The sequence below is a fragment of the Bos mutus genome, chromosome 22 (genome assembly GCF_027580195.1).
Source record: "Bos mutus isolate GX-2022 chromosome 22, NWIPB_WYAK_1.1, whole genome shotgun sequence".
Taxonomy (NCBI): Eukaryota; Metazoa; Chordata; class Mammalia; order Artiodactyla; family Bovidae; genus Bos; species Bos mutus.
This window is the reverse complement of record NC_091638.1, coordinates 54283495-54424749: the sequence shown is the minus strand read 5'-3', so window position 1 is coordinate 54424749 and position 141255 is coordinate 54283495. Positions and strand designations below refer to the sequence as shown.

At 49.8% G+C, this 141255-nt stretch overlaps 4 protein-coding genes and 1 long non-coding RNA gene across 10 annotated transcripts; 3 read left to right on the top strand and 2 right to left on the bottom strand.

Annotated features, from left to right (window-relative positions):
* The first annotated feature begins 12432 nt into the window (after window positions 1-12432).
* On the top strand, window positions 12433-15931 carry TMEM42 (transmembrane protein 42). Its single transcript, XM_070359472.1, has 3 exons — window positions 12433-12678; window positions 14532-14678; window positions 15274-15931. The coding sequence occupies exons 1-3, from the start codon at window positions 12487-12489 to the stop codon at window positions 15412-15414; spliced, it is 480 nt and encodes a 159-aa protein (XP_070215573.1). The 5' UTR covers window positions 12433-12486; the 3' UTR covers window positions 15415-15931.
* Window positions 15932-22844: 6913 nt separating this feature from the next.
* On the bottom strand, window positions 22845-83612 carry ZDHHC3 (zinc finger DHHC-type palmitoyltransferase 3). Of its 5 annotated transcripts, none has more exons than XM_070360225.1 (8): window positions 83381-83612; window positions 61914-62243; window positions 50499-50623; window positions 44462-44558; window positions 43808-43889; window positions 43602-43697; window positions 40474-40604; window positions 22845-25322 (listed from the first exon to the last, which is right to left on the bottom strand). In XM_070360225.1, exons 2-8 carry the CDS (start codon window positions 62214-62216, stop codon window positions 25053-25055), a joined length of 1104 nt encoding a protein of 367 aa, XP_070216326.1. In that variant the 5' UTR covers window positions 62217-62243; window positions 83381-83612; the 3' UTR covers window positions 22845-25052. The 5 variants fall into 5 exon arrangements, with proteins under 5 accessions (XP_070216326.1, XP_070216327.1, XP_070216328.1 ...); XM_070360226.1 differs by having other exon boundaries at window positions 83390-83611; XM_070360228.1 differs by lacking the exon at window positions 22845-25322 and adding an exon at window positions 36532-38215 and having other exon boundaries at window positions 83381-83606.
* A 45-nt stretch (window positions 83613-83657) lies between these two features.
* EXOSC7 (exosome component 7) lies at window positions 83658-110964 on the top strand. Of its 2 annotated transcripts, none has more exons than XM_005896106.3 (8): window positions 83658-83790; window positions 92771-92872; window positions 93169-93263; window positions 99646-99811; window positions 102854-102924; window positions 107435-107558; window positions 108586-108741; window positions 110722-110964. In XM_005896106.3, exons 1-8 carry the CDS (start codon window positions 83734-83736, stop codon window positions 110824-110826), a joined length of 876 nt encoding a protein of 291 aa, XP_005896168.1. In that variant the 5' UTR covers window positions 83658-83733; the 3' UTR covers window positions 110827-110964. The 2 variants fall into 2 exon arrangements, with proteins under 2 accessions (XP_005896168.1, XP_070216331.1); XM_070360230.1 differs by lacking the exon at window positions 83658-83790 and adding an exon at window positions 84186-87991.
* Window positions 100314-123410, bottom strand: LOC138984738 (uncharacterized). The gene is made up of 3 exons (XR_011462022.1): window positions 123133-123410; window positions 115667-115747; window positions 100314-101449 (listed from the first exon to the last, which is right to left on the bottom strand). It is a non-coding gene; the product is annotated as an uncharacterized lncRNA (long non-coding RNA).
* Window positions 122572-128671, top strand: CLEC3B (C-type lectin domain family 3 member B). The gene is made up of 3 exons (XM_005896105.3): window positions 122572-122844; window positions 124947-125045; window positions 128148-128671. The coding sequence occupies exons 1-3, from the start codon at window positions 122736-122738 to the stop codon at window positions 128546-128548; spliced, it is 609 nt and encodes a 202-aa protein (XP_005896167.1). The 5' UTR covers window positions 122572-122735; the 3' UTR covers window positions 128549-128671.
* The last annotated feature ends 12584 nt before the right edge of the window (window positions 128672-141255 follow it).

Genomic DNA, 141255 nt, shown 5'->3' with positions numbered 1-141255 from the left:
ATTTTATTCCCTAATATTATCTTGTAGTTATTACTCTCCTGTTGGCTTGTCCCATTTCTTTGTACCCTCCCATCTCAGTACAATGATTTAACAAATAATTAGATAAATAATCTTTTGATTAACATACTATTTAGTCATAATAGATCTCACAGAAAATGCCAGTCTTTAGGTGCAGTTGATCAATGTTTTATCTATGTTCTTTCAAGAGGTAAACATCATAGTTTCTTAAAATGCATATGAAAAACAGAACATTCACTTTCTTGATCGCTTCACCAAAGTTTAGAATTTTTTGCTAAAATTTTTTGCTAAAACTACAAGGCCAGGAAGTGGAATGACAAAGAAATATACAATGTCACAGTCATGTTTTCATCTCTTCTGGATGACAATAAATCACAGTTTGGTATTATTAATGTATATTGAATTTTATGCAGCTTACTTTACAGGCAAAAACTGTGAACATAACTCCTTTTCAATAGACACAAAATCTAACAGTAAACTACCCAAAGGGGTGGAAAATTTATATTGCTTCTTTTAACAGATGTAGTAATAAAACTATGACTTATGAGAACAAGAGTACAGGGAGAAATTAAAAGACATAAAACACTGGGAACCAATGAAAACAACACTAAATATAGTCAAAAAAATAGAAAACATATCAACTTTATACCTCTGCAATTAAATAAATATTTATATATGTAGGGAATAAATACTTCAGCAGAAAACTGTTAATTAAAAAGAATAATGTTTCATAGAACAAATACACAGCAACAGTGCATCTAAGATACACAGATAAGCATTTTAAATCAGGCTAAGAGGTCTTGTCCAAACACACAGAAATAATTTTGCCATCTAAAAGCATGAGGGTGGTTGACTAAGATTTGACTCAGGTAGGATCTACAGGAAACTTTCTCCTGATGTCTACTTTATCAAATTCAAGTCATTAAGGTATTTATTTCAGAAGTAGATCTCATTCCATAAAGAATTATTTAGAGAATTTCATTGTTTCTGCCTTTCATTAAGTCTGCTGCTGCTGCTGTTAAGTCGCTTCAGTCGTGTCCGACTCTGTGCGACCCCATAGATGGGAGCCCACCAGGCTCCCCTGTCTCTGGGATTCTCCAGGCAAGAACACTGGAGTGGGGTTCCATTTCCTTATTAAGTTTAGGTATCAGTATATCTGCAGTCCTAGGGATAGAAACATAAAACATGTTGATATCCTATGGTTTGGGGCAGCTATTAATGTTTTTCTGTTTGTTTAAGAAGAACCGATTTATTTTCAAACTAATATGAAATCAAATAACTTTGTCTTGTTTCTATGTCTTTTATAAAGTTGATTAAGGACAATGGAATGCACAGTTACATTGCAAGACTAGATATGACCATTAAGAATGACAAAATCATTAGTGTAAGATTGATTCTTTTTAAAAATTTTGTAGTAATAAAAAGAGACAGTGGTGGACAGGGGAGCCCGGCGTGCTGTAGTCCACAGGGTTACAAAGAGCTAGACAGTCCACAGGGTTACAAAGAGCTGGACAGTCCACAGGGTTACAAAGAGCTGGACATGACTTAGCGACTGAACAAGAAGAAGAAATACATTGTAGGGCATGTATTACCATCCTTGTAAAAGCTGTGAGAAACTATGAATGAGTAAATCTACATTTGTTAGCTAATGGTATGATACAACCACACACTTATCAAAATAAAAATGAAGTCCATATACATACAAAATCTAGTCTTTATCATTAGCATCAAGAGAAACTATAGACCCCAAACGAAGTCCTGATGGTAACACTCTTAAAACAATAACATTTTAAGTGCTATTACAAACCCATTTGATATTCACTTTAATTGCCACAATGCTGATAAATATACTTTGTATTGAAACACATGTCACAAGTACTACCATAGCAGTTTCAAGAACAAGTAAATGGATGTTTAAAATTGCATGTTACCAGGAAAGAGGGGGAGAAAAGCAATCACAGCAAACATTAGCTCCTTAAAACAGCAAATTAAAGATTTATATTAAATCATGTTCCGTCCCACTTAGATACAGGGATCAAACCCAGGTCTCCTGCATTGCTGGCAGATTCTTTACCATCTAAGCCACCAGGAAAGCCCCATGACACATACAGAATACAATAATACAGGAAAACTTGATGTATCAACCACGCCTTGTGGTCTAAGCTGGTTTCTACTGATTAATTAGCCTGGAAAGAAGAATTGGGATGTGAAAAATGACTCAGAAGGGGAGGCTGAAATTCACTGCACAATAGTTAGTTTCTGAAAAGGATTTTAAAAATACCGCTACGCCACTATATTTTAGCTGAAGGGACAGGTAGTTACATATGCCATTTTATTTCAATTGGTCAGACAAGTTCTACTGTTCCCTTTAACCTTGTCCTACATGCAAGACTGCCACCTTAAAATCCAACATGAGAGACCTCACGCCGTGAACCCAAGATGGCATTTTTCAGTGTATGGGTCACAGAATGATCCCTGGATATTTGTTAAAAGCAAACATTCCTGTGCCTCAACCAGGTTCTACCAAGTCAGAATCACAGCAATGAGCATTGTGACAAGCAACATGCAAATTCTGACATTCACACTTGCTTAAAATCAACTGCCCGGGGAATTCTCTGCTTATCCAGTGGTTAAGAATCCTCCTTTCAATGCAGGGGACTTGAGTTCGACCCCTGGTCAGGAACTCAGATCTCACACGCCACAGAGCAGCTAAGCCCGAGAGCCTCAACTGCGGAGCCCAAAGATCCCACATGACACAAGGGAGATGGCACAGGCTCGATGCAGACAAATAAACACTTAAACAAACAAACAAAGAGCTCTAAACTCTCTATTCTGTGTGCTATTTGTTTACCTGCAGACAGCTCTGGAATTCTTTCATCTGCCAAAGACATGAATTAGAAATGAATAACTCAAAGGGAATTACTTGAAGGTTCACAAGGAACTCTGATAAATTTTTGCCCAAAACAACTACCAGAAGCATAGACACACACACACACACACACTCACACACACACTCATACACACACACTCACACACACACTCACACACACACACAAGCATAGAAAATTGAAAACAAATCTATAGAAACAGTGGAATTTTTTACAATCATGCATTCTTAGCTTCCTTTCCCAGAAAACCAAGTGGTTGCATTTTACTTTCAGAGCTGCCTGCACTTTGCAGACTGGACTATTAGGGTAATTAACCACACCACTGGACTTTTTTTTTTTTTTTCCTGTATTCTTGCTACCTTTTCTTAATATCTTCTGCTTCTGTTAGGTCCATTCCATTGCTGTCCTTTATCGAGCCCATCTTTGCATGAAATGTTCCCTTGGTATCTCTCATTTTCTTGAAGACATCTCTAGTCTTTCCCGTTCTATTGTTTTCCTCTATTTCTTTGCATTGATCACGGAGGAAGGCTTTCTTATCTCTTCTTGCTATTCTTTGGAACTCTGCATTCAGATGGGTGTATCTTTCCTTTTCTCCTTTGCCTCTGGCTTCTCTTCTTTTCTAAGCTATTTGTAAGACCTCCTCAGACAACCATTTTGCCTTTTCGCATTTCTTTTCTTGGGGATGTCTTGATCACTGCCTCCTGTACAATGTCATGAACCTCCGCTCATAGTTCTTCAGGCACTTCTATCAGGTCTAATGCCTTGAATCTATTTGTCACTTCCACTGTATAATCATAAGGGATTTGATTTAGGTCATACCTGGTCTAGTGGTTTTCCCTATTTTCTTCAATTTAAGTCTGAATTTTGCAATAAGGAGTTCATGATCTGAGTCAGCTTCCAGTCTCATTTTTGCTGACTATAGACAGCTTCTCCATCTTTGGCTGCAAAGAATATAATCAATCTCATTTTGGTATTGACCATCTGGTGATGTCCATGTGTAGAGTCTTCTCTTGTGTTGCTGGAAGAGGGTGTTTGCTATGACCAGTGTGTTCTCTTTGTAAAACTCTGTTAGCCTTTGCCCTGCTTCATTTTGTACTCCAAGGCCAAATTTTCCTGTTACTGCAGGTATCTTGACTTCCTATTTTTGCATTCCAGTCCCCTATGATGAAAAGGACATCACTATGAACAAAGCTGGTGGAGGTGACAGAATTCCAGTTGAGCTATTTCAAATCCTAAAAGATGATGCTATTAAAGTGCTGCACTCAATATGCCAGCACATTTGGAAAACTCAGCAGTGGCCACAGAACCGAAAAGGTCAGTTTTCATTTCAATTCCAAAGAAAGGCAAAGCCGAAGAATGTTCAAACTACCACACAATTGCACTCAACTCAAACGCTAGCAAAGTAATGCTCAAAATTCTCCAAGCCAGACTTCAACAGTACATGAACCATGAACTTCCAGATGTTCAAGTTGGATTTAGAAAAGGCAGAGGAACCAGAGATCAAATTGCCAACATCTGCTGGATCATTGAAAAAGCAAGAGAGTTTCAGAAAAACATCTACTTCTGCTTTATTGACTATGCCAAAGCCTTTGACTGTGTGGATCACAACAAACTGTGGAAAATTCTTCAAGAGATGGGAATATCAGACCACCTTACCTGCCTCCTGAGAAATCTGAATGCAGGTCAAGAAGCAACAGTTAAAACTGGACATGGAACAACAGGCCGGTTCCAAATCGGGAAAGGAGTACATCAAGGCTGTATATTGTCACCCTGCTTATTTAACTTCTATGCAGAGTACATCATGCAACACGCCAGGCTGGATGAAGCACAAGCTGGAATCAAGATTGCCAGGAGAAATGTCAATAACTTCAGATATGCAGATAACACCACCCTTATGGCAGAAAGAGAAGAACTGAAGAGCCTCTTGGTGAAAGCGAAAGAGGAGAGTGGAGAAGTTGGCTTAAATCTCAACATTCAGAAAACTAAGATCATGGCATTCGGTCCCATCATTTCATGGCAAATAGATGGGGAAACAATGAAAACACTGAGAGACTTTATTTTTTGGGACTCCAAAATCACTGCAGATGGTGACAGCAGCCATGAAATTAAAAGACTCTTGCTCCTTGGAAGAAAAGCTATGACCAACCTAGAGAGCATACTAAGAAGCAGAGACATTACTTTACAGACAAACATCCATCTAGTCAAAGCTATGGTTTTTCCAGTAGTCATATATGGATGTGAGAGCTGGATTATAAAGAAAGCTGAGCACTGAAGAATTGATGCTTTTGAACTGTGGTGTTGGAGAAGACTCTTGAGAGTCCCTTGGACTGCAAGGAGATCCAACCAGTCCATCCTGAAGGAGATCAGCCCTGGGATTTCTTTGGAGGGAATGATGCTAAAGCTGAAACTCCAGTACTTTGGCCACCTCATGCAAAGAGTTGACTCACTGGAAAAGACTCTGATGCTGGGAGGGATTGGGGGCAGGAGGAGAAGGGGACGACAGAGAATGAGATGGCTGGATGGCATCACTCACTCGATGGACGTGAGTCTGAGTGAACTCTGGGAATTGGTGATGGACAGGGAGGCCTGGCGTGCTGCGATTCATGGGGTCGCAAAGAGTTGGACATGATTGAGCAACTGAACTGAACTGAAGGAGGATTATCCTGGAGAAGGAAATGGCAACTCACTCCAGTATCCTTGCCTGGAGAATGCCACAGACAGAGGGCTACAGTCCACAGGGTTGTGAAGAGTCGGACACAACTGAGTGACTGAACACAGCAGGGAGGACATCCATGGCTGCTAACACAGCCACACGTGAACTGAGAAGCCTGAGAGCGGAGGGCCACACACAGCACTACGGTGAAACGGACACAAACCAGACATGAACTTCATCAAGCGTCCCCACCTGGCAACTTCTAGAAAACAGAGGAAAGGGGAACATGTTAAATGGCACCACAGGGAAATAATCAGCAAAATCCACATTGTGGAAAACCATATACATCATACAATCTAGTTTTTCAACAGGTAAGCAATAAATTACAAAGGGAAGACACACACACACGGAACTCTATATTAAAAGAGATGACTTGAACTTGCCTTTCATGCGGTCTTCCTATTTCAGGAAGGCTTCCCAGGTGGCATAGCGATAAAGAACCTGCCTGCCAATGGAGGAGACGCAGGGTCGACCCCTGGGTCGGGAAGATCCCCTGGAAGGAGATGGCAACCCACTCCAGTACTCTTGCCTGGAAAATCCCATGGACAGAGAAGCTCCGAGGGCTACAGGCCAAGGGGTCGGAAAGAGTCAGCCGTGACTGAGCACAACACACATTTCAGGAAAACACCAGCTTCATTCCTCTAGTTCTCAAGACAAAAGCTATGGAAACGCCTTTAACTCTTTCCTTTCCTCCAACTCAGCAAGCATCCAGTCAGTAACTCTGAGTACCCCTCACGCGACCCTTCACCGATGCTCTGGTCAAATCCCCCAGCCTCCCTTGCCTGCTTCCCACAGGAACCTCAAACAAGCCCCTTCTTTCCACCCTCATACCCTGATGCCTACCATGAACACAGGAGCCGGGCTGGGCCTTCTCAGATACACCATTCAAGGTCTTCACGTGGCATCAGGCCTTGTCCACAATTCAAGCAGCCGAAGGCCCTCTAAGTCTGGGCTCCTCCTCGCCGCCCTGCTAATCTCCCCGTTGCTTCTTGGACTCTGACCACACTGACCTCCCAGCGTTCCTCAAGCAGATCAGGTGGCCCCTCCTTGGAGACTCACACTCGCTCGCTCTTGAGTCTAGAGTCTTCTTTCCTCTGGTCTCCTCACCCCTCCTTCCCCTGCAGATTTGAGTTCCGGAGCCAACCCTTTGCCGAGTCCCACCTACACCACAGCTGCTCTCAATCTATCGGCCCAGCTCTGCACGTGTAAATTATTTCTTAATATCAGTCTCCCCTCCTTAGAAGGGAAGAAAGCAGGGATTGTTTTTAATGCGATATATGCACAGTGCTTAGAACGGTAACTGGCTCATAGTAGGGCTTCAAAAACAGTAGCTGAATAGAAGCATGAAGTAATAAAAATAAATAGCATACAAACACCGGATCTAGGACCCTCTTATAATCACTTTGGTTCAAGCTCTGCTGAGTCTATCCTGACAGACTCTGGACAGGGCCCTTCCTTCCTCAGAGCCAGAATTTCCCTTCATCTCTTACAACATGCCTCTCTATCAGAATATCCTGCAGCTCGCTGTTCTTAAATCCATGAAACCAAGTTCAGTTATGGTGCCCCCGTATTTTCCATATGATAGTGAGTTTCCCAGTTTTATCTTTGGCCTGATCAGAACTGCCTTTCGTTAGCTCCTCTGATACAGCAAGAAAAGCCTCAATATATTGTGGTAATTCAGACATGATTCTGAAGACAAACTGATGGTTATTTACATCCAGGCCAGCAGAATAACCTTTACCTAAGGAAAAGTTCATGAAATGAATTAGGCTGGATTAGGTAATCCATAAATCTGCCTCTGTAATAGGTCTGTTTCTTTTACTTTCGCCTTTGTTCTCTATTGCTTTTGCGACAAGTTAATCATTAAAGAGATGTTGCCTATAGCTTAAAATATATGCAGCGGCTCCTCTCTGGGAACCCTTCCCCCGATGTGCCTGAAGATTAAACTACAATACCTTTATTCAGTTCACCTGGGAATGGCTGACAGCAAGAAGAATTTAACACACTCCCTCCCGGTGTCAGGCCTAAACCAGGGCATCTTTGCAACCACTTTCACTGGTCTTCTTACTTCGGCTCCTCAGCCCGCTTTTTCTTTGTTCTATAATAAATAAAAAAAATAAACAAATGCAGACCCCAGTAAGATGCTTCTCTACAACCCTTGTCTGCCATCTGCTCGGACTCCTGGCTTTCTGTTTGTTTGTTTTTTAAATACTGTTATTTAGTTATTTTTGGCTGTGCTGGGTCTCCGTTGCTGCTCGGCCTCTTCCCTAACTGCGGCAGGCAGGGGCTACTCTCTAGGCGGTGCTCGGGCTTCTCGTCGCAGTGGTCTCTCTTGTGGAGCACGGGCTCTGGGGCGTGGGCTTCAGTTGCGGCTCCCAGGCTCTAGGGCACAGGCTCAATAACTATGTCACACAGGCTTAGCTGCTGCGTGGCATGTGGGATCTTCCCGGACCAGGAATCAAATCCATGTCTACAAGAGGCAAAGCGATAGATAAGAAGTGATTTACTACAATAGGATGCTTGTGAGGCTTACAGACAGGCGGGTGAGAGGAGGAGTTTCCTTGTCCCTACATGTCAAGCCAGGACTGTCATTGCGCAATGGAAATGAGTGAAAAGGCAGCGGCACATGACCGAAACGGTGAATCGTCTCACGTTTTAGTATATCACCTTTCCCTTATATGTTTGTTTTTAGTGTGCGCAGAGGAATCATTAATTTACTGAGCTCACGGGGCCGGATGTGGGTCTCATGCCACAATTGTCTGATTGTTTTCGGGCATGTCTCATGCTGATGGTGCACAGTTTTGTTGCTGAACAAGCCTGCTTTCTTTAGTGATCAGTAACTTACAGGGGTCTCCCGTACTTTTTTCTTTACTAGAATCCCCTAGTGGAATCAACTATTTATTAATAATTACCTGGACTTCCCAAGTGGCGCTAGTGGTAAAGAACTCGCCTGCCAATGCAGGAGATGTAAGATACATGTGTTCAATCCTGGGTTGGGAACATCTCCTGGAGAAGGAAAAGGCAACCCACTCTGGTATTCTTGCCTGGGAAACTCCACAGACAGAGAAGCCTGGCGGGTTACAGTCCATGGGGTCGCAAGGTGTCGGACGCGACTGAGTACGCGCACGAACGATGACAAAACAATGACCTCATCCCTTACTCTGTCCCTATCACTTCCTGCCTGCCTGCCTTCCTCCCTTCCTTTCTCTCTCTTTCTAAAAACAAATACTTCAGTCTTGTCCTATAGCAGTGTTCCAGACCTTTCTTTCTTGAACTCATGATGGAAGTGCATTCTATCCTGACCCTCCTTTAAAGTATCATAACCCCCTTTTTAATACACACAACATAATGTTAAGAAAGGCAAACATTAAGCAAGGGGAAAAAATGGTTACTATTATGGTCTCTGTCAATAACTTTAAAAACACTAACCAATTTTTTACTATTGATGAATATTTAGGTCCCGGTTTCTTCTTGGCCCTAAACTCTAGTTCCAACAATCTCACCACACACAGTACAGCATCAAAACCCTGTGCATTGTCTCTTTGTATCTGTTTTATAGCTGTTCATTCATTCATTCAACAAATATTACTGTGTACCTACTATATGACTGATACAGATCTAGGCTCCAGGGAAACCACAGCAAAAAAAAAAAAAATCATAAATTTTTGCAACGTATATCCTTACATTCTAGTGCGGAAAATTAAACAAGAGAACGGATAACAAGCAAAATTAAAATAAAATGTGTATTTAGAAAGTGATAATGGTGAGAAGAAAAACTAAATGAGGGAAAGTGAAAGTGAAGTCACTCAGTCATGTCTGACTCTTTGCGACCCCATGGACTGTAGCCCATCAGGCTCCTCTGTCCATGGGATTCTCCAGGCAAGAATACTGGAGTGGGTTGCCATTTCCTTCGGGAAGACCTAATTCCCTGACCAGGGATCAAGGCTGGGTCCCAAAAGTGAAAGCACCAAGTCCTAACCACTGGACCACTAGGGAATTCCCTGTATTTTCAAACATAGAGGAAACCATAAAGGCCCTGAGCAAGTGACATTTGAATAAATAAGATGGTTATCCAGCAAGCCATGTGGATGTCGGGGGAAAGTAACCCAGAGAGAAGAAATGCAAATATTCTAAATCTGGAATACTCCAGTTATCACTTGGGTACATAAGGAGGCCAGTGAGTGAGGAAGGAGAGAGGAGCAGAAGCTGAAGGCAGAGATATGATGGAGATTAATGGGACATGACCTCACAGTGAGCTGGAAATCCACTGGCATCAGAAGGTTTGGAGCAAGTTCGTTTGCTTTTACTGATTCTTTGACATACGATTTTTTGCTTCAGTCAAATTATACTTCAGATGGGTTTGAAAACTAACGTGTGTGTGCATATATATACACACATACATATTTTATATGTATCTTCATAGAGATCTAAAACTTTTTAAAGTGTCATGGCATTCTAAAAGGTAATATATAAGCTCTATGTCAATAACATAAAACAATTACTATTGATGCATCTTGAAAATGATTGTGTGTGTGTGTTTCTGTTTCCCAAGAAAGAAAGAAGAAAGTAAAGTCACTCAGTCATGTCTGACTCTTTGCAACCCCATGGACTATAGCCTACCAGGCTCCTCCATCCATGGGATTTTCCAGGCAAGAATACTGGAGTGGGTTGCCATTTAGGGATCAAACCCATGGCCCCTGCATTGGTGCATTCAAAGTGTGGAGTCTTAACCACTGGACCACCGAGGAAGCCCCAAGACACCAAAAATTAATATCCCCCTTTAAAACAAGACTGTTACCATGTAGGTACATCTTCAATAAATTTGTAATCTATTAAAATGCCATTCTATAGGAATACTAAAAAGGAAGCCTTGATGATGCACTGACTACTTTTGGACACTTTTTTCTTTCCTTTATTATGCTTCCATGAAGGGGAGAGTGATGGATTTAGGGGGCTGGTTTAATATCAGTATATGGGAGTCAAGTGATATAAGGGTGCTGACTGAATCAATGGGGTCCCTGATTTGTGGTGACTGACTTAACAATAGGAGTTATGTGACCCACAGGGCCAGCTGGATCAGCGGGAGGGCCCCCCATCTTACAGGGGACAGCAGCCTTGCAGGTGGGAGAAGGTGGTGGACTAGGGAAGCTGGTAATACACAGGCTTGGGTTCTCTCAGCTATTTGAGCTCCCTAGGTCTGCCACAACGAACTGGCACAAACCAGGTGGCTTAACACAACCAAACCATATTCTCTCACAGTTCTGGAGACTGCTGCTGCTGCTAAGTCGCTTCAGTCGTGTCCGACTCTGTGCGGCCCCATAGATGGCAGCCCACTAGGCTCCTCTGTCCCTGGGATTCTCCAGGCAAGAATACTGGAGTGGGTTGCCATTTCCTTCTCCAATGCATGAAAGTGAAAAGTGAAAGTGAAGTCGCTTAGTCATGCCTGACTTTAAGCGACCCCATGGACTGCAGCCTACCAGGCTCCTCTGTCCATGGGATTTTCCAGGCAAGAGTACTGGAGTGGGGTGCCATTGCCTTCTCCGGTTCTGGAGACTAGAAGTCTAAAATCCAGGTGCTAGCAAGGCTCACGCCTCAAGAGTACAAGCTGTTCCATGCCTTTCTTACCTTGTGGTGTTGCTGGCAACCCTGTGTTTCTCGGCTTGTAGATACAGCGTTCCAATCTCCGCCTCTGTGGTCACAGGGCATTCTTCCCTGTGTCTTCCTCTCTTCTAAAGACAGTAGTCAGATTAGAGCCCACCCTAATGACCTCATCTTAATTTGATTACAGTTGACCCATTTCCAAATATATTCACATTCACAGGTGCTGGGGATTAGGCATGAGACTCAAGAGATGTGGGTTGGATCCCTGGGTGGGGAAGATTCTCCTGGAGTAGGGAATGGCAACCCACTCCAGAATTCTTGCCCGGAGAATCCTATGGACAGAGGAGCCTGGCTGGAACAGCCTATGGGACCTCGAAGTGTTGGACACAATTGAGCAACTAAGCACATATATCTTTTGAAAATTAAATTATTTTTGTCCCTGTCACATGGCATGCCAGTCTTAAGTTTCCCAGCCAAGAATCAAGCCTGTGCCCCCCATGCTGTGGAAGCAGAGTCTTAACCACTAGACCACCAGGAAATTCCCAACGACAGTTTGTTTTCAGAGAAATGTACTACTTCTTAAGTGAAAACATTTTAGCAGTATTTAAGTGTATGGAAAAGTGGAAGTAATGTCAATCCTGAGTATCTCAGTGGGGTGATGATGGATGACATTTTCTTCTAATTATACTTTCTAAATTTCCTACAATGTGCATGTAACCATCTGGGCCATCTGAGCTGCCAGAAGCCCTAACCTCCCTCCCCAGCCCTCAACTCCAACTCCGCTTTCTTACTGAGCCTGCAGATCTCTAGCGCCCTCTCCCATCTGCATCTCTCCATTTTGTGCTTCTAGGAGGTGCAGGTCAGTCTCCTGGGGGTTTTGTTAAAAATGTAGATTCTGATTCAATGGGTGTGGGGCAGAGAACCTGGGATTAGGCATTTTAAACAATTCTTAAGGGAAACTGATGCTGGACCCCACCAAGTAACAGGGGTTGAAACTGCTGAGTCACGAGGAGTTGTTCTACAACAGTGATCACAGTCAGCCTTGGATATATCGGTGCAGGAGTGCTCCTGCGAAAGCCTAAACCTAACGCGGAAAATCGACCACCGCCAGGAAGACTGCGGCGGCCCCGCTCTTCGAGGCCATCCCGGAGCCGCAATTGGCCATCCCACTCACGTGGTGCGGCGCTCACGTGAGGCCGCCGTCCAATCGTCGCGCGCCTCCGGCCCAGCCGCTGGCTGGCACCCCGAGAGGTGGCTGCGAGCGCCATGGCCGGAAGACCGCTGCCCGGAGGCGGAGGGGTGTGCGCCGCCGCCTACCCTAACACTTCTGCCGGATTCCCCCCGCACCTCCAGGCCGGCGCGATGCGGCGCCGCTTTTGGGGCGTGTTCAACTGCCTGTGCGCCGGCGCGTTCGGGGCCTTGGCCGCCGCCTCCGCCAAGCTGGCCTTCGGCAGAGAGGTCGAGCTGGGGGCGCTGCTGCGGTGGGCCGGCGGGAGGGGCCAGGCGGAGGAGGGGCGCTGCGGGGCTCCGGGGCGGGGCGGGGCTGGCGGCGCTGGGGCCGTCCGACCCCCGCGGGTCTGTTTTGAGGGGTGGGTTGGGGGGCCCATCCGTAACCGGGCGCTGCAGAACAGCGGGGGCAGAAGAGCATACCTCGACTCGGAATCACGCCCAGCCCTCGTCTAATGTAGGTGGTAAGAGACGTTGGGGACTGAGGCCTGTTACCTTACCAGGGACCCCAAAAATCTGCCCTCCGACTGGGCTAGTTCACTCTCGGGGAAGACGCACACCTCCTACATCCACTGTCTACCTTTCATTTTAAGCCCTTTGTGCCTGAGCATTTCTCTCCACGTGACTCTTAAGGTGAGAAGCCTGTTGCCCAACTCCGTCTTTAACGGGTGTTTTGACTGGTCAACCCACCTGCCAGGAAACTTGGGAATTTGGGATGTCCTATAAAAGGAAGATTGAGACAACCGTTTTGGATATTTCCCCAATGCTGAGAACTCTTGAACTGCCTCCCCACGTCTGCTAAGGTCCTATCTCCAGTCAAATAGGCCAGGTTCTACTTGGTCGAGTTTTCATTGCAGCTGCTGCAACTCAGGGTTAGTCCTCAACTGAGACAGTAGACAGTCTGGTTCTTTAGGTTTAAGCCTGTTAAGGGCTAATCCAGTGGGCACTGCCATGCTTGAGGTTGGTATCCTGACGTGTATAATTCTCATTGGAGTAAGTGGTCCAAAGTAAGATGAGTAACCATGAGCCATGAGGTTTTCTTGTTTTCTCAGTTGTGCAGCAGACCTTCATAAGCCTTTACATAAGTAGGCTGCCGCTGGCACATAATGGGGCTTCTGTGTAAATTATACAGAGACACTCCTTCCTCAAGACACCATATATTCAGCTGCTGGAAAACTGTCAGGAGAAAGAAGAGGAGGTGTAGATGTGTGCCATCCCCAGGGGAAGCGGCTCTCTGCACGCAGGTTAATAACTCAAAACCAAGTAAGGGGTCCGCATGTCCTTTGTGTAGGAGGCTTCTAAAGATCCTCTGTTCTCTCAGTACTCTCCTGAAACAAACGAATGAATGAAATCTGCATGTTCTCCAAGAGACACCTGGAATCACTAGTCAGACACTCCCAGGTGTGGTTTCCCATGCTGTGTCCTAGTTCAGAGCATGGAGTCCCACTGCCTGGGCCTGAATCCTGGTAGCTCCCCCAAGCTGTGGCACTTCAGGCAAGCTCCTTAATGCGTCAGGTTCCTTATCTGTAAAATGAAGTTAAGGAATAAATAAAAATGTACTTGTAACACTTAGCTCAGGGCCTGCTACCAAGTAGAAGCTCAAGAATGCCTGGTGGGACCTGGCTGAGTGGCTTATAGGCTGCATAGGACAGCAGGGAGACCACCAATTCCTGTGTTACCTGATTCTGGCATGTGAGGACCCTGCCCCTCATTTACTCAGACTGGGGTAACTACTTGGCCCACTGGGACTGAACTTCCCCCTCCTTGCTGGTCACTGTGGGGCCGTAACAGACTGGTGTTCAATAGGAGATAACTGGATATGAATTAGCACTTTACTTCCGCCCAAGGTCACATGGTTAGTACAATGGCCAAATAAATGTCTTCTCTGAGTTTGTTTCAGCTGTTAAATGAGTGTGCCACTGGCTGAGGGTTAAGTGAAGTCCTATGCAAGAAAGCTCTGAGGACCCCCAGGCTGTGGTGGCCTGGCTGCCAGCAGTGACTGTGACCCTGGGTGGCTGTAAGGGTGGCTGCTGGTCAAGCTTGTCCAGGGCTGACCGTGGCTGCAGTGATCCTTTCTCCTGCAGGTGAACGTGGGCTTCTGCGTCTTAGGCATTATTATGATGGCTACCACCAATTCTCTGATGTGGACGTTCTTTAGCCGGGGCCTCAGTTTGTCTATGTCTTCAGCCATTGCATCTGTCACAGTGACTTTTTCAAACATCCTCAACTCGGTGAGTAGCCTGAGTGTATGGTTCCTCTGTCCCAAACCTGGGTTCTGGGTGGGTTGTCCTTGGGCAACACCTGCTTTCCCACCTAGGAGAAGGGACAGGAACCGAAGCAGAGGTTGGGCGGTATCTTGACTCCCTGTGGCTTCTCCTCCAACCTCTCAAACTTGGTGACCTTCTCAAGTTAGATGGCAAGGAAGTCCAGCTGTCGAAAGCCTATTTGTTTGCTGCTCCACAAGGATATGTGAACTCAGGCAGGAGACATGGAGGGTGGAGGTTCTTCCCTCCCAGTGGGGCTGAGCCAGTCAGCGTGCAGTCCAAGCAGGGCGGGCGTGCTGGGCCGGCTGTGTGCAGGGCCTGGCTGCTGGCCGCTGCTGGCCTCTCTTGTCCCCTCTGCTGGTCCACTGCCATGAGGAGGTACCTGCCCCACTTCTACAGGTGAGACTTGTTGAAGATCACAGCTGGGTTTCAGGCCCAAGACTTCCAGCTCCAGACCTTTCTTCCTGCCCTGGGAGGCACTTGGCCACAGGGGAGTCAGGTGGTGCCCACCCACCCTGCAGGCACGTGTCCACCCAGCCTCACAGCTGTTTCTGTCCCACAGGCCTTCCTGGGTTTTGTGTTGTACGGAGAGTGCCAGGAGGTCTTGTGGTGGGGTGGAGTGTTCCTCATCCTCTGTGGACTCACCCTGATCCACAGGGAGCTCCCACCGCCCAGGAAGCCCCTTCCGCACAAGCAGCGGTAGCACCAGCCGGCTGGGCAGACCCACTGGAAAGACAGTCATGGCGGCTCAGGCTCGGGCTGGCGTGTGGGGACCGCAGCTCAGGGCGATCTGGGTGCTCAGCCTTCCGACCCTGGGCCAGAGGAGGATGCTGCCCAGGGAAGTGGGCCCATGACCAAGAAGCCTTGTGGGTGGACAGCTCCAGCTTCTGTCAGGGGAAGTACAGCTCGGCAGTGTTCTGCCCGAAGCCGCCGCCTCCATCCGTCTGCACTGTGCTGTTGATTCTCATGTTTCCCGGCCCACCCAGCAGGCCCCGGCAGGTGCAGGAGACCCTGGGGTTGGTCAGCTTCCTGTATGGACTTGAGACCACACTGTAACTGCAATCCTGTTGCCTAACGAAGGCCAGTCACGGGATTTTGGAATCAGGACTGGTTGGGCTTTTGGCTTCACATCGATGTTACCAGACCATCAGCCTCATGCTTCTGTATTAAAGCAAGAGAAGAAAAACTGGATTAATAAATGCTTTGTTTTGTAAGTTTAAGCTGCCAGGTGTGTGATCTCAATTCTGTCCTGATTTTTTTCCTTTCCTCATTTTTTTGGAGTAAGAGCAACTGGGGTGAGCTGTAGTTCTCGGAGGGAAGTTGAAATCCCATCCCCACTTCCAGGCCTGGGACTTGGCTACACTCTGCCTGCCAGTTCCTTCCTGACTCTACCCAGGCAAGTGTTCTTCAAATTCAGGAGCATATCTGTCCATATCTCTTACAATATTTTATGTTATGTTATGGCTGTGCCACTTGGCCTCTGGGATTTTAGTTCCCTGAGCAGGGATTGAACCCTGGTCCTTGGCAGTGAGAGCACAGAGTCCTAACCACTGGACCACCCCCTGCCCCAGGGAAGTTGCCGTCTTGTCATTTTTGAGTCCTGATTGGACAGTCGCCCCCGCCCCCCCCCCCACCGCCAGAAATCCACACACAAGCTGAAAAGTCATAGGCTGATGGTCTCACAAGAGAGCCTTAGCAACTATCGCTAACTTTGGTATGAGAACAACTTTGCCTTTTAAAACCCTACCAGTGTGTCTCCATCTGTCATCTCTCTCCTGAGACTCCAAGAGGCAGAAGTTACAGCAAACATCATCCATTATGCAGACTGGTTTTGTTTTTTAATACTGAGAGGATTTAAATTCCAACTCGCCTACTGGTGGCAAAAAACAAGGAAGTCGTATCCTGCCAACACTTCCCTCACAGCTTACCCTGATCGGGATGGTTCCCCAGCATTTATGATATGACATTACGGGCAGTTGACATTTCAGTCTTTTCCACCCACCCAGGTGCAATAACTACAGAAAACAAAAGCATTAAAAAAAATAAAAATTATGGCTGAGGTATGGCTTCCTGCAGTCCCAGCACTGCTCTGACCTCGTGAGCCCACCTGCATGAGGGTGCTGAGTCACACTGCAGGGCCTCAAGGAGGCGGCGGGCGAGGACGCTCCAGTACTACACATGGACTCTGTGCCCTGAATTCCTTTCCTAGGGCAGAAACAAATGGCCACAAAATTGGTGGCTAACCCAATAGAAACGTATTCTTTCACAGTTCTGGAGGCTGGAAGTCTAAAACCAAGGCATGATCACGGCCAGGTCCTCTTGGGAGGCTCCTTGGAGCATCCTTTTGTGGCTCTTCTGGTTTTTAAGGCTCTTAAGTGTGCCCTGGCTATGTCTGCATTACTTCAGTCTCTGCTGTGTCACCCAGCATCTCAGCTTTTGCTGCTTCACACTCCCTGAGGCATCTCAACTCCTTCCCATTTCATTTCAGAAAGGACAAAGTTCGTTGGAGTAAACAAGTAAATGAGGTCATGCAAATATGCTGGTCCTCATGAAAATCATTCCCGTCATTCCCCGCCACGCCCCCGCCCCCCCCCAACAATTTAGTCTCCACTGACAGCTCATGCTGGGGCTTCCCAGGTGGCTCAGTGGTAAAGAACCCACCTGCTAATGCACAAAATGTGGGTTCAGTCCCTGGGTCAGGAAGATCCCCTGGAGAAGGGCATGGCAACTCACTCAGGTATCCTTGCCTGGAGGATCCCATGGACAGAGAAGCCTGGCAAGCTACAGTGCATAGGGTCACAAAGAGTTGGACACGACTGAGTGTGCATGCATGACTCGTCTGAACCAACCTTCTCTGATGGTTTAAGAGTCATTTCCCAACTTCAGCTCTCCTCCACGCTTACCTACTGGGCCCTGGTATTCTGTAACCAAAACCCTTCCTTCACCCCAGTCTATCATCTGTCTGTCTGATCTATCAACCATCTATCCATCTATGAAACAATCTCTCTGTGTGGGCTCAAGGATCTCATTTGTCCCCAGTGGTTTACGATTGTTCCTGTTCTTAACTGTTTGTGCTAGGACTGTCCCACATTTGCCCCGTGGAAGTCCTGCACAGCTGGCTCAGGAAGTGAACATCTCTTTGATTCCTGTCTTAACTCATGCCCCCCATGTCTGACCTCCCAACCCTTACTGTTCCAAACCTCTCGTGGAGACCTTGCAGGACCCCACCCCCTACCACTAGGCCATGTAGCTTCCTCCTGAGACTGGTCTGCCTGTGTCCAAGGGTGGATGATAACCCCCATGTGCACGTGTGTCCCTGCTTCAGAGGACTTGGTTTTCACGGTTTGTGAGTTAACACAAATGAACATTTCCTAAGTAGCTACCACTTGATAGTTACAAGGAATCTATGCACAGAGAAAATGGGGGCCAAAGAGACTACTAGTCCAGAAGCGTGGGGTCCATCACAGTCATGAATCAGGGGTGCTAGAAGTAGCACTGGAAGTCTTTTATGATGGCAAAGATTTTGTCTCAAATGCCTACTCTAACCAGGTTTGTGGGTAGCCAGGGCAGTTGAGAATGGGCAGAAAGTCCTAAAGCTGGTGATGTCTCCATGGACTCAGGATGGGAGCCTGGATAATGCAATTGTTATTTCATCTTGAGCTCAGCTGCTTGTTTTCCAGAAAGAGGAAGAGACTTACCCAAAGTAACCCAGTTCTGTCCATCCAGATTTCATCTAATTCTGTGCTTGATGGTAACTTGTTTTGGGGGACTGTAGTAAATTACCACATCCCTTCTCTCTAGCTCTTCGGCAGCATCTGAAGAAACTGTGTCCTTGGATTCCAATACCTACTTGGACTCCCTATGTTTGATGATGACCCAATCATCAAAGGTTTCATCATTGCAGAAATTCTAGAGTCTGAAGAAATGACCACCTCTCAGGAATTTGTATCTTTCCAGTATGCTAAGCTCCCAGTAGAGGTGAGCCACTAGAGGCAGACAGGGCTCCTGCCTGGAGCTCAGTCTTGGCTTGGGGTGGGTCCCTAAGACCCCTGGGGGGTGCCCTGGTTGGCTTAGTCTTCAGGCCAGGTGTATTCCTAAGACAAATAACACTTTGCTTTTCCAAATTAGATTTTCTGAAGAAGTGATGCATCAGTAGGCAATTTTTTTTTAAGTTTTCGCTCAACTGAATCTTTAACATTTTAATTTTTGGAATAAGTAATTATTTGCACGTAGTACAAAATTCTAAAGATGCGAAAGTTACAGTGAAAAGCTTCTTAGCAACTCTTTCCTGCAGGTGCGCACCTCCTGCCCTCCCCGCACCCCCCACCCCACCCCACCCCCAAAGGTAGTGAGGGGTCTTTCACAACTTAAGCGTCAAGAGTTTCTCTTGGGGAATTTCACTCCCCACCCTCACCTAAGTGGCTTAGCAGAAAATTTCTCCCACCTCCTGAGAGGAGTTGGGGAAAACACACGTGTCTCCAGGCAGTCATGTCTCTAGGGATGTTTGAGGTACCTTGTAAACAGTAGGTGCTGCTGCTCATTTTGGCTAACTGAGACTGTGTAGGAACTTGAGCGCTGTACTTCTGGATCTTCTGATCTTTCAGAATAAGCTAGAGGAGCATGTCTGTTCTTCTACAGTGTGAAGGTCTTCTATAATAATTCAAGTTGTAAAAATCGGTGTGTGGATCAGACTCAGCAAGTTGGAGGCTGCAATTGTTTTCAGCTCATCGGTTTATACGCAGTGCTCCCAATGGCAGAAATACTACTGACATCCCCGCCCAGCCCTGGCAGCATGTTCCAGCCCTAACGGCTGCAACTGACTCTCCAGCCTGGGTCTCATCCTTAGTAATCATCTACAGCTCCTAGGTACTTCTCACAGCACGCAGTGTGGACGCCCATGTGCCCTGCCCAGGACCAGCCAGGACCCTTCAAAGAGGTTGAGCTGAGGCTGGGACTCCCGGCTTCTCACACAGCGCCCCTCCCCTCTCCCGCAGCACTCCCCGCCAACTGAATGGTTGTGTGTCTTTGAATTTTCCAGGACAGTGAAGCCAGGGGAAACCCATCAGATTCCACATACAAGGCATCCTAACAAAACCTGGACTCAAGAAATTTCTCATCAAGTTCCTGCTGAGAAGAAATTTCTCATCAGGTTCCTGCTGAGAAGACTGTTCTCATCACCAACTAGACTTTGCCTGATGCCCCGGAAGGAGGTGGCAGCTCTGACCGGTTCTGAGCCTTGGTTGAACATTTAAGCATTTCTTGCCTAGGGATTTTTGTTTGCGACCCCATGAACTCTAGCACCCCAGTCTTCCCTGTCCTTCATCATCTCCTGGAGTTTGCACAAACTCATGTCCATTTAATTGGTGATGCCATCCAACCATCTCATCCTCTGTCATACCCTTCTCCTCCTGCCTTCAATCTTTCCCAGCATCAGTCTTTTCCTATGAGTTGGCTCTTTGCATCAGGTAGCCAAAGTATTGGAGCTTCAGCATCAGTCCTTCCAATGAATATTCAGGGTTGATTTCCTTTAGGATGGACTGGTTAGATCTCCTTGTTGTCCAAGGGAATCTCAAGAGTCTTCTCCAGCACCATAGTTTGAAAGCATCAATTCTTTGGTGCCCTTCTTTATGTCCAACTCTCACATCTATACATGACTACTGGAAAAACCGTAGCTTTGACTAGACGGACCTTTGTCAGCAAAGTGATGTCTCTGCTTTTTAATATGCTGTCTACGTTTGTCATAGCTTTTCTGCCAAGGAAACCTTAGATATTAGCTTTCAGATAATTAGATTTTATTACTCATTAGATTTCAGATGATCATGCTTGATTACTCATATGAGGGCAGATTCAAGAGCTAGCTGGGTGAAAGATAGCATTCAAAGGCCAACCAACCACAGCATCACAACCACTGGGCCAGGTCACGTGGAATCACAGTGTCACCTTATTGACAGTAGAAATGCCCAGCCTGGGTCCCAGAGTCCTGCCCTGCCACCTTGAGTTTTGGACCACGGCTGTCTGTGATCAGAACCAAAGGCGTCCACAGCCCCAGAGGCCCTCCCTGGACCCTAGGCTATCAGAAGCCCAAAGCTGCTGCCCACTCGCCCCGTGAGAAGGGACCACCTCTTCAGTCCCAGTGCACATCAGCCCTGGAAGCAGCAGCTGACTGGAGCCTTCTGCCCACCCTGGCTGGGCCTGCTGAAGGTGTCTTCTCTCTCCACTGTGTTTGCCTGAAGTCTGAGGACTTCTGCCCCTCACTCCCACCTCTCCTTCCTCCCAGAGGGGGCCTTTCCTACAGACCTCAGCACATACCAAGCCCAGGCCCAAACCAGACGCAGGACTGAGGACCACGTGCTGTCTGCTTGCCTTTGACTTTTGACAATTTCAGGCAACTTGAAACTGTGATACCTGAAACCAAAATTCATGACCCCTGCCTGCGCTTCCTCACAGCTGGTGGGCCTTCAAGGCACCTGCAGTGCAGGGGCCATTTCCAGTTTTCCACGTGGAAGAAGCCCCAGCCCCCTGGTGATGGTGGTGGGTGAGCCAGTGGTCCCACCTACTTGATCATGGTAAGTTAAGATCAGGAAACTTCAAGGGGGCTGACACGGGGCAGGGGGAGGGACGGGGGAAGATGGTGAATGGCTCTACCCATCCTGGTGCAGGACCCTGCCTACCTGTTCCCGCCAAACAGCCTCTGGACTTTCTCCAAGGAAGCCACAGGCTCCTCACCTTGTTCTCATCCAGACATTTCACTCCCACTCTTAACACCCAAAACATCCCCCTCTACACCCCTGCTCCTCACGCCAGCCGGCCCATCACAGGCCCCTGCCCAGCTGAGCAGGGTCAGCTCTGCGTCCCCTGATGCCCCCAGACCCGAGCTTCCCTTTTCAAGAAGGCCTGCCCTTATGAACCACCTTGGACGTGGCCCTAGAGTGGCCAGTGAATTTGCTGATCCTGTTGCTTCAGTTTCTCCCTCTCACGGTCAAGGAGGTTAAAATCTATCACCCTGTACCTCCCATTCACTCCTTGACCCCCAGGGATAAAGCCGCCTCAGTGACCCCGTGGGCCTCCACCTCAGGGTGTGAAAGCAGGCAGGCCAGCCAGAAGGGCCCTGACTTGAACCAGCTCCAGGAAAAGAAGGGGGTTAAAGAAGGGTGACCCATCCTGACCTTTGGGGTAAAGAAGAATCCCAAGGAGTGCCTCCATGAAGGCTCCCGCCTAGCCCCCCACCTCATCTGACTGATGCTAGTGGCCCCATATGGCGGGCCTAGAAGCAGAGCTGTGGGCAGGAGTACAGGGACCCGGAGAGATGGCCTCGGCCTGCCAACAGGCTCTTGGCCACAGGGAGGTGGCCCAGCCCGGGAGGGAGAACCACCTTCCCTCGGGCAGAGATCTGTCCCTTCCTGGGGGGATGGTGGTCATCCCAGAAGGAGGCACCTCCTTGTGCCAACACAAAGCCCTTGTGTTACCTGCAGTTCTTCTCTGGGTGCTGCCCTCCAGAGACTTGCTCAGATGATCAGTACACATTTAACTAAACTCCGATGCCTTTGAGATGACCATGTGGTCCTCTGGGTCACTTTTCTCTTTCTGTGAACAAGCTTCTTAGTGTCTTATGCTGGGACCATGTGGGAACTTGGAGAGCCATCTGATCCTCCGAACTTCCCAGGTCAAGGGACTGTCTCTTTCTGGGGTCAGGCTTCTTTGTTCTGGACCCCGTTGGGGATGCCTGCTCCTCCCTCTAAGGCCATAACTCCCCCCAACTGGACACACACTGGCAGAGGCACCATGTAGCACCGTGTGGGCTGAATGAGAGATATTTTATGTGAAATTTGCAGGAAATTCAGAGGTGGAGGCCTGGGCTCTAGAGTCAAGGACCTTCAGTTCTGGGCACTCTTGGCCCAAATGTCCACAGTAGATGCTCCATCAATGTTTGGTGCATAAAAGGTGAGTTTTCTTCCTGCTGGAAATACCACGGGAAGAAAATCCCAAGACAAGGGTGTAGCTATGTGACACTTGTCTCCTGGGCCACAAATGGGAGAGAAGAGGCTTAGAGATGTCCTCAAGGTGACCTGAGAGGCAGGATGCAGCCCAGGGGTCTAGACTGGGAGCTCCATGAAGACACGAGACTCTGGCAGCTGAGGTGGACCAGAGAGCTTTTTATTCAAACAAAGAGGTGGAGGCTTGTGCCTGGCCTCCCTCCCTGCAGCCCTCAGCTTGTTCTGACATCAGTTGCCCAGTGGTAAGTTTGGGGTTAAGCAGAATATCACACTGGCGACAGCCACTATGGAGAGAAGGCCACTGTGGTTGCTGGTGCGAGGCCACGAGGCTTAGGGTTGGGCAGGTGATTCCCACACGGCCCAGGTGCCTCTCCTGGGACATGGTCTCATGTGTCTAGTGTGGAGGAAGATGGGCTCAGCGAGGAGAGGGGTCGGGGCTGGGTCCCACTCTGTGCAGGTGAAAGGCCTCTGCACCCACCAATCTGAAAGCAGAAGCGGCTTTGGGCCTGGTGGGTATTTCTGCTTTCAGGCCATGATGACCAGAGGAAGACCAGTTTCAAACCTGTCATGCAGGGACATTTCTCAGGGGCCCTGTGGTTCAGCACCTGCCTTTGACCTCAGGCTTGGACTCAGCAGAGACCCCTGAAGCTGTCTGCAAACAGTGACCAGTGACCCCTCTCCCCTTCTTCTAACCACGGCCTCCTGGGGACTCCAGGGGTTGGGATGGCTTTCCTTCCCCAGCATGGAGTCTCTTGGGTGTACGGTCCATCAAGCCTGTGCCTTGGATGCTTTTTTGGGTAAGGATAAAAACTAGCAGGCCTCCGTAGCCACATCCTGCCTAGATGGTGAGTTAACAGGCTTAAGAGCCCCCAGGGTCCCTTATGTGGCCGTTAATAAATATTAAAGCTGATACAGACCCAGAAAAGAGGCCTATGGCCTGGGTGTGGAAGGCCCCATGCCCTGCCAACTACTCTATCAATGCCAGAGTCCTGTTGTCGCCCTCTTGTGAGACATCATTAGAGCTGGGATGAGGAAAGAAGCAGACCCTCCACAAGAAAACCCAGAGCCTGGCAGGTCACTGGGGATGGACGGCAGTGTCTCTCTGACAATCGCCACCTTTATGGAATGCCCAAGGGTGTCCTCCCAGAACTAGGCCACTGCCTGGCCCTCCTTTCTTACCCACAGTCACCACGGGGCGCCAACCCTCTGCTGGACTCTGTGAAAGATGCTGCTTCAGCTGCTATGAGAACGGGGATTGTGAACCCATGACGCTCTGCTCAGGCCTTCAGGAATGATCACGGACACTTCAGGCTTCACAAGGGATGAGCAGGGTCCCGGCTCAGCCTGGTAGTGTGGGAGGTCTGTGTGTGTGACAGGGGGCCTTCCTGCTTCTCAATCGGCAGGCCCTGGCCCCCATTCATGGTTTGAGAGAGACGCCCCAAGAAAGGACACTGTCTTGGGAGAACAGGCCTAAGACTCTTAGGCCAGATTTTCTGGTCAGTTCTGCCCATGTGGGTGGTTAGACTTTTTTCAGGAGGGACAGTTAAATGCAGTTCTCACAGGGGAGGTTGGAGTTCCAGGAGCTCTACATAGGTTGTCCTTCTGCCCCTCCACCGGGAGTGGACAGAGTCTTAGCCCCGGGACAGGATGCCTCGGAGTGGACTGAGGCTTCTGGTGTCTGTGGAATGCGAGCTGTTTGGGTGCTGCTGTCACAACTTAGGCTCATGCCTACCGTGCATGTCCCACATGTGTGGGGCCCTCTCTCAAACCAAACTGGAGCCCTGGAGGCAGCCAAGGCCACCATGGCTGTCTCCTAGTAAGGCAGGCAAGGGGGTTGGTGGTGGGTAGCCCTTTCTGGGGAGCAGCCAGGATCCTTGCCGCCTGCCCAGGCCCATCTCTGCTAATGCTGGTGTCCCCCCCAGGTTCCCAAGGCCAGCCCTGCTCTGTCCTTCCGTCACCGCCTCACAGCCTTAGTTCCCCAAAGCCAGGAGCCTGGGCCCCAACCTTCTCAAGAGAAGACAGACACCCCAAGGAAGGACAGAGAGGCAAGTTCTTTTCTGCCCCTGGGCTGCCCTGCTCGGAGCTTCCTTTGCTGGGTGAGGCTGTGCAGGCTGAGAAGCTTGCCCAGCCTCGGAGGATGGTTCCTGACAATCCCTCACAGGGCGGGGAGCTCACAGCAGGGCTCTCGTCTGCCTCCATCAAGCTGCGTCCACCCCCGCCGCCTGACCTGGCCCGGCGTGGGGAGGGGGTCGGGGGTTGGAGGTCAGGGGAGTGAGGGGAGCGCGTGGGGTGCCCAGGTGCCCCGGGCTGCAGCCAGCGAGGCCCGGTGCCGGCCTCGCCCGCAGCGTCACTCATCGACCACCTCCACGAAGGCCTCGTTCTTCGGCTCCTCCGACGGCTCCTCTGTCGTCGTTGTCGTCGTCTCCGTGTTCTCCGTGTCCGACACCGAGGACACCTGTCGCACCCAGTCTCTGTCGCTGAGCGGCTTTGGGTGACGCGGTCCGGAGAAGGGGTTGAACCAGTTCAGGGAAAAGTCCCCGCCGAAGGTCTCTTTGACCGACTTCCAGCTGCCCCTGCGTTCCCTGCGCTGCTTCTTTCGTTGGAGGCGCTCGATGCCCTGCGGGGAGAATGGGATACAGAGGGTCAGCGTGCTGGGGCCCCCGCACAGCAGAGCGCCGAGGCCCAGGGCTGGCCCAGGGCAGGGGGGGCGCCGCTCCTCAGAGGGCAGGGGAGGGCAGGGAGGGGTGGGGGCTCCTCAGAGGGCGCGGGAGGGGCGCCGGGGCTCCTCAGAGGGCAGGGAGGGGCGCCGGGGGGCTCCTCAGAGGGCGAGGAGGGGCGCCGGGGGGCTCCTCAGAGGGCAGGGAGGGGTGTCGGGGGCGCTCCTCAGAGGGCGAGGAGGGGCGCCGGGGGGCTCCTCAGAGGGCAGGGAGGGGCGTCGGGGGTCTCCTCAGAGGGCGCAGAAAGGCACCGGGCTGGGGTTCCTCAGAAGGTGGGGAGGGGCGTCGGGGGTGGGTTCTCCTCAGAGGGCGCGGAGGGGCGCCGGGGGGAGGGGCTCCTCAGAGGGTGGGGAGGGGCGCCAGGGGTGGGTTCTCCTCAGGTGGGGAGGGGCGTCGGGGGCGCTCCTCAGAGGGTGGGTGGGGGGGCTCCTCAGAGGGCGGGGAGGGGCGCCGGGGGAGGCGGGTGGTCTTCTCAGAGGGCGGGGAGGGGTGCGGAGCAGCACAGCAAGCAGGGCCTGCCTTTCCTACCCCTGCCCGCCCTTTTCTTCCACAGGACCAAGGGTGCCCAAGATGGCTGCTGCACAGCGACCAGGCTTCCCTGTGGCAAACAACCAAGGGGTAACCCCTCAGGCCTCTGTAGGCGTGAGCTCGCCCCCCCCCCCCCGCCCCCATCCTGAGACCACCTGGAAAGATGACCCTTCCCCGAGAATCCTGGGCCACTCCCCCCTCCGACAGCAGGCGCAGGGAAACCGGCCTGAAGCGGGATGCTGGGGTTAAGGGGGAGCACAGGGGACACGGGACAGGTGAGGGGAGGAGGCAGCCGCGTGCACAGCGAGCACTGCATGCAACAGGCAGCCGGAGGGCACGCGGGGCCGCTCTGCGGGGGGGCGAGGGCAGGCCTCGGGCCTGCACATGCGGTGGACACGCCCTGAGGCCTCTCCCGAGCTGCCCACTCACCTGCCTCTGGGTGTCCGTGCGCCAGGCCGCGGAGAGGGTGTTGGGGAGGGGGGAGAAGCCACAGGAGTTAAAGGCGCAGCCAGGCCAGACCCACAACACCCTCTACCCCCAACAGGGCGCTGCCCGCTCCATCTCTTCTGGAGCCCAGGGATTCTGCCAGGAGCAAAGGTCAGGCACCCGTCCTGCCCACGGACAGTGCTTTCCACCGCGGAAGGACCTCTGATTACCCAGTTCTAGATTTTCTGTTCCAGGTAAGATCCTTACCGAACCGGCCCAGTCCTCTGTTGTGCAGGAGACTGACACACAGTACTGAGATCGGGCTATGCCTGAGTCACTTCCTCTCCAGCACTCTTAGTTAATGGTATCCCATCAGTTACTGGTCTTATATCAATAAAGTTCCAAGTTTCTATATCTGTATTATGGTTTTATAAAATGTTTACATCTGGAAAGACTGACTGAAAGGCATATGGGAGCTCTTTGTACTATTTTTACCATTTTCTTGATTAAATCTGAAATGATATCTCAGTAGAAAGGTAAAAAAAATATGAGACACCATAATTTAGGCAATATAGTCTTGAATGCAGAATTACAATAATGAGAACTCAGAAACAATCAAAATGTCCAATAATGATGGCTAAGTAAATTTTCTATGTTTTTCTATAAGCAGAACACTAATGCAGTTAATAAAAGTGGTATCAATAAGGGCTTAATTTCCAAAATATGCAAACAGCTCACTCATACAACTCAACGACAAAAAAAAACAAACAATGCAATTGAGAAATGGACAGAAGGCCTAAACAGACATTTCTCCAAAGAAGATATACAGATAGCCAATAGGCACATGAGAAGATGCTCATTATTGCCAATTATTGGAGAAATGCAACTCAAAACTAGAATGAGGTGCCACCTCACATGGGCCAGAATGACCATCATCAAAAAGCCTACAAATAATAAATGTTGTAGAGAGCATGGAGAAAAGGGAACCCTCCTACACTGTTGGTGGGAATGTAAACTGGTGCAGCCGCTATGGAAAACAGTATGGAGGTTCCTCAAAAGACCAAAAAGAGAGTTGCCATATGACCCAGCAATCCCACTCCTGGTCATATACCCAGACAAAACTATAATTTGAAAACATACATGCACCCCTATGTTTAGAGAAGCACTATTTACAATAGCCAAGACATGGAAACAGCCTGAAGGTCCATCAACAGATGAATGGATAAAGAAGATGTGGTATATACACACACAATGGACTATTACTCAGCCATAACAAAGAATGAAATAATGCTATTTGCAACCACATGCATGGACCTAGAGATTATCATACTAAAGACAAGTAAGTCATAGAATGGCAAATACTATATGGTATCACTTACATATGGAATCTACAATACAAATGAATGTATCTACAGAACAGAAACAGACTCACAGATACAGAGGAGACTTGGGGTTGCCAAGGGAAAGGAAAGGTGAGTGAAGGAAGAACTGGAACTCTGGGATTAGTAGATACAAACTCTTATGTATGGAATAGATAAACAAGGTCCCACTGTACAGCAGAGGGAACTATACTCAATTTCCTATGATAAACCATAATGGAGAAGAATGTGAAAAAGAATATACATATGTACTGACATAACTGAATCACCCTGCTTTACAGGGAAATTAATGCAACACTGTAAATCAACTATACTTCAATAAAAATTCTAAACAAGTGGCATCGATACAGGTTTACACACACTGGAAATTCTTGTCCATGTGGTGACAAGGAAAGAAAGCAGCATTGCATGTGACATTATCATGGGATCTGGGGTTTGGGAATGAGATTTTAGATTTATTTCTGTTTCACGTTTTCACCAATGAACAGGTGTGACTTTTATAATGAGAACGAGAAAGCTGTGTCAGGAAATGGACCATGTAGACACAACTCTTGAGGGAGGCTCATGTGGGTCTGGGGCACAGGAAGCCATGATATTCACAATCTGGTCCCTTTCCAGGCCTCCCCCTTTAGCAGGATCAGTGATGGCCAGCTGAGGGACTTGCTCTGGGGATCCTGCATTCCTTCCTGAGTGATCAGTTGCAGCCTGTTGAGAGAAGAGGGGTTGAAGTGTGGCTATGTGGCTGGCCAGGCTACAGAGGGAACATCCAGAAATGCCAGAATGGGGGGGTCTGCACTGACTGGGCTCACTCAAAGCTATCACAGTGGATCCTCACAACCCCCTGAGAGGAGGTGGGTGTTAGTATTGACAGTTGGCAGAGAAGACACGGGTGCCAGGAGGCTGTGACAGCGGCCGAAGCGAGTCCTGCTGGTTGTGCTTCAGAACCAGGATGGGAACTGGTGTGCCCTCTGCATTTTCAATCCTACCGCAAATCTTCACTCAAAGGCAGGGAAAAGCTGGAGAGGAAAATGAAGCAAAAGAGCCCACAGAACAACACAAACAGATGGAAAGAAATACCATGTTCTTATATTAGAAGAATTAATATTGTTAAAATGACCATACTGTGCAAGGCAATCTGTGGATTCAATGAAATCCCTATCAAAATACCGATGGCATTTTTCACAGAACTAGAACAAAAAAATTTTAAATTTATATGGAAACACAAAAGACCCTGAATAGCCAAAGCAATCTTGAGAACAAGAGCTGGATGAATCAGGCCCCCTGACTTCAGACTATACTACAAAGCTATAGGAATCAAAACAGTATGGAACTAGCATAAAAACAAACAAATCAACAGAAGAGAATAGAGAGGCCAGGAATAAAACCCACACATTTTTGGTAAATTAATCTAACACAAAGGAGGCAAGAATATACAGTGGAGAAAAGACAGTCTCTTCAATAAGTGGTGCTGGAAAAACTGGACAGCCACCTGTAAAATAATGAAATTAGAACATTCTCTAACACCATATACAAAAACAAACTCAAAGAGCTAAATGTAAGACCAGAAATCATAAAACTCCTAGAGAAAAACATAGAATACTCTTTGATACACACTGTAGCAATATTTTTCTGGATCTGTCTCCTAGAACAAAGGCAATAAAAGCAAAAATAAACAAGTAGGATCTAATTAAACTTAAAAGCTTTTGCACACCAAAGAAAACCACTGACAAAATGAAGACAGCCTACAGAATGGGAGAAAGTATTTGCAAATGATATGACCAAAACAAGGTCAATATTAAAAATATATAAACAGCTCTTACAACTCAACATCAAAAACAAACAACCTGCTTAAAAAATTGGCAGAAGACTTGAATAGTTCCCCAAAGAGAACATGCAGATGGCCAATAGGCATGTGAAAAGATTCTGAACATCATTAGTCATCAGGGAAATGCAAGTCAAAACCACAGTGAGCAACTTCCCTGGTGGTCCAGTGGTTAAGAATCTGCCTTCCAATGCAAGGGATGCAGGTTCAATCCCTGGTCAGGGAACTAAGATCCCACATGCCTCAGAGCAATCAAGTGCTGCAACTCCTGAGGCTGCATGCTCTGGAGCCTGCATGCCACCACTAGAGAGAAGCCTTCATGCCACAGCAAAGACCCCACGTGCCCCAACTAAGACCAGACACAGCCCCAAAAAATCCCCAATAAGGAGATGTCACCTCTCACCTGTAAGAGTGGCTATTGTCAAAAACAATGCAAATAAGTGTTAGCAAGGACGTGGAGAGACAGGAACACTTGTGCACTGTTGGTGGGAATGTAAATTAGTGCAATCACTGTGGAAAACAGTATGGAGTTTTCTTTAAAAACCTAAAAATAGAACTACCATATGACCCAGCAGTTCCACTCCTGGGGATATATCTGAAAGAAACAAAAAACCTGATTTCAAAAGATACTGCAATATTCACAGTAGCACTATTTATGATAGCCAAGACATGGAAGCAACCTAAGTATCTACAACTGACGAATGGATAAAGAAATAGTGGTTTGTGTATATATATACACAATGGAATATTACTCAGCCATAAAAGAATTTTTTCCTTTTGCAACAACATGGATGGACTCTAAGTTGAAGTAACTGAATTCACTAAGTCAAATAAGTCAGAGAAAGAAAAATAATGTATGATATCACCTCTATGTGGAATCTTAAAAAAAACAAACAAAAAAACCCAAGCTAGTGAATGTAACAAACAAAAAAAGAAACAGACTCATAGATACAGAGGACAAATTAGTGGTTATCCATGGGGAGAGGGGAAGGGAGAGGAGCAATATAGGGGTAAGTTATTAAGAGGTACAAAATACTGTATATAAAATAAGCTACAAGGATATATTATATAACACAGTGAATATAGCCAGTATTTTGTAATAACTATAAATGGAGTATAACCTTTAAAATTTTCGAATCACTATATTTTAACATATAATACCACACATCAATTATTCTTCAATTAAATTTTTTAAATTAAAAATAAAAAGAAGGGGACTTCCCTGGTGGCCCAGTGGTTAAGGATCTGCCTGCCAACAAAGGGGACACAGTTTTGATCCCTGGTCCGGGAAGATCCCACATGTCATGGGCCATGCGCCACAACTACTGAGCCCACGTGTCTAGAGCCCACAACGAAGAGTAGCCCCAACTCTCCATAACTAGAGACAGCCTACGCACAGCAATGAAGACCCAGTGTGGCCAAAGAGTAAATAAACAAGTTTAAAAATAAAAAGAGAGCCCACAGAACAATACTCAACCTCCTCAGCAGGCTTGTAAAAATGTTCCAGACAGAGCCTGGCCTGCCCACCAGAAGGACTTCCTCAGAAGTGAAGTGGACAAACATCCAGGAGTGTCTGTCTGAAGAAGAGAAAATACTCCAAATGAATCTGATGCAAAAGAAAGGCAGAGGGGGGCTTCCCAGGCGGTCCAGTAGTTAAGACTGTGCTTCACTGCAGGAGGCATGGGTTTGATCCCTGGTGGGGAACTAAGATCCCACATGCCACATGATGGCCAAATAAGTAAACAAACAAACAAACAAAAAGATTAAAAAAAAGAGAAAGGTTGAAGATCTGGACCATCAGGTTCATAAGGAGCCAGTGGGGTTTCTTTTCCCTGGTAGGACTCACTTTTGAGTTCTGTGTGGATTTCAAGGTGTCCTGGAGGCAGAGTTCTTAAGTTAGAGGGTTATGGAGGCAGCAGTGATATCCACTTCCTGCTCAAGCAAACAGGAATGGTTGGCTGATTCCTGGTAAGGGGGCAACTGCCTAAACCAGCGTTTCTAGCGGGCAGTGTGTGACTTCGGCCTTTTGGGCCTGATCAGCCTGGGTGCCACGTGAGCAGTGATCTATAAACCAACTGACCAATGCCCCAGAATGAATGAACCAGGACTATGGCTCCCCAGGAGACGGAGACCAGGCGCACACTCTGTAAGGACCTGGCTGAAGCCCACAGAGGAACAGCAGGAAGTCCCTGCATCTCAGAAAGTTGGAGTTGCTGCAGCCCATGCAAATGTGCCCTCCTTGGAGACAGCTGAACAACTCTCTCCTCATCAGCGGTTTCACATGTTTTTAGTGCAACCCACAATAGGAAATGGGCTTCCTTGGTGGCTCAGTGGTAAAGAATCTGCCTGCCAATGCAGGGAGATGTAAGCTCGATCCCTGGGTTGGGAAGATTCTCTGGAGTAGGAAATGGCAGCCCACTCCAGTATTCTCGCCTGGGAAATCCCACAGAGCCTGGCGGGCTATAGTCCATGGGGTCACAAGGAGTTGTGATGACTGAGCAACTGAACAACGAAACAACAATAGGGAATACTATTCTGTTGCAGCCTACTATACACACCCACACCCACACACACACCCACACACACACATACACCAAAGTTTCATGAAAATACGTCTTTTACAAGGTGTAAGGCATTATTTTTTTATCTCTGTTTAAAAAATGCTGTTGCAAACCAATAAACTGATCTCGCACATGAACATTTGTGCACATGATCTGAAAAGCACAGCTTCACCAGAGCTAGCGTTCTCTAGATCCATACAACATGCCAGACACCATCCTAACATCCACATCCATTCCTCTCTCTGAATCCTCCGAGCAACTTTGTGAGTTAGATTATCTCCAGGATTTTACAGATGAGCAGAGGCTTAAGCAAACTACTGCTTAAGGTCACAGGAAGGAAGGAGTTGAGCCAGACCGGAACCAAAGACAGAGGGCTCAAGGACCCATCACCACACGACCTCAGCTGCAGAAATTCAGAGCATCTTTTACATCCATGTCAGAGGGTGTGTCTTCATCCTAAAGGTTTTTGCAAACACTATCCTGGCGACATTGTTCATAATTCCATGGATCAGCTATGCTGCAACATTGTTCATAATTCCTTGGATCAGCTATGCTGCAACATTGTTCATAATTCCTTGGATCAGCTATGCTGCAACATTGTTCATAATTCCTTGGATCAGCATCCTCAGCTCCCACCCGCACAGATGAGGGATCCCTGGGGCTCACTCTGCTTTGCTAGTATAATCACAAGGCTCAAGTCATCAATGATTTTTTTTTTTTTTAATTGAGTGAGAGGATGGGAGAAATGGAAGTCTTCAGTTTGGGAAAGTAGACTTGTTTAGTCGCTCAATTGTGTCCCACTCTTGGGTAACCCATGAGCTGTAGTCCGCCAGGCTCCTCTGTCCATGGGATTTTTCTGGCAAGAATACTGAAGTGGGTTGCCATTTCCTTCTCCAGGGGATCTTCCCAGAGATCAAATTTGTATCTCTTGCGTCTCCTGCATTGGCAGGCAAATCCTTTACTACTGAGCCACCAGGGAAGCCTGTAGACTTGTTAATAGCTTATTTTCATTTCACTGTGAATCCATCATCCTCTGTTAGGTGATTCTCAGGCAGATATGTATTTAAAAGATACAAGAAAAGGCCACATGGGTGTTGAGGTCCACAGACAGAAATCAAAGTCCAGGACATTCTTGTGTCTGCCCCAAGCCTCACTCACTCACTGGCCACTGCTCCTGCTAGGAGGACCCTGGCTCCACTCTTTTCCATCTTCTTCTGGGATGGTTCTTCACCCAAATGGCCTTTTGGTGCAGAAACAAGTGGGTCAGATGAGATATGCAGGAAGATCACCGGACAGGTGAATAGTCTGGCTCCCCCTCAAACACTTTACTTGTTTTCTCAGCACTCACTGGCTAGGGAGGCTGCCGGTTATGAGGGACTAGGGGCTCACAGTGAGCAAAACCCCAGCTAGCACCATGCTGAGCCTGGCAGCACCCAGGACCACATCATCGGCAGGCCTGTGGGTGACCCCTGTAGCCCCCAAGTGGATCCTCAGACTTGAACACGGGTCAGCATCACCTGGAGGACTATGAGCATCCAGATCACTGCTCCCCAGTTTCTGATTCAGCAGGTCTGGGGTGGCACCTGGGAATCTGCATCTCTGTTAAGTCCCTAAGGAGATGTGGCTGCTGCTGGTCTATGGACCACACTTGAAGATGCACTGCCTCAGTATATCCCTTAGCAGGAAGATTCTCAAGAGGGATTCTAGCAAAATCTCCCTCTCTTCAAATATCTTTGTTAACTAAGGGCCCCTTCTAGGTTGGAACCCCTCACTTCTGTGGGCTAGGTCACTATGTAGGCTTATGTACTACTTTGAAGTGAGAAAAACATAAAACCCATCAGCCTGGCTGAAAGAACCCAGCCCAGCCTTCCAAGGTCTGGAGTTTCTGTGTGATACCGACCTCACATACGTGTTCAATAAACACTGTCTAATTTACCTCATGAGGAAAGTGGGTTTTAAAGACGCTTACTCCTTGGAAGGAAAGTTATGACCAACCTAGATAGCATATTCAAAAGCAGAGACATTACTTTGCCAACAAGGTTCGTCTAGTCAAGGCTATGGTTTTTCCTGTGGTCATGTATGGATGTGAGAGTTGGACTGTGAAGAAGGCTGAGCACCCGAATTGATGCTTTTGAACTGTGGTGTTGGAGAAGACTCTTGAGAGTCCCTTGGACTGCAAGGAGATCCAACCAATCCATTCTGAAGGAGATCAGCCCTGGGATTTCTTTGGAAGGAATGATGCTAAAGCTGAAACTCCAGTACTTTGGCCACCTCATGCGAAGAGTTGACTCATTGGAAAAGACTCTGATGCTGGGAGGGATTGGGGGCAGGAGGAGAAGGGAACAACAGAGGATGAGATGGCTGGATGGCATCACTGACTCGATGGACGTGAGTATGAGTGAACTCCGGGAGTTGGTGATGGACAGGGAGGCCTGGCGTGCTGGGATTCATGGGGTTGCAGAGTCGGACATGACTGAGCAACTGATCTGATCTGATCTGAAGTCAAGATGTCTCGCTCTGTGTTCTTCCATGAAAAAGTATTACAAAGATGAAATAGTAAATGACTAGAAGGAGACGAAGCACATGCATTTCTACCCGTGTCTACTTTGTGCATGATGTCACCAAGCCCATGTAAATATGCAGAGATTTGTTTGCTCCTAAGCTTTTTGCATGTTCAGTCTGGTTGCTATGAGAACAAACCAGAAGTTGACAGGTGGGAAGGAGTCACCAATCCAACTGATCAAGTCACTTTCCTCTTTATTTTTCCTTTCCACTCCTCAGAGCCCACATTCTGGAGGACCGTGGCTACTACTGGCTCATTTTTCCACACATGCACCATTCAGTGCTGTCGGGGCTCCTGTGCCGAAGCAAAAGGCTGGGTTGCCTTTGTGTAGAGATGTCCTTCTTCATCTGACATCCTGGGAGACTGAAGAGGGCTTGGGGGTGCCTGTTTCTTCCTGGGTGGATGCCAGGCAGAAGCTCAACCACTGCTGCAGAGAACAGCCACATTCCTCATTGCTGGCTGCTGCTGCTTGGTCACTAAGTCGTATCCGACCCCAAGGACTGTAGCCCGCCAGGCTCCTCTGTCCATGGGATTTCCCAGGCAAGAATACTGGAATGGGTTGCTATGCCCTTCTCCAGGGGGTCTTCCTGACCCAGGGATTAAACCTGTGTCTCTTGAGTCTTCTGCACTGGCAGGTGGATTCTGTACCGCTGAGCCACCTGGGAAGCCTCCACTCCCTGGGTTCCTGGCAAAACATTCTCCATCTCAACAAGATAAAATAGGAAGAACACAGGGAGTTTGGGGATATTTCCTATGTCCTGAGTGCAGCTGTTCAATCTGGCTTGAGAACTAGGGGAACATTCATTCTTTCAGCCAAAGGGCTTGTAAAAACCCAGAGACAGAACCACACTGGATGTCAGAAGGAGACTCTCTGGGAAAGATATAGGTGGTACGCTCAGGTGTAAATCATGAGTTTCTATTTTGAGGACTTGAAAACAAAATTCAATATATCTTTAGCATGATCTACTGTATTCCTTAGAAATTCCATGGGGAGAAGAACCAATGTGATTCATTAAAAAAAAAATGCCCTTGAAGATGGGGTATTTTGAGGCCTTCAAATACTTGACAATATTCCCTGAGTCCTACTCTCTCTTCCCTGGCAAAAGGAAACATAGCAAAAGCACCCTCTCCCCCCCAGGGATAGATCCTTGAGGGAACACAGCAGAGTGAGGGCTTTCTAAAATGCTCTGGGGTCATTCAACAACCACATTTCTTTTATCAGCGTAAGGGGTGGGGTTGGTGTGGTGGGGGAACCACGCAGGGAACAAATGCTAGGGACTAGATTTAAAAACAGCACTGAGAGGAAAAAGCCCAAACACAGGCTTGAATACAGCATAAGCAGCACAGCAGAGGCAGGTCAAGTCTAACTGCCTCAGAAGAGATTGCCAAGAAAATGGTTCTTCGCTTAAACATCTGAGGGGTGGTGGAAAGCACCTCAAAGCCACACCCCACGGTGTGTGTGAAGTTTCCAGTCATTTCCTCTGGCTTCACTTTGCTTTTTGCTGGGTGGGCAGAGGGAAAAAAGGTCTCTCTCCCAGGCCCAACTGGAGAAGCAAATTTTGCAGACCTGCTGAGTTTTTTTTTCTGTTCCAACTGGGAATCCACAAGCACCAGGGAAGGGACTCAGGCTGCAGAAAGAGCCAGAGGAGAGAGGCCCGGTGGGGCCAGCTCGTCCGGAAGAGGGCTGTAAACATCCTTTAGAGTCGATGACGCAAAAGGGAGCATGCACAAATGCCCTTTAAAAGCGATGAATGAAACGCCCAAACAGCACATTCATGTTGACTGGACCATCAGCTCTACCCAAGGGGTGACTCCGTGAGAGACAGGGGGCTCAGCCAGAACAGGTTTTGGAAAAATTTTATTGCGTTTGGTTTCCATGTGGAAGCACTGACAGAATTGAAAAGAGGCAGCATGTTCCACTTACTTTTCTGAAAGATCACACAGCTAGACGAAATCTCTCCCCACCCCGGGCTGATTTCGTGAACCTCACCCCAAAACCCACCCCAAGCAGATTAAAAAAAAAAACAAAGAAAGGTTTGTGGTGATTATTTAAAAACAATTCCCCGTGTGAGACGGTCGGCAATCAAATTTCTGTGACTTCCACGTTTGATGCGCGTTTCCCGTCCCCTCACCTCCCCTCACGGTCTTCAGGCCTTCCCTCCTTCAAATTAGACTCAACGCACAAGTGTGCAAATGGAAACACTAGTCAGTCTCGGTGCCACAGGCTTAGGAATCTGTCGGTTCCACTGGACGGGTGGGCATCTCTCAACTTGGCGATGGTGCCTTCGCATCACGGGCAGCCCATGCAGATCCACGGCCTCCCAGGTTAAAATATAGACAAGACATGGAGACGTGCACATTTATGGGTCTAAAACATCCGAAAGTAAACCCACTGCGGAGATCTACAAAAATGAGGAAGGAGCGGGTTGACTGTGGGGCTGCGGCTGGTTCGCTTGGCAGTAACACTGCTGAACGGACATGGCGCTAGGAGAGGGAGGGAGGTGGGACGCTCAGATGGGAAGCAGAGGGAATCAAGGAAACGTAGCTCGCCTGAAGCTGCGTCATTTTCTTCTTCTCGTGATTGTGTAAGGCATTTTGAACTGGAAAAACTTCTTTCCTTCACATTCTTCCAAATGATCAGTTGGAATATAACCAGTGATTCAGAATACAAATAAGACCCCTTTCATCTCAACCCTCCCACCCCCAAAATCATTCTACGCACCCAGAGCCCAAAAAGTACAAGGCAGGCAATTGATTTTGTGAATTCAGAGGCAAATCGTGTTCACACAGGGCACGAGGCTGCTGTGGTCAAGGACCCTTCTTAGGGCTCCAGCCCTGATCTCCCAGGCCACAAGGGGTGAGCATCCAACTTCAGCGAGGTTTTAAGTCCCATCCAGGCACCTGCCACTGCCTCCTGGGCAGTGGGAGGTCACGGGCCCTCTTCACTCTCTCCTATGGGTCCCCCACCAGGTGTCCGGGCCAGTCCGTCCACGCACAAGCGTCATGACTCAATTAGTACAAGGGGGCGTGGCCTGGAGACAGTGGCCTCCACGTTAGTCATGCCAGACAGACAGCAGAGAGGAAACCAGAGGCCAGAGAAGTGATTTTAAATAGGAAAAAAAGGAAAGCAGCTTCGGTCACCGAAAAATAGAAAGGATGATCTTTTCAAAAATAAAAACCATGGGGACTTTTTTTTTTTTCTCTGCAATGTTCAGCCATTTAACTTGAGGCATTAAAAAAAAAAAGTTTCAGAGTAGTTGTGTTGCTTTTTTCAGTTTAGACATTCATGAGAACGGATCGGACGGTAGTGCTGGGATGTGGTTTGTGTCTGAGTGGCAATGCTGCTCAGGGTCCTTCAGACCACATACTGGTACGGGTCTGCCTTCCCTTGGTCTGGCGTGGCAAAGGGGCTGGCCCAGCCTAGAGAGAAGGGGTGGCCAAAAACGGCTTTCATGTTCATCCATTTTGTTTTTTTAGCCCATCTTCTCTCTTCCTTTTTCAATTGTTCTATTCCCTGAAAACAAGAACAATCATACTTTCAGTCAAGCACTTTACTGCTCTGGTTTTTGGGGGAGAAAAATCCATTAGCTTGAGGTGAATGGAGTAAATGCTTCCTTTTTAAAGCCATGAAGCTTATCTACATAGTACATTTTTTTTTCTTCTCTTTCTCTCATAAAAAGTGCTAAAGACAAAAAGGAATCATCATTTTTCTTTTGGGTGGGCACACAGGCACGTCTGTGTAAGTCCCTCCAGGCAGGAAGGGACACATAAGAAAGTCAGCAGGCCCTGAAGCCGCTGCTCCTAGTCACGCAATCCGGTGTTGTATTAAATGAATCCTGGCCGGGGAGTTTGGGCCCAGGGCCGAGCGGTGTGTGGGAGCACTCTGAAGGCTGGGGTGCAGGGAGCCTCAGCTTGTGGGGAACTTGAGCTCGTGAGAGCCAAGGATCGGTTCGTGGGAACTCTGAAGCTGCTATGACCACTTTGCAGACAAAAAAAAGGACCAAGTGAAACGACTGCTCTGGCGCGGTCTGTCCCGAAGGCCGGGGAGGCCAAGGAGCACCCGGTGTAGGGGGGCTGGCCAGGTGCAGCGGAGGAGGTGAACAGGAGGAAGAGGTCAGCACAGAGGAGGAAGGAGAGGGATTAGTACAGGTTAGAGGGGCCGCACTGGCAGACCGCTCAGCCTCGGCCGCGGCCGTGGCCAAGGCCTTCCTGGGCTCCTCTGGGGACAAGTGTGGCCTGAGGCAGGCTCAGCAGTTGTCATGGAGCCCACACCACCCCCAGCCAAGTCTCGCAGGAAAAACGAGCTGGGGGAGCAGGTCAGTCCCTTCCTGTCTCCTTCTCCGAAAGGAACTGGTGAGCAGCTGGAGGACAAGGCGGAAGCAGCTTGGCGGGAGCCCCACCGGGGGTCTATCTGGTGGCCTCTGTGCAGTGGAGAACGGGGCGGGCCCGAGGGGACAGCCCAGTCCAACTCTGTTCACAGCCTAGGGCCCTGGGACCACACCATACTGGTCAAGGGCGGGATGCCCTTGCCCACGCGCGGCAGGCCCTCGACTCCTCTCTCCCTTCCTTTCAGCACGGCTCCCTTTAGGAACGGCCTTGAGGAGTAAGAACGACTAGGACCAGGGCCATGATTTGCCTTCTGACCCCCTAGGCCACAGCCTGTGTGGCCCAGTGGCGTCCTGACAGCCAGATGGTCACCTCTGGGTTCCCTGCAGGTCTCACACACAGAAGCTGGTCTGTGCGGTGCACAGACACACGGCTGGATGAACCTCATCGGCTACTATTTTTATAGACACTCTTTTATAATGGTACTAATAGTTATAAAAGAAAAAAAGGTGCTGAGAGGCACGCAACCTTCTAAGCCACCGGGAACTGCCCCAGATCCCAATGATGGTGCCTTGGCAGCCGGCACACCGTCCTCCTCTGCATGCTGAGTCTCCACACCCTCAGGGGTGGGTCCGCAGCAGCAGTAAAGGCTGAGTCTTCCTATGAGCCTCCAGCTAAGGCTGACTACCCAACCGGCCAACGTCCCCCCGAAGACCCCGAGGTGACTGTTGAGGATGGACTCACGACGTCCCCATAGAGCGCAGGGCTGCCCCTTCCACCTGGGGCCCCTCTCCGAGACCCCAATGCCAAAGAGGGAAGAAATGCCCACATCACAGCCATGGACTGGTCACCAGGTGGCTTCTGGACACCTTAGGAGGGTTTAGAGGTGGCAGCAGTGGTGCCAGGGGTGTGGGCTCCAGCAGTTTCCAAACTCCCAGAGAAGGAGTTGTGAACAGGGAGGAAGGTGGGGCAGGTGGGAGGCCGCAGACGGGGACCAGAACCGGCCTTGCGCCCACTGCTCTGAGGGCCCCCACTGGGCTGTCTCCTGACCCCACTCTCAGGATCGGATCATAAAGATGCTTTCACTGGGAAGCTGACCCTGCCTGTGCCATGCAGGTCAGGGCACCCTTTGTCCATCACCCATCTCCAGGCCCATGGCCGCTAGACAGGAAGGGCACCCCAGTGCCTCGTAGAGTGACACAGAGCCGTGGACAAGACTGAACCATCACGGGAGGCTGGGGGGGCTTGTAACAGAGAGGCTGTTGGGCCCCATACCTGTGTGACCTGAGTGCCAGAGGAAGAAGACTACAGGCCACTGCAAAGGGAGGAATGGGCCCTGCACACCCGCGGCCTGGCCACTGGGCTCCCAGGTCTGACCTGCAGGCAGCCCCCCGCCCCCAAGCCCCAGCCGTGGAGGGAGTGGTGGCAGGCTGCCCCCGTGCTCACCGTCTCATCCGTGCAGATGGAGTGCACCTGGGTCCCGAACATGACAGACGTGAAAATGAGGAAGAGCAGCCCCTCGAAGCAGAGCAAGATGAGGAGGATCACCGTGGTGGGCGGCGAGAAGGAGCTGCACTCTGAAAGAGAATGGACACGTGGGGCTCGGGGCTCCCTCTGCCTCTGGCCCCACAGGACCGGGTTCCTCGCTGGCCTCCAGGCCCCGCACCAGCCTCCAACACCATGAGCTCGCACTAACACCCCATCGCAGCCCACGTGTTGGGAGTCGCCTGCTTCTGTCTGCCCTTGTCTGATGTCTGCCCTGCCTACTCAACCCCCAGGCTCCAGGAGGACAGGGACTTTCTGTTCGGCTTGGTGTTGGCCATCAGCCTTGGAGCAATGCCTGACGACAAAAGAATCTGGGCGAGAGGTTGGGGCATTCTGAGCTTTAGTTTTCTTTCTGTACTGTGGAACAGTCGAGGGTTCGCGAGGGGAATTCTGCCCCACTCCACCTTGGCCCAGCATGAGCAAGTTGATGCTGCTCCCAGACAGGGGTGCCGTGCTTCCTGATCCCCTATAGCTGCCCTAGAGTGGTGGCCTGGCCACCATCCTGCCACAGCTGCAAGCACCCTTCTCATGGGCTGGCCATGGAACTGCAAGTAGAGTCTGGGGAGGTGGGAAGCAGATCGAGGGAAGGTGGAACTGCCTCCTTACCCTTCTCTGAACATCAGTTCAAGATGCCCTCATCCTGGGGGATTCCTCTTACACGAGCTGGATGCCCCATTGATCCAGGGCTGAGCAGAGATGGTATTAACTGAGCAGAGATGGTATTAACTGTACTCTGGGGACTGTCCGGCACCTCCTCTGCTCTGAGACCAGAGGAACTGGGGGCCTCAAGCCACCTCCATCAGGAAATCCCCTGCTGGAGGAAATCCACTCCATCTGGATTGACCACAGACAATCCAGAGCATGCAGGTAAGACCCTGGGTGGTGGAGTCTTCCAGACAGGGTAGGAAAAGCCCGCTCAGGACTAAGGCCTGAATCACAGGCCCTCTTCTTAGCCATGTGACAGGGTAACTTGCTCAACCTCTGCAAACACCGACTTTTGTCATCTGCAAAGGGGGGAGTATCTCTCCTACCCTGCAGGCTTGTTACAAGGTTGAGATAAGGCCTCGCTGACAGTCTCCTGTGCACTAAGTGGGAACACGGAAGCAATGGTCCCAGCCAACTCCATTGCCCCAACAGTGGCCCTCAGTGCTCTCAGCACTGCGCACGTCTCTTCTTAAGGGCACGAATTCTACTGCGAGGGCCCCACCCTCATGACCTGTTATGAAGAAATACCAGAGAGCTTGCTTTTCTCTCTCTCTGCTGGGTGAGGACACATGAGGATAGGGCCATTTGAAGCTGGGAAAAGGGTCCTCGTAAGGGATGGAATTGACTGGTACCTTGATCTTGGACTTTCCAGACTCTTGAACTGTGAGAAATAAATACTTAAGCCTCCCAGTCTATGGCATCTTGTTGCAGCAGCCTGAGGTGACCAGTACCCATGGGATTTTTCTTCCCCTAGATGAGGTCAAGCCAGGTGGACCAGAGAGACAGAAGGGGGCAGATGCAAGCTAGGAACAGAGGCTAGAAAAATCTCTTAATATCTGGTCAGGAGCTAAAGATACCTAAGAAGTCAGTACATGCAGGAAGAGCAAAACTCATAAAAAATGATGACATGAATAAGGGGACCAATCAATGGTAAAAGGGTGGAAATACCATGTTTCTGCTCGAGGTGTTTGTCTCACAGACTGCGTGTGAAAGGAGGAGCCCAGCAGGCAGCCTCCTCATTCCTCCAGCAACTACAGCAGTCTCTCCCTTATCCTTGGTTTTGTTTTCTGCAGTTTCGGTTACCTGCAGTCAGCCTTGGTGCAAAAATATTAACTGGAAAATTCCAGAAATAATAAGTTTTAAAGCGCAAACTCCCCTGAGAAGCATGATGAAATCTCATACCTGGCTCTGTCCACATGAGATGTGAACCATCACTTTGTCCAGCATGTACATGCTACATATGCTACCAATCATTTCGGTGACCAAGTTGACTGCCACGGTATCAGAGTGCCTATGTTCAAGTAACTCTTATGCTACTTAACAACAGCTCCAAAGTGCAAGAGTAGTGATGCTGGCCGTTCAGATACTCTCTTACTGTGCCTGATTCATAAATTAAACTTTACCATAGGTATGCTGTGCTGTGCTTAGTCGCTCAATCATGTCCGACTCTTTGTGACCCCATGGACCATAGACCGCCGGACTTCTCTGTCCATGGGGATTCTCTAGGCAAGAATACTGGAGTTGGTTGCCATGCCCCACCCCCCCCGCTCCAGGGGATCCTCCCAACCCAGGGATCAAATCCAGGTCTCTGCATTACAGGCAGATTCTTTACCATCTGAGCCACCAGAGAAACCCAAGAACACTAGAGTGGGTAGTCTATCCCTTCTCCAAGGGAACTTCCTGACCCAGGAATCGAATTCGGCTCTCTTGCATTGCAGGCAGATTCTTTACCAGCTGAGCTACCCAGGAAGCCCCTATCATAGGTACATCTGTATTTAAAAAAAAAAACACCAAACGCTGTATATGTAGGGTTCTGTACTATTTGAGGTGTCAGGCATCCACGGAGCGTCCTGGAACATGCCTCCTGCAGATAAGCGGGGACTACTATATTAAAAATTCTTTTCTTATATCTCATTTTTATTCTTCTTAAAAAATTTCAAATTTTAATTATACGTTCAGCATCTATATTTTTCCCCTCAGAATTTATGCAGTCTTGTGATTGGAGTTCCCTCCTCAGCATTTGCATCTTTAAACGAGATACTTCAAAAGCAGGAAGAATTTGTCTACCATCTTAACATACATTGGTGATTAAGCAGCTAAAAAAATTATCGCACACAAAAACACCCAAATGAACAAAAACCCCACCCATGTCCTAGCCAGAAAGTTAAAAATGGATTTCTGCAAGGTTGGGATGCAATGACCTTCAATTAAAGCTCCTCACTTAAAGGCACGGCTCTGCTCCTGGGATGCGCTTCCCCGCTGGGGCCTACATTTTTCCTGGGCCCGCTCAGACCCAGGAGGGTCTGTCCAACTCACGACTTTACCTGTGGAACTGACTTTAAGGGGCTGCTTTATTTCATGAAGAGATATTCGGGCCTCTGCTGTTTCTTCCCTGGTCAGTCCATAGGCTTGCAGGAGATCTAATAAAATGAGGTCAGCCCCTGGCACCAGGACAGAGACAGACAGCCCGCCCCCACTCCGGTCACGCGCCCCTCCTGGAGCAGGGAGGGAAGCCCTGGCATATACTCACTTGTCCAGTCTTCTTCAAAGCAGTGCAGGAAGTGGAATCCCACCATGATGAGGGCGTGCAAGGAAATGAGAGCTATGTACATCTGCAACAGGAAAGCAGGGCAGACGCCATTGCTGTGAGAACCGCCTGGCCGTGCGGGCGCCCGGGACGGGGTGCTTGCAACCTCCCACTCAGGAACGCTCAGGCTGAGAGCTGGGCAGGGAGGGGCCGGAGAGCCACCTGGTGATTCCCCCCAGCCAGCCCCCGCCCCTAGGTCTGAGGTGTGCGGCCATTCCCTGGGGGCAGTGGGGCTCGGGCTGTCCTGGGGGCTCCGGGCCCGCTGCCTCTTCTCGCTTGAAGGGTCAGGGCACTGACTGCCTGTGGTCCCTCCAGCCCTCGACCTACCTGCAGCTGAGGGAGGATGGCCGCCTTCTTGGCTACTGAGCTCGACACCAGGCCTGGGAGCCCAGAACACGGCCCTTTGCTTAGAGCTAATCAGCTGGAAGCAGTTTTCTAGACGCTCGAGGGAAGGGCATGGGAGTGGGCCCGTGTGGAACCAAGGAGAGCTCTGGCAGAAAGGCAGAGGTCTGCATGGCCAGGCACCGTCCTGCCAGCAGCAAGGCAAACGGCGAGTGCTCCCCGCAGGGTGGGGACGGCATTCGGAAGCTGACTTACTGTAAACAGGACGAAGTACTTCTGGTTGTTCTCGCCGACACAGTTATTGACCCAGGGACAGTGGTGGTCCATTTTCCGAATGCACCGCTTGCAGACGCTGAAAGAGCCGCAAGGCAGACCTTGAGGGGCGCCCCACGGAGGCGGGAGGGCCAGGAGGACTCAGAACCCACACTCCAGCACCACTCCTCCTCAGCGGCCCAGTGTTTCGCTGCGTGTGTGCTGGAAGGGCCTGGAAGGGACAGGACCCCCAAGGTCACAGTCATTCCAGACAGGGGGACAGGTGGTGACCACCGAGGCCTCTTATCTTGTTTCACAGAGAAAAAGGCTGGAACTGACTCAACTGAGAAGGACACGGCTCTCCTGAGGGAAGAGTGGGCTGAGATTCTGGTTTACTGAGGGGACAGAAAAAAGAGGCAGTTTCGAAAACTTGACAGGATGAGATGGGATAGAGCTACTCCTCACTTCCCCCAAAGGCCAAAAACCCTAAAGGCGGGCCTGATGGGACTTGCCAGAGTGGCTGACGAAATAGAGAGAGACAAAGAGACAGAAAGTGAGCACTTGAAGAGTTCAGAGTGGGGTCAAGAACTGCGTGTCACGGGGCTGCAGGAAGTCCCCCTCTAAGGACCTTTCAGCTCTAAGATAATATCCACTTAGCCCAAAATAGCAATAGAGTCATCTGAGCTTAAGTGTTGACCAGAAGTCCCACTAATTTGCAAACAGTTATTAACTTGTTGCTGGGATAGTTTTTGGCTTGGGACTATTTGAAGCTACGATATTTGATTAAAAAAAAAAAATGCCCTCCCCATTCCCTTCTGGACGACACAAGTAACAATCTGAAACAAGAGCACAAAGCTTAAATAGGGGCTCGAAAGCAGCTATTCCCAAAGCTCAAGTTCAGGAAGAGCCATCTGCCAACAAGATGGACTCATTGAGAACAGTTTCTTTTTCAATTCATTAAAATAGGCTCCATAACAATTTATCTTGGGGGCATTACATGTTCAAAACAGTTTAAAATACTGTAAATACAAGCTTGTTGTATATATTTATGAAAGGCCCTGAGTTCACACCAGCGTTTATTTCCACTAGTTTCCATAACCAACTTTATCTTAGGTTCTTACTGAAGTGGGCGGGGGGCTGCAGGAGAGCTGTTCCCAGACTATAGGTCAGGAAGCCCAGACCACTCCGAAGGGGGAGGCGTGGCCTTTCCTAAGCCCGGCATGAGCTCTGCTGGCAAGGCAGACCTCCCCCTGCCGGCCCCCCGCCCCAGAGGACACGTATAAGGGAAAGTGAGGAGAGATACTGGCTCAGACCAGCGCGGGCGTCATGGTCTCCACCCTCGTTCTTTCCACAGCTTCAGAGGCTGGTGATAACACAGGCCTATGGGAAATGAGCACATTTCAGAGATGCTAGCCCAGCGCCAGAGTCTTCCTTGGGAGCCAGAAAGGCAGGGTAAGAAAAGGATGCATGAAAGGGACAGGGAGGGCAATAAACCGAAGGCCAGGTGCCAGCAGCACCATCTGGTCAACCTCTCTCTGTGTCACCAATTTGGATGAATGAATGAATGAGTAGGCTTTCCTTGTTCCCAGTGTACAATTTTGCAAATCCCGACGAGCAGGCAGCAAAGCTCCCTGCATCCTGGGCCTCATCCAACACATTCCACCGTGGAACCAGCCCTGTAGACCATCTCTTCCACGTCCTTCCTCAGCTCTGGGGTTTCTTAACCCCCTCCCCATCAAGGGAACCCCTGAGGGTGACCACCTCCCTGCTCTAGGCTCTTGAGCAGCTTCTCTTCCACTTACACTATTTTGTAAAAGGGATTTAAGGTGGGTGCTCCAAGACAGTGTGTGCTCAGCAGCAGAGAAGTGCCAAAGCACCTGGCATCCTCTGAGAGCTGTCAGAGGCTAAGCGAATCTGTTCTTTGCTCTCCCCTCCCAGCCTCCGTGAAGAGGCCAAGTGTGAATCTGGGAAGATGGGTTTCACAATGGGTGAGTCTCTCTGGGCAATCAAATCAGAACACAGCTCGTCCTTCGGGGAGCAGGCAGGAGTATAGCCAACCGAGAGCTGCAAACTTTGTCCAGAGTGTCGGTCTGAGTCTCTTTCCTATTTGCAGAGACAGGACAGGCCAAGACACTGCCTCCCCCTCCGGCTTACAGACTTGTTCAGAAGTGGGGCTCCCGGGTCGAGTGGTGGCGCACGTGGGTAGGGAGGTCCATCCACGCGGAGGCTTGGAGGCTCTCTTCAGAGGCCGACAGACGCAGCTCAAGAATGCCCGGCCTGAGCGGCTCTGGGACTGGGGCTGGGAGAGCACCAGGGGCAAGGCCTGGGGTAGGTCTGCAGGGTGCCAGGTGAAGGATGCTCCAGGCCCCGGGGGAGACCGCCCTTACCTGCCTGGCTACTTCATCTCTGGCACCAGCCATCAGGGAGAGGAGGAAAAACTGTGGGCCTTCCACAGCCCCTGACATCCCACTGACTGGGAACTTATAGCCCAGAGCCAGCATTCTGCCCAGTCCCCAGCGGGCAGGAGGCTCACTGTGTCCCTCCCCCCCGACACAGTGGCCACACGGGCTCCCAGAGGGTCCTCTCTCCACGCTCACCTCCTGGTGAAACACACCTCCCCTGGCTCCTCTCCTGCGCCAGCTTTAGTGGCTCTCGTGCGAAATGCTGCGGGCACAGACACGTCCTAAGCCCGCTATGGCAGTCACTGAAAGGACCAAGGGTCCTCCCTGGAGGTTATTTTGGGTGCTCCTGAATTCAGGGTCCCCCCAGGTCCCTCCTGGTATCAGATGAGGGAGGGGGCTTCTCCCCTCTTCCTCCAGGTTCCCTACCAGTATCCATCCCCAAAGCACTTTCCTGGAAAGCCTTGAAGAGCCCGACAAGCTCACCGGATCCCATGAATTCAGGTTTCCTGGGGCTCGTGCCTCCTTCTCCAGGGAGACACAAGGGTCCTTCCTTGGCTCTCAGGCTCCAAGAAGAGGCTGAGGGCTTCTGCCCGCCCTCCCTACAGCGGCACCCATCAAGCTGTATCTGTCCTGCCTGGGCGGTAAGCTCCTGGGTCAGGGCCGTCTCCCCTCTACCACTATAGCCCAGAGCCAAGCCTGGGGTTAGCTTACCAAGGGTCAGCAGAGTGAAGGCTCTGACACTACAGATAAGGAGACAGGTTCCACCGCCTCAGGCGGGGACATCACAGCACAGAAAGAGAAAGGAACACAGCTAGTAGGTCCCAAGGGGACCATGCTCTGCATATAGGCTTTCATCTCACACCTCATTCACTGTAATTAAAATTATAAGCAAAAAAGACATCTCCAGCATTCTGGTCCCAGCGGAGAAACAATTTGGGGTAAGGCTGTGCCCAGATGGGCTTCCCTGGTGGCTCAGATGTAAACAATCTGCCTGCCGAGCAGGAGACCAGGATTCGACCCCTGGGTTGGGAAGATCCCCTGGAGAAGGGCATGGCTACCCACTCCCGTATTCTTGCATAGAGAATTCCCTGGACAGAGGAGCCTGGTGGGCTAAAATCCACGGGGTAGAAAAAAGTCAGACACGACTAAGTGACTAAACAACAATAACAACAAGTGTTCAAACAGGGCACGAGAAAGACAAACAAGCTGGCAGGGACCTAAGCAGCCCGCAGCGGTCCCAGCCTGTGTGTGTGTCCGTGTGCATGTGCGTGTTGGGAGGTGGGGAGGAATATGAGGTTTCGCTGAGGTCAGACATCTCCACCTCCTTGTGCAAAAAGAACCTAACACATTACCTAATGCCCTGACCATCCATGTCAGCATGAGCTGCCCACCCCGAGGACTTCCACATGCTTCTGTGGTCCTTGATGTCAAGAAGAAAGCAGCCTGGCTGGAAGGAAGACCCACTCACAGACCACCAGGCTGGAAGGAACACCTAACAAGTCAATGTCAGGGAATATGCATGGTACCCATCAGAGCTGAGGGCAAAGAGATGGTTTTAAATTCCACACACTCTTCTGGGAGGAGAGGAAGCAGAGAGCTGGGCACAAACAGTGGCCCCTTCACCTGAGCAGGAGGACTGATGCCCACTCTCTCCAGCAGGGCAACAGGGCCCTCGGCTCCACCAGCCACAAACCCAGCTCTGTCTGGTGTGCTGGGGACTCTGCTCACCCGAAACCACGGGTGCCTAGATGGCCCAGGCCACCGCGAGCCATCACCAAGGACTGACTGGCAGCACACGTTTCCCGAGACAGAAGCAGGCCACGCACAGGCATCATCACTCAAGTTCCTCTGCGTTTGAGTTTATCTGAGTCCGTGGCTTTTGTTTGGCCCAGGCCGATTTGTTTTCTAGCACTCAAGAATACCTCCCTCGGATCATCCTGCGAAGGGAGGAAGTGAGGAGGAGGCGGTGAGGAAATGCCTGGCGGTGGGGAGGAAAGAGAAGAGGACCACTGTGGTCGCCCCAGTGCTTTCTACAAAGCTCACCCTTCCCTGTGTCTGGCCCAGCCTGTGTAAACCCAGCACCTCCCCAGCGCTCACACATTCCTCCACTAACAGACATACATACTGAATCCTCACGAGCTAGGAGGAACAACCCTTTCTATAAAGGAGAGAGCTGAGGCTCTGAGAGATGGTCCCCGGTATGACCGGGACAGCACTGCCATTCCAGTGCTGACCAGAGCATCGCTCCACCACACCGGGATGCCCTGAGCAATCACGGCACCCGGGAGGTGGAGGCAGCTGGCTTCCCAAGCCTCGGGGGGAAGGCTAGCTGGGTGCCTCCCTCTTTGAATTAGTTTCTAATACAGATCTCAGAAACAAGCTGACCCAGGGACAGAAGACCCCACGGAAGACGGCAATCCCCGTGGCCTCTGCCCACGCTCCTTGGCCCTTACCCTTGAGAAGCAGCAAGTAGCTGGGGAGGGCTTCAGCTCGCTCTCTCAGACAGACGGAAAGACAGACAGCCTTAATTCCTCATCCAGGGAGAGTCGGTGCTATGGCGAAGCCATCTCTGGGGCTGACCATGGGAACGACGATGATGAAATGGGGTGGGCTGAGGTGCCCAGGACACAGCAGCTGTCGGGAGCCAACCCCGGCATCCGGATGTGGAGACTGACCGCCTTCCTCCGAGAGGTGGGCAGCACAGCCCACACAGAAAAGACACCTTTCAGCCACTCGGACCTCTCACAAAGCCCAGACGCTTCCACAGCGTCAGGCTGACGATACCTCCTGACGCTGGGAGGCGGTTCATTCCTCTGCAGCCCCTCTCCAGCCCCCCCCTCACACTCATGTGAGAAAGGGAGCAAGTGACAGGCTTGTATTTCTGTAATTTAGCATTAAAGTCCTCTTGTCATGATGAAGCACAGTATTTACCTACAAGTTTTGTTTTTTTTTTTAGCATAGAAGACTCAAAAGAACAAAGAAATCTGAAAATCAAAAAGGAAAAATCACTGCACATAAAATGGGGAAATGGCTTTTTTGGCTGAATTCTACAATGGTCAGACCTCTAGACGTTTTGTTTTTAAGAAAAGTTGTTCTTTTCCTTCAAGGATAACGCCTTCATTTCCCTGTGGCCATCCACGTTAGTATGACCCGCCCACCCTGAGGACTCCCACGAGCTTCCATGGTCCTCAATGCCAGGAAGAAAGCAGGTGAAATCTCCAATTTCTGTGAAACTGGACCTGCCCCCCAAAGATGTCAGGCACTAGACATGCCCAGAATGACTTTCTAAAGCTTTACCTTGAGCACCCTTCATACAGTAATAAAGCCATGAGGTAGGAAGGGCAGAAATCAGCTCAGTTTCAGACATGGACACGGAGCGGAGATGGGCGAGGGCCTGGGTGGGGCCCTCCAGCCAGCATGGCAAAGCTGACTCGTGCGATAGGTGTCCTGGGCCCAAACCCAACACCCTTTCCCATCCCTGCCCTCCTGTGGAGGCGGGAGGGAGAGTTGCAGCAGTCACTCCGTGCCCAGAGCAGGGCATGTTCAGAAGTCCTGTGGGTGATGGCACCCGTGGGGGGAGTATGGAGGGCTATGGTGGGGGGCAGGGATGAGGAGGGGGTCCGGGCGGCACGGCGTACCTGCAGTGGTGGGCTCGGTCAGGCTTGATGCTGCAGCACTTGGGACATTTGTACACCACCTGCCCAGGCTTCAGCTGTAAACTCTCGATGAATTCTTTAGTGGCATTTCCTTTGGGGACTGCCCCCTGTAAGGAAGAGAGACGTTGGGGTCAGGCTAGGGGTGCCCTCGGTTGTGACATACCACGGAGGCGGCCGTCATTCGAAAGTAGCAGCTCCACGCAAGGGGACAGGACATCTTCATGCCAACAACATGTGGATTCTGTTCAGAGTTATGCCAACACCGATGATAAGAATTTACCCTGGGAAAATTACCCTAGGAAAAGTGAATAATTGTCCACACTGGACAGTTACATCATTTCTGATGACCTTCTATTTCCATTCTACTAAAACTGTTTTCACTGAATGCATCCTCTCCTATGTATCAGTAAATATTTCACTGAGGATCTGACTCATCAACTACTATTTTGGCCTACATTAGATTTCCCAGGGACTGCTTCAGTTCTTGCAAATGTTCACTGGGGATTATCACATCAAACAGTCCAGTTCACCCAGGTCAAAATTCACATCTCTGAATGTTACTGAATCAAGTGTTATCTTCTTTTTCACCAGGACTATTGTCATGGATTGGTAATCTGTGTTTAGTTCTTAGGAATCCACAAATATTCAAATATTCAACGTGCTCTCCACACCAAGATGCTGAAAACCAGACGTGACCCAGGAAAATGATCAGCTCTGTGGTGGTGGGGAGGCTAGGGGTGGAATGAAGTGGGGTGAGGGTGGGGCATATAGAGAGGCTAACCTTTGTAATTTTTTTTTTTTTAATTTACAAAGCTGGGAGATAAACACATGAATGGTCATCATATTATCCTTGATACCCTTTTGACTGTCTCAAGTAGTTCATTATAATTTTTTCTAAAAGTTCAAAAGAGAAGTAAAAAAAATCTGGTCTGTAAAATACAGATACCAGATACCAGAAGAACCGATATCAGAAGAACCCATCACAGAAATTTTAAAAGCAAACAAACTTTGGTAGGCAAGGACTACCTGGTACATACAAGGTCATATAGGACAGAGTTGCGCGAACTTCCCTGACAGTAAAAGAATCCACCTGCAATCCAGGAGACCCAGGTTCGATCCCTGGGTCGGGAATAGCCCCTGGAGAAAGCAATGGCAACCCACTCCAGTATTCTTGCCTGGAGAATTCCATGGACAGAGGAGCCTGGTGGGCTACAGTCCATGGGGTCACAAAGAGTTGGACATGAATGAGCGACCAACAATTGACATCAAATATGCCATAAAAGTACACAGTTATTGACACAGGAAACATCTATGATACACTGTTAAAGGGAAAAGGAGATTCTCAAACAGCAAGTAGACTACAAGCCCATTTTGGTAAAAATCACACTTACACAAATACAGACACACACGTGCGTGTCAAGTACTAACGGTTATCTCATGTAGTAAAAATCACAGTAATTTTTAATTAACTTAAAACTATATTTCTTAAATATTCCAGTATGAACATGTGGCTTCTACAATAAGGAAAAAAACTCATTTGAAAAACCAGGAAAAATAGATACTCAGGAAGGAGCTATCCAAAGCAGGAGTATGAGCAACTCTGCTGAATTCTGTAACCGAGGTGCTGCGACGTGTCTCATCCTGAGACAGCTGAGGATCCCCCTTAAGGCACCGGTGGAGCATCAGGGTCTGGAAGTCTTCAGAGGCAAACCAGGGCCCAGACCACCCTGATGGACTTTGAAAGGGGCCTGGGAAGGGCGCTGACCCAGGAAGAAGGGTTGCAGGAAAGTCCAGAGGACTGTATTTTAAATTCTCTTTAATGTAAAAAAGCAACCGAGTTTGGGCAACCACATGACCTTTCATGGATCCTGAAGCCAAAAACCGCATCTGGCAGTCACTGTTGTCATGTGTACGAGAGAAAAGCACTAAGAACATCGTCTCCCCAAGGAGATGAGGCAATGGGGCGGTTTTCCTAAATGGAAGTTGCTTTTGGTTTTTCCTCTAGGTCCCGTGTTTAAGGTCCCTGCCACCAGAATCTGCTGTAAACCTCAGGAGACCCCTCTCCCCCCATAAAGGCTACAAGAGCTTTACATCACCAAGGGCAACTGGAGCTCTCTTTTGGTCTCATTACCGCCTGCTATTCCAGATCCCAGCCAGAGAAACATCGATTCAAGAGCACAGCCTTTTTTCCAAAAGTTTCCCTTCCGTGGAACTCCCTCTTGCACACATCTCCTTGGAGGCACACTCCCATCCAGGCTAGACCCCACCCACCCAGGAAGCCCCCCTCGCAGAGCTAGAGACAGCCCGACCAGTCCCTGAGCTGAGGGTTCCGTCCTTCCTCCCTCTCTCTGTCCTTCTTTAAAAACAAACAAACAAACAGGCTCTTCTGGGCTCATCTCCGCAGATTCCAGAAGGTACTGGTTCATGGTAAGGAAGTTTGTTCCATTTGATTCTTGGTAAGACAACACTGAGTTGGAAGGCCCGCCGAGACACTTCTGCCGGTTGTCGCACGGTTGTCGCACTTGCACTAAGAGAAACACCCTCCACATCCACCCGCCACTTATATCTCACAGGGATGGCTCCAGGCTCCACGTCACCACACCCCGGCAGAGCAAAACTTACTCATCTTTTCCTCATTTCCAAAGTAATACTTGTTCACGACTTTTAAAATGCAGAGAGAAGAGAAAATTAAAATGGGGAAAGCCATTTTATTTTCTGATTCTATCATCCAAAGATTAGTACTACTAACATTTTCGAGTACAGGCTTCCAGTCTTTTCTCCTTGTACACAGTAAGCTGTGTGTGCTAAGTCGCTTCGGTCGTGTCTGACTCTTTGCCACCCTGTGGACGACAGCCCACCAGGCTCCTCTGTTTCATGGGATGTCATAGGCAAGAATACTGGAGTGGGTTGCTCTGGCCTCCTCCAGGGGATCTCCCCAACCCAGGGATCGAACCCACGTCTCTTACACCTCCTGCATTGGCAGGTGGGTTCTTTACTACTCATGCCACCTGGGAAGCCCACATGGTAAGCTAAAACACTTTCTAAAAAATCGATACACCCATAAAAAATGCTCATACACTTCTAAAACCCATTTCATCCTGCAGTGGAATCCATTTGAATCTGGGGGCAGGAGGCATGATATGCCTCCACAATCCATTCCCTTCAGTGGCTAGCCCAAACTTCCAGTACCTTCCTCGACCCCTACTCACTTCCCTGTCCACGTCAGAGGACACTGAGGCTGCTGAAGTAACCCCCTCCAGACTCCTCCTCTCCCTACCCCCATCCCTGGACACCCAGGGGCTCATCCGTCTACCTCGGGGCTTTCCCTTCTTTGAGCTCTTAGAGGAGCCTCCAGGCTCTCCCCATCACAGCTAAGCTTCTCCGGGGTTGCGTGTGCTCTGCTCACCCCTGACTCCGTTTCATGCTCTCTGGCCCCTATTGCCTCAGTAACAGGGAACCACTCTCACCAGGTCAATGAGCAACTCCCTGTGGCCAAGTCCCAAGGTCGGTCCTCCGCCCTCTCTTACTGATCCCTCGCCTGTCACTCTCCTGCGGCTGCTCCACGCCCTCAGGGTCTCCGCCCATCCTGGACCTGGGTGTTCCTCGGGGCTCCACCAGCTGCCCTCAACCCCGTTCACCCTGCACTCCCCAGACAACCTTCCCCCGCCACCAGCTCCAACTCGGACTTCTTTTGCAGCTGAACATCTTTTACCTGGTTGTTCAAAAGCATTCAGACAAAATAATCCAACCCCTTCCCCTCCTCCCAATTCAACCTGCTAGAACTGACCCCACCCCTTGCTCCCCAAACTCTCCTTCCTATTCTCCCCTCAGCCCCCCACCCCGGCCCACGGGACACCCATCTGCCTGGTCACTGGGGGCAGAAGCCCACTTGTCATCCTCAATTCTTCTAACCCTCCGCCCCACACTCCCACCTACTCCACTGAGTCACCGTGATCCCGTATTATGCCCCGCCTCCAATATCCCCCCCTCCACGCCATGCTCATGGCCTTAGCTGAGCCCCATCACCGTGCATCCCAGATACTAGAGTCCCCAGGTCTGCCTGCCTTCAGGCTCTCCCTCGCATCTGGCAGCCTCACCTCTATGCCTCCCCCTGTTTTCCAGAGTCAACTTTCTAAAATGTGAATCTGATCATGTTATTCCCTTTGCCTAAATAAAGCCTTCCCTGGATCCCCAGAGCCCTCACGTGGTACAGAGTCCAGGCTCCTAGGCAGCGCCCAGGTAAGGTCACTGAGACCCAGCCCTGAACCACCCCTTCAGTGTCATCTCCCTCCTGAGAGCCCCACCCCCTGGACAAGCCCAGGGCTCTGTGCTCTGCAAGTCTCCCTCTTGCGCCCTCTGGGACCCACACCAGCACCTCCCTCCGGTCTCTCAGGCTCGTCCCTGCCTCCTGCTCGTGTGTCAGATGCTCAGTCGTGTCCGACTCTTCGCGACCCATGGACTCCAGCCCACTAGGCTGCTCTGTCCATGGAATCCTCCAAGCAAGAACACGAGTGGGTTGCCATTTCCTTCTCCAGGGGATCTTCCGGATTCAGGGATCGAACCTGCGTCTCCTGATCTGGCAGACAGATTCTTTACCACCTGAGCCACAAGGGAGGCCCTGCGCGTGCGCCAAACCTGGACCACACCCTCTGCCTTCTAACGGCCCCAGGCCACGCCCGAGCAGGGCCACCACCTGGGCTTCATGCTACCACAGTTTCTACTGTCTCGTAACACCTATCATTTAACTATGCACTGATCTCTTCTACATGACTGTAAATTCCTGGAGGACAGGGACAATGTCTTTAATCTGCAGCCCAGTGAATTGCCCAGGGCCTAGCAGGCAGCAAGTCTTCAATAAATCCAAGCCGAGTTAATAGCGATGATGTAACAGACATTTATTGATTGCTTCTATGCCAGGTACACTTCCAAGGGCTTCGCTGTACACTGTCAATTAATTCTGACAATAAACCTATGAGGGAGAGACTACGATATTCCTCATATTATAGATGAGGTAACTAAGGCAGAAAAGTTAAGCAAGTTTCTGAGATCGCGTGGCTAATAAGTAGCAGAAGCAGGATTCACACCCATGTCCAGAATCTAATGGAAATCAGCCCTGAACATTCATTGGAAGGACTGATGCTGAAGCTGAAGCTCCAATACTTTGGGCACCTGATGTGAAGAACTGACTCATTGGAAAAGACCCTGATGCTGGGAAAGACTGAGGGTGGGAAGAGAAGGGGGTGACAGAGGATGAGATGGCTGGATGGTATCATACTCAATGGATATGAGTTTGAGCAAACTCTGGGAGATGGTGAAGGATAGGGATGCCTGGCATGCTGCAGTCCATGGAGTTGCAGAGAGTCAGACGTGACTGAGCAACTGAACAACAACAATCAAAAAACAACTTATGTATTTATTAGATATTTCTATTAACTGATTGAAGAGACCTTTGAATTGCCTTGATGCCATAACACCATTCCCCTGCTAAGAACTGTCTCACTACACGAACATTAAGACTGAAACAGACCCCAGATGATAAGGCCTCCTTTAATTAGTATCCAGGATAATACGATGATATAAAAAGGACACACTTGGAAAGCAGAGGAGACAGGTTACCAAGAGGCATCACCCATTCCATTTCAGGCAACAAGTACGAAGACTTGGTACACTGTCTCAGGGGCCACGGGATCACAGCCCCTGCACACTGGCTGGTCTGGGCAGGAGCTCTGCCCCTACCAGAACAGGTGACCAGCCTGGCCTGAGCTGCAAGGCCACCTGTCTCCTCCACAGAAAGGCAGGGGCTGGGCAACCCCTAAGTTCGTCACCCTCTTCTCTCTGGAGCTAGACACATATTCTGGCTGGGGTTGATGGATTACTCAGTGGCAGGTATGAGAAGCTGCCAGGCACAAGGGAGAACGTAGTACCCTCCTCAAGCGAACCCTGAGCAAGTCCCTGACCCACCCAGGGAAAGTGCCAGGGCCTGGGGGCCAAGTGCACGAGGCCCTTCTCTATCTGCGTCCAGCACTCAGCGCCCACACACACCTCACGGCACTCGGGGCGGCCCTGCGCTGCTCGCCCTGTGTTTCCATGGGCCTGACATCATTCTGCCGAGGGACGAGCCTGAGCAGACACTCACTAAGCTCACTGAGAGAGACTCCAGAAGGGACGAGCAACTGCACGCTGCAGTGAGGCCCGTTATTCCAGTTTCCGCGGCTGAAACTCCAGTTGCAGGCCTGCGGTGGTCTCAGATAGTCACGTGAGGCCTGTTTATAACCAGGTGTTCACAGGGCGGGGTCCAAAGGCAGGGAGGGGCACCGGCAGCAGACAGACAACTTTTCTTTCCCTTCACGATGTGGTTAAACCGAACAGATTTCTAGTCCTCTTGTTCTCTAATCTCAGATTTGAGGTAATAAACAATTAGGTCCAAAGAGTGGAGGGGGAAAAAAAAGGCAACTGATCCTAAGGTTGCCACAGCTGTGATCGTGCAGTATACCTGGCTTTGGGCTTCCAGAAGACAGGACGGAAAGAAACCAGCTCTCAGCTTTAAGCATCTGCGGGACACAGACACTGTCCCAGGCCTGAAGCTGTTGTTATTTTTGGGCTGCCCCGGGTCTTTGCGCATGGGCTTTCTCTAACTGTGGCGAGGAGGCGCTCCTCTTTGCTGTAGTGTGGGGCTTCTCACTGCAGTGTGTGCGTGCGTCTGTGCTAAGTCACTTCAGTTGTGTCTGACTCTGTGCGACCCCATGGACTGTGGCCCGCCAGGCTCCTCTGTCCAGGGGATTCTCCAGGCAACAAAACTGGAGAGGGTTGGCATGCGCTTCTCTTGGGAACCTTCCTGACCCAAGGATCAAACCCGCATCTCTTGCATCTCCTGCATTGGCAGGCGGGTTCTTTACCACTAGGATCACCCTGGAAGCCCTCTCCTTGCAGTGGCTTCTCTTACTGCAGCGCACAGGCTCTATGGCGTGCAGCCTCAGCAGCTGTGGTGCACGGGCTTAGCTGCCTCGAGGCATGTGGGGGTCTTCTCCAAGCAGGGATCGAACCCATGTCCCCGGCATTGGCAGGCAGATTCTTAACCACTGGACCCTCAGGGAAGCCACCGAGAACTACATTTTAAACGGAATCCTTCAGGATTCCTGAGGATTCCAGCATTCCCAGGATGAGTACTTATAACAGGAAAAGGACATGTGGTGAAATCAGGATGGGGCGGGGAGAGAGAAGGAGCCAAGGTAAGAGCTGGAGTCCCGGCTGTCTTCAAGGGGCGGCCTCCTCCGGGCCAGTGGTGCCACTCCGGACCTCTCTACGTCTGAAGTGTTTTAGGAACACAGAGAGCTCCTCTGAGGACATCGCTCAAACACCAGTCTGCCCTGTGTGCCCACACCCCGCCCCCTCCAGGCAGGACCCTCTCACCCCTGCTCAAAGGGGAGCTCCGCCTCCATGCCCGCTCTGCCTCCACACAGGCCCAGCCCTCTTACCCCGCTGCTCAAAGAGGAGCTCCGCATCCAGGTCCGTCCTTTCTTCCCTTTTCTGTTCAAGCTCTCCGTGGAGCCGTTTACAACTACATTGGAGTAAGTGACTGCCTACATGGTCCAGAAAGCTGTAGTGGTTGTGACTTGTTCTGATGCTACATTTGGAATAAGAATATCAGAGCTCAAAGTGGTACCAGTAACTGTGGGAGACTATAGGAGGGGTTTTTTTTTTGGCACTCGCCGGGGTGGGGGGTCGGGGGGGAAGGGGTGTTCTTTTACTAGTAATACTAACAAACCAAAATGATACACAGTGCATACTGTTATACACTGTTTGTGCCTTAGGACACAAGTTTTTCTGACCAATATACAATGTATACGTTATGATACATTGTTTATAACCTCTGGGCATAAACTTTTCTGAAAAATTATACACAGCATGAATTGACCTACAAAACATTACAGCCCTACAGGAAACTCCTTAGAATCCTGAAGTGATGTCTTTCTAAAACCAGACCCTGCCTGCAGTGTTAATAAGGCACCCCTAGTGTCTGCTTTCAGGGTGAGATCTGGGCTTCCAGCTCCGCCCCTTGGAACCTGGCGCGGGGGGTGTCCTGGGGCTCTGCAGCCCACCTGTCTCTGTTTTGCATGAGATGTCACCTGCTGGGACGGGGACAGGCAGGAGGCCGCATGAGGAGCCTGAGACAGGGCAGGTCGGCAGGACGTGCTCTGAGCGGCTCCCCTACTGCTGTGGGCATTTATTTGACAGAGGCTTTACTGCTTGTTTGCCCAGTTTTCTTTGGAGCCAATGGCAAGACACACCTCTGAGAAGCTGGGTGGCGTCTGGGATATGACAACTCCAGCTCTCACGAGTTTGGGGTTGGAAGCCGAGCAACAGGCCAGTGAGGCTCATTCTCTCCTGCATCTGACTGCCAGGGGCCAGGCTGAGGAAGATCTGGCGGGGGCACCATGGAGGGGTTAAAGAACATACACACGTGAGGGCAGCAGGAGTGCCAGGGCGGAAGCCTCCTCTCCCTCCAGCCTGACATCCAACACCTTCTATTCATAAAAACCAGTAACCTCCCTCCACACTCTAGGCTCTGACCCCCAATCCCCACCAGCCCCAGACCTGGCTACCTACTGCCCATCTGGCGCCCCTGCTTCCACATAAAAGACCTGCAGTTTGGCCGGAACAGAAACCTTGATTTCTCCTCCAAAATCTGATCTCCCCAGGCTCTCCCATCCAACAAGCGGCACCAGCAGATCTCCCAGCTGCTCCAGCCAAGACTCTGGAAGGCACCCTCCCTGATCCCTCACGCCTCCTGCCACTCTGGTGGTTCTCAGATCTGGCTGAATAGGAGGGACACCTGGGAGCTCTAAAGCACCAACCCCAGGGCCCCACCCCAGACTAATCAGAGTAGAATCTCTGGGGGCGGGCCCACGGCACCAGTACTTTTCAGAAGCTGCCCAAGGGGATTCTAATGTGCGGGCAAACCTGAGCACTGACGGCTTCAAACATATTCGGAGCCCAGCAGCTTCTCCTCCCCCCACCTCACCGCTTCCACCTTGGTCTGAGCCACCACCACGTCCAGCCTGGCCCACTGCACAGCTCTCACCTTCCTGCTTCTCCCGGCTGCACCTCAGTCCCCCCATTGCAGGCCAGGCGGTACCCTTTTCAAAACCAGGTCACATCACGCCTCTTGGATGGCTTCTCACCAAGGTTCTCACGAGGCCCCAGGCCCTACCCGGCCTGGCTTCCGCAGCCCTCCCTGCCTCTTCCAGCCCCTCTCACCCCCACCCACCACGCTCTGGTCAGCCTGGTGTGAGTCCTGTTTCTCAAACATGCCAACCACGCTCCTGTCTCTGGGCCTCTGTACCTGTCCTCTGTCTGCAGGGTGCTGCCCGAGCACTGCTTCATGTCACTTAGGACTCAGGGGTCCTTCTCAGATCACCTTCCTGCAAACGGTCTGGTTCACTCCAGAAAAGTCCCCACCAGAGCCCCTGGATCTTTAAAAGCGCTTTTTGCTCCCTGGAATTGCCTTGTTCTTTCACTTGTTCTTCACTGCCCGACACCCTAGGCTGGGAGGTGGGCAGGAGGGCAGGGATCGCGGTCTGCCTCGCTCACAGCTGAACTGACTGCTCAGGACCCTGAATATGGTAGGCACCCAACACGGACTGGCATTCATTTGACCCCAGCCCGCAGTGCCCGCTCACCGCTGCCGAGGATCCTTGTACAGTGGCAACCTGATCTCATCACTCCTGTGTTAAAAATCCTCAGTGCCTCTTGATGGCCCCCATTATCCCACTCCTACCCCACTTCTTTGGCACTCTGGCCACGTGACCAACCCAAATCCATCCTCCTGGGTTCTCTTCACTCCAGACCACCACACCCCAACACTCGTGTGTCTCTGTGCACGCTGCTCCCTGAGCCTGGAACGCTCACAGTGTCTTCCCAGCCCCCTCACCTCACCTTCCCTGCCCCTGTCCACTGTTCTGATCAGAGCTGGCCTGGGCGCCACCTCCTCCAGGCAGCCCCCCTTCCTAAGCTGGTGATTTCTTTCACATCTACTCATGCTTCCTTCTGCCGCAGCCTTCATCACACAGGGTGGACCTCACCTGTCAGGGCACCGTGAGGGAAGAAAGCATGCCCGGGGCCCAGCAGACAGCAGGATTATAAGCCGAGACAAATAACGTCTTTTAGTCTTGTGCCCTTTAGCAAGGGCACTGGGAAAACCAGTGAATGAGCCCGTAAGTTGCTTCCAGTACGGTCAAGTTGATGCTGCTGGGAAAACCGTTCGTATCCTTGTGTTTGGGGGCACTTATAACCTTATACTTCGTTTCCTTCAGGTGACAAGTGTTCCAACAATCCCACAAGCAGTGCTAACACTCGGTCAACAGGCCCCTGCCTGCCAGTGTGTGCCATCTCCACAGGCGCATGTGCGAGCAGACTTGTGACCGAGCTGGGCACTGACTTGTGACCGAGCCGGGCAAACAGCTTTCCCTAGGGACGGATTAATGATCCACCCCCGAAACCCCACCCCCCACCCCCCACCCCGAGCCAGCAGGAAGTGGAGCTCCTCGAGAAGTGAGCCAGTTCAGGACTCAGCATTTCGGCCGTGCCTTCCCTGGGACTCAGAGGAACGAGATCTGCGTGGCCGGGGCCACTGCCATTCAGAGTGCTTTCCCTTTCCTAATTTAAACACACTCGTCCCACGTACTGAGACAATTAAGCCACAGGAGGTCTTTATCAAATAATGCACTCTCTTGCTTTTCCCATACACAGTAATGAGCGGGAACGGAGGATTTAATACCAGGGTAGGCGACACTCAACAGTCACTTGCACAGCTTGGTATATTTAGCTAGGTCCTTGGGCAGAAAACCGTGGCTTTGCCCACGATATGCACTGAAAGATGCCTGTCATGGCCTGAAACAGGCCTGTCCAGCTTTTCAGGAAAAGATAAGCCTCGTCCAAGCAAGGTAAAGGCCACTGCCATGCAGGTTTCTGGGCCTGGGTAGGGCTTTAATTTTTAATTTCATCTCCACCTAGCGCCAGTCCTGTCTTCACTAGGAGGCCCCAACCCCACCCAAGTGGCAGCGTGCTTTCTGCTTGGATCATCCGGCCCCAGCCTCCTGGGGCCCTCACCGTGCCTTTCTAACCAGAGGCTGGGCTTGCCCTGGCCAGGCCCCTCCCACGGCAGGCTCCATTCATGCAGACACCCACGTATATAAAGTATCGTTCAACCAACCCAGACAGGCCGCGGCACAGACGGGGTCCCCTTGGAGGGGCCCGAGTTTCCCACCCCTGTGGGAAAGAGAACAGGCCCTCCTATTCTCTGCGTTCCCAAGGTCAGGGGGCACATGCAGGCTGCGGCCATGCCCGGGCCAGAGGAGGAGAGTGCGGGCTGGTGAAAACGAGCCCAGACATACTCACGGGGTCCGTCAGCATGGCCCGGCAGTGGGAAGCCAGGGCCAGGAAGGCCAGCAGGTTGAACACAAGCCCGTTGATGACGCTGTACACGTAGTCCCGGGACGGAATCAGCATGACGAAGAGGACCACGAACTCCGCGTAGAGGACCAGGAACCAGGTGACGATGGCACAGGCGATGCCACAGCCGTCGCGGATGAACCACATGGTTCCCGCGGGACGGGGGTGGGGAGGCGGGATGCACTTCTCCGGCTGGAGGTACTCCGGCTTCCGCTCAATGTCTCGGAAGTGGTGGGCGGGGATAAGCATTATAAACTATTCTGTCCATACTGGCATCTGGAAGAGAGAGGGAAGGATCCAGAAATGGCGGCGTGGTCTAGTCGTCTGGGAGACTTGATGAAGCTACCTTTCCCAAGGGAGCCGTGAGGATCTGGGTGTGAACTTCTAATTGAAAGCTGCCTACACCTGTTCACTTCCAACGCTGAGTTCTTGTCCCTACTCCTGAGAGCTAAGTTAACCTCTGTGAGACAGGGCCGCCTTGCCCAAAGCCGTCACGTGACAGATAAAGAAGGACGGGGAGCTTGAAACGGGCAAATGCCGAGCTTCCCTGGTGGTCCAGTGGTAAAGAATCCACCTGCCGGTGCAGCAGACATGGCTTTGATCCCTCCTCTGGGAAGACCCCACATGCTGCGGAGCAACTAAGCCCGTGGACCGCAGCTGCTGAGCCTACACTCCAGAGCCCAGGAGCCGCAACTAGGGAAACCCGTGTACCTTAGAGCCTGTGCTCTGTAACAAGAGAAGCCACTGCGTGAGACGCCTGGGCACCGCAGCTAGAGAGTAGCCCCAGCGCGCCACAACCAGAGCCAGCCCTCGCAGCAACAGAGAACCAGCAGGGCCAAAAATAAATTAAAAAAAAAAAAGGCAAACACTTCACCCAAGGTCAGCCAGGGCAGCAGGCGCGCACACACTACACCAGATGGGAGGCAGGACTAATAGACATATTCACATTTTGACCTACAAGACAAGGGGTGGGGTCGGTGGTGGAGTTCCACGCCCTCTGGAAAAACTCTCTTCATCAGCTACACTGCTGCCTCTACACTGCGGACCGACCCAAGACGCATGCTGAGGCTCTTTGGGTTTGAGTAGGAGGACAGAAGGCCTGGGGTTAAGCTGCTCTAACTTACTGCAGTGCATTAGCCAATAGTAAAGGCATGACACTCAGCAGCATGGGGAATGTTCTAGAAACAAGCCAAGCTTGTTTTAGCCCTCTGGCCAAAATGGTTAATTTTCCAGGGAGAAGAGACTCTGAGTTAGGCTCTACCTGTGGTGACGAAGCAAAGTGTAGGAATGTTGGCCAGCAAGCCCAGAGGTGTGTCCCCACCACCTGGCTGTGGGGCTAGGTAAGTTCTGGTCTCCGGACCTAGGACAAGACCCACACCCCAGCCCCAGGCCCCTCCTCAGGACAGGGTAGGTATGAAGGTCGAGGGAGCTGGAGGTGCCTGTTACACACGCTACGGACCGTAAGACCCTGCACACATCACAGACGGTGTACACGTCCTCTCTCTAGGAAAGACGTCCATTCCTCCAGAAGCACGTGCTGAGCAAGGTGCCCACTCTCTCAAGGCTCCAGCCGAGTCTCTGGAGACAGCCGTGAAATCGCTAAGACTCGATAACGGAAGTCTATCTGTCCACGGCATGTGCTGCAAGACAGCAAGTCCAGACTCCCCTCCTCCGGCTCTTTATCTTACACTCTGTGGCCTGTCGCTTCACCCACCAGGTTTCTCAGAAACCATGGTGGCCTCCAGTTCTCTGCCAGACGTAGAAGCCGAGGGAAAACCACCCCAGAACACAGTCTCTGAGGCAGGCAGGCGACACCTCAGTCTGTAGAGAACTTGAGTCCCCTCACCGCAGAGGAAATCCCTCAACAGCGGCAATCCCTTAACAGACAATCCCTCTGTCTGCTTTCCTGAAGGACAAGAGTGAGCTCGCAAAGGCTTCTCCTCGCCCTTTGCCCAATTTTCCTCCTTCCTCGACTGCCCTCACCCCCAGCGAAGAAAGAGGACCTGAACTGAATACAGTACAGTCATGAAAAGTAAGGACGTGTCCAGAAAGCTGAGAGGGGAGAACAGTAACTATGACTCAAGGGACAGACATCCCAGAGTCAAAAGTTGTACAAACTAACAGCAAAGAATAAGGCCAGGGCCTCCCCTCCCAGGCTGGCAGAGAATCAATGGCTGAAAGGCAGGTAATGTGGATTGCGTGCATTTCCAAAGGAACACTGAAAAAAAAAATTTAAAAAAGGAACACCGACTCAACAAATATTCAGAGTGACTATCATATTCAACCAGTTTTCCAATAACACAGCCTTGTGCTCTTCACAAGATAGTGGCGATCGGTGTTGCCAGGGACGACTTCGCAGCATTAGAAGATGCAGGGGTACCGTCTGCAGCACCGAAGAGAAGGGCTGCTGGAGATTGAGAACCGGGGCCATCAGAGGGAGCTGACCCACGGCAGGGAGATTCTAAACTTCCAGATTCTGCACAACCCAAACCCAACAAATGAAAAGCTGAAATTTCATTATGATTCAAGAGCTGATCAAGGCTCACCATTTTGACAATGTCCAAATGCAAGGGTTCTCCCGGTTTTTCCTGTTGCCATACTGATTTGTATGCATATCACCCAGGCCCCCACGATTGCTGTCTAAGCTCTAAACCAGTAGGATTTTATTGGACCACCGCCACACTTTGATTACACGTATTATAGGGTCTATGTCTGTTCTGCATTATAATAGCAAGGCTGAGCAGCTGTGATGGAAAGACTCATTAGCTTCAAGTATTTAGTCTGGCTCTTTACAGAAGTTTGCTGGTTCTGGGATAGTTGTTACTCACCGAAAAAAATACAGATATGCCTTGTTTTATTTCACTTCACTTTATTACGCTACAAGAAACACAAATCCTGCATCTCTTTACAAATCGAGTGTCTGTGGTAACCCTGCGTTGAGCAAGTCTCCTGGTGTCATTTTTCCAACAGCATCCGCTCACTTTGTCTCTGCACTTTCGTAATCCCCGTGACATTTCAAGCCTTTTCATTATTTTATTGTTACGGTGACCTGAAATCAGCAATCTTTGATATGACTATTTTGTTGTTTCAGGGCAGCGTGAACAACCCCCCATATAAGACGGCAAACTTAAATGGTGAACGTTCTGGTGTTCTGACTGCTCCATGACGCTGCTGTTTGCCCCTCTCTCTAACTCCCCCTGTGCCTCTGTATTCCCTGAGATACAATAATACTGAAATTAGGCCAATCAATCAGCCTCCAATGGCCTCTAAGTGTTCAAATGAAAGGAAGAGTAGCATGTCCTCTCACTTTAAATCAAAAGCTAGAAATGATTAAGCCTAGTAAGGAAGACATTTCAAAAGCTGAGACAGACCGGAAAGCTAGGCTTCTTGCATGCAACAGTCAAGTTGTGAATGCAAAGGAAAAGTGCTTGAAGAAAATGAAAAGCGCTGCTCAGTGAGCACACAAAGATAAACAGGTGAGACTGCCTTACTGCCAAGATGGAGAGGGTTTTAGTGCTCTGGACAGAAGACCAAACCAGCCACAACATTCCTGCAAGCAAAAGCCGAATTCAGAGCAAGGCCTTATCTCTCTCCATTTCTGTGAAGGCTTCGAGAGGCGAGGCCGCTGCACAAAAGTCTGAGCTTGGCAGGGTTTGATTCATGGCGTGTAAGTTAACAAGCCATCTCCATAACATAAAAGTGCAAGGTGAAGCAGCAGGTGCTGACGGAAGCTACGTCAGCACGTCATCCAGAAGGTTCAGCTGAGGTAACTCATGAAGGTGGCTACACTAAAGAACAGATTTCCAGTGTAGACGAAACAGCCTTCTATCGGGAGAAGATGCCATCTAGGACTTCCCATAGCTCGAGAGAAGTCAATACCTCACTTCAAAGCTTCCAGGGATAGGTTGACTCTCTTGTCAGAGGCTAAGTAAGCTGGTGACTTGAAGCTGAAGCCAATGCTCATTCGCCATTCTGAAAATCCCAAGGTCCTTAAGACTCATGCTGGATCTACTCTGCCTGTGCTCTATACATGGAAACAAAGCTGGACCGACAGCACGTATGTTTGCAACATAATTTACTGACTGTTTTAAGCCCTCTGTTGGGACCTACTGCTCAGAAAAAAAGATTCCTTTCAAAACAGTATTTCTCACTGACACGTGTAGTCACCCAAGAGCTCTGATGGAAACAGACAAATTTAGAGCAACGCTTCTACAACTTATATACTTCCAGTGAGTATATTTTCAGAGTCGTTGACTGTATTCTATCTGTCCTCTGACAACTGCTCATTCTTATTGTGAAAAGTGCAAGTGTTAGCCACTCAGTCATGTCCGCCTCTTTGCAACTCCATGGACTGTAGACTGCCAGTCTCCTCTGCCCATGGGATTCTCCAGGCAAGAATACTGGAGCGGGTAGCCATTCCTTTCTCCAGGAGATCTTCCCAACCCTGGGACTGAACCTGGGTCTCCTGCATTATAGGCAGATTCTTTACCACCTGAGCCACCACCAGTCATACAGCGACGACATGATTAAACCTGAGTTGTGTTCCATATGTGTGATTTTCCTGAGGAACAGGTCCTTCCACATAAGTAAATGTCCCAGGCAACTGTGGTTTGTTCCTAAGCAGAAACACATTTTAACCATTTGGGTGGTTAAGTTGGAAATCTTAAAAATACAAGTAAAATCAAAAACAACAAAAAATATATATTAGAGCTGCTTTTGTCTCAAGCACAGTAACCATGCATTTCTTTGGAACGATTTAGAGTCATTACTGGGAGCATCAGTTACTGGAGTGTGTTAGGTCATGATGTCCTCAGGGGGCAGAGATTCACTGTGCTCTCGGTTTTAACCAACTGGCCTGTGCAGACTATTCCAATTCTAATTCTGGGGTCTCCTTCCTATGGCTGTTCGTCTTCCCCCTCCATTCCTGGCTGTCATTTCTGTGTCTACGGCTACCCCCAATATACCCTTTATTTACTACTGGTATTTGGCCGTGGGCTGGACAAGCAAAGAAAACTAAGTCTTGCTGGGCTGCTAACTCGCTTCAGTCGTGTCCGACTCTGTGTGACCCCACAGACGACAGCCCAACAGGATTCCCCGTCTCTGGGATTCTCCAGGCAAGAACACTGGAGTGGGTAGGTCTTGCTAGACTTCTTTATAGAAGAAAGGTATGCACTTTGGGTAACAGGCCTTTAGAGGACGCTTGCTATGCTGTCCTACCACACAGTCCTTGTGGGCGGGGAGCCCTGCCTTTCCATTAGCCCAGGGCCTGGCACATTGTAAGCATCTACTACCTGTGTTCATTACACAAGTACGAGAGGAAAATGCACGAGACGGGTGGTCCTAGGCCCACCTCTCGGAGGCCTCGTGTGATTATTCTCAGGGCTGCAGCCATGTTCCAGACGGTGGAGGGTGCCCTCGACAGGACCATGAAATAGACGAGCTGTGACTCGTACTCGTGGTTCCAGATGTGTCACCTTCAGACAACGTGAGACCAAAGGCTGGACAGAGGTGCTGTGTTTGCTCTGCCCCTCACTGGTGAGTGGGAGCCTGAGATCCGGGCAAGGACCCCAGCAAGGGAGCACCTGCAGAGCCAGACACTAAGAGCTGAACTGAAGAGCATGTTCCAGCCCACACTTTAGAGCTTCAAGTAGTCCAGTCAAAACCCAGGAAGACATGCTGCTCTAAAAACTCTACTTCACCCCCAGCCCCTCCAAAAGCGGCAGAAGCAGCTTTCTGATCCCGAGCAGGGCCCTGTGGGGCTCCTGGGCACAAGGCCTGTGTCCCCCCATTTCTCTGATTACAGGAAACAACCTTCACTCAGCCTCCAGAACCTTCCCTGAGTTCCAAGGGGCAGGTGCATGCAGTTGTTAATCAGAGAGGGGAGAGGATGTGAGACCAGGGAGGAGCAAACAGCCAAGGGCAGCCTTGGAGCAGAATCCTGCTTCCCCAACACAGGATACATAAACAGTAACTTTGAGCTAGTCTGCAGATACTGAACCCTCCAGGTGGGAGAAGGTAATGGTAGGCTGCCCACAAGCATGCAGACCCCAGACCAGTTGGACCTGAAAAGTGATGTTGACCGCTACTGGACCTCACCATCAGCCCATCAGAAGAAATGTCCACGAGCTGACCAGGCCCTCTTTGAACAATTCCTATGATAAACTTCTCACTATCTTCCCTAAGCTGGGACACACGGTTTTGAGGGCACAAGCCTGCTGTGTCCCCTTTTGCCTGGTGAAGCAATAAAGTCACTCATTTCTACTTCACCCAAATCTCGGTCCCCGAGATTCGATTCAGCACCAGTGTACAGAGAAGCTGAGCTTTCGGTATCCTTTCCTTATGTTAGCCAACTGAAAATTTGAGAAATGTGGGGGGAAACCCACCATGAAAAGCAAACTGTACACATTCCCTTCACCCTGCTGCTAGTAACAATGGACAACAGGCAAACACAGCGCTCTTTTCCTTTTCCAATTAGGGAAATGTCAATCCTTGGGGCTGAGGCTCTTTGTCAAAGACCCACTCCCGACACGAGTCCTCGTGTAAGCAGAAACGAGCAGGACTGGCGGCTCAGCCTTGGGGGCAGGCCCACAGGGAGGCTAGTGGGTCCCCGAAGCCCCTGCACCACTCTGGCCAGCCTGCTCAGACCTCACTCAGAAGGGGCCACTTCCTGCAGTCTCCCTCCCTGCCCTCTGCACCCCATGCCCTGGCCCCTGTTTGCTTGCTCAAGCCCCCTCTCTTCATTTCAAGTCAAAATGCATGGTGCAACCACTAAGTGCTAGGGGCTGTGTTGGGGGCGCGCACTCAGCAGTGATGAGGACAATCATGTGTAGTGAGCTGCTCTGGTCGGGCCCTGCCCTGCCCTCCCACAGCCCCCAATCTGGTAAGACAGTCCCATCTGCTTTTTTTTTTACTAAACTGCAAGTCCCAGTGTATTTAGCTTTGTATCTTGGTATATGGCTTGAGTGAGTGCTCGAATCAACGGCTCCTTCACAAACCAGACAGACACGCCCCATGATAATCCTAACACATAGGTGTCTAATGAACAGCACAACAGAGGGGCAAACAGTAGCCCAAAAAAACCCCAATGCCCCCCCGCCCCTACCACACACAACCCAGAACTGAGATAAACAGACTTCTTCTCCGAAGCAAGGACTTCAGACAGGAGGGATGAGAGCAGGGCGCTCAGACAAAGCCAAGGGGGGCTGGGGGCGGCCGGTGGGGAGGGGCACCTGGCAGGGAGAGATGCAGTGCTGGAAGGCAGGGCGCAGTGCTGGGGGGCGGCTGGGTGTCCAGGCCTGGATGCGTGAGCATGCGCATACGCGGGCTTTGTCGGGAACAGTGTAGCTTTAAAAGTAGGGAGTAGGTTGTGTTTTAGAAGGCCTGGATTTCATGAGATGGGAGTTCACCCTGGAGGTTCTGGTGAACCACTAAAGCTTCTGAGGAAAGTTGTGAGGGGAACATGTCCACACTCGAGCAAGGCAATGCCAGCAGTGAGAGGGCTCTGAGACCAGAGGCCATTGAGCCCAGGGAGGCACTAAGGCAACAGGCCTCAGCTCTGGTTTGGAGGAACTAGGTTTTCTCTTCTTGTAAGGGGATACCAGTTTTCCAAAGAAAGACTGAGAGCAGTGATCATTTGCAGTTTTAATTACAGGCAGAGCTAGGATACTGTGGGCTTGGTTCAAGACCACTTCAACAAAGTGAATATTACACCAAAGTGAGCCTATGAATTTTTTGTGTTCCTATTGCATATAAAAGTTATTTTTATACTATCTTATAGTCTTAAGTGTACAATAGTATGTCTAAGAAACAATGTGCATATCTTATTTAAAAATATATTACTGCTAAAAAAAAAAATGCTATCAACTGAGCCTTTCAGGGAAAGATTAGAGATCTCTTCAAGAAAATTAGAGATACCAAGGGAACATTTCATGCAAAGATGGGCACAGTAAAGGACAGAAGTGATATGGACCTAACAGAAGCAGAAGATATTAAGAAGAGATGGCAAGAATACACAGAAGAACTATTCAAAAAAGATCTGTATGACCCAGATAACCACGATGGTGTGATCACTCACCTAGAGCCAGACATCCTGGAATGGGAAGTCAAGTGGGCCTTAGAAAGCATTACTACGAACAAAGCTAGTGGAGGTGATGGAATTCCAGTTGAGCTATTTCAAATCCTGAAAGATGATGCTGTGAAAGTGCTGCACTCAATATGCCAGCAAATTTGGAAAACTCAGCAGTGGCCACAGGACTGGAAAAGGTCAGTTTTCATTACAATCCCAAAGAAAGGCAATGCAAAAGAATGCTCAAACTACCGCACAATTGCACTCATCTCACACGTTAGCAACGTAATGCTCAAAATTCTCCAAGCCAGGCTTCAACAGTACATGAACTGAGAACTTTCCAGATGTTCAAGTTGGATTTAGAAAGGGCAGAGGAACCAGATATCAAATTGCCAACATCCGCTGGATCATGGAAAAAGCAAGAGAATTCCAGAAAAACATCTATTTCTGCTTTATTGATTACGCCAAAGCGTTTGTATAGATCACAACAAACTGTGGAAAATTCTTCAAGAGATGGGAATACCAGACCACCTGACCTGTCTACTGAGAAATCTGAATGCAGGTCAAGAAGCAACAGTTAGAACCAGACATGGAACAACAGACTGGTTCCAAATTGGGAAAGGAGTACATCAAGGCTGTATATTGTCACCCTGCTTATTTAACTTATATTCAGAGTACATCATGTGAAATGCCAAGCTGGATGAAGCACAAGCTGGAATCATGATTGCCAGGAGAAATATCAATAATCTCCAATACGCAGATGACACCACTTTTATGGCAAAAAGCGAAGAAGAACTAAAGAGCCTCTTGATGAAAGTGAAAAAGGAGAGTGAAAAAGTTGGCTTAAAACTCAACATTCAAAAAACAAAGATCCTGGCATTCCATCCCATCACTTCATGGCAAATAGATGGGGAAACAATGGAAACAGTGACAGACTTTATTTTCTTGGGCTCCAAAATCACTGCAGATGGTGACTGCAGCCATGAAATTAAAAGACGCTTGCTCCTTGGAAGAAAAGCTATAACAAACCTAGACAACATATTAAAAAGCAGAGACATTACTTTGCCAACAAAGGTCCGTCTAGTCAAAGCTTTGGTTTTTCCAATAGTCATGTATGGATGTGAGAGTTGAACTATAAAGAAAGGTAAGCACCGAAGAACTTATGCTTCTGAACTGAGGTGTTAGAGAAGACTCTTGAGAGTCCCTTGGACTGCAAGGAGATCAAACAAGTCAATCCTAAAGGAAATCAGTCCTGAATATTCATTGGAAGGACTGATGCTAAAGCTGAAACTCCAATAGTTTGGCCACCTGATGTGAAGAACTGACTCCTTGGGAAAAACCCTAATGCTGGGAAAGACTGAAGGCAGGAGGAGAAGGGGACGACAGAGGATGAGATGGTTGGATGGCATCACCGACTCAATGGACACGAGTTTGAGCAAGCTCCAGGAGTTGGTGATGGAGAGGCAATCCTGGCATGCTGCAGTCCATGGGGGCTGCAAAGAGTCAGACACAAGTGAGCGACTGAACTGACTGACTGAGCCTTCAGAGTGTCACAGTTGTAACGTCAAAGATCATTGATTACAGATCACCACAGAAAATACAATAATAATGAAAAAGCTTGAAATATTGCAAGAATTACCACAGTGTGATACAGAGGGGAAATGCTGCTGGAAAATGGTACCAACAGACTTTGCTCAATGCAGGGTCACCACAAACCTTTTAATCTGTCAAAAATGCAAGTCTGGGAAGCTTAATAAAATTGTATTTTTTTGGTCAAGGGTTTTGTAGCATTAAAAATAGATGGCTTAACCACTGATGGTCCAGTGGTCAGGAATCACCTCTCAATGCAGGGGACGTGCGTTCGATCCCCGATTGGGGAACTGGGATCCCACATGCCGAGGGCAGCTAAGCCAGAGCACCACAGCTACTGAGCCCATGCGCCACAACTAGAGGGTCTGTTGCGCAACGAAAGACCCCACGTGGTGAAACGGCGATCACGGGCCACAGCTAAGACCTGATGCAGCCAAGCAAAGAAATAACCATGTTTTAAAAAGAATACAAAGGTATGAACCACGGTAATTAAAATAAAGAGAGATGGCTTTCTCACATGTTAGTAATTCAAGCCCAAAGTAACTATTCTCCCCTCCCCACAGAGGAGCGCACCCAAGGGCCAGAAAGGTAAAAGGAGTAAGCCTTGGGGCCACGGAAGTAAAGCAGAGAGAGTCGCAGGCCCACAGGTGGAGCTCCCCAGAGACAGTGAAACCGATGATAAGGCAGATGGTGTCCAGAATGACAATCTGAGCTCTGCGGTGGCGGGTAGTGTGTGGAGGTCTCAGGAAACCATCTCATCTTCCTTCTTGGAGATACAGAAGCAAAAATCAAGAAATGACTGACATGAGTGCTAACGTCCAAAAAACGCCACTGTTTCTGGTCCAGAGAGTGGCCCCCAGATTCAGCTGTAACACATGTGCTTCCTTATGCCTGACCACAACTGTGCCCTTCCACAAATCCAGATAAGCAGACCAAAATGTACTTAGTGAAATGCCACCGAAGGTCCTGAGAGCCCTTGCAGTATAGCACTCAGGACTCAGGTCCATGCTGCCTATCCATGGCTGGGCAGCTCAAAGGGTTTCAAAGTGGTGACTCATAGGCCAAGCTCACAGGCCCCGTTCCACTGTGGCCCACAGCTGGTTGGTGGCCAGGCGAGACTCCTGGCCTGGCCCAGTGCTGACACTTAGTGATGGGCAGGGTCCAGCTATATGCCTGGAGTTAATCACTTTACTTACTTTTTAAAAAATATTTATTTGGCTGCACCAGGGCTCCGCTGTGGCGTGTGGGATCTAGTTCCCTGACAAGGGACTGAACCCAGGCCCCCTGGGTTTTAGCCACTGGACCACCAGGGAAGTTCCATTCATCAGTATTTGTTGAGTGAGGGGCAAATCCTTATAAATCTATCACCTGGCCTGAGAACACTGACCAGAAGTCCATGCTTTGTGAACAAGGGTCAAAGGCATGACCATCACATAAAAGTTCAGTATCAGATTATTAGAGCCCCCAAATATCTACTGTTCTTGATCTAATGAATATCCAAAGAACTCCAGACCCTCTCAGATTGCCAGCTGTTTTCCTGAGACAAGATACTACACTAAAGTCATGGGTTTCCCTGGTGGCTCAGCTGGTACAGAACCTGCCTGCCAATACAGGAGACACAAGAGATGTGGATTTGATGCCTGGGTCAGGAAGATCCCCTGGAGAAGGAAATGGCAACCCACTCCAGTATTCTTGCCTGGGAAATCTCACGGACAGAGGAGCCTGGCGGGCTACAGTCCATGGGGTTGACAAGAGTCAGATATGACTGAGTGCTCATGCATGCATACATACACACATATACATACACATATATACACGCACGCACACACACACACGGCTTAGCTAGATCTAAACCGAAGTCCTATAGGCAACTCAAAGAACATTGTGAGGATTCCCTTCCAAAAACACCACACCCACTCACGCTCTCGTGTATACACATGCAACCAAGCACAGCATCCAAGCAGATCTTGGAACTGTATAGATTCAGAACCTCTCATGTTTTAGAAGAATGAACTTCAAGTAGGAAAGTATTCACAAGCCAGCCCTGCAACTGCAAAGATGAATAAAAGGTCCATTCCCTGGAAGCTTTGGAAAAGAATCTGATCAAGTAAAAAATGGATTTATCTATTTCTTTACTTAAATTTCAGTTAATTTGCATACTGATCCAAAAGGATTGTAAATTTTATACCCATGTTTGGATGATTCTCAGAAAAAGAATGAGCCATGAAGCACTATGTTCGAAATGCTTCATAAAAAACCAGAACGAGTCACTCAAGTTTTCCCCAAAGGTAAGCGTGTGGCCCAAAGGCAAGGTGCCTTACCTTCCCCTCTGCACTGCGCCCTGCAGGCCAGGAAGGCGTCCAGACAGGCAGGGCTGCTGGCCTGTTCTGGGGCTTGACCGAAGGGTCTACACGGTGTCTCTCTATATACGAGGGTCTGGCTTCCCCTGCCTGCCTCCTGTCTGTGTCATACTTAACTTCAACAAAAACAGAAGAAAAGAAAGGAAAGGAGGGAGAGAGGGAGGGGAGGAATGAGCGGGGAGGGAGAGAGAGGAAGAAAGAAAGAAAAGAAACACATCATACCCCAAAAGCAAATCCTATACACATTAAAATTCACTAAGGGAACCAGGAAGTGGTCGGTAAGCTAAAGTGGCCTTCTTGTTTCATAATCAGACACCTTCTTATAAAACCCATTCATGTACAAACTCAGACTCCCAACAATGAGTCTCCATTTCAGAAAAAAGTTTTGGATTTGAAAACTCATGGAGGCTAACAGTTCCTCCGCTTACTACAACTGAGTACTACTGTACTAAAGCTGGCTGGTGTACTGCCTCTGGGCTTTCTGGATCTATTAAAAAAAAAAAAAACCACACACACCCACATACAGGATGACATAATCTATGTCACGGGCTTCCCTGGTGGCTCAGATGGTAAAGAATCTGCCTGCAATGAGGGAGATCTGAATTCGATCCCTGGGTTGGGAAGATCCCCTGGGGAAGGGAATGGCAACCCACTCCAATATTCTGGCCTGGAGAATCCCATGGACAGAGGAGCCTGGCAGGTACAGTCCATGGAGTCGCAAAGAGTCAGACACGACTGAAAAACTAACACACGCACACACACACACAATCCATGTCAGAAACACGGGGAATCAGTAGAAACTACCATTCATTTGGGTCACACATTCATTGCTTTTTATGGGCATGTTTTATCATATGTTGCCACGATGAGAAAAATATTAAAACAAGACCACACATGAGATCAACTGGTAAAAACAGTTGCTATCTGAGTCAGAATTTTAGAGTGAGGAAGAACCATAAAGACCATCTAATAGATTTTAGTCAAACTCTTCTGCTTTCAGATGAAGAACGGTGGTGGGCACTAACAGGAACCGCGCACCCGTTAAGACCGAGGATGCACACAAACCAGCAGCTCTCAGCTCTCAGGCCAGCCTAGCACAGTAGCTTTTATCAGTCGTCGTGGAGATGGAAAGAAGGAGGTGTAGAGGCTTTTAATAATATTCCCCAGGTCAAAGAAAACCAGGATCCAAAACCAGCTCCGCCTGCCTCCACAGACCACGTTTTGAAAACGGTACGTGGCTGCTCTTCCTTTCTCTCTCTCTCTTTTTTTTTTTTTGCAAGAGGGGGCCAGGAGAATGACCAAGCAGAATACACAAGTTCTGCTTCCTACTTCCTCGCACACATTTCATGGTGCTAAGGAGAGGTCACGGCATTAAATGAAACTTAGCTTTAATGTTATCTTTCAAGCGACTGGGGACAACCAGTTCTCTAAACTTTGTGGCCTTCTTTTAAGAACCTGAGAAATGGACTCTAAGCAGACTTTCCTTGCACTCCTAGGAGCTTATAATACTGTTAAAAAAAAAAAAAAAGGAGCCTTCTTTCTTCTGTGAGCCATTTCACTGCCGATGGGCTGTCTCTTTAATGGGGCAAAGCACCCAGCCCTCAAATCCACGGCCTTTTGGGAAGAGACTGCTGGGACTAGCTGACCCCTTCCAGACTCTAGCCCAGGCTCCTCTACAAATGGATAAAGAAACGAAGCTCAAGGAGTCAGTTGGTTTCCATAGAACAGTTAGAGAGGTGGCTAACTTCCTTTCTAGGTCTAATGGATGATATCGAATAATCGGGCTTCCCCGGTGGCTCAAAGGTAAAGAATCTATCTGCCAATGCGGGTTCTATCCCTGGGTTGGAAAGATCTTCTGGAGAAGGAAACGGCAACCCACTCTGGTATTCTTGCCTGGGAAATCCCATGGACAGAGGAGCCTGGCGGGCTACAGTCCACAGGGTCTCAAAGAGTCAGACACGACTGAGCAACTAAACATCATCTACTAGTTGCTTATGTGGCCATCACCCTACATTAACCCCTCCTTCCAGGAAGTCTGCAACCCAGTAGGGAAAACCTTTAAAAAAGCAAAAGCATCTTACTGATTTAGCTAGCCAATTAATATCTGTCAGCCCGTTTGACATGCTCTAAGTATGTGGAACCTTCTGAAATCAGGTGAATGGTTCTCACTTGACACTGACCTGCCCTTGGCCTCTGTCAGGGTAGGTTCCGAGATGGGCATCTGGCTTGGCTGCTGCTCCAGCACAGACCACGTGGAAAGTGGAGCAGGGCCCTGACTCTCACTGAAGGTCTCACCTACTGGGCTGTATGCTGGACACTTCTCAGCCTGCTCGAGCCTCCTGTCCTACCTTGTAGGATAAGCACGCACTTTCCCACCCTCTTTTAGGGAAGATTAGCCTACGTTCACACTGCTGGGAAATTCCATGGACAGAGGAGCCTGGTGGGCTACAGGCCACGGGGTCGCAAAGAGTTGGACACGACTGAGCAACTTCACTTCACTTCAGCCTATGTTCACACTGCTGGGAAATTCCATGGACAGAGGAGCCTGGTGGGCTACAGGCCATGGGGTCGCAAAGAGCTGGACATGAACCGAGTGATGAAACAAGAAAAACACTGCTAGGAAGCAGTGGAGACAGGATACACCCCCAGGCCGGTTCTCATTCCAGAGCCTACCTTTAACTGCTCTCTGTGATCATTAACATTGCCCATTACCTAGAACCAGAAGGGAGAGGGGTGCTGGTGTTTCTGCCAGTGACCCTGGCTTACTTACAGTTTCAATCTCTTGCCCACACATGGTCACGGCAGAGATGGCACTATCGCGTGGGCCACGTGCAGCGCTGTTCACAGACCACAGAGCTGAACGTAAGCATTTTCGGCCCTAAGGTGGGGCCTTGGCTGAACACCAACCAACGTTCAGAAGACTGGTCCTGCCTTAACTGAGGGAGCAGGAGGACTATGGAGCTTCAGCCAGAAGAGTCACCCTAAGATCGAGGCCCTAAAGTCTGCTTCTGCTGGGGGACACTTCCGGGAGGGCCAGGTTCCAGCACGCTGCTTGTTTGGGGGGAAAGCCCACCCATGCTAGGCTGAGAGCACCCAGCAAAGGGTCCCACCTGAGGGTGCTGAAAATGGCACCCGGCCCCACATTGTGCCATGTGCAGACATGCAGCCTCTGTGACATCACTCAGGCAAAAACCTGGCTTTTGTAGGGACTAAAAGCAACAGTGCTTGGAGGGATCTGAAAGACGAATTAAGGGAGGAGAAGAGAAAACCAGTTATGACCTTTGTGCCAGGCTTCAAGGAGGGTTCCTGCTGATTCCACTCACCCCAAGTCCTGTAAGTCCTGCAAGAGCAGGGCCTTGGAGGAGTCTGGCCCGAGGAAGCAAGGCTTCACGTGTCCACCGCCCCTGTCTGCCAGGACGAATTGTTGGAGGGCTTTGGAGACAGATGAAAGCGGAATGAAGACTCGGTTTGGAGTCAAGCAGCCAGAATTCTACTCTGCACCTTGCTGCTCACTAACTCACAATTTGGGGTAAGACAGTTACCTCCGTGGGCTCCGTTTCCTCATCCATAAAGTAAGAGGGAAGACTAAGCTGACTGCTAAGGTCTGCTGCAGGACTCAGATTCTGATTTCTCTGTTCTCAGGAACAAATTCAACATCTCTGTTAATTTCTTGGCTTTTTTTTAAATTATCAAAAGTATCCTTTAACGTCCTACCCCTATTCTTTGTTAATATTCAGAAAGAAACCCACCAACAACCGTTAGCAATTTTCCTGAGCATGTTCAATTTTTTCAATGAAATATGGCATGTAATTACCGCTTCCTTTGTTCTCTCATTTAATGTTTTGTGGAGTGGGAAAAGCACTATTAAAATACATCAAACATTAGAAAGTGGTTAAAGGAAAGCCTTAAATATAAAATTAAACATGACCACTTTTCAATGTTTAAATGTCTGTAAATCCAAGATCTACTGGGGCTTCTATAACCTGCTTAGAGAGGTCATTTTCGTGTAAAATGAGGTTTAGAGAGCTTGACCTGCTCAAAGTCACAAAGCAAGTTAGTGGCAAGGTCTGGCTCACTGGAAGAGATGCCCAGTAGTCTTTCCAGCATAGACCCTTATCTTCCTAGCCAAGCCGTCTTTCGAGATGCTCTGCTATTCCTTGACTTAGAAGCGCACACTCTGTACAAAGCGAAGTCCAAACTTACTGCACGGGAACTGCAGCCACAACTGCACTTGTCCCCCTAGGGCCACTGTCCAAAGGTGAAAAAGCAATCCTACCCAAGGGCATTTCAACCACTGAACCTGAACAGGAGGTATTCATGTCTCAAATTGACCAGAAAATTTGAAGAGTTCAATCAACAAGTCTCTACATAGCTGAATGGTTACACTTTGGAGTGTGTCTATGAGTGCTCAGTCGTGTCTGACTCTTTGTGACCCCATGGACCGTAGCCCACCAGGCTCCTCTGTCCCTGGGAGTCTGCAGGCAAGAAAATAGAGCGGGTAGCCATTCCCTTCTCCAGGGGATCTTCCTGACCCAAGGATCGGACTCGTGTCTCTTGCATTACAGGCAGAATCTTTACTACTGAGCCACCAGGGAAGCCCATTCAATTCGGAGGAAACTATGAATTGCCTAGATGAATGACTGGATTAGGTGGGACATGCAAGGTGGTCTTCTTACCTTTACAGTTGAGAGCCAGTAATAACCTGGTCATTTGTCTCTGGAAATGATTTAAAAATGAAAAACCAAACAAACAAAACAGGACGAAACCCGAGGTGGAGTGGTATTAGCCTCCTTGGCTCCCCCAACAGGTCAATGGCCAGACTTTACACCTTCCTCAGGGGGTATGTGTGCGCGTTAGTGGCTCAGTCATGTCCGACTCTTTGTGACCCCATGGACTGTAGCCCACCGGGATGTACGTGTGTTAAAATGTTTCTAGATAGGCTCGTCAGGACACATGAGCGCCCCTTTCTCATACTACATGCCCTCATGAAAGACATGGGCAGCACCCTGCCATTCTCTTAACATGAAACACCCAGGAAGACCCTTCCTCTACAGTAGAATAAGCTTTACCCGTGTATCCCCATCAATTTTCCTATCACTGGAATTACAAGGCATGGTTTCTACAATAGCGAGACAGACAGATCTGCGGGCCTGTGACAGGTTATTTATACTGAGTGTTCTTTAAGACAAGGCAGAGGCAGGACAAGTGCAAAGTGTTTAAAGGAAACAGAGCTACAGAGAAAACAATAGCTCTTTTTTTTTGGTAAAGATTGGTTTGATGTGGACCATTTTTTTAAAGTCTTTATTGAATTTGTCACAGTACCGTTTCTTTTTTTTATGTTTTGTTTTTTTGGCCACAATGCATGAGGGATCCTAGCTCCCTGACCAGAGATATGAACTTCCATCCCCTGCCTCAGAAGGCGAAGTCTTAACCACTGGTCTGCCAGGGCAGTCCCCAGCAATAGCTCACTTTTGCTTTTCTGGTGCTCTGCTTTGCTAAGTGGAGGAATGCAAAGGAAAAGGCCCAAAACTTGGCTTCCTCTGCTTAAGACCAGGAATACAGTGTTCCCTTGCTGAGATCTTAAGAGCTCTCTTTTAAGAGCTCTCTGCAATTTCAGCACCATGGACTCAGCACTGCCCCAAGCTCTCCCCTAAACCGACTTTTATTGCTGTAATTAACAAGGGTAGGGGGGACAGATTTCCTCTACAGCTGTAAAGTTATTGCTGCTGCCAGTGGCTAACAGCAGCTCTTTATCTCTTGCCCTTGATGCCTGGCCTGCCCAATTAGCACCTCATTCTAGCCAGGCCTCTCATCTAATTGCCATGTGTCTCAAGTGAGCACTTTATTTTATTGTCTTGTTCATGCACTAGTTCAAGAGCCTGGGCTCCCCGGTCAGAATACAATCTCCAGCTTCTCTTAGGCAGGTGTGTGTTTGCAGTTTCCTTATCACTGCAGGCCCACGGGAACACTAGGGACACACAGCCATGCAAACAAATACTTCCTGATTGTTTGAAGAGCTTCTTAGATATTTATTCTGGGAATAAGCACGTGGCTGGAATCTGGGTCTCCACGCCTATCTCAGCCCTCTACCAGATCTACTGGCCTTCTCTGCTGTTGAGGGCTCTCGCCTACATTGAGTTAAGCTCTACTTGGTCTGTATGTAACCTTTCCCCTTACCTAAAAGAGCTGGCTGAAACAGACACAGGGGCTTCCTACAAGCACCACCCTCAACATTCCCCTAGAGAAAGGAACACATTCCTTGCTTTTGGAATTAAAACTAACTATAGCTTATATGGCATTACCACTCCCATAACAAATATATTGTTTAGCTGCTCAGTCGTGTCTGACTCTCTTTCGACTCCATGGACTGTAGCCCACCAGGCTCCTCTGTCCATAGGGTTTCCCAGGCAAGAAAACTGGAGTGGGTGCCAGGCTCCTCTGTCCATAGGGTTTCCCAGGCAAGAAAACTGGAGTGGGTTGCCATTTCCTTCTCCAAGGGCTCTTCACCACACAGGGATCGAACCCATATCTCCTGCATTGCAGGTGGATTCTCTACCACTGAGCCACCTGGGAAACCAACAAGAAACAAGGTGAAGTGTGAAAGTCAAAGGTGCTCAGTTGTGTCCAACTCTTGCGACCCCATGGACTACACAGTCCGTGGAATTCTCCAGGCCAGAATACAGGAGTTGGTAGCCTTTCCCTTCTCCAGGGGATCTTCCCAACCCAGGGATCGAACCCAGATCCCCCGCATTGCAGGCGGATTCTTTACCAGCTGAGCCACAAGGGAAGCCCATAAGAAACACAGTTCAGTTCAGTTCAGTAGCTCAGTCGTGTCCAACTCTTTGCGACCCCATGAATCACAGCACGCCAGGCCTCCCTGTCCATCACCAACACCGGGAGTTCACTCAGAAACACAGGCTTCCTTCAAATACTCTGGTGAATGAAATGAAAGGGGACACCTGCATAAGGGGGTGGTTAGGAATGCAGGTATGGGATCGAGGTTGTCTGCTCTCAAATCCTGACTCTACTGCTTCCCAGTTACGTGACCTGGGACCTTGGTCAAGACAATCTCTCTGTACCTCAGTTTCCCAATCTGTAAAATAGGATAATAGCACCTGCCTCACAGGGCTATTGTTAATAGGAATGAATCAGTTAGTCTTTGTGAAGTGCTTCAGAACAGAGTTGGGCACATAGTAAGCACTATTATGCCTCAGTTATTATTAGATATAATTAATAAGAATACAGAGATTTAGGACAGACGGACCTACAAATCAGTATGCACGCAAAAGAATCTGACAGTGATGGGAAAACAAGCTGGTTAATAGAATAATATGCCATCCTTGGTGTTTTAATTTTCTGGCAAACGTACAGTCTTTGAACTGCTTCAGTAAACCAAAAAGAACTCTGAATTTATGGGGTTTTGAAATATCTAATCTATGATCACAACCAATGTGATAAAAAATGTTCTGGCTGCATTAAAGTACAACAGTTAGTGAAGGTGTCATTGTTTTAGCAGAGAATTTAAAACGAACATTCGATTGTTTGTATCTCTTGTATCGATTTAGGCTAACATGTCAGACATTGTTTGTAATGTTATTTAGCAAATACTGCCAATCCTTCTCCAGCAGAGAATCTTTAGTCATTTATCTGGGAAACACTTCCAATGTATGTTCTATAGTTTTAAAGACACACTGAAAGATTTTTACATAAATATGATCCCGTGGTATCCAAACTCAGAATTTTCTTTCCCTGTCTTTTCTGATCTATTCGCTGCCACTTTTTAAACCCTTGATCCTCTTAGATATCCTACCTATTAAAATTTCACATCCGGGGTCTCTTCTTTCTGAGCGATCTCGAGCGCAAGACACCATTTCTAACATCAGAAGTCCCCTGTTAGCTCATCACCCAGGTGCTCATTAGAATCCAGGTGTTCAATCACACAAACGCCTCAAGGTGCATTTGTCCCAACAGGTGGGGCACCTGTACTCTCATGAAGGAGGAAACTCTTCTGGGTTTACCTCTCCGAGTTTCCCGGAGGGCAAAATTCAACACTGCAAGACATCCTCCCTATAGGTACGCCGGCAGAGAGTTACGGAGAGACGCCCAAAACAACTAAAGGTCCAGTCTACTAAGCACAGATCATTTATTTGGGGGCTCCGCAGTTTAGCGCTTCACAATGTGGGCAGGTACTTCCTGTCCATACCCTCTTCAGAGGGTATACCACCTCCCTATCCCACTATGTTCCCTGGTGCCACTGTTACAGCTCTTCACCACCACGTTTATGCTGGGTCTGGAGCCTTCCCTCTGCCTGGGAGCTTCTCTGGGCAGAAGCTGTGTTTCACTTGTCTCAGTGTCTCAAAGCTAGCACAAAGCTCATCAACAGTAGGCTCCCAAGAGTTATATGTGAAACTGTATTGAGGCTACTATCTGGGACCCGACCATTCTTTGGACGATCAAGCAGTCAAGGGTTAGTTTCACCATTCTTTGGACGATCAAGCAGTCAAGGGTTAGTTTCACTTCTGACAACAGGGAGGTTCCTCAAAAGTGGGGCACTTGGAAAAGTCATCAGATGCCCTCGTTGCTACTATCGTTTTGGGTTAATTTTCCTCCATTTATCTACGTGGCTCCTTTAAAATCTGTTTCCTGCCTTATCAACTCCGCCTTAATGGGCTCCTTCAGTGACCCCACGTTCACCTTGCAGGTATCCTTTCTGGGTATTCAAGGCCCATATTCCTACTTGGTCACGACCGAGGCCGGCATTTTTTTTTTTTTTTGTCCACGGTTCCCAGCGATCACCCGGTCAAGCCAGGGCTTCCAGTCCCTGCTGGAAAGCGCTGGGGACGTCGGGGCACTGCGCCCCCGCAACCCTCCCGCCAGCGCTGATCAAGACTCTCCCCTCTACTCTCTTTGGGACAAAGCTCCGGCAACCATCCGGGGCATAGGGATCCTGCAAGGCTCCGGGGGGTCAGCGTTCGGTCAGCCAGCCCCAGAGACAGCGGGGGTGGGGGTGGGGGAATCCCTGGGGTGCAGCTGAAGACATCTCGGGACTAGACGGGCATTCACTCCCGGCCCAGATCCTTATCACCGAGAACGACCTAAAGAGAGCTTGATCGCTTCTTTCCTCCCCACCATCCCATGGGCCAGAGAAATACAACACATGAGGGCAGGAAGGAGAGCCAAGAGACAGCCTCTCTCAGGCCAATCGCGACGTCCGGCACCTCTCACTTGGGGTTGGTCTCTTTCTTCAACACACACGCACACACACGACCGGCCACTTCAACTCCAGCTCTGAGCAAACTGCGCCGCACGCCTCTTCCACCGCTAGTCCTTCGAGCTCCGGCCCCGGCCCGCGCCTGTCGTCTCGCCCCAGCTTTCTCACCCGATCCCAGTTTCCTCACCCGACTGACCGTGAAGCCGGAGGCAGTTCCCCAGTCCCAGGCCCCCCCGGTGGGGCTCCGGCTGCCGCTGCCGTCGTCGCTCCCCTTTCAGCCCTCGACCTGGGACCCGGCCCTGGGCTGCAGCGATGGCTCCCCGGCACGAGGCGCCGCGGCTCCCTGGACTCGGCCAGACACAGGGCGGCGCGCAGGAGAAGCCCATCGAGCTCCCCGGCGGTGGTGGCGGCGGCGGCAGCTGCAGGAGCGGCCGCCGCGCAGGCTGATGACGCATGGGCGCGGGGTTGGGGGGGGGGGGGTCGTGCCTGGCGGCGGGCGACGCGGGCGGATGATGTCTAGCGGCGGGGAGGCTCGGCAGCATGGCGTCGGTGGCGCTGAGCGAGGCGGAGAAGGTGTACATTGTACATGGCGTTCAGGTAGCGGGCAGTACCGGCGCCGGCCTCCGGGGTTCCCTTGGCCTTGCGGGTCGATGCCGGTCCTCGGCTCGCCCATAAAGACTGCGGCAGGCTGGGTTTACCTTTGATTAGACCGCTGTGCGGCCGGCATGTGCAGCTCTAAAGCCGCCAGTGCCGGCGTCTTTGGGACCAGGCGGCGAGCATCCATTTAGGACTGTATGCGTACTTGGATCTTTCCGGGTCCACAAGGTTCCAAGCCTGGACGCGGTGGGCAGTCCCTGATTCTGTTAAATCCCCTCTCAGCCTTTGAAGGCTGAGCTGTCTCACTTTTGTTAGGTACATACTCTGTCATAGTTTTTATCTCATTGAATTTTTGTTAAGTCCTGAAGGTGAGTGTTATGTCTGCTTTACATATAAAGAACTAAGTTCAGAGACATTAAGTCAGTTGTCTGAGGTCGTAAGGTAAGTGTGTGGTGGTATTGCTGGAAAACGGGTTTGACTCTTGGTCGTGAAAGTCGCTCATTCGTGTCCGATTTTTTGCGACCCCATGGACTATACAGTCCATGGAATTCTCCAGGCCAGAATACTAGAGTGGGTAGCCGTTGCTTCTCCAGGGTTGTCTCTTGGATGTTGCACCGAAAAACACAACCAAGCCAGAGAATGGGAGAAGGAGAATTTATTAATTGCATCAAGGAAGGGGACTCTGGGAATCTTTTCAGAAGCAATGTCTACCAATAGCAAAACTGGAAAACAAGCTAAGGGCACAGGTATATTCATGAAGGGGCTTGAGCAGAGGAGGTAGCCTACAGTTGGGGCAGAAGTCAGCGGAGTCCAAGCTTTAGTTGATTGGAGTCACCAAGGGGACTGCTTCCCTGGTGGCTCAGCTGGAGAATTGTATGGACTGTACAGTCCATGGGGTCATAAAGAGTCAGACATGAATAAGCGACTTTCACTTTGCTTCACTTCATCAAGGGGAAGAAAAGGGCAACATCATCTTCAGGTTGTGACCACTTTGGGGTCTTATCCTGGAGTTACCATCCTCCAGCTGAGTGGGCAGCTGAGTTCTTGTAGAACAACTCAAAGGTTTGTATCAGACTGTTACGTATATCCATTGAAGAAAAACTAGGGCTCCGTTTTATCTGAGAACTGTTGTTTCTTCATTGCTTTTCCATTTTTTCCTGAATTCTGTAGTTCCCTCAAGATCATTAATTACTGCAGCATGTTCAAGGGCAAGCACTGTGGCCAGGCGTAGATCACAAAAAGGCTGAGGACTAAAATGGCTTCCCTTGTGTCCAGAAAGCCATGCATGCCTGGTTCCCTTTTTCCGGAACCCCCACCCTTTCTTTGTACAGTGGACCTGGGATATAAATCCAGATCTGACTGTAAAGCCCAACTCAAGTCTTGTGCTATTTTCCCTTTTTAAAAATAGGCACCCAGAGATGAAAGCCAGGGAGAATGCCCACTGCTTCCACTTCTGTTTCTTTGCTCTGTCCTCTGAAAGCACGTCGGCGAAACAGGAGCAGGGAGGGCAAGTTCTGAACCCCCACCATTTTTCTAGGCCTTAAATAGTATATGGACATATATTACTATTACCTTTTTAGGCAGTATTTTTCCCACGTTGGTTTAAGCTTCTTTAGAACCCTAGTTAGCATTTTTTTGTACAGCTTTTGTTTTACTTACTTGTATCTAACTGGTTTTGTTTTTTAAGTATTTTATTTATGTGGCTATGCTGGGTCTCAGCTGAGGGATCTTCAGTCTTTGTTGCAGCATGTGAGATCTTTAGTTGAGACCTGTGGGATTTTAGTTCCCTGACCAGGGATCCAACCCAGGCCCCCTGCGTTGGGAGCACAGAGTCTTAACCGCTGGACCACAAGGGAAGTCCCAAGCTGGTTCTTACATTCAGGGATTGGGGGGCAGGTTTCAGAATTTCCAGAATTAGCATTTAATCTTCTTTTCAGGTTTGCTGAACTGGCTAAATGTGTGCCTTCTTCCTCCCTGCAAAGACATTGCTAACCTCTGTCTTAGCCCAGTAATTCTGAAACCTTGAAGTGCCTTTTACTCACAAAATACAGCTTCCTGGGCTTTACCTGGACCTTCTGGATCAGAATCCTTGGGGCTGGGGCTGGAGCCTGGGAATGAGTATTTTCATAAATGTTGGGAGATTTTGATGCAGTCACTAGACATTGGACCTTGGACCAGCCACTGGCCTGGTCCAGCCTGCCTGGAGTCTGCTGTAGAAATCTTTGCCCCTCTGCCTGAGGAGGTTGTAGAAAGGGGGACCCCTTTCAGGGCCAGCGAGTAGGCTGTTGTCTAACACTTGGAAATGAATTGTCCAAGGAGACACACGTGCTGACAAAGCAAGAGACTTTATTGGGAAGGGGCGCCCAGGTGGAGAGCAGCAGGGTGAGGGAACCCGGGAGAGCTGCTCTGCTGTGCAGCCCGCAGCCTCGGGTTTCACGGTGATGAAGTTAGTTTCTGGGTTGCCTCTGGCCAGTCGTCCTGACTCAGTATCCTTCCTGGTGGTGCACACATCACTCAGCCAAGGTGGATTCTAGTGAGGAGGATTCGGGGAGGTTAGTAGTTTATATGGACTGGCGTCCCCTCTCTCAAATTTGGGAAGAATTTCCCAAATTCTTCTAGTTAGCAGTAGCTTATTAGTTCCGCATTCCTTACCAGGACGTCCTGTTGTAAGATAACATATCTCCTGCAAATGGTTATTATAGGAACCTTAATGGTCTGGCCAGGGCAGGTGCTTTCTGCCAGTGGTTCCCCTGACAAGGTCAGTGGCCTCCAGCTTCTGTTTGGATGAGGACTTGGAGTGGACTGAGCAGGGCGCCTCCTGGCTCCACCATTCACAGAAAGAGTGTAGTCAGCTAGCTCCCCCTGTGTAAGGGGACAGAACAGGACCGTGTGGAGTGACAAGGAAAGGGAGCATGGGCCGCCTGGCGTGCACTCAGCTCTGAAGAGACGCCGCTCCCAGTGGAGATTTTCCTGTCAGAAGCGTGGCTTCGTCCGGAACCATCCGTACTACATCTGCAGCCTTCACAGTGACCCCATGAGGGGTTCGGCCTGTGGCTATTGAGATTTAAGCTCTTTTTATTTGGGAAGATTAAGTCAGGTTGCAAAGAGTTGGACACAACTGAGTAACTGAACTGAACTGAGAGGTTGTTAAATTGTTGGGTGTAGAAAGTCCCTAGGCAGCTCCTGGACACTGCCTCTCCGGGGCTCAAGCATGGATCACGTGTCTTTGTGACTCTGCCTGCCTTGATGTCTCTGGGACACCCCTACTTCTCTCTGCTGAAGTGTCTCCCTTCTCCACAGCCACTTGCTGCCAGGGTGCCCTCCACCTGGGCACACGCCGCCCGCCCATCTTTACTTCTGTGAGGCCTCTCCAGCTCCCTCCACATCATGACCTGTCAGCTCCTCTTTAACTTTCTTTCCCTGCCAAGTACTTCCCAGATCAGAGATCAGATTCTAAGGAGAGAATCAGTTTCAGGCCCCAGAGAGCTGGCCACTCTCTGGCCTGCGTGCCTTTGGGTCAGGCACTTGCAGCTTTGCAAGGCAAACAGCATTGCATCCTAAAGGAATGCGGGCCCACCCAGCAGGCTTGGAGAGTGGAACGAGGACAACATCTGGTTTGCCTGCTGGGTCTTGGGCCTGGGCCTGCAGAGCCGGGCTCCTTCTAAAGTGGGGTGGCTTCCTAGTAGGGGAGGCCATCTGGTCTCCGTTCTCCTCCAGTGAGCTCTGTGGTTCAGTCGCTCAGTCACATCCGACTCTTTGTGACCCCGTGGACTGCAGCACGCCAGGCTTCCCTGTCCTTCACCATCTCCTGGAGTCTGCCCAAGTTCATGTTCATCGAGTCAGTGATGCCATCCAACCATCTCATCCTCTGTCAGCCCCTTCTCCTCCTGCCTTCAATCTTTCTCAGCATCAGGGGCTTTTCCAATGAGTCGGCTCTTCACATCAGGTGGCCAAAGTACTGGAGCTTTAGCATCAGTCTTTCAAATAAATATTCAGCGTTGATTTCCTTCCTTCAGGGTTAACTGGTTCGATCTCCTTGCACTCGAAGGGACCCTCCAAGAGTCTCCTCCAGCACAGTTGGAAAGCATCAGTTCTTTGGCGCTCAGCCTTTATGGTTCAGCTCTCACATCCATACATGACTACTGGAAAAACCTTAGCTGTGACTAGATGGACCTTTGCGGCAAAGTGGTATCTCTGCAAGGTAGTGAGGGGTTAGCATCACCTCAGAGGACCACTTCGTGTGTTGGATTGCAAGAGCCAACTGCCAGCTGCTATTAGGGAGTAGGACTGGGTTACCTGGGTGTGAGGAATAGCAACTCCGGGCTGGGTCATCTGTCCTGTGTCAAACAGGAGTTAAACCTGGCACCTCGGTGTCCTCATTGGTAACCTCTCTCTGGGTTGTTTTTAAGGAGTCTGTGAGTTAATACATGTAGCCAGAAGCAGAAGGAAGTCCTGAGCAGGGACTCTTGTGAGCTGCCTGTGTGGGAGAGTCTTCCTCTAACTCTGCAGGTTCAGGGTTATTCCCTCTTCTACATAAAGAGATAGACTCAGAGATGTGCAGGAACTAACCTGCTCAAGGTCCCAAAGCTGGTGTGCAACAGCAGAGTTTTAAATACAGGTTGAAGGTGATTCCATATCACCCAACCAGCGGGGTTGTTGCAGTCACAAAGTGAACAACTTGAGTCACCAGGACCCACCCTGGCATTCAGAAGGCCTTTACCTGGAAAGGCGCTCAGTCCCCTGTCCCCTGAGGACAAGGCTCTGCTCCCTGGTGTGGTCAGTCACCTGTAGGCACCTCTACTGATTTTTTTTTTCCATTGACTTTTTAAATAGAGCTTTCACTTCAAGGCAGCCAGTGTTTAAGTGTTCACACATGGATTGGTTCCTTCGTTTGAGTACTGTAGGTGGATAAAAAATTGTGGTAGGGTGTCAAGCTCTGAGCCAGGCCAGATCACCAGGTTTGGGAGATTCCTAGAGCCTTTTATGTGAAAAAGTGGATTTTGAAAAAGTCCTGTGTGCAGTGATTCATGGATTTTGTTTGTTTTTCTCCTTTTGTGTGCTTTTTTTGATGGAAAACAACAAAAATATGCATCCCCGGAATGGGGAATTTGTAGCTTGCTTGTTTATCTCTTACGTGTCACCCAAGTCTTCCCAGCTGAGGGAAGAGGGCTCAGAGAGTGGGTTAAGGGCTGGAAAGAGAAGCCCTGGTGGCCCAGTTTTCTGACATCCCTTCTTATTTCTAAGGGTTCTGATTAGATCTTTCCAGAGCGGGTGGTGATTTAAAGCATAGTTGGAAGCCCTGTAGCCTTGTGGGCCCGCTGCTTTCATAGTCGTTAGCATCCTCACTAGGGCCAAGTGGTCACCAGGCAGCTCGTCCTCTCAGGAGGCCTGTGCTGCCTGACCTGCACAATGAGGAGACCCTTTAGAACACAGGAGACTGTGGAAGCGGGGTCAAGAGCTCTGGCTTGGAATTCAAGTGGAATTCAAGCCAGCTATTGACTGGCTCTGACCTTGGGCCATTTAGCATCTCTCAACCTGATCCTCATTTGTAGAATGGAATGAAAAATCTTATGTTACAGGGTTATTGTGAGGATTCAACATATTAACCTGTATGGATTTCCTAACACATTATCTGGTAGATAGTAGTTTTTTTCTTGTTGTTTAGTCTCTCAGTTGTGTCCGATTATTTTCTACCCCATGAACTGTAGCCTGCCAGGCTCCTCTGTCCATGGATTTTCCAGGCAAGAATACTGGAGTGGGTTGCCATTTCTTACTCCAGGGGATCTTCCAAATCCAGGGATCAAACTCACGTCTCCTGCATATCTCCTGTATTGCCGGCAGATTCTTTACCACTGAGCCACCGAGGAGTCTGGTAGATAGTAAATGCATATTAAACAGTAGCTGCTATTTTAGTTCTTGCAAGCAGTGGTGGTTCTTTTCATGTATACATCCATAGAATTAGAGAAGCGCCTTTGAGGTCAAGCAGCGAGTCAGTGGCAGGACCCGGCCTGGAGTCCATGACTAAGGCTCCTAGTGATGCTCACCCTTGTGCCGTAGGTATAACCTACCAAAGACTCAATGTAAAGGTTTCTGAGCCAGATTTTTACTTTGCATCAGGGTACACCTTGGGGACGGGCTTCCCGGGTGGCACTAGTGGTAAAGAACCTGCCTGCAATGCAGGAGACGTGAGAGGTAAGAGATGCTGGTTCAGTCCCTGGGTCGGGAAGATCCCCTGGGGGAGGGCATGGCAACCCGCTCCAGTATTCTTGCCTGGAGAATTCCATGGACAGAGGAGCCTCGTGGGCTGTGGTCCATAGGGTCGCAAAGAGTCGGACGTGACTGAAGAGACTTAGCACGCACGCATACCTTAGGGATGGAGCAAGTAGAGATGGACCTAGGAAATCTTCATGTGGATGGGGGTAGGTGGGGTTGTAAAGAGATAAAGTTACATAGTTTTGGATCCTCCAGTGAAAAGAGATCTCTCTACAGAGTCAGGAGACTCATTCTCCTAGACATGAAATTCTGTTGCTTTTTAAGAATCTGTCTCCTCAGACTCCAGGAAGGGGTTGCCTCCAAGGAGAGGATGGCTGGGAGTGGCAGGGCTGCAAAGGGACTTCAGCCTGATTTAGGATTGTTTATTTTCTCTCCTTTAATAGGAGTTGAAAGAGTGAAAGAGCTCAAACAAAAACGACAGATGGTAGTAGTTGGTACTGTGTGGCGAGAGCAGGCAGTGTTTTCCTTTTCTGTATTTTAATTTCCCAAAATAAAAAAAGTCAGATATGCAGTTAGCCAGGCAGTTTAAAGATAAGTTTCTGATAGTTACATACTTTAGAACAGTGGTTTGCTTTTTTGTTTTGGATTTTTTTTTGCTTGTTTTTGGTTTCTTTTGTGCTTGTTTTTAACATTTTGAGGAGCATTAACCTCTTTGAGAATCTAATGAGGTGATGATTCTTTTTCTGAAAGAAAGAGCTTTCCAGAAAAAAGTTTACAAGGAATGAGGACAGTCTGTATGAGCCGATGTGTAGTGGTTTCCTGCACAGGCATACTCATGTAAAGGTTCATTTGTGCAAGGAAATACAGGAACCATGGACCAGGAGCTAAAGAGACTGGTTCCCTGCCTGGAGTGGCTGGGAGGAAGTAGGAAGAGGGGAGCATGAACTAGCGATGAGGGAGAGGGACATTTGTCTGAGCACACCTCTCCTGACAGTGGCGACTCCTAGAGCCCTAGTGATAGGCCACCTGGCCCAAAGGTAAATAGGAATTAAAAGTAACCAGGATGTGGCGGACTCAAAATGGAACATCAGCAGTTTTAATTGAACCTGAAAGGGGTGCAAATGAGTAACAAAGGCGCAGGGAGGACAATTGGAAAAGGTATTTTGAGTGGGTTATGTAAGATAGAAGGCAGGAGGAGAAGGGAACAACAGAGGGTGATATGGCTGGATGGCATCACCGACTCAATGGACATGAGTTTGAGCAAGCTCCGGGAGATGCTGAAGGACAGGGAAGCCTGGTGTGCTGCAGTCCATGGGGTCGCAAAGAGTCGGACACAACTGAGCGGCTGAACAGTAACAATATTTAAGGCTAAAGACAAAAAGAAATCTACACAAATAACTATTAGTAAATTTGTTTCTCATAGGGGTATGGCAGTAACAATTCTGAAACTGTGTATTCAGAGACTTAACAAATACAGAAATACACTGTAGATAATGAGAGCCAGGTTTCTCCCTGAGAGAAGTTTCAGATAAGACAAGGAAGAAGGTTGGAACCAACTCTCAGTATGAACACATGGCTCTTTAATCCACATGTGGATAGATAATCCACATAAATAAAGATGTGTGTGTATGCGTGGGTTAGTACACACATGTTTTTTTCTGGCTCTGTTCTACTGAGAAGATCTAGAAGCAATGATACCCTAATAGCAATTAATCTACTTAGCACCCAGATCTTGGTTTTTAAGTACCATTCTCCCATAAAAGGAACCAACGCTCCTTAGGAAATGGGCTGATCCCGGGGCTGGGGCAGGGAAAATCTCAGAGGCTGTAACTCCTCATGTGATCAGAAGTAAAGAAGTGCTCCAAAGATATCTGAGGCATGTTGAGAGAATGCAGGAACCAACCCATGAAATCTGGAACTCGTTGAGCAACAAGATAAATGCTAGGAGTAAACCACAACATAAAATGGTTATCTATGAGTTATACAGATAGAAGTAAATAATTGAGGAAGTAAATAACTGGGGATAAAGCCAGGCAGTACGTAGACCACCCTGAAACCCGTCCTCTGCAGCAGGGTCGGCAGACTTCCAGTGAAAGGCTAAGTGGTAGTGATGTGGGGGCTGCCGGTCATGTAGTCTCTGTCCCAGCTCCTCAGCTCTGTCCTTGTGTGCGAGCAGCCACAGAATACCTGCGTGAACAGGCATGGCTGGGTTCCCATGGGACAGCTTCCAGAACGAGCAGCCTGGGGGCCTAGCTGCTGACCCTGTCCTAGAGAATGCCTGTGTTAGAAGACACCAGCTGATTGTTTCCAGCCGTTTACAGAGTAGATCTGGTTGGGTTTAGGGGGTAGGAGGGCTACAAGCTGAGACAGGTGAACTTGTAACTGACAATCCGTGTTTCTTGTGGCTTCAGAATTGCAGATTTGGGAAGAAATAGCTCTTATTTATTATGTCTCTTCGGATTTTGTGTGTGCCTGTTCCAGATGGTGGTATATAGTTTGGACTTTCCACTTCAGACCTAGATGGGAAGCCGAGCTTTGCTCTCCCTAGCTGTGGGACCTTGAACACAAGTTGCTTAAATTCTCTGAGTCTTCGTTTCCTCATATGTAAGACAGTAATGTTATCAGCTCACAGGACAGGATTTCTGGACGAATCCCTAAAAGGAGCTATTGTACCGCATATTTCTCTAGAGGGGAAAGGAGTGAGTCAGTTGAGGAGCCTCTTGGAGGGTTAGGCCCACAGCCTTAGGATGTTGGTTGTTGCACCCAGGAAGACCTCCGTGTGGACGGCCGCGGCTGTGAAGACTACCGATGTGTCGAAGTGGAGACCGACGTGGTGTCCAACACCAGTGGGTCTGCCAGGGTCAAGCTGGTGAGTGCTGGGCCCACGGTTTGTACAATGTTGAGGAATGGGTCGGCTCTCGGGAGCCAGCCCCTCTGGGCTTTCAGGGTGCATTTTGTTCCAGGGGAAACATAAGACCCACAGCCAAGTCTGGGAGGGGGTCTGTGTAGATCTGAAGGACCCCTCTCCTTCTCAAAGGGCCCCTTTTCAAGTTCCATCACTGATCCTAAGAGAGTTCCCTGGAGGTGTGTGTCTGGGAGACGAGGGCGTGGTTGGGTGGCATGCTGTCCGCCCCAAATGAAACCCCTTCTTGCTTGTGTCCACAGGGTCACACGGACATATTGGTGGGCGTGAAGGCAGAAATGGGGACACCGAAGCTGGAGAAACCAAACGAAGGTTACTTGGAGTTCTTTGTTGACTGGTCAGTACTCTGCACGTGGTTTTAAAGAAAAGCAATTTAAAAGAAGATTCAGAGAATGAACCTCTGGTTTCCTGCTGAGCCCATTTTTATTTTGTATTTAATCATCCTTTATCCGGCCAGCAGATATGTGCCGAGTTCTCTGCTGTGCCAGGCCCCGGGAAATGCAGGAGGAGGTCTGAGCTTAGGGCCTGCCCTTGTCCTGATCAGCCAAGCCGGCCCTCATTTTCCCGGTGCCAGGCCATCCAGCACACGGTAGTTACAAGAGTCATAGGAAATGATGGGTGTCACTGAGCTTTGAAAAATAATCAGGTATACCTGACAAGACTCACTTGTGCTATAAGGCCCCGGCGGTCTTCTGGCTCTAGCTTTGCAGAAAACTTGTAATGACTCGCTTGGCAGAGCGGGGACAAGGACCAGCCAAGCTTCTCGCAGGCTGAGGGGGTGGCAGCCGGGCAAGCTGCGTGGGCTCAGGGAAGAGCAAAGACTGCACCCTCAGCAGCCAGCTGGCCAGCCTTGTCACTGCCTTCGTCTCCGGCAGCTGGGTGACCTCGGGCTGGTTACCCAGCCCCTCTGTGCCTAAATCTCGTGACCTAAAGAATGGAGATGGTGATACTGGGGTGATGATGAGGAAGTTAGGTAATGAAAATAGAGCGAGCACCCAGTCGTTACACGTTCTATGGGCTTTCCAAAGTGTTTTTTCTCTCCACCTCCCCTTTGAAGGCTTGGGGCTTTTCACCGGGTTGCCGGCCCAGTCTCATCTATCTGTAACTTCCTCTTCCAGCTAGCAGCGGTGACAGTGAACCTTCTTGAAATGGATGAGGCTCTCTATTGGTTCATGCTAGATGCAGATATGTAACATTGATACTTTACTGGTAGAGGGGCAAGACCGCCCCCACAGTCGGAGATTTCCTGAACGGACTCGGAGGACTCAGCATGGAGCATGTAGTTGTACTCAGAGCTATGATTGTTACAGAAACACAGCAACCCATGTGTGATCATTTTGCCTAAGGAAACCCATTAGAGACTCAACACCCAAGATTTTGCCTGGTGACACAGGCACCGTCTGCTTTACACACACTGAAGTTGCAGACTCTCAGAAGGAAAGCAGGTGTCTGGCATACACCATACGTTATCCACACAGTCTCGGCACAGTTTACCACTGACTGGGTCCTCTCTTAAGAGCCGAGTGCCCAGATGCAAGCCAAGGGCCAGCCTCGCAAGCAGGCCCTTCCAAAGGTAGCAGCCTTGCGCCTGTGATGTCAGCCCTTTCCTGCAAAGATGCTGACCCACACTTGCACAGTGAGCTGCAGACTTGCAGTCTTCATTTCCGAACACAGATGTTGGTCCTCACAAAACTCCAGTAAGAGATGACACAAGGGGTTCCGAGAGGGTAAGTGACTTTCCTGGGTTCACACAGCTAGTTCTGCCAGCTCGGGTCTATCCAGCTCTGAGCCTTTGCTCTTGTATTTCATACAGCCTGCAGAAGCCAGCCTTAGCGGGATACCCCGTGTAGAGTTTCCAGAATGTGTCTTCATTTTTCTGGTTAGTTTTCCTTCCAGCGTGTCCTGGTCCCCTGGCGCAATCTCCCCTCGGTTCTGCCCAGCTGCTCTCAGCATTCCGGGTCATCCAGTGGAACCAGCCCATCTTTTAAGTTGCTGTACATGGTGGTGACCTTGTTCAGGCCTCCAGCTTATCCTTTCCTTTGCTCATGGAGGAAGAAAAAAATGCCTCTCCTGACTTGATCTGCCTGATTCGGTGCAGTAAATAGTCACTGAAGAGCAGATACCATGTGTTAGGGGCTGTCATCTGCTCTCCTTTCTTCCTCTTCGTTATCTCCTACCTCATTCATCTCAGGCAGATCAAAGGCAGTCAGTGCGGCCACGCCAGGGAGAGTGGTGCACTCATGCTTGCTGCAGGGGCCACGTTTCCGTGTGGCTCTGCGTCTGAACATGGCTTGAGGTTGGCCCACTGCCCGTGTCCCTTTCTAGTCCTGGCTGGAGAGGGTGGCTCTAAGGCAGGCGGAGCCTTTGAGCAGCCTCTTCCCCAGATCTGGGTTCTAAAAGTAAGCCCCTCTCTCCTGACTGAGAGGCTGCCTGCTGCTGTCTTTCTCCTCCTCTGTAAGTCTCAATAGAACCTCAGCAGGCCTAGAAGCCCCACTTTCCAGGGAAGTTCTCCTGAATCTGTTTGTCAAGGTGGCACCCTTCGGCGTCTTTAAGAGACTCTGTGTGATCAGCCAGAGGATGGAATCACCGTGAGATTCATAAAAGCCCATTTTCCTGCAAACAGGAGGTCACCAAGCATCTCTGGCTGCCACCTTTATCAGAAGCTTATTTGCATCTTCAAAGAGCAACTCACAGTTGTGTAAACAAAGCCCTTTCACTTTGACCCAGTGAACAGGAATGGCTTCTGGGCACCTGTGGCTGTGCCCAGGCTTCAGGGTGCTGCCCCCAACCCCGCCAGGGCCCCAAGCGTGGGGCTTCTGCCAGAGAGCTCAAGGCACACACCCATCCACAGGCTGAGACAGTTGTTACCCAGTGGGAGGAAAGTGATTGGGTGGTGGTGGGACCCCTCCTGCCTGCCTGAGCCCAGCTTGACTTAACTGCTTGCCAGCAACCTTCATGTTTTTAATTATTTCAATTTCCAGTGGTAGAGAGGTCATGGAAAACTAATTGCTTTTCTTCTAATTGCCTCTACTTCTTTTCATCTGCTTGGAATCAAATACAGAGCCTGGGGTAGACACGTTCCCCACCCCAGTGATTTTCCCTGGGTCTCAGAAGTGGTGCCCTTAGGGAAGGGTACCTGAGACACAGGCCTGATCCCTGTACCAGTGGAGGAGGAAAACGCGGGGGTTCCTGAGCTCTGCTCCAGAAATACCTGGCAGCACCTTTACCTGGGAGCGAACTCGGACCTTCTAGCTCCTGCCTCTGTGTCTTTGGCTTGTTAGTTATAGCCTGAGAGTAGGCTGTGTTATAAGAAGGTTCAAACTTTGGGAAAAGATAGTTTCCATCTGAAGGCCAGAAGGTGAGTATTTGGTGGGCTTGGTGTGTCACTGTGGTTACCACCAGTGGCCGTCCATCAGGTCACTTCCCGGCTCTTGGCCACCATGTTGATGGGCTTAGGGACTCTGTTTGTTCTCAGAGAGGCTTCAGGTTTTAGCTGGGGCAGTTGGGGAGAACGTATTTCATTCATGGACATTTCAGTGTGTCTGACGCTTTTCACTTGTCCGGGATCTCAACTACTTTAAGTGTGATCATTTGTTTTCTTCACTTACTGAATCTGGATTGTTTTCTTCATTCACTGAACCTGGATTGGTTTCAAGCCCTGAATAGGTGGGTGGAGCCACTCGATTTCTCTTCCTTACCTACTTCATGCTGCTTGAAGCGTCACCCTTCTCAGCTGAAGGGTCGAGGGTGGGGGCAAAGCAGAGAGGTAACCTGAAGGCCTCATTTGAGGCTCGCTGGGCTCTGAAAGTCTGCAAAGCTGATGAGGTAACTCTCCCAGGAACTTCAAACGAGGGCTTAAGATGAAACACTCAGAATGTGCCACTGTTCCCATCCCCTTCTATTGGGGTGCTTCAGCAGGCCTGGAAATGAGCAGTGTGCCTCCAGAGGAGTCAGGGGAACTGGGACCTGCCTGGGGGCTAGGGACTAGAGGGTGAGGCCCAGAGTCATCCCTGGCCCACCTGGCTGTAAGACTTCATGGCTCTGCAGGCTAGATCCATTGCAAGGGGAACAACAATGGGCCTAGTGTCTCAAGTCCTGCTCCAGCTAGACAGGGCCTTGATCCCAGCCTAATGCAGTCAGAGCAGAGAGATGCCAAGCAGGAGGAGCAGGGTGGAGGTGATGAGTCAAGACGCTGGAGAACTGGGAGCGGCAGCCTTCCCAGGATTTTTCTGTTTATCCAGCTCCATAAGCGATTTCCCAGCAGCCCTGGAAAAGGGGCTGGGTCATACTTTATGAAGGACCTGAATTGGTTTCAGTAACTGTAATTATAGAAAGAACTTGTCTTATGCAAAAAAAACCCCAAGTGTATGTTCCTCGTCTGAAGAATATACACTGATGTCTGTGAACAGGGGGTAGGATTACCAGCCTGCATTCTTTCTCGCTCTCTTTCTAAACTTGGTACTTAATAGAGAAGCTTTTTTATTTAGGACTCCCTTGGTCTGCATTCATTGACTCCAACATTTGTGGTCTAGTAGTAAGTCCTAAGACCAGAGCACCCATTCAGTACCTTGAGACATAAGACGGGCCCAAGAGCACTCACCTGACTGATGCTAGCCTACAAGCCAGGTGTGCTGAATGACACATTCGGGCAGATCCCGGGAGCTTTCCATGGTCTCATGGGCTTCTAAATCCTCCTTTCTCTGGCTGCCAGCTATGCATAAAGGGTTAACCTGTTTTTGTGGGTTTTTTTAAGGGTAGGGGGCAGAAATCATTTAAAATCGGAAAATTTTCCACTTTAAACCAGCCCAGTGTCAAAAAAAAACAGTGGGTGTGGTTTTGTTGGTAGATTAATTTAGCCAACTGGCTTGGGAAGTTGTTAAACTGTCCCTTTGGGCTGTAGAAGAGTTAATGAATCCATTCCATTATTAGTCACACCCAGGAGGACTCAGCCTACTGTAATGAGGGAAGGATAAACATTTTAAGCATAAGGACCTCTGCTGGATTTGTCCACCCAGAGCTCTGTACAGATGCGCTTTTAAACAGAAGATAGGACTTAATGTTGATGGCTTAGGGTTTACATTAGAAACAGGTTGTCTTTTGCTGGCTCTGCAAACTAACAAACTTGGTCTCTGGTGACTTGATTATTTTACCATCAATGAACTCCTTTTCATGGCTCGGTGCCCGAGTCCGGCCAAGGCTGGGAAGGAACAGTGAGGTTGCTATGGCAGTGATGAAGTTTCTCTTGGGGATTTTTAAATTGGGGGGTTCTCCTGGCTTGTAGTGGTCAGGGAAGACTATATGATGAGAGAAGCAATGTTATTAGACAACGCTACACTCTGATTGTTTTAGGATTCATCTTACGTCTGTATTAGAATGGACCAGACAGAAGGGACACTGAAACGTGTGAGGCGAGGTTTGCTTCAGCATATGCAGATGGGGTGGGCACAACCTTCGGCCTTCACAGAGGTTTTGCTTGGGCTGGAATCCCCCTGCTCGTCTGTGGTCAGACCAGCTTGTCTCATGTTCAGGTTCGAGACTCCCTTCAACCCGCAATGCTGACTGACACCCCCTGCAACCCTCCCCGACCGTTTCTGTGTGCCTGTTTGCATGTGACTTCCTGCTGTGTCCCTGGAACTGCTGACTTGGGTTTGCACCTGTCCCACTGTCTCTAGGTCGCTAGTGCCTAGTCCGGGGCCGGGAACCTTCTGGGAGGACCAGCGGATGGACAGATGGACAGGGACCAGAGAGCTTCCACATGTGGTTTTGTAGAGACCTACTGAAACAACTGATTTCTTATCTTTCTGGGCCTTAAGTTCATTACAATAAAATAAGTACTGGAGTGTTTACATATCCCACAAATGTACCAAGGGTTTATTTTTGTTAAGGCAAACCCTCAAAAATTTCCTGTTAAAACAGTAGTGCTTGGGGCAGGGGCAGGGGGCGCCCATGCTGATGCTTGCTCCTTCTTTGTTGAGGTAGTTCGGCATAAAATTCAGGAAGCTACGAAGGAAAAGGCATTTCTCTTGAAAAATAACAAAGTAAACGCGATAACCAAAGTGAAGAGAGATTTCAGTCAGCAAACAGTTCTTAGTTTCCTGCTTTTCAGTACCGTGATGATCTAAAGTTTATGACAGAACTCTGACATACTATTATACATGTCTCTTTTTAAAAAATAGTTTTAATGGCGGATAATTGCTTGACAATAACATCAACATGAATCAGGTACGTGTGTATATATGCATGTCCTAGATAACCCCAGGAGAGTTACTGTGCCTACACTGAGGTTTTGTCTTGAGAGTGTCATCATCTAGGGTTGGTGTGTATACTGTCACCGCTCTGTAGACCAGACTCATTCTCTCGGCCTCCTACTTCCTTGGCCTGCCAAAGAAGAGTCTAGTAGACATTCAAGATATGAGAGTTCATTATTGCTGGAAGTGGTTCATTTCACCAGTGTTCTTGTTTCTCTCTGGATAAAGATGGCTTCTGTGAGAAGTCAGTGGGCACTCCCACCACACACAGTAACACAGCCAGGGCACCGTCCTGGCCTGGTTCACGGCCTGTGTCTGGACGCTGGAAGAGTGGCAGATGCAGCCTTCCCACAGTGGCTTTCCTCCCAGCGCTGGTTCTTCCAGCGTCCCCCAGGGAACCTGGAACAAAGCCTGCCCCTCTGTCCATGCATTCGACAAGACTCACCCCTTTCCTGTCGCCCTTCTGTGTAGTTCCGCCAGTGCTACCCCTGAATTTGAAGGTCGTGGAGGTGATGACCTTGGGACAGAGATTGCTAACACCCTGTACCGGATATTTAACAACAAGAGCAGCATCGACCTCAAGTCCCTGTGCATTAGTCCCCGGGAGCACTGCTGGGTTCTCTACGTGGACGTGCTGGTAGGTCTCACGTCACTGCACTGGCCATGCCCCACGTCTGTGGGAGACATGTGGGCCTGCTTTCCTCCCTGTGCCTTTTCCGTCTTCAGTTGGATACTTTCAGTTTCCAGGGTGAGACTACTTGGGGAAACTTTGGCCTCCCATAATGGTTTCTAACTTACATACAACATACGTGCAGTAGGGCACGGATGATGCCACCTGACAGTAAATCTGCCAACAGCTGTACCATGGTAGCACCCAAAATTATCCGCAGAGGTTGTTGGGGAAGAAGGAAACAAGAGATGTTCTCTAGATGGTGCCAGACAGAGTTGATCGGCAGAGTTGCGACAAGGAAGATGAGCATTCACCTGCATTTTTGTGTAGCCCTTACAGATGTTCTGCCAGTGGGCACTAGCCTTCCCCATTTATAAGTGAGGGCACTGAGGCACAGAGAAGTCAAGGAACTCTGCCAGGGGATCTCAGCTTGTGATCAGTGATCCTGGGCTCCAAAGCCAGGGCTGTTTAATGCCAGAGCCAACTCGTGACCTCACCTCATCCTCCCTTGAAAACACTGTAGCCCACCTACTCTGACCCCCTTGTTTCCCATGAGGACCCGGGGCCCTGCCCCCTTGCCTTCTCCAGAGTCTGTGCCTGCAGTAGCCCACCTACTCTGACCCCCTTGTTTCCCATGAGGACCCGGGGCCCTGCCTCCTTGCCTTCTCTAGAGTCTGTGCCTGCAGGAGCCTTTCCGGTCTAGCCCTCCATTTCCTTCCTGGTGCTTCCCTCCCAGTTACTTGTCTGCCCGGTTTTGGGCACATGGCAGTAATTTCTCTTACAGCTATACTTTATTTTGCCAGTTTCTTGCTCACATACAGGCTCTTATTAGGTCTCTTTCCCTTTAATCTTGTGAACCTTGAGATGAGTGACATCTTCCACTTCATATTGAGGGCAGAGGGCGAAGCCAGGGACCAAACAAGTCCTTTCATGAGTATGAAGATAACGCTGATCTTGTGGACTGACAGTGAGCTTCGTTACTGGGAACAGCCTGGCTGTCTAATTGTTGGCCCTGCATGAAACAGGGCAGGGCTTTCTGGAAACTTTTAAATTAGTTTGATCATAGATGGGGTAGAGCTAGCCAAAAGAGCAGTGCTTAACTGTCCAGCAGGTTTAGGTCTGTTCTGAATGCTGATGCTTTGGGGTTACAAGTTCATTTGCTTTTTCTCATCTCCAATAACCAGGCTGTATTTGGAGTTTGATTCCTACTAAGCAGGTAGTTTTACAGGTGCCGGTTTTGAGGAGGGTGGGAACTGGCAGCCTGAAGTCACTGCCAAGAGGCAGGCTTCACAGCTGCCCAGGGAGGTGCCATCCCACACGCTTGTGGCTCGTTAGGCTGGTCCAGCGAGGGGGCCTCGTGCACTTTTGATTCGGGCAGGAAGCCTATCCTCTCAGTGCAGCCTCTTGCAAGACTGGTGACCATCAAAGAGACACTGTCTCACCTTAGAAGCAGTAGGCTTCTCCCACGAGCAGGGGTACACGGGGAACAGGAGCAGCTCAGGGTGCATTGTGTCCTGGTCACCCGCGTGCCTTTTGCATCGGAATTTCTTCTCCAAAGGGGTTGTCAACAATGAAGACGGAGAAGCTATGGATGCACTGAACAGTCTGTGAGGAGAACAAAGGGAAGATGAAAGAGCAAATTAGGATTTATTTTAAAACACTTAGCTGATGCCTCCTGCGTGCCAGACACACTTTGGAGGGCTTTACAAAGACTCATGTGTTGAACACCTCTGGGAGACAGAGGGGCTTTCACCCTTTGTGAAGCCTGGAGTAGTGAGGTCCAGACTGGAGAAGTCAGCAGTCACCCAGCGAAGACAGGAATTGAAGCAGACTGTCCAGCGCCAGCATCTAGCCATTCAGCAGTCTGTACGTGAACCAGGGTGCAGGGGAGCTAGTCTGGCTGCTCGACAAACATGCTGCAGTTATCAAGCCAACTGGTAATACAGGCTGGGAGATCATATTCTGATAAGCAGTAATTATACGAGGCAGTAGGAGAGATGCTTGGAGTCTACCGGAGGCTTGCCCAGAAAGCTCAAAGGTGGGAATTAGAGTCTGTACTGGGCATGGACGCAGTGCACGAGACCTGCCAGGTGTGACTGTTGATTCTCAGAGTTTGGAAGGCCCGGGCTTTGAGCCTGCCTGTCTTCTGTAAATAATCACCAGGCTCCTCCTTCCCAGCAGCCCTTCTGCTGGACTCTGAAGAGAAAGGAATAAACAGAGCTGACAGCGTCCAGCCTCAGGAGTCAGTAGTTCAGACGAAGAGGAGACAGACTCTAAATAAACACACACGGAAATACACGGCTTTTCTTTCTCCACGTGACTTCCTCTCCTCTCTTCCCATTGGCTTTATTCCATAACCTCAGGCCAAGGCTTCTTGAGAATAAGGAAGAAGGGTGTGTTGCCCTCCACTTAATAATGGGCTCCAGCCCTCCCTGGACGGGAACACTCGAGTGCAGTCAGCACGTCTGCTCACAGGTGAAAACGTGTGAAAGACCTCAGTTGTGCTATGCTTCACAGAGACCATGGAGTGAGAGGTGTTTGAGCATCAGATTTACATCGGTCGTTGTGTGCAGTAGTGACTGCGGTCGTCAGCGTGACCCTGGTGGCGGCGGCAGCGTCAGTGGCCGCCATTCTGCACTTGTCTGGAGGCTGGGTATATGCGAGCAGAGATGAGAGGAATGCTTGCCGAGTGCTTCTGAGAGTCACCTGGGGCAAAACGCCGGGGAGCAGTTTTCCCTCAGCGTAGGCCCGACTGCCTGAGGAGCTAGCTGCTCCACACGGTCTGGGGCCTCTGAGCGGTGGTCCCACAGCCGGGGCAGCAAGGCGGCACCTGCAGTTAGCGTGAAGAGCCTGTGCGGGGCGGTGAGCCGGCCGAGCAGCCTGGCTTTCTGCTCTGTATAAACACTTGGTCCGTATTTTTTAGGAACCAGCATGCTTTCATTGGGGTAATACTTAAGGTGAGAAATGATGCTCACTGCTTCTCCCCGCCTCACTCCCTGTCTCCCTTAGCTGCTGGAATGTGGTGGGAATTTGTTCGATGCCATCTCCGTAGCTGTGAAGGCTGCGCTCTTCAACACCAGGTAAGCCTGCTGGAGACAGCGCCGTGGCCTGTGGAGACCCTGAGAGGACACTTGTGGTGGACTGCGGAGGCATCACAGCTGAAGCTCGTCGGAGAGGATAACCAGGGGGTTCCCCATCAGCAATGGGGTATTTAATTTTAAGCTTCAGAAAACAGATTTCCTAAGTTAAAACTAGATATATTTCTGTATTTATGTTTTGGATTATTATTTTCATAAGTAAACATGTACCATGTAGAAAAATTCTCAAAAACCACAGAACAGCAGAATGAGTCGAAACCAGTGACCCAGCCAACTGTCCAAACACTGTGACTAGGTAAAGCTCCACAGGGGCCAGGGTTTTGCCTGCTTTGTACTCTGCTCTCTGGGCTTCCCTGGTGGCTCAGTGGTCAAGAACCCACCCGCCAACTCGGGGGACGTGGGTTCCATCCCTGGGTTGGGAAGAGCTCCTGGAGAAGGAAATGGCAACACACTCCAGTATTCTTGCCCGAGAAATCCCATGGATAGAGGAGCCTGGTGAGCTACAATCCATGGGGTCCCAAAGAGTCAGACACGACTTAGCAACTGAAAAACAACAACGACAAACATAAATACCCCCAAATGGACATTATGGTTATTTTCAAGTGCCCACATTATGGGTGATTAAAAAAGTTATTTTAGAGTTTTCCTGTGGTGGAATTTAAACCACTTGCACAGTTTAAAATACAACAAACAAAAACAAAGTTGAATAAATGTAGGTCAGATGTTGCAGGATGGAAGCTCTGTTGAGAACGAAAGCTGTAGAGTCCCCTTCCCCTCGCTGGGCCTTTAGACTCCTGGCTAACACTGGCCGAGGGCAGGCCTGGCCCTTGTGGCCACTGTGAGGCCTCGCGTCCCAGATGCTATCCGCAGCAGCCTGGCCTTGGGCTCTGTTGGAGAAGAAAGGAAGTTGCCATCTGTTGTACCTCAAGCCTCAGAAATCACTCCCTGTCTTGCCAGCTGGTTACCATGGGCACCAAGGCAGAAAGGGAGAGGAGAACCAGATGAGGCTGTTGGGCTGTAGGGGAAGTGTTGGGCAAACTGTACATCAGAATGGTAAACCCAGCTGCTCAGGTAGGGGAGGACACCTGTCATGGGCATAGCTGTCAAGTCCCATTCCCAGAGCACAACAGCCATGCAGGCAGCAAGGGGTGGGGATTCTGCAAGGCACTCGGTCTCCCTGGTGTGTGGAGAGGACTTTGTATAGTCAGGGCCTTCTAGAAGGGTGGCGGCCATTCTGTCGAGAGTATCCTGTAGCCCTTCTGATGAACCACATTATGGCCAGAGGATTGGGAAGGGGTGTGTGTGTGTATGTGTGTGGTGGGAAGAGGTATGTGTGTGTGTGAGAGAGAGATGGGAGGGGGTATGTGTGAGTGTGTATGCGTGCTTAGTGTGTGTGTGATGGGAAGGGGTATGTGTGTGTATGTGTGTGAGAGATGGGAAGGGGTATGTGTGAGTGCGTATGTGTGCTTTGTGTGTGATGGGAAGGGGTGTGTGTGTGTATCTGTGTGATGGAAAGGGTTATGTGTATGTGTGTGTGAGAGATGGAAAGGGGTATGTGTGAGTGTGTATGCGTGCTTAGTATGTGTGTGATGGGAAGGGGTGTGTGTGTGTGTGAGATGGGAAGGGGTATATGTGAGTGTGTATGCGTGGTTTGTGTGTGATGGGAAGGGGGTGTGTGTGTGTGTGATGGGAAGGGGTATATGTGAGTGTGTATGTGTGCTTAGTGTGTGTGTGATGGGAAGGGGTGTGTGTGTGTGTGTGTATGCGTGCTTATTTTTTACCATATCAGAATTCAAACTGTTCACCTAATATTACTTAGTACTTCCACCCTGGGGGACCCCGGCACGGAGACTTCACGCAGGACAGACCATAGCAGGACTCCTTGGGGCAGGACCCTAGTGGGACGTTCTCTGGCTGAAACCCCTCTGCTCTGGACATTGGCGTGTGTAGGGACAGGCAGCAGGACTGAATCAGAGGGGGCTTTTGTCAGAGGCACAGGGAGAAGCACTGACGCTGCTTCCATAACAGTAGCTGGATGGACCACCTCTTCCTTCCTGGCTCCACCCCACACTGGAATGAACCGGCTTTATGGCGTCACTATGTTTCTGGCACCCAGCTCAAGAAACAAGAACAACGCCAGCCCCCAGAAGCCCTCCCACCCTGTACCCCCATGCAGTCACTACAGCCCCTGAGGATAACCACAGTCCTAAGACAATAGGTTGGTTTGTGCTTGGTACACGCGGAATCCCGCAGTGCTTTCTCACTGATGCTCGCCTCGGTCACCGAGCATTATGTTTTGAGACATCTGTGTTGTGACTTGTGGTCATGGTCCTCTTTTTTGCTGTATGCTGTCCACTGCCAGTGAACACGCCACACTTGATGTATCCATTCTTCTGCTGACGAGCATCTGAGCACTTCCCAGTTTTGAGCTCCAGCAAATAGTGTTAGCAATACTGTGAAATGGTTTTCCAAATTGCTTTTACCAAATGATATTCCTAGGTTTGTATAGAGTCTGAGCTGCTCTGCATCTTTGCTAACCCTTGGTTTTTTGTTTGTTTTTTTTTAATTGGTCTTTTTAATATTAGCCATTCTGGTAGGTGTGTCTTGGTATCACATTGTAGTTTTATTTTGCACTTTCCTGATGAGTATTTTAAGTTGAGCAACTTTCTGTGTGTCTATTGGCTATGTGAATAGCCTCTTTTTTGAGGTTCCTGTTGAAGTCTCGCCCATTTCTCTGTTGGGTCGTCTGTCTTTTCTGTTCGGTAGAAAGTCTTTATGTAATGAATGTGTCAGTTTATACACACACACTCACACAGAGAAATAATTTGTTTTCTCCATTCTGGATTATCTTTTAGTTTCCAAATAATGCCTTTTGACAAACAGAAGTTCATCATCTGAATCTATATTATATCATACACACGCACAGAGGCGCACCTCGTTTCACGGCACGTCGCTTGATTGTGCTTAGCGGATACGGCGTTTTCTGCAAAGTGAAGGTCTGTGACAGTGCTGCAGTGAGCAGGTCTATCAGGGCCATATTCCCAACGGCATTTTCTCACTTCATGTCTCCTGCAGTATTCAGACTTTTCCTTATGTATATGTTTGTCACAATGACCTGTGATCAGTAATTTTTGATGTTACTATTGCAAGAAGGTTCACATGATGTTTAGTGTTTTATAATAACAGTGTTTTTCACAGCGAGCTCAAACCCGGTGCTCTGTGACAACCCAGGCGGGTGGGATGGGGTGGGAGATGGGAGGGAGGTTCAAGAGGGAGGGGACGTACGCATACCTATGGCTGATTCATGTTAATACATGGCAGAAACCAACACAATATTGTAAAGCAGTTATCCTCCAATTAAAAATAACTTTTATTTTTAAAAGAGTCTTTTAAAATTAAGGTATGTGCACTTTTTTTTTTTTTTTCTTGGTATAATGCTTATACCAAGCTTATAGACTACACTATAGTATAAACATCAGAGAAGGCCATGGCGCCCCACTCCAGTCCTCTTGCCTGGAGAATCCCATGGACGGAGGAGCCTGGTGGGCCGCAGTCCATGGGGTCGCTAAGAGTTGGACACGACTGAGCAACTTCACTTTCACTTTCATGCATTGGAGAAGGAAATGGCAACCCACTCCAGTGTTCTTGGCTGGAGAATCCCAAGGACGGCGGAGCCTAGTGGGCTGCCGTCTATGGGGTCGCACAGAGTTGGACGCGACTGAAGTAACTTAGCATAGTATAAACATGACTGTATGTGCACTGGGAAATTGACAAGTTCATGTGACTTGCTTTATTGTGATGTCTGAAACCAGACCTGCAGTATCTCCAAGATATTTATGTGTGTGTGTGTATTCAGTTATAACTGAACGTTATTTTTTTTTCCTTTACAACGAGTACTCTGTGTCCTATTTAATAATCTTTGTCTACTCTAAGGTCGTGAAGGTGTTCTTAGTTAAAAGCTTTATTGTTTCACCTTTTACCTTTACATCTGTGGTCCATTTAGTATGGATTTTTGTGTTTGGTGAGAAGGTAGGGATAAGGGCTCATTTTTGGATATCTGGTTGACCAAGTATTGTTTTAAATTTCATTTTTAAACTTTTTGTTGTTGTTGAGGTATAATTCATATGTAGTGTTATTAGTTTCAAGTGTATAATATAGTGATTCAGTATTTTTATATATTATACTCCATTTTTAGCTACTGTAAAATATTGACTATATTCTCTGTGCTGTACAATGTATCCGTGCAGCTTATTTCATTTGCAGTATTCAGTTTGTGCCTTTTGATACCCTCCCCCTCTAGCCCACTTGCCTCTGCCCAGCATCACTTTTAAAAGACCTCCTTTCCTCACTGCATCCGTGTCACTTTCGGCAGGGCTGAGGGGGAACTCAGGCACAGCATGACTTCATCTTCTGAGGCACAGGGATTCCAACTCAAGGAAAAGAAGTTACCATGCTTCCTTTCAGTAAGTGGGAATTTTAATTCTGCTTCTAGGATACCAAGAGTTCGTGTCCTGGAAGACGAAGAAGGGTCGAAGGACATTGAACTGTCCGATGACCCCTACGACTGCATCCAGCTAAGCGTGGAGAATGTCCCCTGCATCGTCACCCTGTGCAAAGTAAGAGCTTATATCTCCTGGTTTTTTCTTCCTTGTCAATCTCCTCCAACCCTGGCCTGTTAAGGTTACCCAGCAGGTTGAGAAGTTATGGTTTACAGCCCACACAGAAGTACCTTTAACCTAAACCCACTAATTTCGTTATATTAGAGACCACTACCATAAACAGCTTTCTCTTTTTAATGGGACGATATGGCTCTGGTCTCAGGAGCACATGAGTGGGTTCATAGTAGCAGTAGCCAGAGTTTGCAGAGCTCCTTCTGTCTACCAGGCATTTCACCAAAGTACCTTGAATGCTTAGTTCCTTTAATTCTTTCAACTCTGGTGTCTGGGCTGCTTGAATAGTAAAAAGGTGGTTGAAAGGCAGACACTGCCTCCTCTGTGGGCCCCAATGAGCACATCTATGAAATGAGGGCTGGAGCAGGGCCTGGGTGTCTAATACATCAAGTGTGGAGCACCATGGCCTGTGGAGCGGAGCAGCTGGCTGATGCTCATGCGTGACTGGCACCGCCCAGGACTGTGCAAAGAGGCTTGTTCTGATTGAGACTGTCATAATTCCACTCGGGATTCACTGGACGCAGATCAGACTGACAGGCCAGGTTTAATTCCACCAGGATCGCTACATGAGCCTGGGCTGTGGTGAAGTGTTGGGACGACCAGGGCCACCTGCCCTTGACTCATTCTTGAGTGCGTCCATCAGCATGGGCCCTCTGCATTCATCTCTGTCATCAGTGAAACGTCCAGGGGACCTCTGCTGGAGACCCCTGGATAGCCCCTGACTTGGAAGGTCTCTGGATTTTAATTCTGACCACCCTCCCCCCACCCTGTATTTCCATTTCATGCTTCTGTTACACTGTGTACACAGCCTTTCAACAGCACGAGCAAACAGTACTTCAAATATTTCTCTTATGAACAGAATCCAACATAAGGCCTGAATGGGTGGTATGGGTATTCCCCCTGCGAGGCCCTCAGAAGTGGGGGTCCGGGTGTGTGTTGCCCACGCGTGTGCACTGCTGCCCTCGTCTTGCAGATTGGCTATCGGCACGTGGTAGACGCTACTCTTCAGGAGGAGGCCTGCTCCTTGGCCAGTTTGCTGGTGTCCGTGACCAGCAAGGGAGTCGTGACGTGCATTAGGAAGGTGGGAAAGGGCAGCCTGGACCCAGAGAGCATCTTCGAGATGCTGGAGGTGAGTTTGGTTCTGAAGTGGGCGCTGGGACCTGGCTGGGAGCGCTTGCTGCCTCCTGCCCCCTTGGTCACATGGAAATTCTCCCCATTTTCCCCTCTTCACCCCACTTTTGGGGACTGGAGAGCAGCTGGTATAAGGCAGATGTCGCTGAGCTAGCTGAGGTGGTGGTGGGTGGGGGCTTGGGACCAGGAGGTAGCGAGCTGCCCATAAGAGTTCCTTATCCTCTCCTTCTCTGACCCCAGTGCCACGTTTCTGAATAAGAACGTTGGAACGATAATGTAACTCACTTGTAACTCCCAAATCACACGCTTCAGTGATTGGATAAGGGAACTGAAATCCTGGCCGACTGCTTCCTGCCTGTTGAGGAGAGTGGGCAGAGGTGGAGCTGGGGGTACAGGATGGTGGTCTCCCTGTTCCGTGTGGGCCTGGAAGCGTGTAAATGGAGATGAAGAGGGATGGGGGAAAGCCCCCCACAGCCTCTGGGCGGGTTGCTCCCCTCGGTTTCCCAGGCCTGGCAGCAGCACTTGGGCGCTTTCCAGCTGCTCCTGAACTGACTGGTCAGCACTCCCGTCCCCTTCACTTCTGATAAAGCTTACACTCAGCTGGTTGTGTCTGCCGCCCCCGGCCGCTGTAACCTCTCCTGCAAGGCCAGGTCCAGATCTCGCATGTCCTGGTGACCTGTTTGTCTCATTTCCTGTTCTCTCCCTGCCTTCATTCATATGAATAATCAGTTTCCCTGGTCAGTGTCCCCTACTTGGACATTTTTTCCTTTTTTTAATGTTGCGATAAAAGTCTTTTCAAAGTCACTTTGGACCTTAATCCTGACTTCGGATTTCATAGACTCTATCCCTTCCCAGTCTTTAGACTAAGCTCTTCTCTTCATATGAGTTTTTGTGACACCTGGGGTCTCATCCCTTGTTATAGTCTGGGGTCAGGGGAAAAGGCACACAGCCCTGGGGAGAGACCACCAATGACTGGGAGGACTGGGGTGGGGCCGTGGCCTGGGTGTCTTTCTCCCTGACATTGATGGGAACGGAAGCAGTAGCACAAGTGAACTAAAGCTGGTATGGGAACGTGGAAGGCTTGAAGGGGAAACTTGTAGTCGGTTCATAATATTCTTGAAATGATTCATGTGACCCAAAAACAGTTGCATAAAGAAAGATTTTTATATAGTTGGGATTTTTTTGTCAAGACCCCCTTCTGTCCCCTGTGTAGGGGGCTAATTAGGAAATCTGTGGGGTTGTCTGACCTCTTGACATGTCTTGATCCCAGCAATTTATGCTTTTAGCATCTCTGCATGGCAGTAACATCAAAGACTCTATTCAGGTATTGACTTTGGTCCTATCTGAGCAGATCTCCTTTGGTGGCAGGCAGATTAGACACTGCTTGTTAAAAAGGGTTCCCAGCACCATCTGTTCCTTCATCAGACAGATTCTGGATTCCCCGTGGTCTCCCCATGCCTTCTCTCTGCCACGCAGTGGCGGTAACCAAGTTCTGACTGGGTTGACTGTTCTGCTGCTTCTGGTGGCAGCAGCTAAGGACCAAGGCAGCTTTTGTTCCTTTCTGCTTGCTGCTTGGGGGTTGGCTTTTCCTTTTTCTTTTTCCCCTTTCTCAGAATAGAGGCTTTCCCAGAATGTTAACTGCTGTGGTGTTGGGGTTTGGAGGGTTGGTTTTTTTATTTATCTTTTTTTTTTGGCAGCACCTGGTCTTAGTTGCAGCATGCAGGATCTTTCATGGTGGCAAGTGGGATCTATAGTTCCCTGTCCAGGGATCAAACTTGAGCCCCCTGCGTTGGGAGTGCAGACTCTCAGCATTCAGGAACTCCCTGGGGTTTTTATATTGAATGAAAGTCCTGCAAGGCCGATGGAATGTGTGCAGCTTTGGAATGGCTAATTGGCAGGGATGCTTCTCTCGGTCAGAGTACGTGTGCCTCATGGGCGGGCGTATGCCCTCTTCTGTCTGCCCTTCTCCATCCTGCAGACTGGCAAGCGCGTGGGCAAGGTGCTGCATGCCTCCCTGCAGAGTATTCTACACAAGGAGGAGAGCCTGGGGCCCAAGAGACAGAAAGTCGGATTCCTGGGCTGATGTGCACAGCAGCCTCCAACTGCCGAACGTTCGTCTTCTCCTTTTCCCTGGAAACTGAAGTTTGTATACATTGTTTTCTTAACTGCTGTGAATTTAAAGCAACATTTGTACATGTAAAATTAAAGTCTATTTTCTGGTCTCGTGTGTGGTGTGGCTTGACTTCTTCAGCTGTACACCAGGGTGCCATTTGTGGCTCTGCCACAAATGACCCTTATCTAGGAAATGACAGCTAAGTCCAGAGACCTGCTCCAGTGGAGGACTCTGGTCCCGGGCCTCCCCAGGGAGACTTGTCTCCTGCTGCAGGAGATCAGAACAACAAACACACACACTAAAATAAGACCTAGCAGAAAAATAGTTCAAAGGACATGCTTATGATATCAGTATCAGTTCAGTCGCTCAGTCGTATCTGACTCTTTTCGACCCCACGAACTGCAGCACACCAGGCCTCCCTGTCCATCACCAACTCCCAGAGTTAATCCAAACCCATGTCCATTGAGTCAGTGATGCCATCCAACCATCTCATCCTCTGTCGTGCCCTTCTCCTGCCCTCAATCTTTCCCAGCATCAGGGTCGTTTCCAATGAGTCAGCTCTTCGCATCAGGTGGCCAAAGTATTGGAGTTTCAGCTTCAACATCAGTCCTTCCAATGAATATTCAGGACTGATCTCCTTTAGGATGGACTGGTTGGATCTCTTTGCAGTCCAAGGGACTCTCAAGAGTCTTCTCCAACACCACCGTTTAAAAGCATCAATTCTTCGGCGCTCAGCCTTCTTCACAGTCCAACTCTCACATCCATACATGACCACAGGAAAAACCATAGCCTTGACTAGACGGACCTTTGTTGGCAAAGTAATGTCTCTGCTTTTGAATATGCTATCTAGGTTGGTCGTAACTTTCCTTCCAAGGAGTAAGCATCTTTTAATTTCATGGCTGCAATCACCATCTGCTTATGATATATATATATTGTCAATTTTCTCCCCTTTAGAGCTTTCAAGATGAGACTCACACACAATATAAATGCAACTCGTGCATTTGGGGGCCTCCTGGTTGAGAAGATGGAGAAGGCATTCTGCCCTGGGTACCAACCCAGGGCTTCTGCCTGGCTGGTGAGCCTTCCCGAGTTTTGGGGAAGCCCAGTTCTTGCTTCTTGCCCTTTAAGAGATCCCAGCCAAGCTCCCCTAGGGTCTGGTCCGTAGCCAGCCTTTCTTATCACTCTTGTTTGGAAATTGCTTCATGTTTTATAACCACTCCCTGGTGTTTTGTAAGATTTCCATGTTTTATCAGTATTAAGGAGGCTGCTTTAGAGATGTTGTCATTTGATTACTCAGCCTGCCTTCATACTCTGGGAACAGAAGGGGGGGCCATTCTTCTGGCCATCAGAACATGCTTTCTATGAGCCTGTGTTCTACTCACAGGACAGCGTGTTGGAATTATTCGTCTATTCATGGGTTGAAGCAGTCTTTGTATTCCTTTTCCCCGGGGAATTGAAACTCCCCAATGGATCTTCAAGAGAGCTCTGGGGAAGGAGCTGATTCATGAAGGAGAGTGTTTCAGCCTGGCATTTACTCACTGCATTTCATTAAACAAACAGGGTAAGGAGTTAGGAATTTTTATTGCCAGATGGAAAGAACATAATGTGAGCTGAAGCCCTTGCAGACTGACTGCAGAGGTCCTGGCATGGGCACCTCCTCCCGGCCTGGCCAGGTGTGCCCAGTGGAGAGAAGCGGCTGCCTAGACTTGGAGCTGCTGCCATGTGGACAGAACAGCCGGGGCTTTCTTCTTTTGCTTTTTTCCAGTGAGAGTCCTCATGGGTGCCACCACAGTGCTGCCAGCGAGGTGGCGATCGGCCTGTTCCTCTTCCTCTGGCGCTGGTTGGCTGCCCGTGATTGAGCATTAACAGTGGGGCTGCGCAGCTGCAACCAGAACGTGAACACAGTTGAGAAGCCTTCAGTTTCGATGATTAAAGACATCGGAGAGTTCTGACAGACAGGTGAGGCTTTCCCAGTCCAGCTGCGCTACAGCTAGCCGCCTGGGCCTGCTGGCGGAGCACTTCCAGTGCAGATTAGGCCGAGAAGCAGATGTCAGCATCTGTCTCTACCGCCCCATCCATACCTTTCCTTGAGGGCCACCCTACATGGAAGAAGCGTCCATCACAAATGAAACAAAATACAAAGTGAGCAGGGTCTCTCGCAGAGAGGCTTTCCTGGAATTGTCTGATTACTACAGCTCTCAGAATAAGGAAAGAGAACTGAAGGCAGAGACTGGCAAAGACTCGGGAAAATATTGTCCCAGAGAAATCCACTACTTCATCCAGAACTAGACCTGTCTTTAGTGGCCATTAAATCAGTGTTGGGGAGAAGAACTAAAATCAGCCAGAAGGCAATCGGGAGCCTGTGGGCGGGGGGCTCAGTGAGGGTGGGCATGGAAGGAATGGAGTGTTACAGAATATTCTAATTGCTTTTATTGTTTCTCTGATTCCTTGGTTTCTCAAATTGTGTAAATTCAAGTCTACAAAGCACATGAATTTCGAAAATTGACAGCAGTTTGCGTTTTGCTCAGTAAAGGCAGTGGTCTCCCATATAACTGCCAGTTCAGTTCAGTCGCTCAGTTGTGTCCGACGCTTTGCGACCCCATGAATTGCAGCATGCCAGGCCTCCCTGTCCATCACCAACTCCCGGAGTTCACTCAGACTCACGTCCATTGAGTTAGTGATGCCATCCAGCCATCTCATCCTCTGTTGTCCCCTTCTCCTCCTGCCCCCAATCCTTCCCAGCATCAGAGTCTTTTCCAATGAGTCAACTCTTCACATGAGGTGGCCAAAGTAGTGGAGTTTCAGCTTTAGGATCATTCCTTCCAAAGAACACCCAGGACTGATCTTCAGAATGGACTGGTTGGATCTCCTTGCAGTCCAAGGGACTCTCAAGAGTCTTCTCCAACACCACAGTTCAAAAGCATCAATTCTTCGACACTCAGCTTTCTTCACAGTCCAACTCTCACATCCATACATGACCACTGGAAAAACCATAGCCTTGACTAGATGGACCTTTGTTGGTAAAGTAATGTCTCTGCTTTTGAATATGCTGTCTAGGTTGGTCATAACTTTCCTTCCAAGGAGTAAGCATCTTTTAATTTCATGGCTGCAATCACCATCTGCAGTGATTTTGGAGCCCAAAAAAATAAAGTCTGGCACTGTTTCCACTGTTTCCCCATCTATTTGCCATGAAGTGATGGGACCAGATGCCATGATCTTAGTTTTCTGAACGTTGAGCTTTAAGCCAACTTTCTCACTCCTCCTTCACTTTCATCAAGAGGCTTTTTAGTTCCTCTGCACTTTCTGCCATAAGGGTGGTGTCATCTGCATATCTGAGGTTATTGATATTTCTCCCGGCAATCTTATAACTGCCGGTTGAGTGTAAATCTATGCTATTCAATATTTTTTGAAGATAGTCCGGCAGTGTGTATTAACAGTCTTAAAAATTTCATGCCCGTTGACCTAATAATTGAGTTCTGGAAACGTCACCAAAGAGTAAAAACAGAAGTTCATCCCAGTATCGGTGCTTGTGCGAGAATGGCCGAGCGGCGCAGGAAACTAAAGGAATACCCTTGGCAGGGTCCTCTGTCAGAGACAGGGCTTCGGTCAGGAAAGAAAGGGACTCTGACCTGCGAAAAAGACAGCATCTTGGTCCCTCATATTCCTCTGGACGCTTTGGGCAGGCAGAAGAAACTCCCACCCTTAGAGAAGCGTTCCCCAGAGAAACACTATACCAGTTTCCACACAGGCACCATACTTGAGGCAGATTTCTCATAAAGTGATAACACCTTCCCTCCTTGGCTCCAGGCCCATAACTAGGGACTGATGACAGCCCAGCCTGAGCAGGGAAACACAGGCCCTGCCCTGGGAAGAAAGACATGACTCATCAAAATAGTTGCAAGACCTGCTTGGCAGGTACCAAGGAAACAGAGCTGGGAGTGGCTCAGAGGGTGCTGGGCCAGGGTCAGGGCTGGGCAGCGGCCTAATGTCCTGGCACAGACATCTGAAGTTTTCCTAACTCACTGCTGGGACAGCCCCTGAAACTGGGCCTCACTGGGCCAGGGTCAGGGCTGGGCAGCGGCCTAATGTCCTGGCACGGACATCTGAAGTTTTCCTAACTCACTGCTGGGATGGCCGCTGAAGCTGGGCCTCGCTGGACCAGGGTCAGGGCTTGGCGGGGCCTAATGTCCTGGCACAGACATCTGAAGTTTTCTTAACTCACTGCTGGGACGGCCCCTGAAGTTGGGCCTCACTGGCCCCTGGAGTAAATGAGGAGGAGGAGGCAGAACTGAACAGGCTGGAAGAGCAGCAGGCCTCCTCAGAGCTGGAAGATAAGTCAGGACCCAAGGCAACCACTGCTCCCCAAAGTGGGGAGGCCCGCAGGCAAGTCCAGAAAAATCAATAAAGCTCCGTGAAGCTCACTTTAAACAGGAGACACATATAGAATAAAAGTAAATGGAGGAAGAAAGATAAACCATGGTAACATTCATCAAAACAAAGCTACAGTAGCTATATTAATTTCAGACAGAGGAGACTTCAGAGCAAGGAAAGTTATCAGGAATAAAGAGGAACATTACATAATGATAAAGACATAAAAATAAAAAGACATAAAAATCCAAGAAGACATAAAAATCTGTAACGTGTATATGCCTAACAACACAGCATTAAAATACATGAGGTAAAAATCTTTGACAGAACAGCAAGGAGGAATACACGAATCCACTATCATAACTGGAGAATTCAACATGGCTCTGTCAGAGATGAACAGATGGAGCAGGCGGGAAATTGGTAAGGATGTGTTTGGACTCACCAACAGCATCAATGCGGATATAACGGACATCTGCAGACTGCTTCTGGGCTTCCCAGGTAGTACTAGTGGTAAAGAACCCACCTGCCAACGCAGAAGACATAAGAGATGGGAGTTCGATCCCTGGGTGGGGAAGATTCCGCTGGAGGAAGGCACGGCAACCCACTTCAGTATTCTTGCCTGAAGGAATCTCATGGACAGAAGGGCCTGGTGGGTTGCAAAGACAGTCCATAGTGTCGCAAAGAGTCGGACACTACTGAAGGGACTTAGCACCCACAGACTGCTTTATCCATCAACAGCTGGACACACATTCGTCTCAAGCTCTCTTGGAAACATTTCATGCAGACAGACCACATTCTGAACCATAAAATGCACCTTAACAAGTCTAATAGAACAGAAATCACAGTGACCTGCTCCCAGACCACGATAGAATTATACTATAAGTCAATCACAGAAAGATAGCTGGAAACCACACACACACTTGGAGATTAAACAGCACAGTTTTAAGTAATACTTGGGTCAAAGAAAAAAATCTCAAATGAAATCTCATATTTTGAACTAAATGAAAATAAAAACACTACTTATCAAATTTGTGGGATGGATGTGCATTTAGGGATCCTAAAAATTTCACATTATTATACTAGCCATGCACAACCTCTCTAAGTTTTGCTGCTTTCTCTATTCCCTCATAGAACCCCTCTCTGTGTACCAGGAGTGCTAAGCAAAAGCAGTGCTTAGAAGGAAATTTAAATCATTAGGAAAAACAAAAGATCTAAAACCAATCATCTAAGCTCACACCTTAGGAAATTAGAAAAAGAAGAGCAAATTAAATCCAAAGTCAGCAGAGAGAGAGAAATTATAAAAAATCAACATAGCAATATAGATGTCAATGAAATTGAAAACAGAAAATCAACAGAGAAAATCAATGAAAAAAAAGCTTGTTCTCTGAAAAATTCCAGAGGAGGCAGAGCTTTGGATGGGAGCAATCTGCCACCAGCCCATTTCTTTCCTCGGGACCCACAGATTCTGGACACGGGCTAAAGATCAGACCTGGAACACAGAGAGGGGTTCTATGAGGGAAAAGAGAAAGCAGCAAAACTTAGAGAGGTTGTGCATGGCTAGTGTAATAATGTGAAATTTTTAGGATCCCTAAACGCACAACTGGGTTTATATTTGTTGAATTTTAAGGCCATTTGTGGAGGGTTGGGAAAAAGGTGTCAAAAAGGTAGATGCCCATCAATTCTATCCTACACAGCTAATCAGATTTTCCATTCCTGCGTGAGCTGTTAACAGCTGAAGACATCAGGCAAGTGCAGAACTGGGCTGCACATGCAAGACTGACTCCTCCCAGATTTACAGGTCAGGTCATTTAGTGTTTCAGCCCTGGGGTGGGAGGAGGAAGGCAGCGGACGGAGGCCGAGGAGCCCTGAGGGCTGTGCAGCGTCTCAGCCCCGTCCTCCAGCCTCCCACACCGTTACAGGCGGCCCGGCCACCCCACACCCAGGGTTCCACTGTGCAGAGATGTACTGGACGACATCCCTTATATGCGAAGTCTACAAAGAAATGACACAAATGAGCTTAGGGAAGAGACAGACTCATAGGCTTAGACGACACACTCGTGGTTGGGGGACGGGAAGAATGGGGGCTAGAGATAGGGAGTTTGGAATGGACACGTACCCATTGCTGTATTCAAAGCGGATAACCAAAAGGACCTGCTGTATAACATGAAATTCTGCTCAATGCTATGTGGCAGCCTGGATGAGAGGAGAGCTTGGGGGAGAATGGATACATGTATATATGTATAATGGATACATGAGACCCAGAAACTATCACAACACTGTTAACTGACGATACTCCAATATAAAGTAAAAAGTTTTTTTTTTTAATCCCATTGTGTAGGCAGGGTAGAGATTATTACCCTGTTTTATGAAAGAGATATCTGGATCTGGAATAACTTGCCCCAGAAGACCCAAGTGCTGGATGTCTGAGCTCCGCTTAGAATCCAAGGCTCCCAGTTCTCTTTCCGCTAGGGTACTGCTGACCTTTAGGGACAAAACCAGAAATGTGGCCTCACGGAGCCGAGAACCTGGGCAGATGGTGCACCGCCTCCCGCGCTGTGTGTGCCCGAGGGCCTGGCACACGGGGGCAGAGGCAGTACTCGCTGCATGAATGACAGAACCAGGCCAACAAAAGCTTCAAAAAGGACCAAGTGCCTTTCCTAATGAGGGTCATGAGACCATGTAACAGGATGCTGGTCTTTGGCCCTTGCAGTATTCTTGGAGATGTGCAGCCTGGATGTCCTTACCTTTGAACAGAGTGTGGAAAGTTCTCTGCTCCGCAGGCGGGGCACGTTTCTGTTGACCAGGGCCAGCGGAGCCAAGAGGAAACATCTGTGCGCGACGAGGGTGGGGGTGGGGGATGTTTTCATCCTGCACGACGTGGGTGGGGTGCAAGCGCTTGTTTTATAACTCAGATCTCCGGCAGCTCGGGAGGGAGAGAACAAAACTGAAATGTGCCTTTCGGGCCCTCTTCAGATTTTTCTGCCTCTGGCTTTGCTGCCAAAATGATTCTTTGCACGGGGAAACTGACGGGAGGAGACTGGGCCCGGAGGGTGGGGTGTGAGCGCACAGACCTTGGCTTTCACTTGTGAACAGTAACCCCGCATGTATCTCCTGGCTGAAGCGCCCCCTGCTTGGTGCCCTTCCGGCTGGTAGAGGTCTCGGGGATGGTGCAGGAGAAGGTCTTTTATGCTGGGAGGGTGAACTCCCCAGGCCCCACCAGGGCTGGTGGTGAGTCCACTGCAGGGGGCTGAAATGGGGCCGGGAAAACTAGGCCTGGACAAGAGGACCCAGGGGGTTAACGGCCCTAAGCCCAATGTGGGCAGCAAATGAGGTGTGCTGTGTCTACAAAGGGTGCCTTTCTGAATGGCGTGTCCATTCTGAACACAGGAGACACAGGCCCCTGTCCACAGCAGACTCCCTGAGAACACGCACAAACACAAACACAGGGAGGACGGTGGCAAGCAGAATTTATCCAAAGATGCTTTCAAGAAGATAAAAACAAAGTCCAGGAACCATATCTTAGAAGGAAAGTTGGGAGGAAGAGGGGAAGGACCAAGAAGAGACAATCAAAGAGGGACAGGAAGGCCAGGTGCCAACATTTCAGTTCAGTCGCTCAGTTGAGTCTGACTCTTTGTGACCCCATGGGCTGCAGCACGCCAGGCCTCCCTGTCCATCACCAACTCCCAGAGTTTACTCAAACTCATGTCCATTGAGTCAGGGATGCCATCGAACCATCTCATCCTCTGTCATCCCCTTCTCCTCCTGCCTTCAATCCTTCCCAGCATCAGGGTCTTTTCCAATGAGTTAGTTCTTCACATCAGGTGGCCAAACTATTGGAGTTTCAGCTTCAGCATCAGTCCTTCCAGTAAATATTCAGGACTGATTTCCTTTAGGATGGACTGGTTGGATCTCCTTGCAGTCCAAGGGACTCTCAAGAATCTTCTCTAACACCACAGTTCAAAAGCATTGATTTTTCAGCGCTCACCTTTCTTTATGGTCCAACTCTCATATCCATACATGACTACTGTAAAAACCACAGCTTTGACTATACAGACCTTTGTCAGGAAAGTAACATCTCAGCTTTTTAATATGCTGTCTAGATTGGTCATACCTTTTCTTCCAAGGAGCAAGTGTCTTTTAATTTCATGCCTGCAGTCACCCATCTGCAATGATTTTGGAGCCCACGAAAATAAAGTCTGTCACTGTTTCCATTGTTTCCCCATCTATTTGCCATGAAGTGATGGGACTGGATGCCATGATCTTAATTTTCTGAATGTTGAGTTTTAAGCCAGCCTTTTCACTCTCCTCTTTCACTTTCCTCAAGAGGCTCTTTAGTTCTTCTTTGCTTTCTGCCATAAGGGTGGTGTCATCTGTGTATCTGAGGTTATTGATATTTCTCCCGGAAATCTTGATTCCAGCCTGTGGTTCATCCAGCCTGGCATTTCGCATGATGTACTCTGCATATAAGTTAAATAAGCAAGGTGACTGGTTCCAAATCGGGAAAGGAGTATGTCAAGGCTGTATATTGCTGACATTTGCTGGCCCCTTAAATGCCTGTTCTGGTGAACCAGGGAACTGCCTCACCACAGGAGGACTTTATAACAAGCCAAGCATCTAATGATGGAACCAGCTATTTTGTAGAGTAATGAGCTGCTTGTTCCAGGAAGGCTTTAAGCAAACACATGGAGATCAATGGGAAAGGACATCACATATCGAGAGGTGGTTAAAGCAGGCAGCCTCTTCCACTCAGCTTTCTAGCTCAGAGATTGAGGGACGGTGGGCCACTTGCCTCTGGAGAGGCCACCGCAGCCCTGCTGGCATAGAGGGTGCCTCGCACCCCCAGGGCCGCACAATGGCAGGGGCACGTGGTGCAGTGACCGAGGGACTGGCCGGCTGAGAACAGTCCCAGGCAGGTCGGATGCAGCCTGGCTCCCATGTGGCTCCTGCAGGATAAGCCCCAGAGCAGAGTGTTCTAGGCTTCTGAGTGGCTCCTCTAGGACCTCCTCCCCAGCCTACCCAGGGCACGGCCTCCATAATCGGGCCTGTCCTGACCTTGTACTCGGAAACAGACTCCTCCCGTTTCCCTGCTGCCCAAGAGCCGAGGAGAGAAAATCAGGAATGCAATGGAGTTTTAAAAAGAAAAAGAACCATAATTTCTCTTGCCGTGTGCTACCCACCCAGAGTTCCAGGAAGCAAGACTCCCTGGCAGGTTGCTTAATCTTTGGTCCTTAACATTCCACTGAGGGCCCAGCTGAGAATATAAAGCCCCCTTGCACTCTGAGAACGTGAGGGCCAGCCAGGACAGGAAGGGCCGGGTGCACAGAGCTCCTGCTGTCCGCCCCAGGCTTCGGAGCTGGGGGACTGCAGGGTGGGGCCTGGCCCAGCAGGCTGCAGACACGTCCCTGCCCAGATCAGATGGAGCAAGGTGGGGGTCCCTGCAAGAAAAGAGTTACACAGGGCTGCTTTTTCTTGTGGAACCATCTAAAGCTCACACAAAATCTGCAACTACAGCACAGAGAATGTTTTTCCCCTGAGCCATTTCCGAGGGAATCGTTGACCTGATGCCCTATCACCGCCTCCTGCTCTAGTGCGTGGTCCCTGCGGCCGAGGCCCCTCTCTTCCGTCATCACGACGGACCATCCTTGCCACATGCTCCTCACCCCGTCCCAGGGGCGTCCAGAGAGCAGGAGGGTCTGGTCCAGTGCACAGCGCGTTCGCCGTTCTGTGTCTGCGACCTCCTTCGTGTCCTCAGACGTGTCCTGGACAGTCCTGAAGACTGCTGGGCAGTTGCTGTGGAGAGAGCCCCTTGGTTGGGCTTGTGCGCTGTGCCCTCGGCAGGAGACTCCCCAACGCCCATCAGGTGCTCGGGGGCTGCAGGCTCTCTGTCGGGTCCGTTACTGACGACGCTGACCTCGGTCACTTCATTAAAGTGACGTCTGCCAGGCTTCTCCGTTGCAAGGGGGCTCTTTCCTCTTTGGAGTTAATAAGTATTTTGTGGGAAGATAATCTGAGACAATGAAAATATCCCACTGCTCGTCAGACTTCCAGTGTATTCACTTATTTGTATCTGTATGCGCTCAGGGTTTCCTATTTTACTGTTACCGTCACTGTTTTGATGCTCAAACTGTCCCCGATTTGGGCCCTAAGAAGCTCCTTCAAGCTGGTTCCGTGTCCTGCCACGTTCTCATCCTTCTTTAAACATTTTCTTATGTTCTGGCAAAATAACCTGTGCTGGGCTTAGTTTCTCCTTTTCCTGCCCCGGCCCTGGAATGAGCCGTTGCTCCAAGGTGCTGCGGTTTCTTTTCGTGGAAAGCTGTACTGAGAAGCCGGCGCTTGAATGCCAGGCATGCTCAAGCCTTTGGTGGGGCCGCTGCTCCACCCAGACATCTAGCTGGGGGACTGATGCGCACATTTCCGTGGACAGTTGCAGATTCAGCTTCATGTGTCAAAGTCTGTAACTGCACACCGAGAGCTCCAATTTCAATCCTACACTGTAGGAAACATTCTCTATGTTTTCTCTGTGTATTTGTACCTCCCTTTTCCGACAATGAGAAACCTGGCTCCCGTGGTCTTTTTTTTTCTCCCGTGGTCTTTAATAAATGCACTTCCTTGATGTGTAACCACTCTCTCCCATGTGCCCCCACCCGCTCTCCCACGGAGATCTCTTCTTCTCGCCTGGACTCCAACACTCCACGGAGGACCTCTGTTCCCCCGGGGGTGCCCCTTCCACCCTGTTGTGTCCTGACACCCCACACCGGCTCCCCTTCCTGGGGACATTCTTTCCTCCCTGCTCCATCTCTGACACCACTCTGGGACACCAGGCTGCCCCTTTCCCACCGTGGTCACCTCGGCTTCAGGAAAGGATGGGTGACAGAGAGTGAGTCAAGAAAGGTCTTCTTTGTATTTTTAAACATGCATCAAGAACACAGACGCAGAACTACAAAAGAATCGCAGCAAACACTCCAGACAATTTGGCAGTGAGCCCCAGCTCTCTCCCTAAGGAGACACGGTTCCATAACTGTTCTGTACCCGGGCTGGGGTCAGATACTGGCGCTGCCTCTAACAGGTCTGGTAGCTTAGGCTCCCTTAACCTCACTGAGCCTCAGTTTCCTCAACTGTAAAATGGGGAAATGCCAGCACCCGGCTCATATTGCTGGTGTGAGGCCTCTGTGAGGCCAGGAAAAAGCGTGACCCAGCGCCTGCCCGAGGTAACTGCCCAGCAGATGTGAGCTCTGAGGACAAGCATGTATTTTTCAGAATCCTAGAAAACAATGATTGTTTCAGAGGGCGGGACCAGGATGCTGGGTGGGTGTTCCCGGAGCAGCAGCCAGGTTTTGTGGCTCCCAGGCCTTCCTCTTTTTGCAGGATTTTTTTTTTGGCACTCCCGCAGCCAACTTTGGGAGGGTTTCCTGGACAGAGGTCCTTGTGGCCGCTGCCTTAAGACACGTAGCTCAGGCCCCAGCGGCCAGTGCTCTCTGACCCAGGCCACCGCAGGCAGCAGCGGCAGCAGCATGGAGCTCTGGGGGCCCTGCGTGCTCCTCTGCCTCTTCTCTCTTCTGACCCAGGTCACCGCTGAGACCCCCACCCCCAAGGCCAAGAAGGCTGCAAATGCCAAGAAAGGTAAGGAGGTGGGTTGGGGAGCTGGTAGCTCTCTCCTTGACTGGCCCTCACCCTCCGTTCTCTCCTTCCCTTCCCTTCTCCACGAGCCCAGCGAACATCAGTGAAGTCTCGACACCCCCCCCACCCCCCCACCCCACCAACTGGGACCTAGGTGAGTTCTCCAGCCGCAGGGGCAGCTGTCAGAACTGTCAGAGTCACGGGCTCTTAGAATTGGAAAGAACCTTCCAGATCACCGTAATGGACACACACTCCTCCCCCACCACCGCAAGATTTTAAGAGAAACCACACCTTTGGCTCAGCAGCCTGGAGATATCCGACTCTTCTCGGGAGGGCTGACAAGGCTCCACTTTGTTGTCTCTGAACCTCAGGCTTCTCAACTGTGAAACAGAGATGGGGGCCTTGGCTCAAATGGTTGGTTGGGAGGATTTAACGATAGAAAACACGTAAGGCGTCTGGAACACAGGGTATAACGTAATGCACAGGGGAAGGAAAAATGAACAGTTGGTAGTTCTGTGGTGCATCACAGCCTTCAGGAAATGAAACTGTTCAAGGCTGAACTAGGACAGTGGAGGCGGCTTTGCTCTCCCTCCGCGGCCTCTGGGCCCGGGTGTCCTTGGGTGGCCCTGGCCTCAGCAAGGCCTGCCCTTGGAGCCCTGCCTGCAGTGAGGTCACCCCGGGCTGTGTTGAGACAAAACTAGTGAAGTGCCATGGCAATGCAGTGGGCTGTCACCCTCCAGGAGATGAGCATGCTGATGCAGGCAGCCAAACGGCTGGCCTGGGGCCAAGGGCACAGACGAGGCAAGGCCAGGGGGCGTAGCTGCCCTCAGGCCCCTCCCAGAGCCTCCACTGTAAATGGACAGCTGCCCACGGGTCACGGACAATGTACGCAAGGGCACGTTAGGAACATGGAGCCCCACAGGCAGGAGACACAGAATGGACGGGTCCCAGTGCCAACAGGAAATAATCCCCAAGGTTCAGTTCATAAAGTAAACAACAAAAAATTCAAAACAGTATGCATACTTAGGTAACATTTGTTTTGAAAAAGGGATTTATATAAAAATATATATATTTACTTCAAAGAAAAAAATACATATTTACTTGTATATGCATAGAACTTTTCTGGAAGGATTCACAAGAGTTAGCAACAGTGATTATCTCTGGGAAGAGAAACTAGAGAGCTGAGAGCAGATTGACTGGGAAAGAGACTTGAACATTTTGAACTGTTTGGGTCTTTAAAAATTATATGGCTGTGTTACCTTCTACAAAATGTTCATTAAAAAAAAGAAGACTCGCGGCATGTGTGGTATGTCCACGAATGTTAGCTAAAATTGCCACCAAGGATGTTCTTTGTAAAGGATACCCAGTTCCAAAGGCAAATAACAGAATTTTTGAATGTGGAAAAGAGTTGCTAATTTCTCAAGTTTACCAAAGATGTAGTATGTATTTATTCCAACGTGTAAATCCCAGACCTCATCACATGGACAAGAAGGTCACACCAGACAATGCCCTGGCCCGCTCCAGCTGTCACGCTTGCACCCCGGCTCCATGTGGTCTCCGTGCAGTGCCCACGGAGGCCCAGGGCGCTGGAGGCCCGCACAACAGCAGGCAGCGCGAGAGCGGTGTGCCCGACTGCCTCTCCCCGTTCCGCAGCCGGAGCCCCCGCCCTGCTGGTCTGTGTTGTTCCTCCAGGAAAGCACACCTGGGAGGTCTCCAGGGCCCCGGCCCTGCTTCCTGTGCTCTGTTCTCCTCTGGAGCTGGGATGGTGGTGGTGGTGGTGGGGGGGGTCACTGAAGGCTCTGCCTGCAGCCCCACCCCACCCCGCCCGTCGCCATCCCATCTGACCCCTCCTACACAATGCAGCACAGGTCTCATGTTAGCAAGAACAAGTGAAGGAGGGCCCCCGGCAGAAGGGAAATCACGAGCAGTCACTTGGATGACCACTGGCAGGAACAGGGAGAGACAGAGTCTGCCAGGACATCAAGGTCAGGGGGTCATCCCCTGTCCCTGGTGGCTGACGGTGGTCCACCCCTCCGGTCCCTGCCCTGCCCCCATCCCTACTGCCTTCATCACGGGATTGTCCCCACTTCCTTCCTTCCTTCTAGATGCTGTGAGTCCGAAGATGCTGGAGGAGCTGAAGACTCAGCTGGACAGCCTGGCCCAGGAGGTGGCCCTGCTGAAGGAGCAGCAGGCCTTGCAGACGGGTGAGTGAACTTGGCCGTCTCTCCAGGCAGGGGTGTGCTGGACACAGGGGCTCGGGCCCGCAGTCAGGGATGCGCCTCTAGCCTCTGGCTCAGCACCAGGGAACTGGCTGGCTCCCCTAGTCCAGGGCACCAGATTCAAGGAGGCCTCAGGAAGATGCCCTGATGTGTGGAAGCAGGAATGTCCCAAAAGGACAAACTCGCCCACAAGAGTCCATTACCGCCCACTGGAAGCGTGAGCCCTGGAGCCCCCAGGAGACCCTGCACTCAGCCGACCCCATGGTCCTGTAGGGCATGCGCCTCAACACCTGTGTGTCTGCTGCGCTGCCGCAGCCACTCTCAGTCATCATCACTACACTGAGGCAGGATTTACCATCCCTATTCTAAAGACGGGAGCTGAGACAGAGAGGCCCTGGTTCTGCCCATATCCCCTGGCTGGCAAGTGCAGGTTAGGGTGGGAATGGAGGCGGCCTGCCCCGTGCGTGCTGGGTGTGAGGAAAGGTGGGCTTTGGTCTTCCTGACCCTGCACGAACCAGCTAAGCCAGGATAGACAACACACCCAGCTGTGGAGCCCGGGGACACAGTCAGCTCACAGCCACCTGCCCTGGCACTTCCTGGCCAGCCTGCCTGGACAACCCGCTCTCTCTCTCCACCGAGTCCCTTTCATATTGTCTCCAATTTTCACACACTTCACACTCACCTACTCCTTCGTGACCTTGCCCTGGAGGACACAGAATACAGACGATCAGTAATACTTAACACATGGGGGAATGTTTAAGATGAGCACAATGCCGTTCGGGGCCTCAGTTTCCTCATCTGTAAAGTGGAAGGGCTGGGGCTGGACTTGCAGGGCAAGCTCTAAGGTCTCATGACTCAGCTCTCCACTTATGCAAAGACCATGCCACCCAGATGCCACATGCCTTCTGAGGTGGGCAATGTCATGGGGACCTCCCTGTGCAAAGTCCACAGCATACAGAGATCCAAACACCCCCTCTTGGGGGCCTTCTCCCTCTCATCACCCTTTCCTTTACCACAATCTGCAAATCACCTTGCCAAGAACCCCTCACAAAGCATTCCTGAGCTCTGCTGACCTAGCCAAAGAGTTGAGAGAATGAGGGGTTAGGGGAGAAATCCTTCCCTCCCACCACCTGCCCTTCCTCTCCCCCAATCAACAAACGCACGTGAGGTCCCCAACTAGCAAGCCTCTGCCACGCACAAGGAAACACAGGTGACCCAGGGGGCCCTGCTCTGGGGGCCTCAATGTATTCACGTTATCAGTGTATTGCCTGGCACCCTCAAAGCAGGTGTAGGAACATAAAGAGGGATTCCAAGCAGAGGGCAGAGCAAGAGCAGAGCTAGGCAGGGCCAGCATGCACCCACCGGATCATAAGTGGGCCAGAGTGACAAAATGCCAGTTACAATGGCAAGGCACTGAGGACTGACGCTCACTGAGGACTACGTTAGTGCTGTGGGTGCGGCTCCCAGGACGCGGCCCTGAGGTGGAGCTGAGCCTGCAGGAGGCTCATAAGGGAGCACCTCCCAGGACCAGTACCTGATCAGCACCCAGGATCAGAAGGGAAGAGACAGGACTCAGGAGTGGGCAGAGTGCCCTGCATCTCAGTGAAGGCCCCAGAGACTGCAGAGGGAGCCCTGACCTCGGAAGGGCCCTTCAGAGCTGTCCTGAGTCAGGACAAGGGGGCTCATGGGCCGGTCCCTGAGTGGGGGCTGCTCTGGGGAGGGGCATGCTGTGGGCGAGGGGCTATCTTCCACTGAGGCAATCCCCAAAGGGAGGCTGAGCGCTCCCAGCAGCTGGGGTGGTCAGGCCTTCACCCCAAGGGGGTCTAGGTGGCATTTCACAGTGACCCCAGAAGGAAGGAAAGAGTGTGGGGCCAGGCTGGAAGGGCAACGAAGCCTGGCTAGGAGGCACTGCACGAGAGCACGTGGCAGGGCTGGTCGGCTTGGGACAGTGTCTGTGAGTGAAGACACCTCGGTGACGCTCCGGGCCTGGAGTTGAGAGTTCCAGGAGTATCCAGTGCTCACGGGGACACAGAGACATGTGTTAAGTGAGAGTAACAGAGTGAGCGGGTGAGTGAGGGGCGGGGGTGGTGGTGGAGTACAGACCCACCCCTAAAATTTTGAGGATGAGCAGCAAGAGGACAAACGGAGACATACACTCCAACTGTCTAAATATTTATGTTATAAACCCAGCTAAAGAATAAACTGCTAAGCAGAAACAGTCTACATTCCTAACTAGACCAAATATACACCTTCATTACAACCTTTGAGGCCAGAATCAAATTTAGAACTCTCGGACTTCTCAGAGTTCTGAGCCCGAGACAGCGAGCTCCTGGCCCACTGCCTGGGCCATCTCTTCTGTCTGGCAGCTGGCCAATCTCAGCTCTGAGCTCCCAGTCGCCACTCCAACCAGCCCTCAGGAGCACTGACCCAGAAGAGGCTGTTGGCAGACGCTGGGAGCCTGTCTGGGCCCCTGGGGCAGGGATTTGGGGTCCTGTGCACCTGGAGTGTGGTCTGGACTCTGGGTCAGCATGTCCCCTGGCCCCAATCTCAGGGAGAGTGGGGTGGGAGGAAGATCAGAGCGGGTGGCTCTGGCGGGGCTCCCTGGGAAGCCCACTCTGAGATGGGGTTCATTCATCAGGGAGAGTCTGGGGTCCCAGCTGTGAAAGGGGGCGGTGGGAAGCAGACTGAGCAGAGGTACCCAAGGCCAGCTTCTGCCCCCTCCCTGTGCAGCCTCCAAGCTAAAAGGCCCTAAAGGGCCTTTTAATTCTGCTAAAAGGCAGAATTATCCTGCCTTGGGGGAGAGATGACCCCCTCCTCCCCTGGGCGCTAGATGGGGCACCCAGGGGAGGGGTGTGTCCTTGAGGGAGGGGCCCTCTGTCTTCAGCTGAGGCGGCTGAGCCCACGCCCAGCAGCAGGAGCTCCACCCCCTGTGAATAGGAGGTCTGGGATTCAGAGCCCATCACAGCAGGGCCATCGGGCCTGGGTCTGGAGCCCCTGGACAGGGCTGGATGTAGCGGGTTGAGCCGGCCCCTGGCAGTGGGCTCTCGGCTGGGGAACCTGGGGTGACGGCCACTTCTCCCCTCCCAGTCTGTCTGAAGGGTACCAAGGTGCACATGAAGTGCTTCCTGGCCTTCGTCCAAGCGAAGACCTTCCACGAGGCGAGTGAGGACTGCATCTCGCGCGGGGGCACCCTGGGTACCCCGCAGACGGGCTCCGAGAACGACGCCCTGTACGAGTACCTGCGCCAGAGCGTGGGCAGCGAGGCTGAAGTCTGGCTGGGCTTCAACGACATGGCGTCCGAGGGCACCTGGGTGGACATGACCGGCGGCCACATCGCCTACAAGAACTGGGAGACGGAGATCACCGCGCAGCCCGACGGCGGCAAGGTCGAGAACTGCGCCACCCTGTCCGGCGCAGCCAACGGCAAGTGGTTCGACAAGCGCTGCCGGGACAAGCTGCCCTACGTCTGCCAGTTCGCCATCGTCTAGCGGGCCTGGAGGGCCGGGCCGGGCCGGGGCGCGGGATCCTGAGCCCCGGAGGAGGGGCACGGGGACGTCCCAGCCCCCTGCGCGCTGGGCGCCTCCTTTCGCAAATAAAGTGGGTGCACCATGCTGGAGAGTGGCTGCAGTCTGTGCCGGTTCCCATGGGCGGGGAGAGTCCAGGAGCCCTTCTGGGATCCCTGGGAGAAGGCTCTTAGGAGGTGAGCAGAGAGGCGGGGAAGGATGGTGAGCTGGGTGCACAGAAAAGGGGAGGGAGGAAGAGAACAGCGGGGAGGCGGGAACCCTTGACTGCTGCTGCCTTTTTTATTTTTTTTTAATTTTTTGCTGCCTTTTTTAAATTAAACAACGTTGTATTTCATTTGATTTCCCTCTTACAGAGAGATTTGCAAGAATTCCCGAATACCCTTCATCCAGATTCCACAAACACTATTTCCCCCTATTTGCTTATCCTTTTATTTTTTCCTGAACCGTTTCACTGTAAATTGCAGACGTGATTGCCCCTTTACCCCTAAATACTTAAGTGTTTCCTGAAAGCAAGGACATTTTCTCATGGAGGTTTCCTCAAGCTCCGGAAATGAACACTGATACTCTATTGTTATCTAAGTTACAGCCCTTATTCCGATTTCCAGGCTACTTATCATAAGACTCTACTTCAGCATCCCCTCCACAACTCCAGGGCAGAAGGGACACCCCCATCCCACCCTTTTCTGTTGGGGGATTCATTTCTGGGGTGCACTGACACGCTGAGTCCTGTTAGGGAGAGGGTACGGTCTGCCCACAGGGAATATTTGCATCCCCCTTCTTGCCGAATAGGAGTCAAAAATGAGAGTGGCCAACACTGCCTGACTGGTGTGTCCCCCTTTCCTGCTCCTCAAAGAAAGTTCCATCCTAGCAATACCAGCTACCACTTATTGAGCGCACTGAATGGCAGGAACTTTAAATAAGTCATCTTATTTAATCTTATCCACCAGGGACAGGCATGTTATTATCTCCATTTTGTAGAAACGGAAGTTGAGGCTCAGGGAAGCTGAGTGACTTCCGTTGGTCACAGAGCCAATAAGCAGCAGAGCCAGGATGACCAGGGCCTTGGCCTTTCCATCACCACCGTGATGCTTGTCTCATGGTGCTGGACCTTCCCTGAGATAAAACATCAGAGAAGGGGCCCCGTGAGCCCCTCTGGCCCATCCAACCATGTAGGCCCAGCTCTAGTAACCCCCTTAGAGGAGGTCTTCCCAGATCAGCCATGGCATCATCCCCTGTGGGGACTTCTGCCATACCTTTTCTCCCTGGTCGTCTTTCAGTGTGTCCTGCCTTCAGAGGTAAATTGATGATATCTTGATTTGATCACGGGGAGTGGGCCATGATGGGGGAGGTAGCTTACAGCGAACTCTGTGTGTGCACTTTGTGCCACACAGCCTGCCTGGCATTGTCATGGAAACCATCTCATGTAATTCAACAGTTTAGGAAGATGTAATGATGGAAGACATTCATTATAGGTGCAGAAACTGAAGCTCAGAACAGCGATGTGATTTTTTTTTTCAAGATGACCTAGCAAGTGAGAAGCAAAAATGAGATGCAGATCTCGGTCTGGCTGAGTCTTGGGCTCTTTTTACCCCACTCAGCTATCTAGCAGAATGTAGGAGGCCACAGGTTTTCAAAGTTCCTGCACTGGGTGGATGCCCGCAAGAGGGCACCAGGCCTTTGCGTATGAGAGAGGGTCCTGGTAGAGAACTGCCTCTGTGGCACTGCCTGATTTCAGCAGCAGGTGGCAGCATAAGCAAGAGAATCGTTAACCGTTTTTAATCAGCTGCAAAAGCTCTTCAGTTTTTAAGACACTGAGAGTCGTGGACTTGAAGCTAGGGTGCACCTGCCCTGGGATCTTGCTTTAAGTTTTGACCTGTTGTTGTTGTTTGCATTAATTTTTGTTTTTTAAAACACTGTGTTCAAATATTTTGTATCATGATTACTGAGTTTTTTAGGCACTTCCTTAAATTTTGTACCCTAGTTAAATGCCTCACTCACCTTACTATTCCTTATGGCCCTGGCTACAAAATTAAAAATTTCCAAGGTGCATAAACAATAATAAGGTACTGGTTTCTAGATCTTCAGCTTCTCCACTACTCTTTATTAGAATTGATGGTAGAGCCCTCTTTCACCATCACCCATTTCCTTCTTTACCATGTGCTGCCCTGGTGTGCAAAAATTTTGAGGATGTCCAACAAAGGGACAATCTGAAATATTGCTATAAGTGCCGGTCACGCAAAATGCTGGGTAAAAACTCCTTTCGCAAGTTCAGCTGTTTCCAGTTCTTTGCCTTGGAGAAGAGGTTAATCAAGGTGTCAGTAATATCTTTCCTGGTTGCCAACTCACCCATCAATCTCTCCCAACCTCCCTAAACCACAGGCTTTTCTGCATAACTGCTAGTTGCACAGCAAAGAAGACAGGTTCAAACTCTGGTCAGAGTCGGCCCCTGGAATGTGAGCTTCCCTCTCACACACATAAACATACTTGCTTCAAATGAAAACATTAAACCACTCATGTGTCCTCGCACAACCTCCAGGCACATTCTTTGGATTTTGGCTTTGCTGAGAGAAGGTGGAAGTATTAATAAAAGCAAAGAAAATGAGCAGTGTGTGCATTCCTACTGTGGGCTGGGCACTGACCCACAAGCCCCTTACTATGTCCTGACAACAACTCATGAATTACCTCATTCAATAGTCATACTAACCTAGGAGAGTGGTTTTATTAAGCCTATTTTATAGTTGAAGAAAACGGAGTACAGAGAGGATAATTTTTCTAAGAACATCCATGAATGGGGCTGGATTTCAGGTCTGTCGAGTTCCAAGGCCCATGTACTATTATTTACATTCAGTCCTTCCTGAATCTTGAAGAAAGTTTTCAGATATTTCATGATGTGACTGTGAAACTTTTGTGAAAAGGAGTTGATGGTCATGTGCATTGGTGTGTATTTGTGATTGCTGGAAAGGAATTCTGTAAAAACACGTTTTCCACCCAGATTTTCCAGGGCTATTTTAAAGCTTAACATTAGATTCTACTTCACCTATTTTTCATGGGTGACTCATGAAAAGCACGGTTTATGAGTCTCTCTTTCATGCTAAAAATCATGACACAATCTATGAAACTAACCATTTCCTCCACTAGAATGCACTGCTGTTTTGTACAGCATGAGAACACAGTCGCAGGAGAAACAGCTCAAAGATCAATGCAATCTTCAGATGGAAAAAACTGAGGCCCAGGGAGGTTAAGTGACTAGCCAAGGTCATGCAGCTTGCAAAAGAATGAGCCAAAGACTCTCACTTTGTTAGTAGAAAGAGCTTTGTGCAAACCATTTCTCCAAACAGCCAACTAGTAAGTACTGAGCTCCTTCCATATGCCAATTGCTCTGACAGAAGCTAGGCCACGAGGTCTGGATCCTGTTCTTGAGGTGTTCACTCTCCTGGCAAGGGACCCGGCATTTCTGAGGCTGCTCAAAGACAGAGGGACGGGGCTGGTTGTATCCTCTAAGGGTAGCTTTCCTGTTTTGCATTGTTGGGAAAACAACTGCGCAGTAGTAGTAGGAAAATGTCTTTCAGATTAAGACACACAAGCCACATAACGAGGCCAGAGTCAAACAGGGAAACTAGTGTTTCCTCCTGTTCATCAGCAAGTTCCGCCGGGAAAACCTTAAACCAGGTTGAAGCTACTCATTGATAGTGCAATACCGATCAGGAAGAAACCCTGGGTTTGGATTCCAGCTCTTCAAGTGATGATGCATCAGGGATTTTAATTCATCCCACCTGAAGATGAGGTGCCACCATCCACTGGGTCTACTCCCCACTCTCCACCTCCCAAACCGCAAACAACCCTGAGATCCCCGTCTCTCACAGACAGGAAGGATATCTCCACCCACAGGCAGGGACAACACTGCTCAGTTCAAAGCGGCTAAGAAGATGGACCAGAACTTCCCTGGTGGCCTAGTGGTTAAGAATCCGCCTGCCAACGCAGGGATGAGGGTTTGATCCCTGGTCCGGGAAGATTCCACACGTCCTGGGGCAACTAAGCCCGTGCACGGCAACTACCCAGCGCAGCATGCTGCAACCGGAGCGCCGCCACTACAGAGTCTCAGCCCCCATTCACTACAACTAGAGAAAGTCTGCACAGAGCAATGACGACCCAATGCAACCAAGAAATAAATAAAAATTTAAAGAAAAGAGGATGGACCATAGACACTTCCGCCTTTAGAAGATTTTAAGTGTCCAGACTCCTTGAAGGAGTAATGTTGGAGCAGGGAGATAGCCAGGTGCGAACTAAAAGGGGCACACGGGCCAACAGCAGGAAATCACATATCTCCTAAACAAAGAGGGTCCTTAGGCAGACAAAGAAGAACCCTTCGGACTCATGGGAAACCACTCATTTTGAGCTGATAAGTGTCCTGCAGACAGCTTAAGAAAGGTGGAAAAACGTAGGAATTTCTGGCGTCCAAATGTAACCGTTTGCTTACTAAGCTCTCATTACAATAAAACCTTGCAGATAAGAAGTTCCTATCATGCACCGAGGTCATGACACTTCCCATCAAGACTACATAGGGCAGAAATCCCTCCTCCCCTGGCAAGGTGGAGCTAGGATGAAAATCCGGGTGCGTGACCCCCCAAAACCCTCCCTCCCCAATGCATATTCCACCCCTTCATTTGTACATCCCGCATGTCCTGCATGCCCAAGAAACTCGGTGCAGTTTCTCACCTTTGAGAGTGTACCGTCGCTTAGTTAAATCTTCACTTTGCTTTCTTGACCGCCCTGTCTCTTCTCTGAACTCCTTCTGGGACAAGAGAAGCGCCTACTCCCCCAGTAACCCAGGCACCGGCTCTAACAGCCCAGTGTCCCCTACCAGGCAAAACCACCCTTTAGCAAAGTGGAGAAGCAGGGAGGGCGAGGGCACACGCGAAGTCCTCACAGAAAGGAGCCGTGTGAAAAAAAGTAGCTGAGGCAGATCTTGATTTGATGCTTTAGATTCCAGTTTCTTTCCTTCTAAAGCCAAGTCCGTGCCTTTACTGGCCAGCAAGCTACTTGAGGGGGTCGAAGCAGGAAGAGTGGGTGGCTCCATGCCGGACCAGCCGTGCTTCATGGGCTTATATAGGAGATGGAGAACTCGTCTAGGTAGTGGCCAATCACCTCAGGCTTGACTTGCACCTGGCTGAAGGTCCTGACAGTTGTAGACGCCCACCATACTGCCCGCCATCTTGGGCAGGGCGACGCTGTGGCGCCTGGTCTTCTCCACCTCAGGCTCCTCTGTGGGCGGAGCCTCATTCTAGGTCTTGCGCAGGCGCTTTAGCAGCATGTGCTGCTCCTTGCGCAGTCGCACTACCGCTGCTTTTAGGTCGTGTCCCGCTGGTCGTCGAGGTCCGCGCAAAAGTAAGTGAGCTTGCAGAAGGTCCGTTTCTGTACCTCCATCACCTTGTTGCGTGAGTGCGTGCTAAGTCGCTCAGCTGTGTCTGACTCTTTGAGACCCCCATGGACTGTAGCCCTCCAGCCTCTTCTGTCCCTGGGGCTTCTCCAGGAAAGAATACTCAAGTGCGTTGCCATGCCCTCCTCCAGGGGATCTTCCCCACCCAGGGATGGAACTCGTGGCTCCTACGACTCTTGCATTGCAGGCAGATTGTTTGCTGCTGAGCCACCAGGGAAGCCCGTATCACCTTGTTTGCCCTTCCTAAATTACAGTATTATCATTTAACACGACTTAGAAACCATAGTTGCCAAGCCAAAATTCAGGGCATATGTCTCAACAGAGGCTTAAAACAACAAAGAACTTATAGAAGCGCATTTATTCACAGTGTAAGTCACATTTGTATAGGTTTTTTCCCCCTATCCTCTCTTCCCCTTTTTATCCTCTGCAGGCATTTCCGTTAACAAATCTTTTGCATGTCTAATCCTGTCTTGGCCTCTGCTTCTGGGAGGACTTGATCTGCTTCAGTGACTCAAAAAAATAAAGGTATTGCTGACCGAAGACACGTATGGCTGTGGAGGGTGCAGCTCAGACGGCTCTAAGATAGCCTGCTGCCAAGCAGGAGTTGACTGACAGCCTGGGCTGTCTGCGGAGGGGCAGGGGCCAGTCTTTCCCTGGCTGGCTCTGGGCAGTGACTGAGTACAGAACCATTCCCGCTGGATAGGTGGCCCCTCTAAGTGGAAAGTTTAGCCTGGAAACTCCCCAAAGGCCTGGCCTCGATTGTCTCAGAAGTGTGCTGCAGTCTGGGGTTCTTCCTACGCAGTCCGCTTTCCCCCTGCTGTTCTTCACACAGGGTCAGACCTGTATTGAAGACGCCTCTCCCTGCCGACTCCTGCTCCCTTGAGCCCTTGATCTTTCACAGGTGTTTCCCTCAGTTAATCTCTTGCACTTCTAAAAACATTATGTAGAACAATATAATATGTAGTCAAACTATATGTAGGGTATCAAATAGTTTTATTACTTAAATCAAGGATATACCAGAAAACTGGAATGTACAATCACCCAGTGTTTCCAAAGAGGGTGGATTACCTTTCTAAGTGAGGGTTATCTGTAATAAGAATGGCCACTTCTTATGCCTGCCCCACCCTTCGACCTGGAACTTCCTCCAGTAATTCACAAGACACCTACAATACAAAGATTATCCTAATTCCTTCCCTTGTCTGCTTAATATGGCTTTGGAATATCATTCTATTCAGGCAGAGGAATGGAATCCTGGATCCATATAGGTTACAGAGATATGAATCCTCTAAGCTAAGACACTATTTTACCCCACCCCCACCATAAGCAAATCCCCCTCCTCATTCTCATCCGTCCCTCCTCCTCCTCTTCAAATGTGAGGATCCTTATCCCATCATGAAGATACAGGACTAGGATATAAAGAAGACTGGAACTGGAGGATCAAAGCTTTGCGTTTGTAATGACAAAGACGAAAGTAGTCCCTAGCATCAAGCTCCCACCAGCCAGGCACTCAGAGCTAGGTGCCACGTTCTCCTCTCAAACAGAGCTAGTCTCACCCATCACCAACTTCAGACAAGCCTGACAAAACAAGACCATTCTGTAGTCATGTCTGAGCACAGGGACAAACTAAGCCTCTGCCCACACGAGAGAAATCACTCAACTAACCCAAGTGACAGCTGTCTCTTCACAACCACGGCTTTAGCTCTGATGCCTTCATTTCACCTTCTGTATAAAAACCGAAGTTCCTGGTGGTAGAATCCTGCTTCCTGACACCATTCGATCCAGAGCAAACCCCTGCTTCCTTGAAACTTCCCACACACCACTTAACACAAGTCCATGTTCTGTTCTAAGTCCCTTGTGCTGAGAGGCCCCATGACTCCTTATCTGCATGTACACAGCCTCCCTCCCTGCAAAAGATCAGTAAATCCAACTTTGTTCTTGGTGGCCTTTGGCTACAGGGCACACACAGGTGGTCCACAGATGATCAGTTCCTGAGTCTGTCTCTAAGGTGCTGAGTCCAGCCTGTGAAAGAAAAAGAGAAGAAAAGAAAGGCAAGACAATGATGAAAAAGAAAGGTTTCGGGACACAGAGCCAAGATGTACATGAATCCTCCGAGTAGGGTTCCAATTCTAACTCAAGTTGCTCTGTAACCTCGAACAAGTCGTACACAACTAGAAATACAGTGAAGCTTCACAGGACTGCAAAGTTAAGTCTGAAACAAGTCAAGGATGAGAGCAAGCCATGCACAATGGCGGGCATGCAAAAAATATTTGCAGGGCTTCCCTGGTGGGCCAGTGGTTAAGAATCTACCTGCTTAGTAGGAAGGTGTTACATAACACAGGGAGCCCAGCCTGGGGCTCTGTGATGACCTAGAGCTGTGGGCTAGGAGGGGAGAGGGGAGGGGATATATGTATAATTATTACTGATTTGTGTTGCTGTATGGCAGAAACCAACACAATATTGTAAACTAATTATCTTCCAAACTAAAAAAAAAAAAAAGAAACTGCCTGCCAGTGCTGGGGACACAGGTTCAATCCTTGCTCCTGGAAGACTTACATGCATGGTTGTGGCCTGTGGACACAACTCCTGAGCCTGTGCTCTGCAACAAGAGAAGCGACCACAATGAGAAACTCACACCACAATTAGAGAGGCAACCCACTCCAGTGTTCCTACCTGGAGAATTCCAGGGACAGAGGAGCCTAGCGGCATCCAGTCCATGGGGTCACAAAGAGTCGGACACGACTGAGCGACTAACACATATTGTACAACATGAGGAATATAGCCAATGTTTTATAATAATTATAAATGGAGTTAAATCTTTAAAAATTGTGAATCACTATATTGTACACCTGTAACTTACATAATTTTGTATATCAACTGTACTTTAATTAAAAGAGAAATGCACAGAGCTTTTAGGAGCAAAAAGAGACCAATAATGATCGTCACCTTCCAGAGAGTTAAGAGTCCAAAGCTAATGGCTCACCTTTTAACTCGAAGGCAGAAGTAGAGGACACCAGTTAGAAAAACTCATTCTTCTAGAAGGAAGCAGACTAAAGGAACTGTGAGCTCAAAGAGAAGAAATTGAAAGGCGGTAGGAAGGTTTTCTCTGCATCATCCCTGGGCCAAGTCAGCTCGAGCTATGGGAGGCTGCCCGTGTTGAATGGTGCTGCTAGCCGCAAGGTCTTGAGGCCACCCATCCTACCACACGGCTGACACCTCTCGCTGTGTGCTTCAACTGGGGGAGGATCAGCGCCCCAGGTGGCGTAGTGCAAGCTCCAAAGGAGAAAGGGGCCCAAACCTAGGTGGAGCAACCTCTGTCACCCCCAGTGGTGAAAATGTTAACCAGAAAGGCCCTTGGCACAGTGTCACGGGGAATCTGCCCTTGTCCTTGACTAGGGGTCCGGCAGTGTCCTTACTCACATGCTGGTGGCCTTAAACCTGGACTTCCGCACCCTGTGGAGGGCCCCAGGTTCCTCACCTGTACCTGGATGTGATGGGAAGCTTCTTTGCATGCAGCGGGCTTCCCAGGTAGCGCTAGTGGTAAAGAACCTGCCGGCCAATGCAAGAGACATAAGAGACACGGGTTTGATCCCTGGGTGGGGAAGATCCCCTGGAGGAGCGCATGGCAACCCACTCCAGTATTATTGCCTGAAGAATCCCATGGACAGAGGAGCCTGGAGGGACATGACTGAAGTGACTTAGCACTCATGCACAAGGCGGCCCAGGGTGTGGGTCCTGATTCTCAGCTGGCTCACTGGGTCTCAGGATACTGGCAGGTGGCCTGGAGGGAGGCTGCCAGGAGGCTAAGTGAGCCGACCTCCCCCTCGAGTAGTCCCCCTGCCTCTCCCTTCCCCTCGGGCTCCCCTCCCCACACCTCGCTCACAACCTCCCCCTTCTCTGGACCCCTGCTGCTGCTGCTGGAACTCTTTTGCAACCCCATGGACTGTAGCCCTCTAGGCTCCTCTGTCTATGGGATTTCCCAGGCAAGAATACTGGAGTGGGTTGCCATTTCCTTCTCCAGAGGATCTTCCTGACCCAGGGATCGAACCCATGTTTCCTGTGTTGCAGGCAGATTCTTAACCGTGAGCCACCAGGGAAGATCTCTGGACCTCTGGCTCCCTCAGTTCTCCTCAAGGTCCTTCTCATTCTCTGGGCCCCTCAGGCCTAGGAATTCTTTGCCTTAATTGTCCCCATGTGGTCCACTTTAAACATAGTTTAAAATGATGGCTTAGAAGTGGGAGGCAGGGCAGAGAGCCAGGCAGTTGGTTTAAAAATATGTCTCAAGATATGTCTCATCCCCGCCCCCCAGGGAGATGGGGTGGAAGGAAGGGGGTTGGGGGGATGAGTCTGGCCTCAGACCCTTGCCTCACAATCCAAAGATGAGAGTTTTGCTTTTCAAGCTAGAAGACCTGGAAGGATTGGTAACTGAGGTAATCCAGGATCGTTGGATGGGTGGGGATTTTTGTCGTTGCTGTCATTTTGAAGGCAGTCCTTGAACACGTGTGGGAGGAAGGTGCTCCCCTGAGCACAAACAGTCCTTTATTTAATGGTCCCCTTGTGACAGGAGCCCTTTCACTGGAATTTGCTGGAAGAACTTGACCAACCGAGGAGACAGAGCTCAATTCCCTTCCCTTGTCCTCAGGTCACCCCCTATTTAGCATCTGAGAATGGCTGTTCAGAGAGGAGGACAGTGTTTGTTCTGCAGAAGCTCAGCCCTAGCACAGCCATGATCTTCAGAAACCCTCTTTCTAATTTTCTGGGCCTTCAAAGAACTCGGGAAAGGGGACCTGGAAAATGACAATTCAAGAACTTGAGATGGGACTAAAGCATTGTAGATGACCCTGCCCTTCTCAACCCCAAACTCTGGGTCTGCTGAGTTAGATCCAGGAAGCCCCAGGGTTCCACCCTCCCCAGCTGAGGCTGTTTGGTCCCTTTTATTCCTCGGTGGCCTGGAAGTGTGTTTCGTCTCCAGTTCAGGTGAGAGAATAGTAGGCTGCTGTTCCTAAAATGGCAGTAGTTCTGTGCAAAGATCTGGAATCGAGGTTAAATCTTGGGGCGACCTGTGTCTTACAGGCACAGGATCTAGAACATTCTAGCACTCCAGTCCTCAGCATTCCTGAGGGCCACGACAGAGAGCATGGTTTTCTAAGTATCCTCAGCGAAAAGTTCTTTGTGTAAGAATATTACCGAGAGGGCTCCCCCTCAGGGCTCAGGGGTAAAGAATCCGCCTGCCAAAGCAGGAGACGCAGGTTTGATATCTGGTCTGGGAAGGTCTCACATGCTTCAGAGCATCTAAGCCCACGAGCCATATCTATTGAGCCTATCCTCTAGAGCCTGGGAGCCCCAGTGGCTGAGGCCGTGTCCCAGGACTACTGAAGGAAGCCCCTGTGTCTAAGGCCCGGCTCCACAGCGAGAGAAGCCAGCACAGTGAGACCCCTGCACATGGCAACTGGAGAGGAACCCCCCCCCCCCCCGGTGCCACTAGAGAAAAGTCAGGCAGCAACAAGGACTCTGCACAGCCAAAGGTAATAAATAAATAAAATTACCAAAATGAAAAAAGCATATAGCTGAGGAATCAGCACAATATGTATTGCTTGGTTTATAGATGAATGAAGCTTGTTTACTAAATACTTGCAATGTGGTCTGTTGCCTCAGGAGCAGAGCGAGAAGCAAAACATTAGTTGGGAAAAGTGACTAAAAATTGGCAAAGAACTCACCATATTTTATGACTGCCTCTCCAGCCAAGCCTCACAATTCATTCCTCTTCTGGTTTAGAAATGTCTTAACCACTCAAGAAAGGAGCTAATGGAACCGAGACATCCAGCGCCTCACTTGGTGAAGTGCTTGTTGAATGAATGAGCAGATGTTGCCACCGAAGGTTCGTCGTCTCCTCTCCTCCCCTACGCTGTGTCTCAGCCCTCCCTCGTAGCACTTTATATGGTAACTTCTTCTCCACCAGCACTCAGCCTGAGCATACTGTCTTACACAGGAAAGTCGCTTAGTGTGTCTGCCTCCTTGCGACCCCATGGACTGTACAGTCCATGGAATTCTCCAGGCCAGAATACTGGAATGGGTTCCCTTCTGCAGGGGATCTTCCCATCCCAGGGATCGAACCCAGGTCTCCCACAATGCAGGTGGATTCCTTACCAGCTGAGCCACCAGGGAAGCCCACACTTAAGTCTTACACATAATCCCACACTTATGTCTTACACATAGTAGGCATTTCATGAGTACACTGAAATAACTGGATTGAATTGGATCCACAGCAGAATGAATACCAGGCAGTTGAGTGCTACCCACACTGAAATTCCTCATGAAGATCAAAGCAGACTTGTTGCCATGTTCAATTATCGCTCAACCCTTGGCAAGGATCTGAAGACAAACAGAAACATCTTGATCTATTTGTGCAAAAAGTCAGCTTGCAGCATCTGTAGCAAGTATGAATTCTCATTTTAAAAATTGATGTCCCTGGCCTGGAGAAAATAGATTAATTTTTTTTTTTTTTAAACACCAAAGACAAAGGCTTCATTATCGCAAAAGGAGCTTGTTACCCATGTTGTTTAAGAAAAATATAATTGAAAATACAGCTTTATCCTGGATATATTGGACTGATTTGACACTAGACATTTTTTAAAAGGTATAAGGGATTTTCATCTTCATTATTAGAAGTACCTATGTTGCCAGTGTTTCTCAAAAAGACTATTATTTGCAGAAATATCACCGGGTTGCTTTTCAAGAGGAAGTGAGGGCAATTTAACTCCTGATTGGAAAGGGTCACCTCTGAAGTTCACATTTCCCAATTATCCTTCCCTCAGCTGGCTCCCTGGGCTTCCATAGTGGCTCAGATGGTAAAGAATCCACCTGCAATGCAGGAGACACAGGAGACATGAGATCGATCCGTTGGTCGGGAGGATCCCCTAGAGAAGGGAATGGTTACCCACTCCGCTATTCTTGCCTAGAGAATTCCATGGACAAAGGAACCTGGAGGGCTACAGTCCATGGAATTCCAAAGAGTCGGACAGGACTGAGCGACTAACGCTTTCACTTTTTCACTTTCAGCTGGCTCACTGGGTCTCAGGATACCAGCAGGGGCCTCCTGGGTAGCAGCTGCAGCCATCAATGGGGGTGACTGGGGGTTGCAGCCTTGGGAGGAGGTTGGAGAGCAGGTTCCCTCCCAGTCTCCCAGGCGAAAGGTAGGATTAGTGTTCAGCCTGCCAAGAGCTCTGGTGACACCGCC

Excerpts from the sequence above, each read along its gene's own strand:
- TMEM42 (XM_070359472.1), top strand. The coding sequence starts at position 12,487 with ATGGCCGGAAGACCGCTGCCCGGAGGCGGAGGGGTGTGCGCCGCCGCC. Across the intron at positions 12,679-14,531 it reads AGCTGGCCTTCGGCAGAGAG|GTGAACGTGGGCTTCTGCGT; the intron begins GTCGAGCTGGGG and ends TTTCTCCTGCAG. Across the intron at positions 14,679-15,273 it reads TTTCAAACATCCTCAACTCG|GCCTTCCTGGGTTTTGTGTT; the intron begins GTGAGTAGCCTG and ends TCTGTCCCACAG.
- ZDHHC3 (XM_070360225.1), bottom strand. The coding sequence starts at position 62,216 with ATGCTTATCCCCGCCCACCACTTCCGAGACATTGAGCGGAAGCCGGAG. Across the intron at positions 50,624-61,913 it reads GGGCCATGCTGACGGACCCC|GGGGCAGTCCCCAAAGGAAA; the intron begins GTGAGTATGTCT and ends TCTTCCTTACAG. Across the intron at positions 25,323-40,473 it reads CCATCTGCACGGATGAGACG|GGCATCGAGCGCCTCCAACG; the intron begins GTGAGCACGGGG and ends TTCTCCCCGCAG.
- EXOSC7 (XM_070360230.1), top strand. The coding sequence starts at position 87,902 with ATGGTTCAGCTCTCACATCCATACATGACTACTGGAAAAACCTTAGCT. Across the intron at positions 102,925-107,434 it reads GCTGCGCTCTTCAACACCAG|GATACCAAGAGTTCGTGTCC; the intron begins GTAAGCCTGCTG and ends TTCTGCTTCTAG. Across the intron at positions 107,559-108,585 it reads GCATCGTCACCCTGTGCAAA|ATTGGCTATCGGCACGTGGT; the intron begins GTAAGAGCTTAT and ends CTCGTCTTGCAG.
- CLEC3B (XM_005896105.3), top strand. The coding sequence starts at position 122,736 with ATGGAGCTCTGGGGGCCCTGCGTGCTCCTCTGCCTCTTCTCTCTTCTG. Across the intron at positions 122,845-124,946 it reads GGCTGCAAATGCCAAGAAAG|ATGCTGTGAGTCCGAAGATG; the intron begins GTAAGGAGGTGG and ends CCTTCCTTCTAG. Across the intron at positions 125,046-128,147 it reads GCAGCAGGCCTTGCAGACGG|TCTGTCTGAAGGGTACCAAG; the intron begins GTGAGTGAACTT and ends CTCCCCTCCCAG.